Consider the following 124,570-nt stretch of genomic DNA (forward strand, 5'->3'; position numbering starts at 1 on the left):
CAATTAAACTTAGTTTTAGAGGGTTTTTTTCTGCTTCTTTCGTTTTTTGTCGGTTAACATTTAATCGATAATTGAGTACCATGCACAAACACAAACATTTGGTTTTATCAATATTTCAGATTGATGTGTAGTTTTATAGTTGTTCTTTGCTTCATTTACGTTTATACATTAAATTAGGCAAACTTGTTAGGTTTTTCTTTTTTATGTTCACTTGCTTGAAGCTTGGCAATGGTCTAAGGTATAAAAAAAATCCTAAACAAATTTTGGAGATGGGAAGTTAATGGATATGACATTTCGTTTTTTGTTTTATGATTCTTATGAATTATTAAATGTTTTAAAATATATATATTAAAACGTATTTTGCCAGTTACAATTATTGAAAAAAACTGATTTTGATATAAATAATGGCGCTGTAATGAATAACATAATTTTTGATGATAGTGCACTATGGGTCCGTTGTGTATTTTTACAGTTCTGTGCTGAAAATTTTATAATTGAGAAAAAAGGTGTTAAATCATTAACAAAACATATCAAATAGTGACAATAAAAAGGTAGAGAAATAATTTGATTGATTGTTGGTTGCTGTACGCCGCATTAGTACAAGGCTATATCGCGGCGACAAGGTAGAGAAATAAGGTAATCATTATGTAAAGTTTAATTATAACTCAACAACACAATTTCGTTTATGCAAAATATCAGTTTACTTAATTGTAAGCTTTATAAGCCATTCCAGCGGGGTAACCGTAACTATCCCAAGGATCTCCATTGCCGTAAATCCATAAACCAAACCGTACTTTCTTTTTATGTTCTATGCGATGAAGCCCTGTCGATATAGGCAGACTGAAAGTGCTAAAATTGTTCATTCCTTCAAAAATGCTAAAAACACTACTATGACCTTTTGAAGCATTTCCATCCAGGAAAAGCCCATCAGTAGCATCGTTCTGCACCGTTATGCTTATGAAGCTGTCAAACCCTGTTGGTACTACGAAGTCATATTCATAAAGGTATTGATTTACACCCGGAATCGTCATCATAAAAGGATCACCTTTGCCTTCACTTAACCCGTGTGGATATGACATGACAAGAATGTCTTCAGATGATGAAATAAAAGTGATCGTGTTGTAATAAAAATCAAAGAAATCTCTTGCGTTTAGTTTTTTTAATATTGTCTTGTTACCAGTTTCAATAGTTAGATTAGTACTATTTACCGCCTGTATGCGTACAGTGTTATTTAAACGTGTAGATATATACGGAGTTATAAACATATCATCTAGTTGATCAGTGGGTAATACTGATTCTATAAATGGATTACAGTCACCAAGATTAATATTGTCTGGTACTGCAAAATTACACTGGTTACCACTGACAACAATTACTGGTTTTGATGATGTTACCATGGTTCCTGATAAGTCAGATATAGTTGATAACTGAAATGTGTCATACTTGTTTACCATTATTCTTATCGTATCGTTGTTACTATACTGCTTGTTGTCATATGTTATAGAACCACTTTTCAAGTTCAAATATATACTGACAACTGTATTATGATAAACTGGTGTAAGTGCTAGCATATTTTTATACATATAAAATACAGGTAGAGTTGGTATAATGTATTTGGTAGAGGCAAATCTCGTAGGCATTGATGAATAACCCCCTGAGACTACGGTTCCGAGGGAAAATCCGTTAACATTTATTCCTTTATCTGAGTGAAGTTCTACTCCAGCCGCATGTATTCCATCAGACGGTAAAACACTTTTACTCAGATTATATTCTGTATTACTTTTGTCCATAGTGATAGTATGAATTTTGTTCTCGTTGAAATAACGAATTGAAAGACGTGTTGTATTTTCTGATGCTACCAACATTTTCGGCGTTGCCCGACAACAAGAAAGTCCTTCTTGAAAAATAACCATGAAACTTGTATCTTTTCCACCTGTATAAAATATATAAGTTAATACACTATGTAACAAATATTTGCAAAAAAAGCTTCCAGAGAAAACTAAGCATTTTGGTTATACATAATTCATACTCGAGTCTTAAAAGTATCTTTTGAATGTAATAATAAAATAAATCAAATATACTTCCAATAACTGGGGTTTAAAGTACATTGTCTACCATCCAACAACGAAAAGGATTTGAACAAGAACTGGTGACAATGAGTAAAACTCATATGACATTTATTGGATAATACTACATATAGGCTGTTGTCTGCTCTATGGTCGAGTTGTTGTATCCCTTTTACAGTCCTCATTTCCATTCTCAATTTGATAGCTATCACCGTGAATATTACAAAAGAACATCAGATACAAATATTATCGGAGACTGCAACCCGAACAGGCACATATAAATCGTGCCTGGATAAACATATTACCTTATTTTGATGTGTTGTTTAGTGCATGATTTTCTAAAAGGAAATTATATACAATGTAAAACTAGACACTTCATATGATTGATTGATGATTGCATATTATCTCGTGTGATTATACATTTCAATACCATTTGGGAAAGTTAAACATTGTGAAAGTGCAGACAGGACAGTTTTATATTACACGATTTGTCTTTGGCATGGGGACATTAACAGAAGTAAATTTGTAATAAATGGAAATCAAACATGTATTCTTTATTCAACGAAATTGGGGCGACACGACTTTTATAATTCATATGATTTTCATTAAACATTTGTCATTGTATAGTGATTAGAAAAAAGGAAAGGACACAAAGGGATCGATTACCCATTAGAATTAGAGAGTAGGCACAAATCCATAATATAATGAAATCATCAAAGTTTAACAATGACAGTATAAATACACTAGCTAGCAGGCAAGTGACTCTCAGCCAAAAACCATACTTTGTTTATCAAATTGACTTTGTTTTACTAACAAAATAACAAAAGCATGGTTTCAAATAGCAAATAAGTTGCGTGTATAACCAAATATCCAAAAAAAATAATAATTACCATGTATTACGTTATGTATTCTGAAATAGCTACATAGATAAGGTGACCAATGACTAGTTCGTATGAAGTATTTTATTTCTTGAATAATGAAGAATAACTCATTGCACAATTTTCTGGCGTCAAGAATTAAAGACAGCTCATTCCTACGAAATTGATGTGCTTTTTATTTTCGAGAAAACGAAAACATACAAAACATGTTCAAAAACTTTAAAGCTAGGTTCACATTGCCGATCAGACCAACTCGATCAATCTCGATCAAGACAAATTAAGCGATCGGGAGACTGGTCTGACTCAATAGACAAGAATATTCGGGGTGATCTACCTTGGTTTTCATCGATCTGACTTTCTACCCGAGAGTTTTTGACATGTCAAAAACATTCGAGTAAGGATCGAGAAGCCTGTCACTCAAGAATTTGTCGAGTAGCGGTCGATTTGATCGGGAAAGGATCGTGCAGAGATCGAGTTTGGTCGGAATACAAATAGTTTATCGATCATTACTCGATCATTTCGATCTTTAAAAGATCGCTTCATGATCACAGCGACTTCTCTTATTTTTTTCGTCCCAGACCAACTCGACCATACACAATCTATATGCGACCACATTCGACCACTTTTCAATCTCTACTCGGCCATATACGAGTATTCATGACTGCTACAGGATTCTATAAAAATGTGTGCAGCTCTAGATCTGATGAACTCTCATAACTTTGCTTCTTCAAAAATTTATTGTCACTATTTATTTTTAACTGTACTTAAACCCTTCCATGAATAGTACGTGTTGGTACTTTTGCAAGGAGGGATAAAGTTTTAAAAGAGAAACAAAAGATATAAAAAGAACAATCGAACTCAAAGGTAAAAAACAAACCGACACAGCCAAAACGAAAAACGGAGCGGACGAGAAGACAAACAGCAGTACACATAGCACAACATACAAAACGAAAAACTTAGCAACACGAAACCCAATAAAACCTGGGATGATCTCCGGTGTTTCGGAAGGAAAGTAGATCCTGCATTTTGGTCCAAAGGATTTGTCAAATAGGAAAGTAAGTAAGGATCAAAATTCATTCGAAGACAGCTGATGAATACTTTAACCTTCAGAGTTAGTTTTTAAGAACATCAATATCATCTTTTACTTGTTTAATGGGCTATTTTTGTTTGACTGTCCGTATTTTCCGCCTGTCCAGAAATTGTAGTATAAAAATAAGAAGATGTGGTATAATTGCCAATGAGACAACTCTCAACAGGACACCAAATGACATAGAAATTAACAATTATATGTCACCGTATGGTCGAATATTTAAAAACACTTTTTTTTCATACGCTTTTTGACGCAGTTTTATAAAACAAAAATGGACGAGAGACAAATGCTTTTAATTTTAATTAGTGATAGATATATGTAAACAATTTCAGAAAAGATATCCTCTAGGGGATTGAAATTTTATTTTTGGCCAAATTTCTGGGAAAATATGTGACATCTTTACCCTATTTTTGCAATAAAACGCACTTCTGACGTATTAAAATTTAAACTTGGTGCCTTTTGTTAGCTCATATTCGTGTGTTTCTTTGTCAAATATGTTCTCCTATTTATTTGTATTGTAGTCCTGTAATGTTGTGTTGTCATTTAAATGTTGTATTAACATGGACATTAAAGCGGGAGGTTTGACATGCTACAAAACCAGGTTCAACTCACCATTGTTTTCCTTTAAAAAATGTCCTGTACCACGTCAGGCATATGGCAAGTGTTACATTATAGTTCGTTTCTGTGTGTGTTACATTTTAACGTTGTGTTTACTTTGTGTCGTTTGTTTCCTCTTATATTTGAGTGTGAATTCAAATTATTATAAGACGTGTCATGGTACTTTTCTATCCCCAATTCATTATATCCAGTTTCGAAGTTATATTTGGTATTCTAATCAGATTCTGTTTAATGCTTGGTTCGTTTCTGTGTGTGTTACATTTTAATGTTGTATCGTCATTTTCCTTTTATATTTAATGCGTTTCCCTCGGTTCTGGTTTGTGACCCGGATTTCTTTGTTTCTATCGATTTTTGAGTTTTGAACATCTGTATACTACTGTTACCTTTATCTGTAAACAATTTGTGCAGAAGAAATACATGACCTTTTAAATTAAAACCAAATCTCTTGTCGTTTTGTGAACCGTCATCAAACTAATTGCATCCTAGTTCTAAACCTCAAGAGGGTATAAAAGAGGGACGAAAGATACCAGAGGGACAGTCAATCTCATAAATCAAAAATAAACTGACAACACCATGGCTAAAAATAAAAAGGACAAACAGACAAACAATAGTACACATGACACAATATAAAAAACTAAAGAATAAACAACACGAACCCATAACAACCTAAACCGTTACATTACAGAACGTCGTTTTCAATCTTCCAAAATGCTGTTGTTCATTGTTCCGATTTTTATCCTGAGATCACCCCTCATTGTTGTTGGGGTTCGTGTTGCTCAGTCTTATTCCTTCTTCGATTCTTTTTGTTTACTAATGTTTGTTTGTTTGTCTGTTTGGTTTTTTTTCTTTTGTAGCAATGGCGTTATCACTTCTTCTTTGATCTTACAGTTTGAATGTCCCTCTGGTATCTTTCATCCCTCTTTTATATAGTTTTTCTAGTTATGTTCTGTTTTTTATATATCTCTGCATAATGAATATATTATCTTTTTGGCTAATAAAGAATCACACATAAGTGTTTTAAATGTAAATAACATACTTTGAACTTACCTAAAAATCTTGAAATTCACAATAAAATTTGGGACTCCAACTTATATCCCTAAATAGTGTAGCCCTCCTTCTATATGACTGCAAATTATCTACACTTTTTGGATTTGTTTTATTTAATCTCAATGATCGAAAAATCCATTTGTAAACCTACTAATTTATATATGATAACTTCAGCCATGTTTACAACATATAAACTCCCTGGATAACCGAATTATCTATTCTACAATGTTACAACTAATGCCTTCATTATCATGTTGTATTTAAACAAACCGTTTTTAAATCTAGCAAATTAAACTCCTAACCACGGTGTATAAACGACAGTACTATACATTAAGAATAGATGTGTCAAAGCGACATATATGACCCCGTCTCAAAAAGTTGAAAAATCTGCAATTTCAATTACACATGTGGACACAAACATGAAGGTACATGTAGTCTCACATTTAAAAAAATCAGCTCAAAATCTGGAGGCGTAAAAAAAGTCCGTATAACTAAGATTTTAAACAATTTTCAAAGTTGGAAACCTTTAATATTGGTAAAAATTAGCGTAGCGGAACGAAACTTTAACTTGATCTGTAACTCATCATGGTTAGCATACATACCAAATATAAAAAAATCAACCCAATATCTGAAAGCATTTAGAAAAAAGGTTCGTATAACTGTGATTTTCAAAAAAAAAATTAAGTCCAAAGCCCTAAATTACAGCATAAATTAGCCGAACAGAGCGAAACTTAAACCTGATCTGTAACTCATTCTTGTTAACTCACATGCCAAAAATCATCACAATATCTGAAAGCATTCAAAAAAAAAGTCCGTATAACTGTGATTTTCAACATTTTATCAAAGTCTAAAACCCGTAATTTCGGCAAGAAATAGCGGAGCGGAACGAAACTTAAACTTGATCTGTAGGCGTTTAGAAAAACTCCGTATTATGGTTTGTTGTGGAATCACGGAGTGACGGAATGACAGAAAGACAGAATAACGGACAAGGACTAACAATTCAGAGAACCAAACTATTCATAAACGACATAACTCCTTACTTAACGGTAATTATTATAACACAACAATTGATACCTAAACCTGTCGAAAAGCCGCTAGTTATTTATGTAATTCTCTTAATAATTTAACAATACAATTTTAAGTCTTACAACCACGTTAAAAATGCGTATTCATAACTTGTTAAATAATAATTTTTCTTCCGACGTATTCAAACTCAAGTACTTGAAGACTTCATATGTGTTAATGTGTCCTGCGTTGAAAATAATTCTGACAACTAGAGTATATATAGATATAGGGATACAATAATCCTTTTTGTGGTCTGAACGTTCCTGATCTAGTAGAATTAGTACACAAAAAGTAAACCCAGACTTGAGCTTTGGGCCCACCGAATTAATTTTGTTTATAAATTTAATATCTTCCTGAATATTCACATTGTTTACCGAGGAATCCCTTTGTACAGACGCATATGCATTCATTATTAGTTTTTTTAGAGATTCCACCATTGTAACACGTTGTATGAGTATCTGGAATAAATTAAATCATCTTTTTTAAAGTATTGAACTAAAATGCACAAATACAAATGTGTAAATATCATGAATGTACGTGTAAATATGATATAAAGTTGATATGAACACGTATTAAAGATAAATTACTTTTCTCTAAACAAGGGGAATAAAAAACTTATTTTCATTTAGATAAATTACAAAAGAAATGGTTGGACATACTTTTGTTTTTATTGCTGATTTCTTCTCCTATTGAAGATACTTGACGTTCAGTAACTAATCAATCAATCTTTGATCATAACATGTCTTCTTCAAGTAGAACTTGTGAAGGAATGAGCCTAGTCATTTATCTTCATACACTTGTTAAACCAGTTTTCGACGTAAGGTAATACTTTATCTATTGTTTTTCAGAAATTTCATTTCCTTGTACAATAGTTATCAAAAGTACCAGAATTATAATTTTATACGCCAGACGCGCGTTTCGTCTACATAAGACTCATCAGTGACGCTCAGATCAAAATAGTTAAAAAGCCAAATAAATACAAAGTTGAAGAGCATTGAGGATCAAAAATTCCTAAAAGTTGTGCCAAATATGGCTAAGGTAATCTACTCCTGGGGTAAGAAAATCCTTAGTTTTTCGAAAAATTCAACGTTTTGTAAACAGAAAATTTATAAAAATGACCATATAATTGATATTCATGTCAACACCGAAGTGCTGACTACTAAGCTGGTGATACCCTCGGGGACGAAACGTCCACCAGCAGTGGCATCGACCCAGTGGTGTAAATAGTTATCAAAAGTACCAGAATTATAATTTTATACGCCAGACGCGCGTTTCGTCTACATAAGACTCATCAGTGACGCTCAGATCAAAATAGTTAAAAAGCCAAATAAATACAAAGTTGAAGAGCATTGAGGATCAAAAATTCCTAAAAGTTGTGCCAAATATGGCTAAGGTAATCTACTCCTGGGGTAAGAAAATCCTTAGTTTTTCGAAAAATTCAAAGTTTTGTAAACAGAAAATTTATAAAAATGACCATATAATTGATATTCATGTCAACACCGAAGTGCTGACTACTGGGCTGGTGATACCCTCTGTATTAAACAAGATACAAGACTGTATTAAAACCAGTTGGAGCATATAAACTATGAACGTATAAGACTGTCTCAAATACATGACTAAGTCATCTAACCAACAAGACATAACCGGGAAAAACACATATACATTAATTAATTATATAAATAGACCAATAAACATTCACCACCAAAGGATACCAATGAACCCTTACACTCATACAATACAATACAACACAATATGTTTTATTTCAAAAACACTCCGTCACATTGACATGTGAAACTAGAGGTTAATTACAAAATACAATCACAAACAATTAAAGAAATAAATAAAACAATGATGGGGATATTGCATATTCAGTTTGGTTTACAGCCTTGCATATATAGATTTGTAAAAGTTTTATGTTTTACGAAATTTAAATAAATCTAGAATTTCCGAATGTTCAGAGTTTGACCTCTGCGATCGTATCAGGCTGCGCTCAGCAAAGCATTTTATTTTTCTAAATTCAATCTTTTTAATTCTTTTAGATCAATTGATGAAATGACCCCCACACACATGGGAGATAAAGACAAACGCAGTGTGTATGGTGTAAATGTATTTACGGGGAAGAAAAGGACAAGATAAGTGGAGGTAAAGCAACCAACAATCAATCAATCAATAAGTGGAGGTATGTATAAAATACACTTTTACCTATTCCGACACTCAAAAACTCACAAATGAACAATCATACGTTTTAATTCTTACTTCACCTTTATGTGGGAATAGGAATAATCAATTTGAGAGGTTTGCCGATCTTTCCTCCTAAATATGAAAACAGAGTTCGATAAGATAGACGTAAGAAACAAAGACATTATATGTAATTGTTCATTGTGTTGATTCATATTTACCTAGGTTAGTACTCTCTCCGTTTTCACTCTCCCGCAGTTTCGTCCCATTTTGCTTTTCAATTGCTGTCAATCTCATATCAATATCCGCTAATTTCTGTCGTAGTGGAGCTAAATTAGAAAATAAAAACTTTAAATTTCAAGCCGCGACAACTATAACTTAGATTTTCTTTCAAAGGTAAAATTAATGGTGATACATTAAAATTAATTAAGATATCATAAAAAAAATATTGTTTCTTTCTCGATTATTTGTTATAAGATGACACACATATTTAAGTCATGTTTGAGAAGATGTTGTTTGAGTTCAGACTACAAATTTCGATTGAAATTAGCGATTCAGTGTTTAAGCTATTGTCCATGCTGCAAAATCATAGAGAAACGTGCACGAGAAACAAAATCCTATTTATGTCTGTCCTACCTATTACAATAAAATAGATAACTGTCAGTATAATTCCAGTTGTCAACATATTTATGGTTAGTGCAAGGCAATTAGTTTTTATCCATTTTTTCCACAACAGAACTACCACATGGTCATTTTTTATTGTCTTCTCCTCCATCTTCAAGTCGTCGTATCTATGGTCATCATCTTCTCTTTTGATTTCTTCGTAAACCTGCATTTGTATTTCAGCCATTTTTATTTATTTACGAATTTTATACTACACTTGACATTAAACTAGTTAATGACTTCTACTTGTGATGGTCCTATTAATTTATAATACATATAAGGAAGTATTATACGAAAGAAAATGAACACGTGACAATCATTCGTCAATTTGGATGTAAACATACTGAATTCGTTTAATTGTCATGGTTACTGTCTGTGTCAAGATTTGTCAGTTCTTCGTCTTCCAGTAAGACTTTCCTGCCACATGTTTTAGATTGCGCGCATGAAAATAATTTTAAATTTAATAACAAAAAACAAAAACTGGGTAACATTTATATACAGGTACAAATAAAAACTTGTCATTTAATTTACTGACGAAGCTGGGCCTTGAAAGATGCAGGACTTGGGGCAGATACCTTATTGTTGGGCAAGGTGATTATTCTAGGATAGGATAAAACGACTCCTTCCAAACTGCTGTCTTGCATGATGGTATTCTGAATGATTTTGCGTTGCTATTTCTTGAAGGAAGTTCATTTTGTTATCAGCTTATTTGATGTATCGAACTTAGAATAGTTTTTTAAGCTTATACATCATTAACAGTCGGCTCTGTTTTCTTTCTTACTTGTAGGGCAGTCCATTCTAGATGTTCAAACATGTTACACCACTGGGTCGATGCCACTGCTGGTGGACGTTTCGTCCCCGAGGGTATCACCAGCCCAGTAATCAACACTTCGGTATTGACATGAATATCAATAATGTGGTCATTTTTATAAATTTCCTGTATACAAAACTTACTTTTTGAAAAACTAAGGATTTTCTTATCCCAGGCATAGATTACCTTAGCCGTATTTGGCACAACTTTTTGGAATTTTGGATCCCCAATGCTCTTCATCTTTGTACTTGTTTGGGTTTATAAATATTTTTGATTTGAGCGTCACTGAGGAGTCTTATGTAGACGAAACGCGCGTCTGGCGTACTAAATTATAATCCTGGTACCTTTGATAACTATTTACTAACAGTTGAAGTGTGATATCTGTTAGTAACATACCTTGCTGCCATTCTTTGAATTATTTCCAATTATTTCCAATCTATCTATGTCATTTATTAGTACGGGTTCCATACTGCACTGACATATTTTTATGTTGATTTGACAAGGGACACCTATGATTTTTCCATTATAAACTTATTTTTATGAGAGACAAAGAGACTGATGCAAACAAAGCAAATGTTCATACGTTGTCAAAGTTTATTGATTGACATCTTTAATTATTTCAAAATATGTTCGCAATTAACAATTTATATATGTTTTGATAGAATGTAAGCTCTATGACAAGTATTTTGGTTTGCATACTGTATTCAGTACCAACGAATAATTTTGACACATCGATGCGTGACCCTTGCAAGTATCTTTTGATAAAAAAAGATCATTCTATGTTATATAGGAAGCAAGAGTTATACTCACTTATAATATTGGTACTGTTTTCAATATATTTTAAAACGTACTGTTATATTGTAATAAACACATAAATTTTCATGATGACGATGCGTAAATTAAAGAATTGTTCAAAATCATCTTTTACTAGACTGATTATAACATTTTTGCACTAATTACATTGGATGTGAACTATACTTAGTAATAAGAGTGGGATATTAGCAAATGCATTCACAGAAACTATACGTTAAATAAACAAAGTCATTCTTATTAGCAAGGTTTTTCAATATTTCAATGTTAATCTGACAGTTGCAAGGACATCGAAAACTCAAATAAACAAATAAACTTAATACTCATAACAGTATGAACAAGGTAAAATTCATAATTGTAATCACGTTTTTACAAATAACTCTCAATTAGCCTGCTTGCTTGATCAACGAACTTCACTTCTACCATGTCTACAAGCAAATATAGATCAACAGCCTGGGTTTTCGATAAACCGGATGAAGCCTTTAAATATCTGACTTGGGCCGGTTGTTTAACTTGTTATGACCTCGCTAAACACTCTCACGTGTCGTTACTTAACGCATGGTTGTTAAAATGGTGTTGTTCGACGTTAAATATTTTATCCGCTCTATAAATATTTAACTAAAGTTTAGAGGCTATCTTTGTTACCTATAATGCCTGTATTTGTTAATTTTCATTCCAACATGGCTGACATGTCTTCTACTAAAAACAAAGGGACCGAAAATCTAACTTTGCTCAACAAGAAGTGAATGTTAAACAAGACCAAGTTGAAAACGAATACAAAATCTTGAATGACAAATTTAGGGATGGAGTAACCAATTCTAGCTCTGCAGTCTGGAACAAAATTTCAATTTTGGACAGTGCTCTTGGTGTTACAAACATATCAATTAAAGACTGTAAAGACACGGAGAAGGATGCTAAAAGGGTGTTTTGCAAATTGAACAGGGAGCAGAAGGCCTCGTTGGTGGTCCACAGCCAATCAATTTAGTCTGGCCGTAGCAAGGACAATAGACCTTTGCAAAGACTCAGCTTTTTTTTCAATAGGCTTAAATGAGTTGAAAATGTTTTTGGTATGCCTTACTTACTAATTCATCCTCTATTGTGAATAGATTAAAAAAAAAATATACAAAAATAACTAAAATGCTTTTTTTATTCCCTACGATTTAATGCTGATACAAAAATTGCTTAATATTTCTACTTAATTTTTACTGACTGAGGATTGTCAGTCTTCCTACCGAAGATTGTTGATATTTCCTTTAATAAAAACACCTCAACTGCATGATGGTGCAAGTTGAGTGGTAACAGACGATGTCTGATTAGCCAACACATACTGAATACTCAAACATTTACTTGTACAGTACATTTTGCAATGCAAAACCCAGAATGTTGTACACCCTCTTCAGTGTCGATGTGGCATGCAGGACTTTAGTGAGATAGAACAGTTATCCACCAAACGCATATATGGTCATCGAAGAGACTACAACTGCAAACCTACCTCCCCATAAGTCGTATAAACCAAAACGAGGGTTGGTTAAGGGTCGACAGACTTGCTCGGGATAAAAAAAAAAGTTAAGGACAGTTTCCCCAGAAGGCATTAAAAAAAACATAATGAATCCCTTCTATCACTTGTTTCTCAGGCTTCAGTGCAGGACTCTCTCAGTTTTAAGAAATGTTTTCCTCCTCCCAAACATTAATATTGAACAATATACCAGCTTATTGATTCGTGATAATTTGTTAGATGTTAAAGATCAGTATTTTAGTTGATAAGTATCATTTGATATCTAATTGATGAAGGATATTAGTCATCCGAAATATTAAATATTTTTCATGATTTTACTTTTTCTATTTTGATGTCGGTGTACCCTTTTAGACTTGTTTATTAGATATATCTACGTATCTTAAGTATACATATAAAATTGCGTGAAAAACATCCTGCTTGAAGGAGGTATGAATAAATATTAGGAACTCATCCTCTTTGTTTCTATTCAATAGAGACGGAAAGTTATAGATTAAAAGTGGGACACACTTGACTTCAAATGATAAGGAAGATAGCTCTCAGTCCTTACGCTCAGCTGGAAACTAATTCTATTTTTATCAAGTTAACCTTAGAATAATTAAACTTGTTTTGTATTTGTTTTATTTTGAATAACGATGACTTGGTGTAATCATAAGGACATGTACATTCTGTTCTATTCGGATTTTACAGATTAATGTTGAACTGAATTGCAACAGTAGAATATGAGCAAATGTGCAGAAACTACTTACCAAAGATACCAAGACATTTTATGAGTAAAGTTTTTTTAAGTTTCAATGATACGTTGTCTGTAACGGAAGCCGATGAGGGTTATTCGAATAAAAAATGTATGTCGCAATTGACCGTTTAAGATTCTAAAGGACTATGCGTTATTTCAATTTTCGTATCCCAAAATGAAAAACGTCACGTCATTGGTTGTATTTCCATTTTATATGACATTTTTAACCCATTGCAACGTTTTGTTAGCCACTTAAATATTACCCAGAATGCATAATAATCTGAAACAGCGAATTATGACATAGTATGTCGTAATAACGATATCATTATGTCGTGAAAACAACATCCGTATGTCGTTATAACGTCATCGTTATGTCGTTATTACGACCTCGTTATGTCAAAATTACGACAATCTTAGCGTTGTTTCTTTTTGATCCGATCGGAAATTCAAAATGTTCGATATATTAGTTAAAAGATTGTATTGAAACACTATGGGAAACAATATTTGTATCTTCATTTTCCCGGGTGTCATTCGGTTTAACGAGAGAAATGCTCGTGAAAGAATATCTAACGGTGGACAAGTATTGCGAGACGATCGTGAATGCTCTGGTACCGGATCGTGAAAGACATGTAATCGAGAAGACACATGAAAGGTCAATAAATAATCTTATTTAATTAATTACACAGACAAATTTACCAAAAAAACTGTCTGTCAAAATGGTTCAACATTATGATTAGTATCTGAGAAAATCCAGTTTCAAAAGTACATAGTTTTTACAAAAGAACAAAAGGCAGATTGCTTCTCGACATTTCAATGACATAAAAAATGTCAAACAAACACAATTTTTTCACAAGTTCGAATAACATAAACTACTTTTATCCGAATGAGGGCATTCCATTTGAATGAATCAAATGGTGCTCACAGTTATTTTGTATAAACATAATCTGGAACTTGGTAAAAAAAGAAATATTTACACAAAATTGATTTTTCTGATGGTTAAAGATCACGGATCGTGAAAGATTTGATGCTACGAAGAAGTTTAAATTATTCTTTAATTATATGATAGTTAACATTTGTTATTGGTATTGACAAAAAACTATATTGGTTAAGATCCTCAATAAATTTAAGCATTTCAAAGTAATAATATTTTCAGAAAATGTAAGGAACAATTTCAAACCATGTTCAAACAGATAATGGATTAATATGATCGTATAAAAACATTTCGACGACTCAGTTCTAAGCCAACTAGAAAAGAATGAATGTATTACAAGCTTAAGAAATGTATCTTTCAATATCAGTCTTGCGATTAAAGACATGCACCATTTATTTGCAAACAAACTTACGAACTCGATAAATTTATTTTGAAAGTTCAAAAGGAAACTATCAAAAACTACTCCTGCGATATTCCCGTGCTTGCATTTCATGATTTTCCTGAAAGAGGGTTGCTGCTCACAAGGGAACTATTAAACCAAGCGGCTAAAATGGTGAAGTTAAAATCATCCCTTCGTTAATTTTACGGACGCCATCACGAGTGGATTGACCGTTATAAAATAACCGTTTCACATATGATATCGGATATGTTCCTTACGTCGTAACTACAATCATCGTCCCTTTCATGAATGTGACCTAGAGAATTATACTATTAACCAGATTTGTTATAACATAAGCAACACGACGGGTGCCACATGTGGAGCAGGATATGCTTATCCTTCCGGAGCACACGAGACTACTCCTTATTTTTGGAGGGGTTCGTGTTGGCTTATTCTTTAGTTTTCTATGTTGTGTCATGTGTTCTATTGTTTGCCTGTACGTCTTTTTCATTTCTACCCAGGCGTTGTCAGTTTATTTTCGATTAATGAGTTTGACGATCCCTCTGGTATCTATTGTTCCTCTTTTATTGATGCGATAAAAACAAATATATTAATGACAAAGGCTGTAATTGCAGATACACTTAAAGCACACAATTGTATCCTTAATTCAATTTCACAGTTTAATGAATCTAACGAATATATAATGAACATTTGCAATAAAGTTGATTTGTCTGCATCACCATTGTTTTTCGCTTTCAAAGATCACATTTTAATTGAAGACGAAGAGACCATTACACACCTTATAAAACAAAAAACAAAGAAATGGGAAGAAATCAGAGGCTCATTTAAGGTGACAGGAAGTAAACCGCACCAAGCACTTGGTCTTGATGGATTAAAAAAAAAACAATAAGGCTTTTTCAGGAGGCAATAGGTCGGGCAAAGACAACCCGAACCAAATGATATACAGAAACAAGCAATAAAACATAGAACTGAAAATGAAATAAATGAGCTAGCTACCCTTCGTTCCCAAGTTTAACCAGCATATTTTCCAAATTAAAGTTACTACGAACAAGGTATGGAAAAATGACAGTCGTGATATCATTGATGTGTCCTTCGACAGAAGTATACGAGCATCACAGAAACATTTGATAACTTCAGAAAATATCACATTTGTCCTAGAAGTTAAATGCCAGTATACTCCTGTTTACTATAAGATTCACAAAAGATATATTTGCCAAGTTATGTTGGAAATGAGAGCATTAGGTTAATTAATTGGCCAAACATAACTTTTACATTTGTCAGTATCTAAGGTACTGTAAGGATCGGAACACCTATATTTGGTGTACGGGATGTTTGTAGAGATCAGTATGGCATAGTTTATCTTACCCTGACCTCTTTTTATGAACCATTGACAATTGTAAGCGTATTTGACACTTCTAATAAAACCCTTAGTACTACAGACGTTCAACAAATATACTTAAGGAAAGCAGACGAGACATTTCAGCATTTGCGCTCTGGTATTCTTTAGTCTGAAGTTATCTCATTGGAAATCAATTCATCTGCTACGTTGGGTTTAAAGATACATAGCACTTAAGAAAGTACTGTTGCACAAAATGTTGCTTATCGTTTAATCTCAAATTGCTCATGAAAGATGCTGTTTTTGCTATAAGTTTTTGGTTAATGGTTAACATTTTAGTTTAAACGTTGTATACCCATATTATTGAGTAAATAGTGGCGGTCTGTCTAAATTGTACTCGACAGATTCTCAGCGCTGAATTTTTCAAACTGATTTAGACACGTTTTAAATTGATGTTTTTAACTTTCGAGGTAAAGTGTTGAATTAAAAAAAATTGATAGCCCAAAACATTTTCAGACTGTTGATGAACATGATCATGATGAAGCTAGACAGCAACATAAGCATGACAACATTAATTTAATTTGCATCTGTTGACAACACAGATCAGGATGACAATGTAGATCATACTGAATTAGAAGTTCCGACAATACCACCTGCTAAAAAGCAATCTGAAAAAAGAACAATAACAGCAAAGCATCTACTAGCAAGACAGAAGCACCAAAAAGAAATAAAGATGGAAATAGTGATAATGTAGACAAAGTACAAACCCCCAATAGATAGATTTGTTAGAAAACCACATAGGAGAATAGTGAATGCAAATGACAGCTCACCTCCAACACCTACTGAAGCTTTACATGACAAAACTAGTGGAAATATTGGAACTAAAAAAGGTAAAGAATAATTCAAATGTATAGAAATCACAAAACCATGACAATGATTGTACAATAGTTTTATCATACAAAGTAATAAAAAAAAAACAGGACAAATAAATTACAGCTCATTTCAAGAGTTTTCCAATCAAATAGACAAAACATAAATTGTAACTTTGCCTTATCTGTTTCAGTATTGTTTTTGTTTTGCTGAAATTTTATCTTAATTTGATATCATTTAAAAAAAAAATGTAAAAGTTTACAGCTCTTTAAAAGAGTTAAAAGTTGCTATGAAGAAGTAGTTTTTAAAAGTGAAGTTGTACTAAAATGTGAAATATGTAACGAAACTGTGAAAATGTCAAATGTGTCGATGTTGTTTACCTATCATGATACATGTAATAATACATCAGCTGTTCAATGTTTACATTATAAACATAGGAATTAGGTTTTACCTATGCTATATATTGTAACACGATTCACACTATCACACTGTGTCTAAACCACACCGGCAAAATTTGATCGGACTCGATTGTATCTAACAATATTTTCTACAACCGTTCTATATTAACGGAGAAATAAGTAAAAATGCACGCCAAAATGACGAATTGAGTGAACCTTGCCTCGAAATTGTTTAATTTCTCGTTAAATTGTTCACATTGTCTTGTTTTTTTCTATTTGTAGGTATCTAATCAGTGATGTAATGTTCAGAAAGAAAAGTTTCTTGTTCTGTTTAACGTTAACTGATACACTGTCTAAACCACACCGGCAAAATTTGTTCGGACTCGATGGTATCTAACATCCGGAACAATGACGGAACATTAATAGACAGAAGAAAGCTAGGTTTCTCCTTATTTTCTTATTTTTTTTATGATATCGAAGAATATATATACATATACAACTATTTTCTATTGTGATATGCAATATTTTCTACAACCGTTCTATATTAACGGAGAAATAGGTAAAAATGCACGCCAACATGACGAATTGAGTGAACCTTGCCTCGAAATTGTTTAATTTTTCGTTAAATTGTTCACATTGTACGGAAAGAAAGGTACGGGAAGATAGATATTGACACGGAGATTGCAAAACTAGTCATTATGAGCATCTAAGTACTTGTATTTCTGTGTATGGAACGACAGAAATGGGTCATGCCAAATTGAAATACACCGGTTTCGTCATTGTTGTTTCTACACAATCATCCGGTTTCGTCTATATATATCACCCGGTTTTTTATATTTTTTTAAAACCAACAATTTATGAAAAGCAACGTTAACACGGATCTGAACATTGTCTTTCGAAAGAATTTAAATATATATTTATTATAAAGTAAACTTGGCGTATTTACATTTATTTACATAGGTACAAATGTAATTATAGTACTATATGTACACATTTTCCTAAGGAACGGCGTATCCGTTATTTCACTGATCTTCAAACTAATTTTAAATGGAATATAAATACTCAATAGCAATATATTATTTTTTTAACATTAACATTATGATATATTTTTATATAGGTTTTGAGATGCATCGCAATATGTGACCCCCCTTTTTTTTTAACAAAAAATCCTAAATAACGCTTAATAAAAAAAAATTAAAACATCACCAAAAAGTATGCAGAAGTTTTAATATAATATTTATAGTACTAAGAAGTGTGTAAAGTTTGATGCAATAATGATAAATCGTTTTGAGATATGGCGCGACATGTTAAAAAACACACTCCTGTTTTACTTACAAAGTTCTGTAACTCAAAAGATGTAATTTGATTTTCACTAAAATGTTTACAGATCGTTTGACCATTTCAAGAAATTACTTTGTTAAGTTTCATGAAAACTAGATAAGCTGTTCTCAAGTAATAGTGCGACATGTTTACGCTGGACAGAAGGATAGACGGACGGATAGACGGACGGACAGAATGACTGATAGATGGAGGAACGGACGGATGGAAGGAAGGACAGACGGACGGACGGAAGGATGTATACAATAATACGTCCTGTCAAAATTGTGATGGGCGTGTAAAAACGCAATAAAATTGAAAAAAAAACCTCTTAATTAAAGGTCAATAAGTTTTATTAGGATATCGGCCAAGTCTATTTATTTGTATATCTTCTTGACTTCCTAAGTCATTTTTGCTATATGACTTTTATATATATGTTTGAAAATAATAGATACAAATTGATAAAAAGAACTTCAAATTCGTCATTTAAGGGCAATGCAATAACTCCTTTAAGAACTTATGTGAGAATTTTATAGTAAATGGACAAATGGTAGAGCTCAACATTTTGAAGATAATCATCTGGCCCTTTCGAATTGTCTATGTCTACGGCTGTTTTTAAATAATTGACATCATGCACTTGCATGCCCTCCTTTATTTATTTCTTAGCCATGAAGGCTATATTGGTTGACAAGCGGGGTCACAGTAAACTTTTTAAAACTATACCCTAATCATAATTAAAAAAGACATATGATTTTAAATAAGGTTTAAAGCAGCCTAGTAATTTTAGATGGGAACATTTATGTAAAAAATTGTATTGAAAGATAATGAACGACGGTCGACCGGTGCCAAGTGATGATAAAAAAACCTTTTCCTGTTGGGTCAAGTGAGCTAAAAACAATCAAGAATTCCAAACAAAATTACACCGTTCTTGAATTTAAAATAAAATGTGTAACAACTGAAAATTTCAAATTTCACGAACCGGATCGGACATAGCAAACAACTTCACTGGCGTTTTTTTTTAATAAAAAAAATAAGACATATTTTTTATATTTAAGTGTACGCACTGACATATCACAGATGCTTAAATGGTCGCAACTCAATTTATGATAAAGGTCTGTGGCCGAGAGAAAATAATATAGAAATGAGGTCAAGGGCAATGGAAATATGGCAAATAGGGGGAAAAAATCGTTAGATCTGTGTTCCATACTTGTATATGTTACAGTCAAACCTTCTAACTTTTGACATATGCAGCTTTATACAAATACTTCAAAACGCTATGAATTCGAATCACCTAGTGTCGCTTGTTTAAGAATATCAATGTAATGAGATGTTTATAATAAACATAATCAAACTCACATAATCCGATTTCGTGGTTGTCCCTGTTCTCTTATTTCTTACAATATTTTAATTCGGTATACACTTTATAAGATAAGTAGCTAATCTAGAAGACGTATAGATTGCAACACCCCCAAACCCCCACCCACCGCCCCCCACCCGACCCCACCTTTGATGCATGGTAGTTGTATCTTTTTTTCCTATAAACATTCATTTTCGATGTCGATTATGCATGCATATATACATATATACATTTGTCTTATCATCAACGTTTATCCCAAGAAGATTTATTTTTAACGATCATAGAAAAGATTACATACATAGAATGATTATATTACTTATAAAGGTGTCCATCCTATTGTACGAGAAAATCACATTGCAATTGTGTGTTTCGATTTTTTTAAGACCGTAAAGTTTAACTCTAATTTCTAGTTTTAACTAAATTTTGAATGCAAAGTAAAATTAAAATTATTTGTGTTCTATAAGAGTAGGAATTCTAGTGTTTGCTTATTATTTATTTGAATTTGAGACTAATCATATAAATAATAAGCCGTTGTCCTGTGAAAGAACTTGTTTTCCAACGACCCGGTCACAAAACCCCTTTTTAACACTGAAGTTAAGGATTATCAATTATAATGCAATGCGATTATGATTTTTTTTTTATTTGACAAAACCGGGTTATGCATTGTGAAATCTATGACCAAACCGGGTGGTAAACATTGACGAAACCGGCCAGTTCCATTTTGACATGACCCATTTCTTTCGTTCCATACGCAGAAATACAAGTATTGAGATGTTCATAAAACAAGTTTTGCAATCACCGTGTCAGTATCTATCTCCCCGTACCTTTCTTTCCGTACAATGTGAACAATTTAACGAGAAATTAAACAATTTCGAGGCAAGGTTCACTCAATTCGTCATTTTGGCGTCCATTTTTACTTATTTCTCCGTTAATATAGAACGGTTGTAGAAAATATTGCATATCACAATAGAAAATAGTTGTATATGTATATATATTCTTACATATCATAAAAAAAATAAGAAAATAAGGAGAAACCTACCTTTCTTCTGTCTATTAATGTTCCGTCATTGTTCCGGATGTTAGATACCATCGAGTCCGAACAAATATTGCCGGTGTGGTTTAGACACAGTGTATAAGTTAACGTTAAACAGAACAAGAAACTTTTCTTTCTGAACATTACATCACTGATTAGATACCTACAAATAGAAAAAAAAACAAGACAAGTAGTATGATAGAAAAAAATAAATACTTACCTGTAGAGTGCGTAAATAGTCCGGCAGTATGCACATATATTTGTCCACAACAATTTACTTTTCAAACAAAAACAAAAAATGCACAAGTATATATCAAGTACACATGTATACAATAAAGCACTGCATTATTTCCATTGTATTGAATTGAAAAACCATGCAAGTAGCGTAGATCAGAAGAAATTCTCCACGATTCAGAATATATCGAAACACATTGTTTTATGCTGTGTTTCTGGTTCTACACTTAACCGTAAAAACATGAATGGCATTAAATTATCCACCTTTTAACAGGTTGGATACAACCCACAAAATGGGGGACTGATCCCCAAATGAGTAACAACCTCTCATTTGAGTAAATCATTTCATAGTGATAAAAACAATATTTTCTAAAAATGAGTCTTTTTAGTTAAAATGGCACCAATTTATAGAAAATGGAGCAACTTCTTCCAAAGAACTATATTTTTAATATAGATTTTAAAAAAGTTAAAAGCATTGAAAATAGTCTTTTCTTAAGTTTTCATAGGATTGTATCTTTTTAATAAATCAAGATAGGGATAATCATCATGTAGAAAAAGTGCTGCATTTTTCATGAATATGTGCCATTTAACGAAAAAAGACTCAGTTTAGAAAATTTAGTTTTTTAGCACTACCAAATGATTACTCAAATGAGGGATTGTTACTCATTTGAGGAACAGTTCCCTATTTGGTGGGTTGTGCCCAACCTGTTCAATCGTGTCGAGTTCATGCTGTCAATTTAATATATATTTACATGATAGTATTTTCCTTTCAAACACGGACATATAATTCTAAATTATCAATTACCATGCGTTAATTCCTACACTTTCAAACTATCCAAATTTATTTACAATGCATTTTAAAAAAACACATTACTTTTCACGAGGTTTAATAGCGGAACAATTGGTTTAAGGTCACACCAGGTAAAAGGTAATCATTATGTAGGTTGTATAGATATGTGTAACAACTATGCATTACCTAAAATAATGAATCTGTATTTTAATTGTGTACCAATTGATGTAATTGTATTAAATAGCTCTGAGTGTTATAAAATTGTAACTTTGTATAGTGTGTTGAAACTAAAGTATAATCATAATTTATATATTATTAACTATGACATTTACAAATACAATTAATGTATGTAGTCTCAACGTAAATTCAAGAGCAGTTACCGCGCAGTTATAGAATGGGTCACCGCTCAAAAAAGTGTCATAAGTGTTTCGCAAGAAACACATTTTGATAAAATTATCGAAATGGATATAAATAGTAAAACAGAATATGCATTTTGTAGTCATGGTACTACGGCTAGAAGGGGTGTAGCTATCTTAATTAACAAATCATTAAGCTACGAACTAATTAATAAATTTATTGATAGGGACGGAAGATTAGTGCTTATCAATGTGCAGATGAATGACTCAATTTTTTACATTTATTAATGTATATTCACCTGTTACATACTGACCACCAAAGCGTATTTCTAAAAATTTAAGCCAGAAAGGGGGAATGGGTATTGGAAAATTGACAATTCAGATTTGCAAGATAAAGATTACCAAGAACTGAATAATACTTTGATAGATAAATATAATTTCGAAAAGGAAACATTAGATTGTAGATTATTATGGGATGGGTTTTAAATCGCGGTGAGGGAAGTAACCACAAATTATTGTAAAAATAAAGCAAAGTTAACCAAGGGACGGAGATATACTCTGGAAAAAAGAATTGAAAGTAAAAATAAAATTAAGAAACGAGACAAATATAGATGACGGTGAAATAGAAGAAGGAACTAATGGTATTGAAGAAGAGCTAGATAAGATATATGAAGAAAAAGCGAAAGGAGCTCAAGTGAGATCTAGAGAAAAATATGTAGAGTTTGGTGAACAAAATAATTCTTACTTCCTTGGGTAAGAAAAAAGAGACAAGTTAAAAAATCTATAAGTAAGTTAATGGGAGATAATGGGGAAATAATTTGGGATCAAGAGAAACTTTTAAACAAAATAAAAGATTATTATGAAAACTTGTATAACAAAAAAAGTTAAAACAAATATTTAACAGAGGAATATATATCAGCGATACAAAATTAGAAAATACCGTTGATGAAAATGACAAACTAATATGCAATGGGAAAATCACAGTGGAGGAACTGATGCACATATGGTATCTTTAAAATGAAATTAAATAAATCTCCAGGTCTTGATGGACTTACGGTAGAATTTTATAGATTTTTTTGGAATAAACTTAAATCACTACTGGTAAATGTCTTAAATACAGGATACGATAGAAACAGTCTTTCATATTCACAACGTACAAGTATATTAACTTTGATATTTAGAAAGGGGGATCTATTACTTTAGGAAAACTATCGTCCAATATCACTTCTTAATATAGATTTTAAAATTTCGTCATATGTTCTTGCGCAACGTTTAAAAGGGGTACTTTCAAAAATTGTAAATGAGGATCAAACCGGTTATGTTAAAAATAGATTCATTAGGTTTAATCTGAGACAAATCCAATTTGTAATAGACTACTCAGAAACATACAAAATAGAGGGAGCAATTGTTTTTCGTGGATTTGACAAAAGCATTTGATTCTTTAGAATGGTATGTTATGCTTGTATCTTTGAAACATTTTTGGTTTAATAAATCATTCATTAAGTGGGTTAAAACTATGTATACAGATGTTCAAACATGTGTGATGAACAATGGGTGGGTATCAGAAAATTTCTAAAAAATCACGGGAAATCTGGCAAGGCTGTCCTTTATCATTCTTTCTTTTGGCTGTTGAAATTATAGCTTTTAAGTTGAGGAATAGCAACGAAGTAAAAGAAATCACTATTAAGTTAGATGTGAAAAGTCACAGTAAAACAATTTCACAACTAGCAGATAACACAACAATATTTTGTAAAGATAAAAACGATGTAATATCTGCAATGAATATAATAGAAATTTTTGGCTCATTTTCAAAACTATTAGTAAATAGAAATAAAACAGAAGGATTATGGATCGGGAAATTGAAATAATGTTAAGATAAAATTGCGGGAATTAATTGGAGGGATACACCTATTTAAGCATTTTAGGTGTTTTTTTGACTTGATAAAGATGAATGCAAAAAATTAAATTGGAATTGTAAAATAGAGAAAATGATGAAATTGTTCAAGACATGGGAAAAAAGGAATTTTTCAGTTTTAGGGAAAATACTAATTATTAAATCATTAATTTTGCCGTTATTTACGTTCTTGGGAAGTGTTTGCTCAACTCCTGAAAATTATCTTAAAGAAATAGAAACAAGAAGCTTTGAATATATTTGGGATAGGAAGCCAGACAAAGTAAAAAGAAACTTAATAACACTTCCTTTTGAAAAAGGAGGCCTACAAATGGTCGATTTTAAAAGTTATTTTATATCGCTTAAAGCATATGGGTATATCGACTAGTTAATGGTAAATTTGCCAACTGGAAGCTTATACCTTTTAAATATCTAAAAGTGTCTAATAATATTTTAGTTATATTTAATATGAATTTAAATGATATAAAACATTTAGAATATTTTAAATATGTTTCAGAATTTAATAGAGAAGTAATAAAGTCCTGGATTTTGACTGGGGGTGGGCAAACAAAACAGGCAGTGACATATGGTGATATAAGAAAACAAACAATTTAGGGGAATAAATTTATTGCACTTCATAAAAAAACATTTATCTTTGAAAACTGGATTAAAAGTGATTTAATATACTTAAATGACATTCTAGATGACACTTTGTCACTATCAGAAAATTATATTTTTAACAAATTAAAGTGTAAGTAAACTGAAACAATCCTTTCCACAAAATTGGATTGACATAGTTAAACAAGAAAATTCTGTCCAAAGTAAACTAAACATCCAGAGAAATAAGATCACATGGAATGATCGTTATTTTGAGACTACATTTTTTTCAAATAAAATGTTATATGACTCTCTAGTGAAAAGTAAAAAAGAAACGTCAGTAGGGTTAAACAGGTGGCTCAAAATTCTAACATTACAAGAAGCTTGAAATATGAATTCATTATATAACTTTATTTTCAAATACTTAACTGAAAATAAATTAAGAATATACAGATGGAAAATACTACAGTTTATTGTACCAACCAAAAAGCATTTATTACAATGGGAAAAGACTAATAACGGTGTGTGTAATTTTTGTAACATAGAAGAAAACCATGCACATTATTGTTTTCAATTGCTCTTATTTAAAAAAAAAAAGTAATTTAGATTTTTCAATAAAATTACAACACATGATAGTTGGATACAAAAATACAGACAGCAAGTATTATCCAATAATTTTTTTTATTACAATTATTAGTTTTTCAATATATAAGTCGTACAATGTATCTGAGCAGAAAACAAAACATATAGACGTCTACAGAAATTTTGCAAATGAATACACCAAAACAGTAGATACCAATATTAATGGATATAAGACAATAAGTCCAATGTTACTTTCAATTTAAAGAAACATAATCCATGAATAACTGTTTATAATGTTAATATAGAGTTTTGTAAACAAAATGTATGTCAATTATTTTAATCAGCTGATTATTCCCAGGGTAGTCAGTGGACTTTGATGAGACTGTCATCAAAGTGAGAGGTTTAGCGCTATAGAACCAGGTTTAATCAACCCTTTTCTACATTTGAAAATGCCTGTACCAAGTCAGTAATATGACAATTCTTGTCCATTCGTTTTTGATGCGTTTTGTATTTTAATTTGTCCATGTTATTTTGACTTTCAGAATTGATTTTCCTCTAAGTTTAGTATTTTTGTGATTTTTGTAACAGAGTACGTCAAGAGAAGCTTGGAATCTTGATGATTTATGTAACAAGCAATATTTGATGAATAAAACTATTGTGTAGTTAAAAGAAAAAAATGATAGCTTTAATAATCATTCTTATTTAATAGTTACAGGCTTTAACCAGTAGCAGATATATCAACAGGTAAAAGAAATATTGATTTTGGATAACTAGTATAGGTACCAGTCTTGTATTACAATTCCAGTTTCTGGTGCATGTCAAAACATGGAGGGAAACAAAATAGTGCATTTGTTTCTGAATTTTTTTTCTGAACTCAATTTTTTCTGTTTGATTATAGGTTCATGCTGAATTGAAACATATATATAGACTTTATAAAAATCTTGCATCTTTTGGAGGGTATCAATCCAGGAAAGTGGAAGGATATCATGTTTACTGGAAGTGGTGCGGCATAGTAAAAACAGCAAACAGAAAGTAAAAAAAAAGGTTTTCACTTCAGTATTACGTAGCTTTTCATTCTTCGTGGCATGACCCACTTTTTTTCAATTAAATCACAATTTCACATTAGTACTTACATGATATGAACTTGAATTTTTTTTCTATGTAGCATTTTTAATTTTTTTTTATTTTCAAAGATCAGCTGTTTTGCTAGTAAGTAAGCGTATGGAGCAGTCAATTACAAGACTGCAACCTATAAAGTCTGGTCACGCATTATCTTTCACGATCAAGTTTGATGGAAATTCAACAAAATTCAAGGTTTTCACAAACAAATTACTGCTTTTAAGGGAAGAGCATACTTTTATTTTACTGTACAATCAGATACACAAAAGATTTAATTTCAAACATATCATGATATATTGAAATATGAGCATTTTAGGTACGTGCTTTGTAAAATTAATCCAATAGTCACGCCTTGTGGTTTTTTCATAGAGTATTGCATATATTCTTGTTGGCTTTAGATTAATTTGGCTATTTATTTTAGGTATTTTTGACACATAGCTCTTCAACGATTTTCGGTATTTATACATCTTTGAATTTCAAATGTTTGGCTTTGAGCGTTCCTGGTGAAGGAGAATCCAGAAAAGCGCTTAGGCCGCAAGACATTATTAAACGTGTTGTTTTCAATATTTTATCTTATGCACAGTAATGTGGAGGAAGTTAAACTATTTTGACAGACAAGTATTTTTTTTTCGGAATTGTTCCGCGTTTTGAAAATTGGGCGATTTTTTCACAGAATCTGAACTAGAATTTACATTAAATGTCTTTCACGATCCGGTACCAGAGCTTTTACTTGACCATTGTTCGATATTCTTTCACGATCAATTATCATCCGTGATTTCGAGAACTACTGGTCATAATCAAATCAAACTTGATAAAGTTCACTATAAGGTCCTAAATAAGTATTGTTACTTGGTTGCCATTTGTAAAAAACACATGACCACCAATGGACTTTGAAGACACAAGGAAGCTATTAAAATGGTGAAGTTGAAATCATCCCTTCGTAAATTTTACGGACGCCATCACGAGTTGGTTGATCTGCTTACCCTTCCGGATCACCCTAAGTTTTTGGTGAGGTTCGTGTTGTTTATTCTTTGGTTTTCTATGTTGTGTCATGTGTACTATTGTTTGTCTGCTTGTCTTTTTCATTTTTAGCCATGGCGTTGTCAGTTTGTTTTGGATTTATGAGTTTGACTGTCCCTTTGGTATCTTTCGTCCCTCTTTTAGATTTTCAAGAACCTTCTCCTCATGAAGGTATTGAGTTTAAACTTAGTATATTATGTACATATCAATGTCACTAACAAGTGTTGCTACGTATTGAGCTTATCAGAAATTCAAAATTGCCGTTTGTAAAGGCAACGTTTGTATTGCAACCCTATAGTAAACATACTCCTCTTCATTTTGAGAATGATAAAATTGTGTTAAGATGGGAAATATGTCAAAGATACAACAACCCGACCAAAGAGCAGACAATAGCTGAAGGCCACCAATGAACACTGAATTAAATCAAGCTTGATATAAAAGTTATAAACTATATCTTGCACCTAATAGAACTTTACTTTTAATCAAGTCTAATGAGACACATTTGAACTGGGATTCAGTTCTATTTGGCATGTATGTAGATCACCTCAATAAGAAGTGTATCGTACCCGAAGTGGTATGTAAATTTTTGATATCGCTCGTCGTCCGTCGTCGTCTGTCGTTAGCGTATTTTTCAAAATCTCCTCTGAAACTACTGTGCAAAATTTTATTAAAGTTAGTTTGATTTTTACTTATGTAACGAGGACAACGAAAATTCAAATGAAGTTACAAAATTAGAAAAGTTTGTTTTAAAGGATCAAATGATTCCATATTTAACTTTTTACTGATTATTTTCACACTGGTACTTTGATTAGTGTTTATTCCACTCTTTGATTATTGAACTAAGTTCTATTAGGTGATTTTGCATTCTAAAAAATTAAATGAGAAGGCATTTTACAAACGAATTAAATTATTTTCAAGAGATTATTGATCATCGTCCAAATGTCAAGGTCTTATATATGTTTTTGTATTAAAAACATTTGAATGAATTTTAAGATCGTTAGCGGCGGCCATAGTAAATTGATAACACCTATTTAAAAAATAGTGCATAATCTATGTTTTCTGTATAACCGTACCCTATTTTGAGATCTGCCTGACTATAATTTTCAATAATGAAACCAGAACCAATATGTTGCGTCTGTGTTATATAAGAAGCAACAGTCATCTCATTCAAACTGATAAATGGTGTTCCTTTGTCTAACAAGTCAAAGATAAATAAATATGTGATAATATAAGGGTATGAACACTAATTCACCTTTATCATTCTTATGTTTGAATTTTAGGATTTGGTGCAATCATGCTTCATTTAAGGTGGTTCCTAACACTACAGTGAGATAACTCTGTAAAACAAGCTAAACGTTTTAATAACGCTGTGTTGTTAAGGGAATAAGCTTCTCAATGATCAAAATCAGTGTTTGTCAAATTGTTATATAACCAGTTTAATGTTTCTGACAAAACAGATTTTTTTATATTTTTGTCAAAGGGTCAAAGTAAATACTTTGTCAAAATTTTATGAAAATTTAACGAGCCAAATTAATTTTAGTGAAAGTGTTGGTTACCACCTTAAGTGGTTTTTAATATTTACCCTTTCTACCATTGAATGAGTTCTGTTACATATCTAAGTCTAATTAAATCCGATGTATTTGTGTATTGTAGTAAGTTTTTGAAGTGTATATAAATATATATTGTATTATTCTAGATCAGTGTTTTTTGTCATTTGTCTTTTTGTAAGTTGCTCTTTGCGATAATCAAATGAGTCCTGTCTGTTTTTAAATTATTTTTTTTTATTGTTTTCTTTTTATAGATGTAAAACATCTGATACATATCATGATAATGTTATATGCTTTATAAAATGTTTGACACCACCATGTTCTCAAGTGCCTGTAATTCAGTTGTTTTCGTTGATAGCTGTATGCAGTATTCATTTTCTTTTGAATTTGTTTAAGTATAAATTAGACTACTTTATATTTTATCAATATTATTCTGTTAACTACGATAGTAGTGGATAAAGATATGTGTATCTCTAGTATAAATCAAATATTGTGAGGAAACATCCCATTTGATAGAGTATTAAAAATAGTTAAAATCTTCCCCCTTTTTTATTCAAAGAGATTGCGAATCATTCCAAATCACTTGTCCTAAGTCAACATCAATAAACGAAAGAGTTTCTTTGTTATTATGAGACTGACTTCATGCTGAAAGAAAAATAAGAAGTTAGCGATATTCTTTAACTCTACTTTCCGCTATATCGATGATGTCCTTTCACTAAATAATTCAAAATTTGGTGACTTTTGGAACGCATCTATCCAATCGAACTAGATATAAAGGATACTACAGATACAGTTAAGTCGGCCTCATATCTTGACTTACATCTAGAAATTAACAATGAGGGTCGGTTGAAACAAAACTTTACGACAAAAGAGATGATTTCAGCTTTCCAATTGTGAACTTTCCATTTCTAAGTAGCAACATTCCAGCAGCACCTGCATACGGGGTATTATGATTTTCTTGATAGAGGCTGCTCACAAGGAAGCTATTAATCCAAGATTTCCAAATGGTGAAGTTGAAATCATCCCTTCGTACATTTTACGGACGCCATCACGAGTTGGTTGACCGTTAAGGAATAACTGTTTCACAAATAATATCGGATATGTTCCTTACGTCGTTACTACAATCTCTTTCCCTTTCATGATAGTTATCAAAGGTACCAGGATTATAATTAAGTATGTCAGACCCGCGTTTCGTCTACATAAGACTCATCAGTGACGCTCATACTAAAATATTTATCAAGCCAAATGAGTACGAAGTTGAAGAGAATTGAGGATCCAAAATTCCAAAAAGTTGTATTAAATTCGGCTAAGGTAATTTATTCCTGAGATAAGAAAATCATTAGTTTTAATATTAAATTCAAAGTTTGGTCAACGGGAAATTTATAAAAAATGACCACATAATTGATATTCATGTCAACACCGAAGTGCTGACTACTGAACTGGTGATACCCTCGGGGACGAAACGTCCACCAGCAGTGGCATCGACCCAGTGATGTAAATAGTTATTAAAGGTACCAGGATTATAATTGAGTACGCGAGATGCGCATTTCGTCTACATAAGACTCATCAGTGACGCTCATATTAAAATATTTGTCAAGCCAAATGAGTACGAAGTTGAAGAGAATTGAGGATCCAAAATTCCAAAATGTTGTATCAAATACGGCTAAGGTAATCTATTCCTGGGATAAGAAAATCCTTAGTTTTAATGTTAAATTCAAAGTTTGGTAAACGGGAAATTTATAAAAAAAAGATGACCACATAATTGATATTCATGTCAAGACTGAAGTGCTGACTACTAGGCTGGTGATACCCTCGGGGACGAAACGTCCACCAGCAGTGGCATCGACCCAGTGATGTAAATAGTTATTAAAGGTACCAGGATTATAATTTAGTACGCCAGACGCGCTTTTCGTCTACATCAGACTCATCAGTAACGCTCATATCAAAATATTTATCAGGCCAAATAAGAACGAAGTTGAAGAGAATTGAGGACCCAAAATTCCAAAAAGATGTATCAAATACGGCTTAGCTAATCTATTCCTGGGATAAGAAAATCCTTAGTTTTAATGGTAAATTCAAAGTTGTTTGGTAAACGGGAAATTTATAAAAAGAAATGACCACATAATTAATATTCATGTCAACACCAAAGTGCTGACTACTGGGCTGGTGATACCCTCGGGAACGAAACGTTCACCAGCAGTGGTATCGACCCAGTGCTGTAAATAGTAATCAAAGATACCAGGATTATAATTTAGTACGCCAGACGTGCCTTTCGTCTACATTAGACTCATCAGTAACGCTCATATCAAAATATATATCAAGCCAAATAAGTACGAAGTTGAAGAGCATTGAGGATCCAAAATTCCAAAAAGTTGTATGAAATACGGCTAAGGTAATCTATTCCTGGGATAAGAAAATCCTTAGTTTTTTGTTAAATTCAAAGTTTGGTAAACGGGAAATTTATAAAAAAAAATGACCACATAATTGATATTCATGTCAACACCGAAGTGCTGACTACTGGCCTGGTGATACCCTCGGGGACGAAACGAAACGACCACCAGCAGTGGCATCGACCCAGTGATGTAAATAGTTATTAAAGGTACCAGGATTATAATTTAGTACGCCAGACGCGCATTTCGTCTACATAAGACTCATCAGTGACGCTCATATTAAAATATTTATCAGGCCAAATAAGAATGAAGTTGAAGAGAATTGAGGACCCAAAATTCCAAAAAGATGTATCAAATACGGCTTAGGTAATCTATTCCTGGGATAAGAAAATCCTTAGTTTGAATGTTAAATTCAAAGTTTGTTAAACGGGAAGTTTATAAAAAATGACCACTTAATTGATATTCATGTCAACACCGAAGTGCTGACTACTGGCCTGGTGATACCCTCGGGGACGAAACGAAACGTCCACCAGCAGTGGCATCGACCCAGTGATGTACATAGTTATTAAAGGTACCAGGATTATAATTTAGTACGCCAGACGCGCATTTCGTCTACATAAGACTCATCAGTGACGCTCATATTAAAATATTTATCAGGCCAAATAAGAATGAAGTTGAAGAGAATTGAGGACCCAAAATTCCAAAAAGATGTATCAAATACGGCTTAGGTAATCTATTCCTGGGATAAGAAAATCCTTAGTTTGAATGTTAAATTCAAAGTTTGTTAAACGGGAAGTTTATAAAAAATGACCACTTAATTGATATTCATGTAAATACCGAAGTGCTGACTACTGGGCTGGTGATACCCTCGGGACGAAACGTTCACCAGCAGTGGCATCGATCCAGTGGTGTTAATAGTTATCAAGGGTACCAGGATTATAATTTAGTACGGCAGACGCGCTTTTCGTTTACATAAGACTCATCAGTAACGCTCATATCAAAATATTTATCAGGCCAAATAAGAATGAAGTTGAAGAGAATTGAGGACCCAAAATTCCAAAAAGATGTATCAAATACGGCTTAGGTAATCTATTCCTGGGATAAGAAAATCCTTAGTTTGAATGTTAAATTCAAAGTTTGTTAAACGGGAAGTTTATAAAAAATGACCACTTAATTGATATTCATGTAAATACCGAAGTGCTGACTACTGGGCTGGTGATACCCTCGGGGCGAAACGTTCACCAGCAGTGGCATCGATCCAGTGGTGTTAATAGTTATCAAGGGTACCAGGATTATAATTTAGTACGCCAAACGCGTGTTTCGTCTACATAAGACTCATCAGTGACGCTCATATCAAAATATTTATCAAGCCATGAAGGTGACCTACCGAATTAGACTATTTACCGGATTTATTATCACATAAGCAACACGACGGGTGCCACATGTGGAGCAGGATCTGCTTACCCTTCCGGAGCACATGAGATCACCCCTAGTTTTTGGTGGGGTTCATGTTGTTTATTTTTTAGTTTTCTAAGTTGTGTCATGTGTATTGCTGTTTGTCTGTTTGTCTTTTTCATTTTAAGCCTTGACGTTGTCAGTTTTTTTTTCGATTTATGAGTTTGACTTTCCTTTTGGTATCTTTCGTCCCTGTATTCTTGGACTAACTTAAACTAGCAGATATGTGCAGATGAAAGATATGAGCTGCGATAGTAAAGTCATTTTTATAAGAAAGGATTTGTAAACGCATGGAGATAACATTTAAAGTTTCTATATTTTATATACAGGATAATGTTACAAATATAGTATAGGGTAAAACATATTTACAAACTCTTAAAACTAAAGACAAAATATTCACAAAACAGCGAATTATGGTAGATCTTAAAGAAGTATCAGCTTTCATCTGACCGAAAAAATAAGTAAAATATCAATATTGATCTCTAATAAGGCTACCGTAAGTTTTCATCTTTGGTCGTAGTGTATATTTTCAAAAAATCATAACCATTGAAAACACTCATTGCTAACAAAAAACCCGGCCACACTAGTTGAAGTTCGAGTGTTAACGTATTGTTAAAAATTATTGATGTTTAAAAATAGATTCAGATTCTATTTCTTTAAAGATATAAAGACTCCATTCACGTTATAAGTAATAAAACAACGTTATCAGAATTTTTTGTTTCTTTCGATGAATCTTAATGACATGGTAAACTTTTGCACGAAACTAAACGCTATACGACACATAAGCGTATTCTTCTTTCCCTTAACCCTTCATCATACTTCATAGAAATGTTTACCATAGACATATGTCTCTGTCTTCTCAATATCTCCAAGCACTTAATATTCCCGAACAATCTTCACCGATAGACAGGTTATATCTTTATAACATGTCGACTTACAATATTTCCAGCTCTTGATAGTCCATTTCGTCTTAAGCAAATGAAAGTCTCTTCCTGAGCAGTATTGCATGTTCTAAATCGGCACAAACAGTCTTTCAAGTGATCTACAGGTAAATTTCTGTCACTAATTTTATTAAGACCGTAGCACAAAAATATTGCTCATGGAATTTCAAATTCCATAAATATTCATCCAAGGAGCCTAAATTCCTTGATCTTCAGACGGGACTTCGACGATAAAATAAGCTTGGTTGGTTCACAAAACCAAGAACCTATGTTGTTACCAAACAAAAATACTCATGACAAGTGTTTCTTGATAGATTCAATTAAACTTAGTTTTAAAGGGTTTTTTCTTCTGCTTCTTTCGTTTTTAGTCGGTTAACATTTAATCGACCATTGAGTACTATGCACAAATAAAAACATTTGGTTTTATCATTATTTCAGATTGGTGTTTAGTTTTATAGTTGTTCTTTGCTTCATTTACGTTTATACATTAAATAAGGCAAAATTGTTAGGTTTTTCTTTTTTTTTATGTTCACTTGCTTGAAGCTTGGCAATGGTCTGAGGTATAAAAAAAAATCCTAAACAAATTTTGGAGATTTGAAGTTAATGGATATGACATTTCGTTTTTTGTTTAATGATTCTTATGAATTACTAAATGTTTTAAAATATATATATTAAAACGTATTTTGCAAGATACGATTATTGAAAAAAAATGATTTTGATATAAATAATGGCGCTGTAATGAATAACATAATTTTTGATGATAGTGCACTATGGGTCCGTTGTGTATTTTTACAGTTCTGTGCTGAAAATTTTATAATTGAGAAAAAAGGTGTTAAATCATTAACAAAACATTTCAAATAGTGACAATAAAAAGGTAGAGAAATAATTTGATTGAATGTTGGTTGCTGTACGCCGCATTAGTACAAGGCTATATCGCGGCGACAAGGTAGAGAAATAAGGTAATCATTATGTAAAGTTTAATTATAACTCAACAACACAATTTCGTTTATGCAAAATATCAGTTTACTTAATTGTAAGCTTTATAAGCCATTCCAGCGAGGTAACCGTAACCATCAAAAGGAACTCCATTGCCGTAAATCCATAAACCAAACCGTACTTTCTTTTTATGTTCTATTCGATGAAGCCCTGCCGATATAGGCAGACTGAAAGTGCTAAAATTGTTCATTCCTTCAGAAATGCTAAAAACACTACTTTGACTTCTTGAAGAATTTCCATCCAGGAAAAGCCCATCAGTAGCATCGCTCTGCACCGTTATGCTTATGAAGCTGTCAAACCCTGTTGGTACTACGAAGTCATATTCATAAAGGTATTGATTTACACCCGGAATCGTCATCATAAAAGGATCTCCTTTGAGTTCACTTAACCCGTGTGGATATGACGTGACAAGTATGTCTTCAGATGATGAAATAAAAGAGATCGTGTTGTAATAAAAATCAAAGAAATCTCTTGTGTTTAGTGTTTTTGATATTGTCTTGTTACCAGTTTTTATAGTTAGATTAGTACTGTTTACCGCCTGTATGCGTACAGTGTTATTTAAACGAGTAGATATATACGGAGTTATGAACATACTATCTAGTTGATTAGTGGGTAAAACTGATTCTATAAATGGATTACAGTCACCCGCTCGAATATTGATAGGTATTGCAGAATTACACTGATTACCGCTAACAACAATTACTGGTTTTGATGATGTTACCAATGTTCCTGATAGGTCTGATGAAGTTGATAACTGAAATGTGTCATACTTGTTTACCATTATTCTAATCGTTTCGTTGTTACTATACTGCTTGTTGTCATATGCTACAGATCCACTTTTCAATTTCAAATTTATACTGACAACTGTATTTTGATAACATGGTGTAAGTGCTATCATATTTTTATAACTATAAAATGCAGGTAGAGTTGGTATAATGTATTTGATAGAGGCAAATCTCGTAGGCATTGATGAATATCCCTCTGAAAAGTCGGTTCCGAGGGAAAATCCGTAAACATTTATTCCTTTATCTGAGTGAAGTTCTACTCCAGCCATATGTATCCCATCCGACGGTAAAACACTTTTACTCAGATTATATTCTGTATTACTTTTGTCCATAGTGATAGTCTGAATTTTGTTCTCGTTGAAATAACGAATTGAAAGACGTGTTGTATTTTCTGATGCTACCAACATTTTCGGCATTGCCGGTAAACCAGAATTTCCTTCTTGAAAAATTACCATGAAACTTGTGTCTTTTCCATCTGTATTGAATATATTAGATAATAACAAATATTTGGATGAAATGATTCAACAGAAAACAAAGAATTTTGGTAATACATAAGTCATACAAGTGTCTTAAAAGTATCTTTTGGATTTCATAATAATAAAATTCTAATATACTTCAAGTGAACTGGGGTTTTAATTGTGACAAACTCTAGATTTCAGCATTTGTTTTTTATGGTGTAACGTTTTGTTTACAAGTATCTTGACAATTAGACAATCGTCCATCAACGAAAATTATGTGAACTAAAACAGTTAACAATGAGCAAAACTCATATAATATTTTAGTCCATGAGTACCACATGTTAAACAATGTATTTGATAGTACTATCAGTGTGAATTTATTGACGTAGATACTCTTTCCGAATGGATTTAGCCTGTGTGGTCGTTGATACAAACCCAGGGTGCGTCGATCTTTGAAGACCCAAATGTTGCAAAACACTTTTTCTACCTCCATGACAAATATGTTGTTGTCCCCGCATATAAAGCCCCAAAAAAAATACATTTTTGTGTGTAAATCTCATTACATAAACTGCTTGATAGATGAATTAGGTATTGACAATTCACTTGGAAACTTAACAAATACCATCACGCACTTTAAATCCTTGATACTCATAGGTCTGTTCTATGTTCCTTTGGAATTTCAACCAAAGATGAAAAACTGGAACTCCATCACTGTATTGGATACCTAAACTACTTAAGTGTCCTTACAAACAACAGTATATTGCTGGGTCTTACAAGTGCTACACGAAACCTCTTTCTAAATTATTAATATTTATTTTATCAGCAATCAAAGCCGGGCTTCAAAGATATTGGGTAACTGTCATTTAGTTTTGCCATGTGATTAGGGACTTTCCGATTTGATTTCCCCCTGAGTTCAGTATTTTTGTGATTTTACTTTTTTCTAGAGGTTGCGTGAATCAGATGTGGATACTAAAAAATTCCAAAGATCTTTTAGAGTACATACAATCAATGACTCTTTCATCTTGCAATAGTATTAAAACATTTGACTTTTCTACATTTTACACAATTATTCCCAATTCCAAAGTAAAAAAAAAATTGAAAGAGTTGGTATTGCTTTGTTTCATAAAACAGAATGGCAAACGTAGATACAAGTATCTTGTCTTAGGAAGGGATAAATCCTACTTTGTAAAGAATCACTCTGCTTCAAACAAACAATTCTCTGAAACTGACTCTATCAAGATGCTTGATTTCTTGATTGACAACATATACGTGTTTTTGCAACAGACTGTCGGAATTTAAATGGGAACCAATAGTGCCTCTCTTCTTGCCGACATTTTTCTTTATTATTATAAGGCTGACTTCATACAGGAACTTCTTACGGAGAAAGATAAGAAGTTAGCAATATCATTTAACTTTACGTTCCGCTATATAGATGATGTTCTCTCACTAAATAATACAATCTTTGGTGACTGTGTTAATCTATACCATCGAACTAGAGATAAAGGATACTATAGATACAGTTAAAGGGAAAATTCGCAAAAAAAATAAAATTTGATATTATGTTTATCCTAAATAAATAAGCATATTCCCAAAATATTAAAGGTTTATTCGTCTAGATAAGTGAGTTATTAGATTTTTAAAATCGACTCTCAATTCTCGGGAAGACGCCATCTTGAAAACTAATGACCAAGGATATCTAATTACCACAAAGTCCTAGTATCCAGCATGACATGTCCGTAAATCAGTGTTCAAATGACTTGTCAAGCTGATGGATGTTCTACCCGACCAAGTAATGGAAGAAGTCTACATAGTTTCCAAAATCATCAAATCAAGTAATGGTTCACTAAGATTGATAAGAATATTTCAAAAAAATAATTTTAATTTTTTTAGAGGGTTAAATATTCAGCGTACAATGGTGAAGTCAGGTTGAAAAGCTGTAAATGACAAAAGATCGTACATTCCCCATTTCCATTCTTAGTTTTATTGGTTTTAGCTCGTCACTAAATTTACATTGTTGGCACCGAGATGCAGTTTCAAGTATTATATAGGATTTATGCTATAATAATGTAAAAGTAGTCACAATAAAGTGAAAAAAAAAGTCCGGAGGTACTTATTGTGGAGGAATTATAAACTGAGATTTATCTTTGTTGTAAAATTTTTTTGTAAATGCTTTTTTCTAACGTATAATTAAATTATTTTGGTTTTGATCTAACTTGACCAAGTTCAAAAACTTGTCTTCTTGTAATCAGCATGGCTTAATACCGGTTATTACCGAGGTATTGTAACAGTGACATCTGACAGGCTTGTTTAATTTAATACACAATGGACAAGGTCAATGAATCACGTGCGTGATTGCAAGTGAACCAGGTGTGCTCAGGTAAAATATACCATACCAATATAAAACTGTCCGTGATATACAGCCTTATGTACAAAATCTTACAAAATTTAATAGTGGTTATAAGAATAGGTATAGACCAAATTTCTATGTTATCTAAATTAAATTTTACTTTTATTTATATTTCAGCACCTATTCTTCCGTTTTATATATAATTGTTGGTCCCGTTATTTTTAATCAGTTCTTCCCGTTTGTACCCTCACATATGTGACTTCATTTTCACTCTAGAAAACAGTGCTATATTTCAAAATGAATGCCGTTTTTTATAATTGTTCATTCATTTTACATGTGAAACTGAGACTACTATAACACAGAGATTGGTCACTACCGATTTATCGTGTAATGTGAGTCGCCACATATTTAGTTATAGTAGTCTCAGTGTGAAAAAAGAATATCAATTAGGAAACTTCGGACTATACAAATGCAGAATATACTGTGCCGGTTTGCTTTCGTCTAACGAGATAAGAGAAATGAGAAAAAAAACTGTCGTAAAAACAAGCACGCTCAAATCAAAATAAAAAAAAATATGTGAGTAAAAATAAACTGGATCAGAAAAATTAACAATCTTTGATCTCGAGTGTATTGTTAATAAATTTATTTGTTTTTATAGTATAGCTTCTTCCATTATCCAAATGATATCAGATAATCTATAGTATTTCATAAGATTAACCCTTCCGATGTCACTAGAATATGAGACTATGTGTTATAGTGGTATCAGCTAAAATCTAATGCCAATTATAACGCTAGAAGTAAAAATTTAATACAGGTACACCTTTCATTTGGTCATGGCTGTCAAATGTCTAAATTTAAGTGTTCCCGTACATTTTTTGCCTAATTAGTACATTTAAAATGCTTGTGTAAAACTAGTTTTATTTTCCCTTTTAAAAAATATAAATAAATGATAAGAGTGTATATCATTTCATTCCGACAACTATATTTAATTTCCAGACTTTTACCGGTTCATTTCTTAGTTAAGTAACTTCTTTGAATTCAAATAAAATAATAGCACCAAATATAATTGAATAATTCCACGGCGATTCACTTGTATTTGTCAACACCTTGAAAATGTATTTTAAATTTGTGTATTAAACTTGACCTCCTGGCGTATAACCCCCTGATCCGAATAGACAGTCACACCTGGCACGGTGTGCCCTAGAGGCCAAGCTAATTACCGATCTGCAAATAACATTTCACCTTTATACAGGTCTTTCACGAGTATTGTCTGAGATTAATACACACATCGCATACATAAAGTCAGAGCGTAGATAGTAAAAGGTCAATACAGTCCGGAATGCGGTTCGATAAAATTGCTCCCCTTGTTTATTTCGCTCTCCTGTCAATTCGTGTAATTTCGCTACTTCCAAAGGTAGACGCTACAACGATGGGTGTCTTCAAGAAAGGTACAATTATAGGAATCATCTAGGAATTAGACGATCACCATTGGTATAGGTGAGTTGTTTAATAGTTGTTGCATTGGAATAAGTGCATGTTTTGGATTAATTCATAATCAGAAATAGTTGGGAAGGGGAGAAACGTGTTGCTACGGGTACCCGGAAAGGCCGGGACGAATTTCAAAAAAAAATCTAGAGACGATCGTTCTGAGTGTGCCACCTACACATTCAAACGTGTGCACAAGCACAGTATTCCCTATCTATGTAATGTGTTTTTATAATTATGTGATATAGAGCAAAAAAAGGTAGCAGTTTTTTGTGTCGTGTTGTTAAGCATTTCCAGGGGAGATAATGTTACTTTTCACGGTGTGTTTGATAGGTTTGTTACATTGTAACATCATATAATACACAATCATAAAGTGGATCAAAATAGCCTCTCACACTCTATTAACTGAATTTCAATTATTCTATTTACCGTAGTGCTATTATATAAGACTTCGGAGGTTCATATCACTAATATTCAACGTTTTTATATCGAGTTTTTTTTTACTATTGTTATTGAACGGTTCATTATAGTAAAAAAAAATCCAATAAAATCGTTGAATGTAAATGACATGAACCTCAGAAGTCTTATATACTGTCCTTTAATATATTAGACCGGAGGTTCATATCATTTACATTCAACATTTTTTATCGAATTTTTGTTTACTTTCAATAATGAACGGTTCAACGGTTCAACATTGGTAGTTAAAAAAAAAATCCGATAAAAATTAATGGTTCAACATTGATAGTAAAAAAAATCCGATAAACATGTTGAATGTAAATGATATGAAGCTCCGAAGCCTTACATTATTGTACTATCGTTTATTAGTTCTTTATCCTAACAAAATGTTTTTTTGTGGTGTATATTACAAAAAAAAAAGGGGGGGGGGTCTTTTAAAAACACCGAAATACCTACAATATCTGTTTACAGGATGAGATGGATATTTCGTATTCTAAAACTAATTTTTCTCACGTGTTTGTTGGATATATGTTGAAAATACAGACAAATGTTTAGTACGTATACCCATCCCCTCTTTTTCAATTCACTAGTTCAAGATACAGCTCTGAAGAATATGCAATAACCTAACATTGATAATTTAGCTAACAATAAATTCAGTACATTTTCTAACAAGCGAAGACCAATGAAAACATTTGATATGATGTGAAAACATGGCCAATTAAGTAAGATCTTCGTAGACATAAATGATAATTCAATATTTTCGATTCATATTCTAGTATATTTAATAACATGTTTATATTTTGTGACGTATCTGATGTATAAATCCATTGCCAGATCCGGGAAAGAGCTCTTAGTTCCGATCCGTTTGTACGGGGAACATGTGGTTGCAACCCCCTCTTTAACTGCCTGTTCGATTTTTTGTTTGCAGTGTCGAAAAGGGAGAAAGACGGCAGTTTTATCAAGAAGTTATGTGAAAGTTCTGCTATACATCTGACAGTCAGGAATTATTCTGAAGTATACACATGTCGACCAGAGGCATGGAGAGGGTACCATCACAGATGCTTATCTGAGATTTCAATTTGAACTAAAGAAAGCAATATATAAAGATATGTTGGAGAAATAATCTATATGAATAAAGTTAGGCCACAAAAAGGAACTTATTTTTTTTATATACAGAATTTGTCAAACGTATCCATAACAGAAGAGATGTGAATGCATCCTTCATAGCCTTGTAATACTGATGGTAATAATTTATATAATTTCTGAGATGATATAGCAGTGCCATTGGTTTCCCCTTTCTCCTTCTTCAAAGAACTTCGTTCTTATGTTGTACTGTTATACCACTGTCCCAGGTTAAGGGGAGGGTTGGGATCCCGCTAACATGTTTAACCCCGCCACATTATTTATGAATGTGCCTGTCCCAAGTCAGGAGCCTGTGATTCAGTGGTTGTCGTTTGTTTATGTGTTACATATTTGTTTTTCGTTCATTTTTTTACATAAATAAAGCCGTTAGTTTTCTCGTTTGAATTGTTTTACACATTGTCTTATCGGGGCCTTTTATAGCTGACTATGCGGTATGTGTTTTGCTCATTGTTGACGACCGTACGGTGACCTATAGTTGTTAATGTTTGTGTCATTTTGGTCTTTTGTAGATAGTTGTCTCATTGGCAATCATACCACATCTTCCTTTTTATATTGATCATCTGAACTCTTTTTTTTTTTAAATTGGAGCCCTGTTCAAGAAGAGTTAAAAGAGCATATGCTTAATTTTCGTTATTTTTTAGAATCATCATTTTTTTTAAATGAAACGGTCTGTATATTCTACATAAAATATGCCAGTCAACCGTAAATATTAACACCCCAAAAAGGTCTTTAGTATATTCATTTGTCAACTTACAGAATATGTCAAAGGTTTAAGCATCCCAACCATTACCAAGTGACTTGAGTTTTTGATTATCAATAACAAGCAAACTCGATATTTTCCATAACATCATAATAGTTCCGTTTAATTATTAAAAAAACAAAGGAGTAACTCTTGTACAAAACTGTAACAGATTATCAAAGACTGTCTAGTAAGTACAATTTTAACCTAAGCCCCTGCTCTTAAAGCACCGTCTTAGCAACGGCTTGGTTGATTGTAAGTGTTTGGTGCAGAGACAAAATACTTGAGACAATAGCATGAAGGTAAGTATGTATAAGAACAACGTTTTCAAGAAGATAGGCGGATTCGAGCGGGGGGGGGGGGGGATTGTTAGATTAAACATAGTGAATCACTGAAGCATATCTGGAGCGAGCTCTCCGTAGCTCCGTCAGTGCCCCCCCCCCTTTTCCCTGTAAAATTCTGGATCCGCCACTGAATATTGGTTTGAACAGTGTGATGGAAGTCTTCAAATGTATATAAAAACAAATTAATGAAAGTCTTTGTGCTGGTTATTGAAGGTAAACTATTAAGAAAAGAAAAAGATATAAATAGTAAATTCAAATCTTATGAATCGTATGAATAATATTGGCGAACAAAAAAAGTATCACATTATGTCGTCTGACGATTTTAAGATGCTATAAGATAGACTGAAAATGTATCGAAAAATATAGCACAAAAGAAATCATGAAATAACTCGGTGCAATCCCAATTTTAGATGCAAACACACGAAAAGAAAAACAAAATCACACCATATCGCTCCACATGACACAAAACAAAAACCAACTGCAATCAACAAATAAGACGCAAAGAGTCACAAGAAATGAAAAAAAATCCATTCGCGGGCAACTACCAACTTATTATATACTGTATGATCGAACACAAACATAGCCAAAATATGACACTCGAGAAATAAGACCCAAACTAAATAACAAGTAATTGCAAGATCAATAAATGATGCATAAAAAATAATTCCGAACAACAATGGGTTGCTACCCCAAAAACTAAACTTCACAATGATCAACCAATCCGGGTTACTGTATAACTAAGGTGTAACAAAATGTGTAACAAAACTTTTTTAAATATTACAGAAATTATGACTATCGGTGTAATTGTAATTGTTTAAGAAAAAACATGTCAAGCATGCAAATATTATTTAAAAGAAACTAGTTTTAATCACTTAAAAGTCATGTGATGTTACATATATAGGACGGGTGTGTTCGATGCGTAAATTAATTAACAAAACACCGTCATATAACATCCAACTTTGAAGTTGCGTCTTAATGTCAAATTTAGGTGTGCCACATTGGGAATGGTCTTAAACGATTGACAATTCATTTCTCAATTTTTGGAATTTTTCCTAGATTTTTTCTATGTCCAGCAAAAAAAAGTAGCAGTTTATAAGGAGACCCCCTAAATGACGTAACAGCTCGATTTATGGTCGTTTTAAAAACGATTGTTTGCAAGTTACATTGGGAACAAGTGTACAATATGAAAACTAATCAACGTGAATGCAAATATTTTTAATGACTTTACGGAAAGTAACTTTTGTGACATCTTGACAACTGTATACAATGTTCATTACACTTTTCTACCTTCTAAACACAAGAGGTCGAATTCTTTTGTTCTATTTAAACCGCATATCGGACTGAATAAGCGTAAACCTATATATTGTCTTAACTGTAAAAGTTATATACTTTAATTTATTCACTTTATCAGTCTCAAAAAGTATAAATTTAAGCAAAAGAAAATAATTATAATAATTTCTTGTGCTGTCTACAAAAATAAATCGAAATATATACGGTAAATATAGAATTTGTTCTAATGAATGTGTACAACTGCACGACTGTGCGTTTCATTTTCTTATTATCGGATGGTTATTAGATATAGCATTAGTCATCGGCACGCTTACGATAACGGTAAAATATGATTAAAAACCAAGACTCTTAATTATTGTATTTTAAATCCCGGCATGCAAAAACCAGGAGAAAACGTCACGACCTACAGGAAGTAGTTAATATTTTTTCATTATATTAATTATTGAATTTCTCCTTTATTACTGCACATATAGCAATAAAACTCTGAATATATATATTATGTCATAATGAACATATTTAAACCATAAGTAAAAATCGCGAATTTTCCCTTTAATAGGCCAGACGCGCGTTTCGTATACATAAGACTCATCAGTGACGCTCAGATCAAAACAGTTAAAAAGCCAAACAAACACAAAGTTGAAGAGCATTGAGGACCCAAAATTCCAAAAGTTAAGTCTGCCTCATGTATTTTGACTTAAATCTAGAAATTGACAGTGAAGGTCGATTGAAACAAAACGTTACGACAAAAGAGTTGATTTCAGCTTCCCAATTGATATTTTTTCCTTTTCTATGTTGCAACATTGCAGCAGCACCTGCATACGGAATATGTATCTTTCAATTGATACGATATTCCCGTGCTTGTAGTTCATATCATGATTTCCTTGATAGAGGGTTGCTGCTCACAAATTAAGGAAGCTAGTAAACCTAGAGTTCCAAAAGGTGAACATGAAATCATCCCTTAGACAATTTTACGGACGCCACCCCGAGTTGGTTAACCGTTATGAAATAACCGTTTCACAGATCTTGAGCAGGATCTGCATACCCTTCCGAAGCACCTGGGATAACCCCAAGTTTTTGGTGGGGTTCGTGTTGCTTAGTCTTTGGTTTTCTTTGTTGTGTCTTATGTGCTATTCTTTGTCTGTTTGTCTTTTATTTTTTAGCCATGTCGTTGTCTGTTTGTTTTCAATGTATAAGTTTGACTGTCCCTCTGGTATCTGTCGTCCCTCTTTTACAGAAGCACAAACATAATGGCATTCTGGAACTGGAACAGACACATATAGAGACAAATATAAAACCTAATCTTGAAGTGTTTTAAAATGTTTTTTGCACCACTTTTTGGAATTTTAGGTCATGAGTGCTCTTCAACTTCATGAAGACGAAACCCATGTTTGTCGTATCAAATTATAATCCTGGTACCTTTGATAACTATTAGTGCATAATTTCTACTATGAAAGTAAACACAATGAAAAACTGGACACTTCCTACGCATGAAAGGTTGAGTGGTGGTCGCATATCGTCCCGTGGACGAAAATATTTTAAATATACTACCGTAGTATATAGGGAGAATGCTCATGTCAATACCATTTGGGAGAGATAAACGTTGTGAAAGTGCAGACAAGATAGTTTCATATAACACGATTTTGTTCGGCCATTTCTAATAATTTTTGAAAATACGAAGTCTTTTACAGAGGGACATTTTTCGTAATAAACTGAAATCAAACATATATTAGTTATGCATCGAAATTGAAGCGACATGGCTTTTATAACTCATGTGATTTTTATAAAACTTTTGTCTTATCTGGAAATTAGAAAAAAGAAAAAGATACAAAGGGGTCAATTAAACAAACAAAACCATACTAATGAGATAAAGCACAAATTGAAAACCTAAAGAAACAATCTAAGTAATACAATGCGATTAATACACCAGCTAGCATGCGAGTTACCCTCAGCCAAGAACCAAAATTGTTTATCAGATTGACTGTGTTTTACTTACAGAATAACAAAATAAAATTTAGAATAGAAATGGGGAATATGTCAAAGCGACAACAATCCAACCAAAGAGTAGACAACAGCCGAAGGCCACAAATGGGTCTTCAACGCAGCCATGTTCAGTAAAAATGTATGTCACACTAAACTCCAAAACATATAAATGAACTAAAACAAGATACAAAAATACAAAACTAACAAAGGCCAGAGGCCCCTGACCTGGGACAGGCGAAAAAACGCGGCGGGGTTAAATATGTTTTGTGAGATTTTCCGTTCGGGGTTTAGTATCATACATCCTAAAATATATGAGAAGAACATAACCCGTATCATGCCAACAACTGGTTTCAGAATTAAGATTTCAGATGCAAAAACCCTGTGAGTGAATCAATAATAATGCCAAAATATGATCTCCTTAATAACTTAACTAGAGTATCGTAACTTTATCCTTTCCGAATAAGTATGTTTAAAGGTTTATGTTAGCTTTTGAGGTGAATGCCGACATGCTTGTGCTTTGTAAAGCATATTATCATAAAATATTGGATGTGAAAAACCTGAAGTATCAGATTTTTGTGTTGATTTATATTTACGAATGATGTCCTTGTAATTAAATACGTTGGTACATACACAAGCAAATCAAACAAGTTGAGATATGAAAACACCATATGATGCTGACAAAGGAATGTGACCATCAAAAATGAATAATTAATAATAGGAAATGAAAAATCATCTCTTTTATTATAAATTTTGGTATGAAGCATGGTTTTAAATAGCAACTGAACTGCAAGTATACCAAATATCAAAAAACTTTGTAATTATCATGTATTCCATTATGTATACTGAAATAGCTAAATAAAGAAGGTATGACAGCACCTCATACCACAACGACTAATTCGTATGAAGTATTTTCTTTCTTGAATAATGAAGAATAACTCATTGTACAGGTTTCTGGATACGAAAATTAAAGACAGCTATTTCCGACGGAAGCAACGACAGAATTGATGTGCTTTGTATGTTCAAGTCACAGTAATCGAAAACATACAAAACATGTAGTTCTAAAACCTTAAGATTTCAACGTATTTATATTATTTTCCATGCAATTATTAAAATTCATTTTGCTATTTCAAGAAGCAAAAACACAGTCGTTATTGAGTTGTTATTCATTTGTGTGATGTATTTGAGCTTTTGATTTTGTTATTTAAATAGGTACTTCCGTTTTCCATTTTCCGAGGAGTTCGGGTTTGGGTTTTTTTGGAGGTTTTTTTGGTTTGTTATTTTTGCTTTAAACAAAACTTATGAAACCTCTTTTTAAGTAGAATGTGTATGATGCTATCAATTTTAGAAATATTTTTTATCGAAAATTTGTACTGAACAAATCCCTGAAAATTTCATATTTAAAACTCTTGTCATTTCGTGAAAATTAATCACACTAATTACATCCAAGATTCCTAAACCCCAAGAGTATAAACCTTAACCCTACAGAACGTCAATTTCAAATTCCCAAAATTCTGTTGTTCATTGTTCCAATACTTATCCTAAGATCATCCCTAATTTTTGGTTGGGTTCGTGTTTCTTAGACTTTATTTTTCTATCTTCTTTGTGTACTATTGTTAGTCTGTTTGGTGCTTTTTGTTCTTTTGTAGCCATGGCGTCGTCATTTTTTTTTTATCTATGAGTTTGAATGAGAACACGGGTTTCGCACCTTTTCAAAAAGTTCAAGGATGTTAATTATTTACTCTCTCTGCTATAACTAAAGATCTTGGAATTCTCATCAAATTTGGGACTCCAACAAATACCCCTATATATCTTTCACCAAATATGGGCTTATAGAAAATCTCAAATCCGAGGTTCTGTCCTGCGCTATTAACATGAAATGGACGATCAAGCTCTCCCGTTTGTATATAGGTTTCCTAAACTTCACATAAATCCTTTTAAAGAACGATATATAGCCTAGATATTCGACAAAGAAGCTTTCTCGAGTCCTTATCGTCATTCCTTTCTATCCTAAAAGATAGCCGTCACAAATATTGTAATTAGATATATTCAACTAGTGGTGTTATTCGAATATGGATTTTATTACAAATATCTTCAAAACTACTCAAAAATCTTAAATAACAATCTTTACAATTGTGCTGACAAATCAAAACCTAATAATTGTTTACGCTCTGCACTACTATTCTCTAAGCTCATATGAACAATCGACTATTTATGTTCTTTAAACAGTGCTTTTGTACAGAAATTAAAAATGTAGATACAAGTTCCTTGCTTAAGTCTTTGAAAAATCTTACTTTGTGAAAAACACTGATTCCTACAAGGAATACATAGAAAATTAGGTCATCAAAATGCTGGACTTTTTTTATCGTATGCATTCTGTTGAGTTTCATCTCAACAGAAAGTTGATATAGTAATAGGTAAAAGGTATGCACTCCTATTGGATGTTTGTTTTTCATTTGAATCACTATTAATACAGAAGCTTCAAAAAGACAAAGCGAAAAAGTGTTTTTGTTTCTCTTTCAAATTAATTGATGATGGTCTGTCACTCCAGTACATATATATAATTGATTGTTTGCATCTTTTATATCCTGTATCATGCATGAACGAGAGGCAACAAACAATCAATGAGTCATACATTTCAGTGAACTTGGTTATTACAGAAACTGCAAGGTTTGCGTGATATCTTGATATTTTCCTTTATATTGACACATATATTATTTCTGTACCTTTTACTGACAACAAATTGGATGCAACTAATGATGCCCACCATAATTTTCCCTTCCTTGCCAATGTTGTCAATTAATTAATCGAACTAACTTATGTAATATCCACTAGCAGAATATTTTAAGACGACTGTAGCACTAGTTTGGGTGGGATTCTATGAAACATGTTTCAGATAGGTTTTGCAAGTTCTAACACAAAAGATATCATGAATCAGTTTATATTTCAAAGAGTTGTCAACCCCAACTGACGACAAGAGGACTTCGGCTTTCCCATGAATATTCCCTGATGAAATAGTTCTAATATAATGTGAGCAGTAAAATCTCTTATGAAAATATGTCGTTTAGACTTTTTAAATCGAGAAACATATGTAGGTGCTACTGAAATATTTCTACATGAAAATGTAGACAATCAATGTCACAAGAACTTGAACTACTTGAAACTGACAAAATAGTGTGTTCTGTAATGACATTTTGAAAGGTGATACCAATTAAATTTTCATAATTTTTATATGACTTGCATATTAGGGAAAATGTTGATATGATTTTTCGAGAGGAATTCCGGTAACTGTTGGTGACGTTAAATATTTTTTGATAGACGACGTTGACCTAACTTTTTTCGTAACTAAAGTAAAGAAGATGTTGGCGATAATAACCCAATCCTAACCATGATATATATTCAGGCGCCAGGTCTATTCAATGACACAAATATACAATTTACGTGTGATATATGTTACGATTATGGAAAATGTATTCCTTATCTCCAATTCTAAAAAAAATAACAGGACTTAACGCCTTTTTAAAGAAATTCTTTTGTGTTTAAAATGAAACAAGTCACCAACAAACATATCATAAAAGTCCTTCAGACCTTTATTTGTTTGTGAGTGAATTGTTCGAGTTTATACAACAATGAATTCCTTTAAAAAGGCGTTTAAGATGGTACTTAACATATTCACTAAAATTAATTTGGCTCGTTTAATTTTCATAAAATTTTGACAAAGAATTTTGTCAGAAAAATTACACTGGTTATATAGCAGTTTGACAAAAACTAATTTTGATCATTGAGAAGATTGTTTGTCGGTTTGTCTTTTCCATTTTTACCCATGGCGTTGTCAGTTTATTTTAGATTTATGAGTTTGACTCTCCCTCTGGTATCTTTCGTCCCTCTTTTAATATTCCCTCAACAACAAAATGTAATTAATCGTTTTGCCGAAATTACAGAGTTATCTTCCTGTAGTGTTAGGTACCACCTTAATCCTATAATAACACGTTTCAATAAACTAGTTTATGTATATCTTACCTGAATATTCACACTGTTTACCGAGGTATCCAGCGGCACAGTTACATCTGAAACTATCATTTAAAGACTGGCATGTTCCACCGTTGTAACACGGACGATTTATTACACAAACATCTGTACAAAGGTAAAACTTATTTTTATTTAAGCAAAGCTTAGATTTGATATAATTGAATAATACGAATATGTACTAATATAAACAAACAATGAACACATCCTCTCATAAAATATTTAGAGTTCTCATTTTGATAGTAGAAGGAAGTGACAAATATTCTTTCATTTAATTACCTGGTAAATTAGTCGTTGTATCTAATGTGGATAAGCCATTGGAGGTTGATAACTTGCTTAATGGAGTCGTTGTCTTTTTAAAACCAAAACCGTCATTGTTACACAAACTCTGACCGCAGCATGTCATGTGTGTAGTAGACCTCTTAAGTACAAGGTCACGTCGCCCAATTATTGGAAACGATATCAACTGAGATTCACAAATCTGTTACAATTAAAAACGAGTAATAGTATATATGAAAACATTATCCTATAAAGCAAGTATTATTTTTTTTAAATAGCGTTTAATTCTATTTCATCACACCCAGTATTTCTGTTGCATAATAGCCATTCGGGCATCTATATAAAAAAAAAGATTCTGTAGAACGTGTAAAAATTGAAAGATTAGAAATGGATTGTAAGGCAAACTTTTACAACGGTTGTAGTTCAATTTTGTTATAAGCTCATACAGTGCATGAATGTTAAAGCCGCCTAACCCTAGACATATCTTTAGAAATATATTTCTTCCGCTAAATGCTGTTTAAAAAATGCAGATTTGTTAATATGCTTTTATGTCACTCTTCATACACTAAACTGATATAGCAACCTTTAATACGCTTTGACAATGTTTTCCTCAAACTTAAAGTCAGATTGAAAGAAAAGTCTGAAATTAACTCCTAAAATAAATTACCAACATTAACATAAAATAACATAATCAAACATACAACCATCATTTATAGGAGGATGGAATAAATATACTATTTTCGCATTTTCTTGACCCTGCTATATTGTATCTATATTGATAGTGTCACTGGGCATAATATTCAATTATATACAAACATCGTTTATAATTATAGAATAACTAACTGAGGATTTCAAATAGAGAACAATATTTAACGAGTGACAGAACAACACATTAATTCAAGAATGCGCATAGCGCATGAGTATATTAGCAGTGTTGTTCGGTCATGAGTTGAAATTTTTTCGTTATTTGAATTCTTTGATTAGTTCTTTTTTTATTATTACATTGGAAAATGGCTATTTGTAATGAAATTAAATTAGAAAAATGTAACGATCTATATCTATTTCTAAGAATTCACAATTTGTTTTGATCCGACGTTATCGACGTCTTGACAACGCCTATTGATGTATGACGTTAGAGAAGTGAAATAACCACGTTTATTTCACATGTGATATCATTACTACCGATACCACACAATTATATTTTGGTTTCCTTTCATTGAAATGCACTATTGGTTTTGATCTTTGAATTGTTTAGCGAATGATGAGTTCATAGCAAGCGATGCTTACCTTGTCGACACCCCTGGTTTCAATTCAAGGTTCATCTGATTTCTACGAATTTTCCCTTGTTTTTATCTGTTTAATATCAGAACTTGAGAGAATATTCGAACTTTAATATATGGTCTAATTACTATATGCATAGTATGCAGTCAACCCTGATTTGCATAGTGACTTAAGAGCACAGGGGGTTCTTATTACAAACAGAAATATAGTTCGTTAAGATATTAGTATAACTAAACAGACATGTATAGTCTGAATGAATATATGTCGATGACTTTTATAATCATACGGCAAATTAAATGATTCTTAATAACATTAACTACAGCACTGTGTTTGGTTACCTTAAATTATTAAGTTAAAGTGTAAAGTAAAAAAACTGTGAATACGGAAAAGCTGTGGGAAATAGTACTTAAGCCAAATTGAATTGAACTTTCTTTTCATTTCATAGTTTCCCTGATTTGGGGTATTCAAGCCTAGCTTAAATATGTATACGATACTTTGAGCCTGAATCAGATTACATTGTGGAAACCAGAGTAAATCACACACACACACACATTTCAACTTTGAAAAAAACCTACAGTTGGGTTTATATCCTTCAAAAGGTTAACATGTTTTATTTGATCTTTGATTTGAGAGAGGTATTCAACTATAACTAGAAATAGAACTAAGTCTTACGTGCTTTTCCCTGCATCCACTTTGGTAGAACTTTTCACCAAAGTGTGTTTTTTCTTCAAGGTAACACAGCTGTGACAAAAAAATAAAATAGAATGATGAAAGATTAACTTGTGTTGATAAACCTGCTAGCCATTTTTACATCGGAGATTTTTATTAGAAAAAAATAATAAGAAAGCATAGCGATTCCTGACTAAATGAAATTAACAGGTTGCCAGCCTAACTTTTTTATGAATTTACATTTATTGCATCATACATCTGTTTATGTCGTGTACGTCTTCTTATATATTAGCTTATTAAATAATCCGATTAACTCCTCAACAAAACTATTCTTTAAATAATTATTAAAAGATAATGTTCAGTCCTTGGAAATAAGTCTTTCCTAAAGTTTTAAAATCAGCACATAATTTCAATAAGATACCTCGGATTCTGCACAAAAGGAAACCGACCGGCAAGCATTCGGATCAAGTAAACCAAGACAACTGTAACACACTTTGTCATTGACCATGCTTAAACCTACAACAGAAAACAGAAAACGTATACTATAACAGTGACAATCCTATATCAACATGCTCTAGGTATGACAAAATATCTCTTTAACCTACAATATGTGAACACATAATTTTATTGGATGTTGGTTTTTTTCATATTGTATCACGAAAAATGTTTGTTTTCCTCTCAATTGACAGTCGGCATTGCGATTTGAACCAACTACTTCCAAGGTCTTATTCACCTTAAATTGTTCCTATGTTCTTATGTGAAACATTTGAATTGCGCTATTTTTTTTATTTTTGAAAGCAGTTGCAATTATTCTTAATATGTACGTTACTGAATGTCATTTATCATTGTCTTGTCACAGCTATCGCCTATAGCTCACCATAGATACTGATATAAATGTATCTTTTTTTATATAAATTGTACTAATTCATTTAAATACCAGGTTCTCCACATCCATCGATATTGCATAAGTCTGTAGAGCAACAGTGAAAACATTTCTGTCTCCCATCAATTGTTGAAGGGTTGGTGTTGCAGGTCTGTTAAGAGATTGATTAAAGATGAAAAATTGAAACTGCTTATGAATCTACTTATATTATTGTTCTACAGATATAATATGTCATATAGAAATGCTTGAAGGTTTTCAAAGGAAAAGTTATCGATTGCAGATCTTGTAATTGTTTAATACTTTTGCGCATTGTTCACGATTTATTACGATTTAAAACTTGACACATTCTATGGACAGATAAGTTGAGCTTTTCATAGCGTTTATTTGTTTACTCTAAAATCTTAAAGTCATATGAAACCTCAAATTAAAAAAAATTATGCATATGTTTTTTTAGAACAAAATGGATAGTTTCCATTATTAAACTTATGTACATATACCTTTTACTGAAGAACATTCTTTACTTTTCTACATTGGTTAGAGGTATAGGGGGAGGGTTGAGATCTCACAAACATGTTTAACCCCGCCGCATTTTTGCGCCTGTCCCAAGTCAGGAGCCTCTGGCCTTTGTTAGTCTTGTATTATTTTAATTTTAGTTTCTTGTGTACAATTTGGAAATTAGTATGGCGTTCATTATCACTGGACTAGTATATATTTGTTTAGGGGCCAGCTGAAGGACGCCTCCGGGTGCGGGAATTTCTCGCTACATTGAAGACCTGTTGGTGACCCTCTGCTGTTGTTTTTTATTTGGTCGGGTTGTTGTCTCTTTGACACATTCCCCATTTCCATTCTCAATTTTATTTTAATTTGTCCACATTAAGAAGAAGTTTACATTTTTGTAATTGTTTGCTTCCAGGAAGCAATTCGCCGACATATTTTTCGAGTGCAAAATGACCTTAACGTGACCCTTCTCGTAAAAATCCAGTGAAAATGCCACTGAAATAAACTATTATCTAATTGTACATTTTAAACACGTGCTCAATATCCATGTTTTTTATTGCTTACTTTAAGGTGACAATCGGTAAACTTCAGAGTCAAAACACGGCATTTAATGAGCTGCCATATTTGTTAATTCATAACAGACAGAGAGGAAAAAAACTGACGATTATACGATATATTTGCGTAAAAAATGATAAAATCGTGCACAGAAGACTAAGTTTTCTGTTTGCAAAACGATGTATTATTCTTGATAATAATGATGTTTTTGTCCCAGGCGGATAACCCTGGCCTCACAACTTTTTGGAACTTTTGGTCCTCGGTGATCTTCAAATTTGTAGTTGCTATGGCTTTCGAACTTTTTTCATCTGAGCATAGTTTTGTGTGGACGTAGCGCCCGTCTGACGTATAAAATATTTTTTTAACTTGTTACCTTTTGACGGCTTTTATTCGTTTGTTTCTCGGTCCAATATTTTCTCCCATTTATTTATTGTAGCCCTGTCGTGTAATGTTGTCATTTTAATGTTATAAACACTGCAATTAAAGCAGGAGGTTTGACATGCCACAAAACCAGGTTCAGTCCACCATTTTTTCATAAAATGCCCTGTACCAAGTCAGGAAAATGGCCATTGTTACATTATAGTTCGTTTCTGTGTGTTTTATATTTCGGCGTTGTGTCTTTGTTGTGTCGTAGTTCTCTTATATTTGATACGTTTTCCTCAGTTTTAGTTTGTAACCCGGATTTGTTTCTTCTCTATCGATTTATGAATTTTGAACAGGGTATACTACTGTTGCCTTTACTTAAGATCTATACATGCATTGGTTCAAGTATTGGATAAACTTTTTTTTGCACCAGTCACTCGTTTCAAATGACTTTAATATGAATTTGTGTTGCATTACATACCAACAGTTTACATTTTGTTTCAATAATAAGTTATGAAATGAATAACAGGATTAAATCTATAAATGTTTGGAATGTATGTTTTTTCATCACAACATCTGATCAACTAATTTAAATAAAAGTGAAACAAAACTAAAACTAAAACTGAGATCACCCAAGTGTTGGTTAGATTTTATGGGAGTCATATTGTTCAGTCTTTAGTTTCTAATTTTGTTTTTTATTTACTGTTCTTTGTCTTTTGGTCTTTTTGTTTTTGCGAGAGCTTAATCAGTTTATTTTCGACCTATGCGTTTGAATGTCCCTTTGGTATCATGCGACTCCATACGACATTTAAAACCGATGTAAAACATTCGGAAATTAATCAAAAAATAATAAAAGGTCGTATTCACTCTTTAGAAATTCATTTCTTAAAACTTGAAATCAAAAGGAAGCACATTAGTAAAAACAAGTTAAAGGTTTGATTGCACGAAAAAAAAACCATTATAATAGTGCAATACCGGTATATTATGCATTTATCAACATCGGCTAATAGATTAATCAGCTTCCTTTATCATACATAATCTGTAAATCAAAAATATAATAAATAATTACTTTACACATACGTTTTGAGATAAACATCCAAGGCTGAAAATCACTGCTCCATTGCTTTCCACTTGACGTTCAAGTCCACAAACCTAATAAGAAATATAAAGTTGACTTTGAAAGTTATTTGACATATTCATTGTTCACAGTAAAATAATTTATGCATTCAAATAACATAAACAACTACAGTTAAAACTTTTAATTTTGATTTTTTTTTATGTTAAGTCGTCAAAATATTAGTGTCATTACTGCAGATAGATATACTACTAATTGGACTAGGCTTCGAGAGTGTGCACCATATTGGGTTCAAATATCTAGGAATGTTTAGAAAAGCATTTCGCATATCACTCTACAAGTGCGTTTGAAGAGTAACCATCTCCTGTTTTACTTGCATTACTCGTCATTTGCAACCACAATTCTATGTTGTGTCATGTGTACTATTGTTTTTCTGTTTGTCTTATTCATTTTTAGCCATGGCGTTGTCAGTTTGTTTAGATTTATGAGTTTGACTGTCCTTTTGGTATCTTTCGTCCCTCTTTTATACAGTAAAGCCAATAAATCGTGGTTAGGAATAGATGAGTACTAATGATTAGGTCATATTGATTACTTTAGCAGTCTGGCTAAGAATCATGCAAAATGATGAAATAGTGATACACACTGTATCACAGAAATCAACAATACTTTTTGTGTTGAAAGGTCTTGTAAAGTAAGAACTAAATTTGTAATATTAAACCATTAAACACAGTATATTTTTTTGGTGCTATATTGAATATTGGGAAAATATGAACTTTCCCCACTTATTCCAGTATAAGAATTTCACTATTTTCTCCTAAGACCGGATGTTTTAAGGAAAATGTTTATATGTAAACTAAAAAGAATAATTTTCTTTAAAAAATATCAAAAAATAAAATATGTAGCCTAGTACTGATTTTAAGTAAATTTGATTTCTTTTTTATTCAAAATGGTCTAAGGGAGATAACTCATTCTAAGAAACATTACTTTCTCTTACATAACAACAGTTGTTATGTGACTGAAAAACATCCAAAGTTCATATGTTAATAGAATTAAAACATTCCTGTATCATTTTCTTTCTTTTTATGAAAATACAGAGTGGTTCATATTTAATAAAAAGGAATAAATAGTATAAAGACTATATTTTCTGAATTCACCCCTGAACTGCAATGTTTACAGTTACTCATTTCCTGTTTGCAAAGATTTTGCATCTGCTGTGTTTCATTTGACATAACACAGTTTTATTCCGTTTTAACTGTAACGGGAATCCATATCTCCTTTAAGAAGATACTGTGCATGATGTGGAAATATTTTAGAACTTTTTTAGACAAAGGCGAGTCCTTTCACAACTTTTCCAGTGCCAGTGGCATGTCATGTGTCTACCATGCCACCGAGTTCGATGCCAGTGACGAAGCTCGAGAATTCCTGTTGTTGTAGTTTTCAATTTGTCAGGACTGTATCATAATCAAAGACATTCCAACGAAGACCAGCTAGTCGGACAATAAGACTGCAACTCATACATTGTATAGAAGTACCAAGATTACATAGAAAATATCATTATCAATGTCCATGACTGCATGAGCAAGCAATGAAGCATAACATAACTTGATAACCTCTAAGGACATTTTGTGTGTTTCGTTAGGCCATGTGTGGCTTTTCACTTGACTTTCTTTTGACTGTATGTCCTGTTTATCGGAATAAATCAGAGAAAACAGTGTATACACACTCTATCCACTGTGAAAAGGGAGAGCAATGAATTACCGAGAGCAATAACAGGAGTATCCAGGCATGACCAAAACAGAAAGATCCCTAGATCATGGAGTAATAATAAGTAATAGTAATACTAACTTAATTTAATTTAAAATGATATTTTAGTCCAGTAAAATATCTAATAATAATGATGTAACTTTTTTGTTACATACAGTGAACTAAAACAAATGTTTTATACATTGTAAATCATTACCTAACCCCTCCATTTTCTATGTTTCATCTCAAAACAAGTAATACATGTACCTCTTAAAACCTTGTGGGAGTTGACCATTACCATGATCACACACAAAGAAAGGGAAATTGGCAAAATGTGTCTAAAATGTACATGTACATGTATATAATTTACAATGATTTAGCCTGACTTTGTAAATGAGGTATAGCCTAATAACCTTATAATTGCCAAAACCTCACTCATCTCCAAACTATATTCCAGACCATACATGCCATCAAGGGCGTAGCTTACATAGAGGCAACCGAGGCAGTTGCCTCGGTGGAAAAGAAAAAAAAACTTTTATTATCTTATTTGTTTTAACAATTTCAACCTGAAGCAGCAGACTAGCAACTAAACGCTTATAAACCGACTTGTATAAATACTATCTGACGTTTTGGTGTCAGTATTGATTCGTAGACGGTATCCTTTGTGAATTCAAGACTTTTTGAAACATTCCCTCCCCTTATTGGAAATCCCTTTGCGGTGGTTTTCAGTAATCTAAATATATCCGAGTAAAAGAAATCGACACAATTGAAGCTAACACATTTATATTTAATCCTACTGCAAGCAAAGTCAGTAGAATAGATCATGATGAAGATCCAACTTACGAGACTCCAAGTTCTCAAATCGCATTTAGAATGGTGCCAAAATAAAGAAGGAAAATAATATATGGGCAAAAAATTATAAATGAATGTTCAAACGCTCATATAACCGGCAGTATGTGGCGAATAATGTTATATTACTTCCAAGTCATTAAACAAAAGCGTAAATTATAAGTAACAGAAAGATTACAATTTGCCTACCTGTCCATCTAAACAGTCTTTTACATATTCGCAAAACCTCGGATGTCGAATTCCTGGACAATTGAAGCAAGTTAACGCTGAAAGTAGATTAGTAGAACAATATATTTTTCATAGAAGTTCAAGCGCTTGCAGAAGTATACATTTCAGAGGATGTGGTATCATTGTCATTGAGATAAATGTCAACTAGATATTTAATGACGTAGATGATACAGCCCTCTGATGGTGTAAACTTCCAACAAAATGTGTATGGTGTAATGGTGTATGGCATATGGTGCAATGGTAGAAGGTGTATGGTGCTATGGTGTATAGTCAAATGTATGAGGAATGGTGTGATTGTGTAATGTGTAATATAAATATGGTTATCAAAAATAAAACTACGCAAAATACTGATAAGAACTGATTTTTAATCTAAACAATAATTTACAATATTGGGATCAAAATTTTTTTTTTTAAATAAATAAATAAATAATGTTGTAGTCGCACGATTTCTATGAAATTAGATAGCATTTTGGGTAATTTCGAATAGTGTACTGTAGATAGAATTGTTAGGTGTATGTTCCTAAGGTGTTCGTGTTTGGTGTATTGGCACATGGTGTATGGTGAATGGTGTTGTGGTGTATGGTGTAATGGTGTATGGTGTATGGTGCAAAGGTGTAACGTGTATGGTGTAATGGTACAAGGTGTATGGTGTAATGGTGTATGGTGTAACGGTGTATGGTGTAATGTGTAAGGTGTATGGTGCAAAGGTGTAACGTGTACGGTGTAATGGTGTATGGTGTAACGGTGTATGGTGTAATGTTGTATGGTGTAATGGTGTATGGTGAAATGGTGTATGGGGTTAGTGGAAAGTTTACTTCATCCAAGGACTGTATCAACTATGGGTCAGCAGACAGATGATAAGAACCCAATACTAAATATCAAAGCCCTTGAAATAACGATATAATTTAACAAATGAATTATCACAGGTTCTACTCATTTGAAGCAAACATTTTAAGATATTTGATGCATTCTACTATCTCGCTAGATTGTGTATGTGGATTTCAATTCAGCATTTTGATAATTAGTTCATTGTTTGTAATTTTGATGACAAGCTTTTTTGGTTTTGACGACAGGAACAGGAACTATTTAAGAGCAGAGATATGGATACGAAAAAGAGCTTTAACATGCATAATAGAAAATACAGTTTAACTCATTGCCAACTTTACCTGAAATCTCATATTCAGCACAATTACATTATGATATGAACGGAATCAGCGCTGACCTCATCATTTAAGTCATGTATATAATCCGAAACTGGCTACTAGTATTTGGCGGATGGTACAAGTGTCCTTTATTAACATAATTTACGTTCCCGGTCTATTGTTGTAAGACGGATATTCAAAGCAATGTGTTATTCGTTAAGAAACATGTAATCATTGAAGAAATATTTTTACTATACCAAGGTAAGGAAATGTTGTTTATTTGGCAATGACGAAACTTTCCGCCAGAGTAAAACAATTTGATTTAGGCATTGGTGGGTCACCAAAAAAACTTCAAACATTAGCAAAACCTATGTCATATTGTCAGACATGACAGATAGTGATACAATTCAAACGAGAAAATCAATGTCAGCCTCTGTTTAGTTGACTCCTTATTTTGGACATGCATATAAAGAATGTGATGGGTTTAGCTAATTAATGCTAACATTCATGAAACATATGACAGTGTTATAAAAGCACAAATAGAACTAAGTGAAAATCTATTGAAAATACTTGATTCATCAGATTGGCAACAAGTACAACAAAAACTAAACTTATATACAGACAAATCAATTAGTTGATATGTTCACTTACCAGAGGAATTCTTTAATAATAAGCTTCCATAAAGTAGGAATAAACCTAGACGAAATTACATAATAACGTAACGTTTAGATAAGGACTATACATAAAAATTAAGCGATAGATATCATACAAAATTGACATTAAAACTCACAATTCGAAAACATTGCGAAAATTTCATATAAAAATGATAAAAACGACTAAACGATAAACAACAGATTACAACACACAACATAGAAAACTATAAACTGAGCAACTAATACTACAGCATAAACTGGAGTTTATCTCGGGTAATCCGGGAGAGTTTAGGTGTCATACCACCAATTAAAAGTCCCTATCTGTTCAACCAAATTTTACAATTTTCACAGCTTTCTAAATATTTTACCTTAAGTTTAACTTCATAGAAACCAGGTATATCCTGAATCGTGCATGTATCAGCTTTCTACATGCCAATTTTCAACAGATGTTTAAAATCATATTAAAAAGAAAAGGTCTTCCGAATAGAGGTACCACTAAAAAAAAACTGGTTTTCTGGAAATCTTAAATTAGTATACTATGGAGTGCATTAATCATCAAATTTGAATGCAAACTCATAAACAAGTAAATTTTAGGTCAAAATGGTTCTAATATATTTCTCTTTCACCAAAAGTTTCATTTTTGCCAATTTGTTGGTTAGTTTAAGTAAACAATGACATCAAATGCGCTATTTTTTGTCCGAGTAGGCCTACTTTCACGTTCTAAATTTGAGGGAGTAATTGGTGGTATGACACCTTTATATCGGTAGATCATATTCCAGGACAAAAGGGGAAAATACTGTGGTTTTACAATTGGAGCATATCAGTCATCAGTAGTTAAATAGATATTTCAACTTAACTACTAAGTACTTTTCGATAAATAGATACATTTTTTGCATGCATTATTTTGCTTGTATAGAGTTTCGTCAACCTTAAATTATTTAGTGAGAGGACATCTTTTACATTGCCGAACGATTCTTTTTATTACTGCTAAGAAGCTGAAACTAAACGAATATGTTATCAATAAAAAAAATCAAGCATTTTAATCATGTCAGTTTAAGAGAATTAGTTTAATTCAGGGTAAATTTTACTAAGTACGATTTATTCCTCCCAAAGACAGATACATTGACCATTGGCATTGACCATTCTTTTAGTCTTCTGTCTTTTTATAGTTTGGAATATGGAATACTTGGGTAAAGGATAGAACAGTCGAATGTTTAAATTGTATTAGTATTAGTGCAAAAGATTAAGATCGTTTGTAACAATAACGTGTTTTGAAGTGTTGGAATGAAAATTTCCGTAGACAGGTAATATCCGATAAAACTTACAGCATTTTCGGACTGCCCTATTGTGTGACCCCTTAATAAAACTGAAATGTTTTAATTTAAACTAACAGGTTTTTAATTTTTATGTATTTCTCTGTTCGAATAATTTGCTGTTTACGTAAACAAAATCGTAAGAGTTAAGTATATCATGTATATATTAAAGCGAGGTATTTTGTTAATTTTACAATTTTTTATACATTTTAATATCGAAAAATATAATGTGTGTGCTGCCAGATACACACTCACTTTACAATTTGTAAAACAAATATATTGATATACCGTTTTAAAGTGATATAAAGAAAAGTTGTAAAAGGCATTTTTTCGTTAAATTGATAAAAAAAAAAAAGAGCCATATTCGTTATATATCAAAGAAACAATTTAGTGCTCAAGACATTAACTCTTACCTATTCTCGACATGTCTTACATTCAACTTACTCTTATCTATAATGCCGTTTACAGATCAACAATCTAACTACATAGAAAGTTTAAAAATGGGTCGATGCCAATTTTATTCAATTAAGGCAACTATTAGTTACAAAGTGTGCAATTGTCCTAATACGAGAATTTATCGGGTCAATAAAATTCACCATTTTTCACTGTGGTTAAGCTTCAGTTACCATGTAACTTCAAGTTCCGAATTAATCTATAGAAACACCCGCTAAGCTAAAAAAAAAAAAAAAAAAAAAAAGGATGGGAACACCCAAGATATATGTTTTTAGACGCAGATTTTTTGTTACTGCAATGAAATGTAGGATCAAGTCCCAACGACTGTTAACCTCAAATATCGACAATGCAATTCCCTATCGGAACTCTTTTTACTCATAAAACTGTACCACTTTTACTATGAAATTTTAAAAGAAATATGTCCTAGAATAGAAAGTTTATATGCACTACCATTCAATTTCACAGGTCAAAATATAGGGTTGTGCGGCACATTTTCAATGTTTATATGCCCCGAACTTCTAAGAGTTAAACTTTGCATATGTATATTTACTGGTAATATTCCCGAGGTATGTCTCTACGAAATGAAACATAGAGATCATATCTGGGAATCAGTACGTAATTAATCATCAATGAATATTACAACTCCACAAAAGAGGCGCAGTTTGTGATATAGCTACATTTATAAAGTGCAATAGTTTTGTTCGAGTCTTTTTTGTATGCAACCGGATGTGAAGTACTTTGATTTGGTTTTATTACACCTGCGAAACCTGTCAGGTAGACATGTACATCTTACAATTATTCAATAAACCATATATTATGGCGCTATTTCTTATAGTATCTAAAAAAAAATTACAAACAAGAATGCGTCCCCAGTACACGAATGCCCCACTCGCACTATCATTTTCTATGTTCATTGGACCATGAAATTGGGGTAAACCCTCTAATTTGGCATTCAAATTAAAACGATCATATCATAGGGAACATGTATACTAAGTTTGAAGTCGATTGGACTTCAACTTCATCAAAAACTACCTTGACCAAAAACTTTAACCTGAAGCGGGACAGACGGACGAACGAACGGACGAACGGACGGACGGACGGAAGAACAGACGGACGGACGGACGAACAGACGGACGGACGGACGAACGGACGCACAGACCAGAAAACATAATGCCCCCTCTACTATCGTAGGTGGGGCATAACAACAAAAACCAAACGATTTCCGATGAAAATAAAAATTAAGGTCATAGTCAGATGAAACTTTTCAATCGGTAGTTTAGTTGCGTTTTAGTCATTACAGTTGTTTTCAATAATCAATAGTTTTAGAAGAAGAGTAGAAGGGGTTAAGTTCAATACTCAAAATGCTTGTAGAAAAGAAATAATTCATTAAATCCAAAATAAAAAGATAAGTTAACCATTGTTAACTTGCCTCTTCGTTATATGCATGAGTTGTTTTCTTTTTCTTGTTCAAAAAGCAGATTGGTATGTTGGGTTGTTGGTTTGTCATTGATAGTTTTTTTTTTAATTTCATAATGATCAACTGGTTTGTTAATATAACCATTATGTAATGACGTACTTCGTTAGTGTGTACTTTTTATTTCAGGGTTCTCAGTAAGATTTAGTTAAAACTAATTTGTGTTTAAGTTCCGGACCATATCAGTATTTGAACCATACGTGTCTGGTCATGACCATATACGTAACTATACTCATATGGTCCGACCATACGCGAATGGTCCGCCCGTACGCGTCGGTTGGACCATTTGAGTATATACTCGTTTGGTTATTATCGGGCCTGACCATATCAGTATTTGGACCATATTGGTATTTTTTCAAATGTGCATTTGAACCGTTTCAATGATACAATAAACTTTATAACTCAAAGGCTACATAAGCATTAAGTATTGATGCCATAGTTTTTATCGCTTCTTGTATTCTTGTATTTATGCGTAGGGTGAAATTTATTTCCACACGGTACTAGTCGCGTACCATAACTTTTGGTATAAAATGTGTAAAATCAAATGCGTGATACTGCTTATTTTTATTTAGTTAATCCTTTTATATTCATAATATGATAAAAATGACCTTTAGTATTGTCTTTTTGATGACGGGACAACTAGAAAAGCCATGCCGTTTTATTTATTATTAACTGTAAACTTATTAATTACCCCGACCATATGAGTATATACCCATACGGTCATGACCATACGCGAATGGTCCAAATACTCATATGGTCCGGAACATTTACATAAATACTGTCTGTGTTATACGTTCTGACAATTTATTACTAAAAAAAGTTTTGGTTACCATATTTCTATATCCTAGTCAATCCCTAAGGTTAAGGTAACTGACATTTTTCTTACACTTAAGTACGTCTATATTTATTCGTGCTTTATCAACATTGACCCGAAATAAACAATTAAATACTTGAAAATAAAAGTTCACTGAGTATGGAATCGAGAGGTTTTGTTTTGATCTTGAATCCGTAAATTGTACTATCTTGTCAAGGACCTTTTGCACGTTGATAACTTCTAGGTTCAATTCAACGATTCAGAATGCTTATCTCAACTCGTGGTATTTTGTTTTTGACAATGTGATGATTCCGTTTCGGTTACGGATTAAACTAAAACTAATCAATCACGACTTAAAGTATAATGTTCAAGCATAATCGGAAAATATCTGTATTTAAGTCATAAACAGGGAAAGGCATGTGGCAAAATTTTATTCTAAATAACAGATTTTGAACTATTATATCATGTATATGCTGAAATCATGTATCGCTTAATAGGTAGCTTAATTAATAGTGGGGATAAAAATGACAACACTGAAGTGCACAAACAAAACAATTACCGAACAAAAGAAACAAAAAAAAAAACCACAGAAACACACAACAGCAAATAAAACTCATCATAGATACCAGGATTAAAATTTTATAATTACGCCAGACGCGCGTTTCGTCTCAAAAAGACTCATCAGTGACGCTCGAATCAAAAAAAATTTTAAAGGGCCAATTAAAGTACGAAGTTGGAGAGCATTGAGGACCAAAAATTCCTAAAAGCGTTGCCAAATACAGCTAAGGTAATCAAATGTAAAGGGTACGTTACTGATTCACTAATTCCATCAAATAAGTATAAATGAATTTAAGGTTTTTGTGAAAGGGATTACGTACGGATATAACGTAGAGGGTTCATTATTAACCGCACACGGGTCTTTATGTATATATTATCATGATAACAACTTTATAAAAATAAATCAGGTAAAGCACTTCTGATATAAACATTTCATTATTTATTAAGTGTTGTTTCCATTTTTTCATCTATCAAAGTGGGATTTGAAATATGTACACCTTCCCTTGTTCATGTTATTCAATTTATTATCAGGAGAAATGCCTTAAAGTCATATGAATAGTTATCAAAGGTACCAGGATTATAATTTTGTACGCCAGACGCGCTTTTTGTCTCCATAAAACTCATCAGTGACGCTCATATCAAAATATGTATAAAGCCAAACAAGTACAAAGTTGAAGAGCATTGAGGATCCAAAATTCCAAAAAGTTGTGCCAAATACATCTGGCATAAGAAAATTCTTAGTTTTTCGAAAAATTCAAAGTTTCGTAAACAGGAAATTTATAAAAATGACCACATTATTGATATTCATGTCAACACCGAAGTGTTGACTACTGGGCTGGTGATATCTGCGGCAGTAGCATCGACCCAGTGGTATAAATATATATCACCTCTCCACGCACTAACCTTGTGGTGTTGAACTTAAATAGCAATTCTAGTACTCAAGTACCCTTAACCATACAGCTTGCAATTGAATATTATTTTTTAATATATTTAATATATTGAAACATATCATATCATGAAATTTTATGGAGTACGCACGAAAAGGGCAACGTTTAAAATCCGCATAATCAATTGCATGTGAATCAAATGCAGCCATGAATAATGTTTCCAAAGGCCTAGTCAATGTCTGTGCCTTGCAAGGAACTCAATTTTTGATTAATTCCATTTTCTCAAACCAAAATGTCCATCATCTCAAGATGAACTGTAAATTTTACTTGCTGTACTGGTTGATGCAAAAGCTAAGAGACAAATTTATAAATCAACTGAATCCAGAGGTTATAAATGACGTTTTGCCGTGTTACCAAATTAGACAGTGATAAATTCTAATTCGGAGGCAACTGGCGATATAGTGGATTCATATTTAGTCATTTCTTTAGCAATAAGGATAATCTAAAGCTGTTTGAAAATTCACTTCTAGTCTTCAATAATGTTATAGGTGACTGATAAGCGTTTATAGTATAAGGTTTGCATTTCCTAACTGAAAAAAGATACAAAAGGAGTTTTGCTACTTTTGGTTTAGTACAACTGATGTTGTGTTCTTTACACCAACTGTTCGTCTTAATAATCTCTTTCTTGAAATCCCTATAACGTATTTCGCCACAAGATTAAATGTTTCTCGATTCAAGTCTAACGGAATAGTTGTACTCGATTATGAATTTGTGAAAGCCGACCTGGAAGACGGTGTATTTTTATTAGAATATCTATCAGCATAACCAATATCTGGGCATACTAATTTTGTCTTCGCGACATTGGTGCAATTATAAAAACCATTGTCTTTTCTTTTTAGGTCTTTGGTGAAGACTAAGAAGCTAACTGTTCCTAGCTTCAAAAAATTAGATTTACTATAAAACCGAAAGAACCACTGTTTTGAATATATGCTTTGGGCCAGGTGAGCTAAAAAGCATATAGCACATGTCCATATGAAACTGCTTTTAATGACGATAACGCGAAATATCATTATCCCGTTCTCTATATATAGCTATGATGAAAAGGTGAAATATCAACCTTAGATGTATTTAAGTTGCATTGATAACCAATACCCTTACCGAAAAAAAATGCCCTGCGGCAAACATTTGCCGCAAGTTTGCAGCAAACATTGCCGCAAGCTTGCAGCAAATGTTTGCTGCAAACTTGCCGCAACCATTTTACCATGCAATTGAAGTTTGCGGCAAGCTTGCTGCAAACATAATTATGCAAATTAGATTTGCCGCAAGCTTGCTGCAATTGTTTGCTGCAAGCTTGCGGCAATTGTTTGCTGCAAGCTTGCGGCAATTGTTTGTTGCAAACTTGCCGCAAACCATTTTACCATGCAAATGAAGTTTGCGGCAAGCTTGCTGCAAACATAATTATGCAAATTAGATTTGCCGCAAACTTGCTGCAATTGTTTGCTGCAAGCTTGCGGCAATTGTTTGTTGCAAACTTGCGGCAAACTTGCAGGAACTACACATAACCTAATGTCATGTGTGAAGACACATTCAATTTATCTCTTTCAAAAATTACACAGCAACATTTTTAAAAAGTCAATTCCTGTCTTTATACGAACTGTCATTGGAAGAATTCTTGCAAACTCATGAGATTTGCATACATGCATTTGAGTTTTTAAAAAGGGGCAGGAGTCATTCTCAAATGACATAATATACCTGTATTAAAAATGAACAAGGTAAAATCTCAAATGTGTATTGAGACTATAAAGCTAGGTAATAATTGCATTACAGAATTTAAATTGATCATGATGGTGCAGTAGTACATCAGTTACAAATTCAAATTTATAATGGCTTAAGTTTTTCAATAACACATACATGTATATATAGTTGCTTAATTAATTATGTATGATGATAACATTAATTATTTCATTAAAACATGAAGTTCTATGAATCATTTTTACTTACAAAATTACATACTGATTATCCCATATTATTGAACCAAAATGCCTCCTTGACCTCTTATATGTGAAATGCATTTCCAAACACAACCAACATGACCTAGCCACAATTTCAAATTGTTAGCATCCAGGAAGTGCCAACTAGGCATGCCCAGTCAATGTTGTGTAATTCCTGCAATGTTCTGGCAAACATATAGAATGGTCAAAGTTTTCTGCAATCTTGCGGCAAACATATAGAATGGTCAAAGTTTTCTGCAATCTTGCGGCAAACATATAGAATGGTCAAAGTTTTCTGCAATCTTGCGGCAAACATTCTTTATTATTTTAAACTTTCTGGCAATCTTACGGCAAACATTGATGTTTCTGCAATCTTGCCGCAAGCTTGCAGCAATTGTTTGCTGGAAGTTTGCAGCTAGCGGCAAACATCTGCAAACACTATTTTCTGTGTTTCTGCAAACTTTTTGTTTGCAGCAAGTCTGCTGCAAGTTTGCGGCAAACAATTCAGTTTCATAAGGGTAGCTCGTCCTTCCACAATATCGTCATCGAATTTAGAAAGATTACAGAGAATATCTCTTGACCATGAGAGCCTGGTCATATCTGCCAAGGACAGCCGTTTTTTAATCCCCTGCGATGGCTGTTTTTTTCCTTAGACTTTACTATGCAATTAATAGTAGCTTTCAAAGACAATTAAATTGCTGATAATCTTTATCTTGATGAAACAAATGAAGGACGATCATTGTCTTTAGCCTCTACAGTTGCAGTTTCTATATTCAAAAACTGACAATAAATGAATAAAAATCTCCACTCAACAAGATCAGTAGATCAGATGCTCCTTGTGGTACCTCAATTACATTTCAAGAAATGGCAAGCCGTGAATCTCGATCCAGGTCCAAAACAAGTATACTATTATACGTACCGCAAGATATTTCTTTTAGCAACAGTGTACCATATGAGGAAATTTAAACATATCAGTTCCGAGAGACAAGTTAGGATCAGAATCAGGAACTGAGGAACATATCTACATTCGTTTGGCATGATTGTGGTAAAACAGACGCGAGATCATCAAAATTTGAAACATGGGCATTCTATGACACATGATATCCTGCGTTTGACTCCATTGTAAGACTTAAATTTAGAGCTTTTTGTGATTGCCTTGTAACTGCCTGAACAATTTAGGAATTCAATAACTTTTACTCAAACAAATTTTCCATTGTTTTTGTACAGTTGTCGAAACATTTACAATTATGCATTCTCAGTAAATGTACCTATATAATCAGTACACTGTTGTAATCAGATCAGACCGCCGTCACATGTGTCCCAATCTGCTATTCAGTCTGACAGAATGTTGCAGTTCGCCGTTATTTAAACGTTATCTAAACAATTTTTTACCTACTCACGAAACTCATTTTGTCAAGCCTTGCAAATATTGCAAGGAAATGACTTGTTTCCATATCCTGTTTTTGTAAAACTCATCCTGTTTATCGAGTGTATTCATCATGCCATATCTTCCATAACAATAATGATAAATTCTTTATTTAAAGAGGGTAAACAGTTAGAACAATAACCCCTAAAATCAATCTCTTACCTTTTGCGGTGTTAAACCTTGTAGTATAATTGTCTACTTTCAAGTTCGTTACATTTCCATTTAAATCTTTGGTTTTCGAGAGCATCATAGTGTATTTAGGAGCATTGTATCTTCCTTCCCATGTTAAGAAGGCGTTTAAAAAAATTTGATGGTATAGATATTATGTTGATACCAAGTTCTAAATATAAAGCTTTACTGCAACATAAACTTAACATGATCCAAGAAAATGAAGTCAAGGTAAGATAATTCAAACTTGAAATACATGTACACCTTACAATCATTACATACACCAAATAATAGTTTACCTATTGATTTTAACAATGAGCAATGAACTGTAAAATTGAGGTCAAGGTCAAATAAAACATGCAAGACTGACATATTTTTATACAATATAGTTGACCTATGGCATAAAGTATTAGAAAAACAGACCCAAACACAAAAACTTAACTTTAACCACTAAACCATGAAAATGAGGTCAAGGTCATATGATGCATGCCAGTTGGACATGTACAACTTACAATCCTCCCATACACCAAATATAGTAGACCTATAGAGAAAACTGTCTGTCACTGAACCATCAAAATGAGGTCAAGGACAATAGCCATGTGACAGACTGAACTCCATAACATAAGGCATCTATATACAAAGTATGAAACATCCAGGTCTTCCATCTTCTAAAATATTCAAGAAGTTAGCTAACACCACAGCTGCCACCAGATCACTATCCCTAAATCAAGCTTTCTTCAACCATTCAAAGTTGCAGGCTTGACAAAAATGTTGTGGTTGTATAAAAATAAATGCCATACAAAGCAAAGATTTTGTCACTTTGAGATCTGTTTTATTTCTCATAAAAATAATAAACATCCAAAACATTCCAGCATTCCAAATACATAGCACCAAGCTGCCACTTAAAATTAGGACTAATATATTTACATCATCATTCATGAGTAAGTTGAGTACCAATAAAAAAATTATATTACATTTTATACAAGTTTTAATTATGCAGAATCTAGATTATGTGCTGTTACATTATAGTGATTATATTGTTTTTTAGTTTATTCATATTTTGATACTATACTAGTCAACAAAAGAAACGATACAAGACTTTTTTTCAAATTTAAGATAAAGTTTTCCGTTTATAGGACCAATATAGAAGGTAGTAATACTTAATCATTATGGAAATATAAATCCGTTTAAAAAAAATATTTTTTTGCTTTCGTGATGTTTTTTGACGATTTTTTTTGTTTTTTACAAAATTTACATAAAACGACAATCTGAAAAACAAAAGTTTCAACTAATGATGCCAACCTCTCATTTAAAGGTAAAGACAATGTTTGCCATCAATTTGTTTTTAAAAATCATGCAGTTTCCTCGTTTATTTGTTTACCAAAGTTCGGCCCCACGAGAAATCGTTAAAATGTATACATTATCCACTGATTTACCATAGACAGTATGTGTAAAGTGATATTCAAAAAGCGGTCACAATCTTAAAACTAATCCGAAATGTTTCAAATTTACTGTGTGTTGTTTTCATATCCAAAGCATTGATTTGAGACAAAAATAAAAAAAAAATTTTTTTCCATTTTTTGAGATTTCAAAAAAACACTTTTTTTCCCAAAAATTTGAAAAAACAATATTTCAACCCATTAGTTACAACATGAAACACAACTTGATTAGCATATTGAATATTTTTAAACAAAGTTGAAATTTTATTTAGTACTTAGAAAATTGCGTGTCGATTTTTTATTCAACTTTCCGCAAAACTTATTTGCACCCTATAGTCGTTTACAGGGAATTTAGATACTTTCCGACAAGTTTTGATTTTCATTATCACATGTGCATGCATTGCAAATGAAAGCTTTTTAAAATAGTGTATTTCATTTTGTTTTATATTTAATACTTTTTGATCAATTTTATTTCAAAGTCGTGTATCGTTTCTTTTGTTGACTAGTATATTTTCTTACTTGTCATATGTATAAAAAAAAAAAGACAGAAATTCATGATTTGTACAAGATTATTTATATTGTTCCATATAAAACTGATATAATATATAAACATTCTTTACAAAAAGTTCTTTAACAATAATTCTGACAATGTTCTACAAAAAAATATTCTGTTGTCTAACTGTTTATAATGAATGATTTTATAATACATCTGTACATGTAACTCCTAAGACGTTCTGAAACACAAACCTAATAATAAAAGGTTAATTATTTTATATTTATATGAGAACTGGTTTGCAAGAGCATAACTAAGCAAATTTAATTGGGATTTTTGACAAAGTTTGTCAAATAGAGTTATCTTAAACATTTAAAGCTATTCTAAAATTCATGTGACAAGATGTAGGTGAAGATCCAGGAAGAAACCCTGAAAGTTTGCTTTAGTTCGGTGTGGCAAAACACATGTTTATGGGCACAGAAGAGGAGGCGCTTAACATAAAAAAAACTTGGGTACAGTCATCCAGCTGGAGTTTTAAAATAATCCTCCTTTCAAATATTGAGTTATTAGAAAATCCCTTCACATTCAAATATGTCATGGGAAAATTACAACCAATTTATATTTCCCATGGCCAGCTATCATGACATCATTTTTAAATGTTAAAATTTCATGGGATCATTCATACTATTTGACCCTTTGAGTCAAGATTGACATATAAACTTCTATCCATTGTTAAATAAACAATATTGAACCACTTTGACATATTTGACATTCCATAAAAAGTTACCCTAACCAGCAGCTCCTTGATGTACATGTAGACCTCCACCCCTCTTTTGTGTTGATATGTTTCCTTCCAAAACTTATACGTTGTCTGGTTTGGTGTCCCCCTACCTTTGACTAAAACAAGAGTGCACACGCTGAAATGTCTCGCCTTCTATACTAATCATTGATATTATGTTGATAGTCCTAAGTATAAAGCTAAGCTTTATTACAACTGTACATGTCAATTAAACTTAACATTAACCAAGATAACTAAACAAAGACCAATGAACCTTGAAAAAGAGGTCCAGGTCAGATGAATCATGCCAGCATTGCCAGGCAGACAGGTACATCTAACAATGCTTCTATACAACATATATAGTTGACACATTACTTATAGTTTAAGAAAAATAGACCAAAACACAAAAACTTAACACTGTGCAATGAACCGTGAAAATGAGGTCACGGTTAAATAAAACCTGCTCGACTGACATAAAGATCATAAAATATTTCCATACACCAAATATAGTTGACCTATGGCATATAGCATTAAGATATAAAAAAGACCAAAACTCAAAAACTGAACTTTGACCACTGAATCATGAAAATGAGGTCAAGGTCACATGACATCTGCCTGCTAGACATGTACACTTAACAATCATTCCATACAACTATAGTAGACCTATTGCATATGGTATGAGAAAAACAGACCAAAACACAAAAATTTAACTATAACCACTGAACCATGAAAATGAGGTCAAGGTCAGATGACACCTGCCAGTTGGACATGTACACCTTACAGTCCTTCCATACACCGAATATACTAGCCCTATTGCTTATAGTATCTGAGATATGGACTTGACCACCAAAACTTAACCTTGTTCACTGATCCATGAAATGAGGTCGAGGTCAAGTGAAAACTGTCTGACAGACACGAGGACCTTGCAAGGTACGCACATATCAAATATAGTTATCCTATTACTTATAATAAGAGAGAATTCAACATTACAAAAAATTTGAACTTTTTTTTCAAGTGGTCACTGAACCATGAAAATAAGGTCAAGGACATTGGACATGTGACTGACGGAAACTTCGTAACATGAAGCATCTATATACAAAGTATGAAGCATCCAGGTCTTCCACCTTCTAAAATATAAAGCTTTTAAGAAGTGAGCTAACGCCGCCGCCATAGCTGTCGCCGCCGGATCACTATCCCTATGTCGAGCTTTCTGCAACAAAAGTTGCAGGCTCGACAAAAATTGGTTAAAACAATAGTGGTTTATTGTTTTCAACAATATAGTAAATCAAAATCTACATAAACATCAATTAAACACACTCATACTTGCATTTAATCCAAGTATAGATAAAAAAAATATATAAAAACTCAAGTCAGCATAACATTTTCTACATAAACATCAATTTAGTCCTGGTACACTTGTAGTTCAACAATGTTGAAATATAAAAAAAAAGGAATAATTATTGATCATATTTATCATTAACTTGGAATATTTTGCAGTATATGTCTACATGTAAATGGACTTTAATATGATTATGCCATGTATGCTTCATGTTGATTGAACTAAATTTCCTAAAATCAGCTAAAATCTGGCAAGTCTTTGTATACTTCATTTCTGAATCGGTTTATAAGTTCAAAATTGCATTTATAATCATTTTTCCAGTTTTATAGAATTTTAAAATGTATTAATACTATTGACTAAACATACATGTAAAGATGACTAAACATATATCGTGCATACATCATGTACATTGTATACATGTACATCATTTACATCATGCATAAAAACCTCACTCACTCATTCATTTGTCATTTAACCCTTTCCTCCGTTGAATTTTTTTTTTTGCATACTTGATTCGCATAGGATTTTTCAATAAAATCCTGAAAATATGCTTTAAAGTATTAATGCATTGCGAAAAACAAATATTTCATCAAATAAATTTAAGTCAGATATTCCTATGATATTCCTTTTCATATTGGATACACATTTTATTAAGTCTACTGCAGACACTTTGTAGTCAAAGCGTTTCAACAGAGGTACTACACAGGCGTCAAAAGCGGAATTATGGAGTAAAGGGGGTGGCGTCAAAAGGCGTCACTATGGAGGAAAGGGTTAACAAAAGACTTTCCTTTATTCATGTTATTAAAATTTGGAGGCCCCTGCCATACATGCAATTAATAAAGGGTTCCAACTAGCATGACTAGTAAAACAATAATTGAAAGTATTTTGATTCAAAAACATTATATTCATAATCTACATGTTTTTTGTGTAACACAATCATTGTGTGGCAACTTTAGAATAATAATAAAGTCCAAATGTTGTACTAGTAAACCAAGCCGTTGTCATCCACCATGTAAGAAATCCAAACAAACCACGGTACCATGTCGGTGAAAAAACCTGTCGTAAATTAGAAACTGCCCATGTGAACTGTGCTGTTGTGTCCGAGACGGCATCCCCAGTGCTTTTTCCTCGTTCTGTGAACATTGCTTGTGCACTCATACTTTTACCCTCAAAATAATTATGGGCATTTTCTCCAGCTAAATCTGACCAACTATAGTTACCTAATGTTTTCTGAAGGAATACCATGAATAGTAAAAGTAGACATGGCAAAATATACTGTATAGCTACTACACATAAATAGTAAAACACACGAGCAATCATCCTTTGAAGATCCAAATTGCTGATTCTTCCAGTTTCTTTTTTCATCCTTTGCACATGTTCGTAAGCTAAATTCAAATGTGCCTGCATGTGCGGCGGCATCAAAACAAGTCGAAGTACAAACAACAGCACAATTAAAGAAAGTCGGACAACTTCAAATGCATCCTCATGCAAAAGTTTAAAATTTACCTGCCAGTTTTTGGCACATATAATATCTCGACCTACAGGTTTTACCCATAATAAGATTATAACTAACGGCATGATAAAATTAAGGTGTAACAGTGCCTGCTTAAATGGACTTTCTTTAACATAGTTTAATGTATCTAAATGAACTTTGGCATATCTCAGTCCAGGAAATGTTAACAGGGCACCAGTAATAGAACATATGATTGCAAGAATTATTTTGAAGGTCATAAATGTGATTGGTCCTTGTGAATCAATTCCTTGCTGTTTAAGAAAAGATTCAGCGCCTTCAGAGAAATTCTGGTATCCTGGTTCAAGTCCAAATTCTAATATTTTTTCATCTATGACTAGAATTCCCATGGCTAAAACCAGGAAGAAAAATCCAAATGTTACACAAAGGATTCTCTCCCCTCCTTCTTCTGATTTGAAGTAAACTGCAGCTTGAGATATCAATATCCTGAAACAGAAAATGACAACAAGAAGACACCATAACATGCTGATGTTCAATTCATTCTTAGGCCAAAAGGCATAGTAAACTTCTGTTATTATGTATACAACTAGAGAACACAATCCAAATTCCATCAACCACTGAAAGTCTGAATAAAAATGTAACGAGACTAAATCAATTGCCTCAACCTTTGCAGTGTCAAGAAAAATATCTGTTGATCGAGGAATCGTGAAAGTATCTGACTGTGTATTGTTCTTCCCTCCTCCTTTCTTTTCATGTTTTTTATTTTTTCCTTTACCCTTCGGAACATTTGATATCCCAGCAGCTTTTTTCAGATCTTCATCTGTTGGATGCAAATATCTGACAAGTCTATTGCACAATAGCCATCGCCCAAATGAGTAATACGGACCAAGCTTCTGTAGAAAGCTGAACATGATCAGACTAAGGACTAGTTGTACTCCTAATATAGCCATGATGTCCTTCTACAAAAGAAAATTTCAAAAAATTATTAAAGAAAGGTTGTATTTACATGTAGGAACTTATATAAAAATTATGTAATTAAAGGGTTCTAAGAAACCCAGTGTCTCACGATCGCCTACTTTTGCAACAAAAATGGGGAATAAATTATTAAAAAATTTTCTCTAGATACTATCTTTTGATTGTAAGAAGCTTCTGTCCAAGTTTGGTAAAAATCCAGGACGGTTTATGAATCTAAAAAAAAATCATTTAAAACTGTAGTGCAGACTGCATGTAACATTGTAATGTTCACTGGAAGAAAAACTATGTCCAGGAATGGTCAGAATAGTATGGCGAACCAACCTAACAGTTAGCCTTAGGTGCATCCCTTAACATCTGAGGAAACTCAGCCAATTTTGTCTAGTTGGATTACAAGCGTGACTATGTCGTGACAGATTCTGATGTATCCGATTAACAATGATTAAAAACCTAACAATGTTTAGTGTTTTCTGGACAGTGTCCAGTGGAACAGGAATGATTTGGAGAAATTTTTCATTGCCGTTTTTCTGCCGATTGAGTCCAGATTGCATCCAGATCTTGTCGATTGCAAACTGTCTTTGCCAAAACAGTTCCCGAACAGTCTCGTTATTCATACGAAATTCGTCAATGATACCCATGCCAGAGTGCTGACAATTACAGAATAGAATACGTCTTAGATCCGATAAAGCTGTTTGCAATACGATAGAGCGGACCGTGATAGCATAATGTTCAGACAGTACATGATCATCCCGAGTATGCCGATAGTTTTCGAATGGATAACTTCCATCAGCGTCGGTTCACTGTCTGATCTCTGTCAGATTACATTCGGTAGAATCGGGACGCAGTTGTGACAGACTTGCTCAAATTTAACCATGCGAAAGATACAAATCGGATTAGAAGCGAATTGAGAAGGGATTATCGGGACAAATTCGCTTGGAAACGGTTGAATATCAGCGCTTACTGAACAATATCTGATTGTTGGCGTGATTAGATTTTTTTTTTGACAAATTTTAATTAAAGTTTGAATTTCCATCAACGATTCATAGGATCTTGATCAGACTTTTGACAAATTTTAATCGGGCATGGTCCTGTCAAAGACGGCAGTAAAAATCCTGAATGTGTGACCCCAGCTCAAAGAAATATACAGAAGAACAGCAAATAAATTTTTATAAAATTTATTTCAAGATACTAGCTTTAGATGATCTAAATTAGATCATAAACAAGCATCTGTTTAAGTTTGGTACAAATCCAGGATAGTTTCAGAAAGTTATTAAAACTTTAAAAACCTTAACCACAGAGTGAATTTACAATGTTATCCGGCAGAAAAATTTGTCTATTTATAAGTAAATACAGATACATGTATTGAGATAAAAATGTAAACAGGATTTTTTTTCAAATTGACTTCTTGATACTATCTTCTGATCATAAACAAGCTTCTGTTCAAGTTTGATAGAAAATCGAGATTAGTTTAAGAAAGTAATTAAAATTTCAAAAACTTTAAGCACAGAGTGAATATTTGTGGACTCAGATGATGAAGACGGAATTTAGGATCACTATAGCTCGCTTTAGCAACAAAAGTCACAGGCTGAGAAAAAAATATAAGGTTATAATTAAAAAAAACACTAAAAATAAAAGAAATGTTCAACTTCAACACATGAATGCAGCATTGCTCCTCCAGCTCAAGCTAAACTTAAAACATGTGAAAATACTTTTGGGACGGATGGAACACAACAGAAGGAAAGATGGAAAGACAAATTTACCCAATGTTTCCTGTCACTTAATCATGTTAATATTTCATTCTTTTTTAGTAGTACAATACAAAATTTACTGTACATATGATTAAAGTTATTTTATGGCTTTTAAGATGAGACTTTTTTTCATTTTATATACATGTAGTACATACATACATGTAACATATAAATCCCCCGCTACATGTTACATATGTAACATTATACATGTACTTGAAGAGTATTACTAAGTCATTTTCTTATACAATGTTTTGAGTGAAATTCAAATATACTGTAAATGGCTCTTTTGGTTTATCTATATACATATATATATGTATATATCAAAATTTCAAATAAAATACACATTCCTTTTTCTATCATTCTATGTTTAAGGTGGTACCTAACACTACAGGGAGATAACTCTGTAAAATCAGCTTAACGTTTTAATGACGTTGTGTTGTTAAGGGAATATTAAGCTTCTCACTGATCAAAATTGGTGTTTGTCAAACTGCTATATAACCAGTGTAATTTTTCTGACAAAACGGTTGGTTCAAAATTTTTGAATTTTTTATATTTTTGTTAAAGGGTCAAAGTAAATACATTGTCAAAATTTTATGAAAATTAAACGAGCCAAATTAATTTTAGTGAAAGTGTTGGGTACCACCTTAAGCATTATACATGTACATGTATAACGTGACGGTACCCAAATTGCACCTATTTTGACTGCTTTTCACCTACCTATTTTTCATGATAAAGAAAAAAATGTCCATACTGTGTTTATTTTGTAGCCCTATCCTTCTTTATTGTAAATGGTACACCAATTTAATTTTGAATCCATGTTGAGTCATAAAAAAAATGGGTTTGAATCAACCTCCAAACTATCCATGATTCTGTAATGAGGAGTACCCAAATTGCATCCATGCTCAAATTCACATCGTCAAAAGTCTAATAACCGAGCTTTTGTTTAATTTCTTCAAATATTTTGAACAATTGGATATTAGTCCATGCTTACTTTTCATATTTTACGAAACGGATACAATTATAATATATTGTATTTGCTAATTTTAAAAAGATGACGTTTTGATGACGTCGCATGGTGACGTTTTCGTACATTTTGCTTTTTTCAGTAAACAGTCCATATGTTGATAAATACTGTGAACGTTTTGTGTATATCTAAATATGTTTACCTATGTTGAAAGACGTGCATAGTATCAAATCATAAAAATACAAATTGTTTAGTCTCTAGGAAATCTTGTAAGATTTTCGTTGCTATTTTTTCTAAATAGGTGCAATTTGGGTACTCGGTGCAATTTGGGTACCCTTACGTTATATATGTTATTAATGTCTGATGCATACATGCGTTAAAACTGCAGTCAAAATTGTAAAGGTTCTAATCCAGATTTGCAATTTAAATGTTGTACGTACATAAATATTTTGTAATTGGTTGCTGCATGTAAATGTACATGTACATGGGAGAAAGTTGTGATATCCCTACACTTAATCAGTTGCAGCTTCTTTTTTCAACTCTGAACAGCATAATATCTTGAAAGATTATTAGGTACTGTTTAAACATGTTAAAGGGAAATAATTCTTACATCATGTACATATTAATTGATTGTCTTCCCCATCAAATAAACTCAATTTAATCAAATTAATTGGTTCAGTGTATGTAGACTTGTGTTTATCTGTCTAAGTTTTGATTGAGTTAAGCCATTTCAATTAATATTTTATAGTGTGTCTTTCTATGTTGTGGTGTTACACTATTGTTTCAGATAAGGTTGAAGGTTTGGTACCATTAAAACATTTAAACCTTCTGCAATTGTTTGCACCTGACTTAAGTCAGGAATCTGATGTTCAGTAGTTGTTGTTTGTTGATGTGGTTCATAACTGTTTCTCGTTTCACGTTTTTTATATCATGTACATGATGTATACATGTACAATGTAGATAAGACTTGGAATTTCTGTTTGAATGGTTTTACACTAGTAATTTTTGGGGCCCTTTATACATATTTAGCTTGTGAAAACTGTCTAATTATGAGAAAATAAAGGGTGGCAGGTAGGTGAAGCTTACATAAATGAAGAGATAAATGAAAAATGAACAAATTGATACCAGATTTATATAATTCCAAGGCCATTTGTTGGCACCAGAAGCGACGAAGCAGCGCATCTATTTTGGACGGGCTAATATTCACTTTTTCATATGGGAGAGCTCTGACGTCCAACGGCCCCAGATTGTCTGGCAAAACAACCGTTGGATGTCAGAGTAATCTTGGACTAATGTCGTGAATGTATGCTTTGTTTCTTAATATCAGTTGGTTAAAGAGTTTGTAAGAGCTCATGTTCCTTGTTATTATGTATATATGCAACCCAACTTTAAATAAAGATTACTTTACTTTACATGCTCTCTGCCTCTAGTTAGAAAAGTACATGTATACCACAGATGCAGATTTAGGGGGCATATGCACAAGATCTTGTTTCTACCCATTTTTTAATTATGGATAATCGACCTTCCCATGTATAGAAACAAGTGCCTTTGTCACAAACATATGGTTAGTCCGAAATAACTCTGACGTCGAACGAATGTTGTTCAAACTTGTCGATAACATATGATATGCTGCAAATTTCACACATTTGAGCTAAATTATCTACTGCCGTACTGCAGTGGACTGCTGGTGAACTTAGCTCCATTAAATAAAATATATACATGTGTGTTTACATTTACATTTACTTATTCAACAGATGCAATTTATAATATACCTACCCTTCTGTGATCGTTTGAATGTCACCAAAATGCTACCGGCTAAATTGTCGCTTATATCCAGGAGTTATATTTCAATGCCGCTTATATCATAGATAAATATAAAATGTGTATTACCGTCCCGAACAACAAATTTAAATCAGTTTGAGGAATTCTTATCATGTCTTAAAAATCAGTCACATTTTCTTTTTTATTTTGAAATGTTGTTGATTTAGAATTAAATCAACAAATTTGTAGATAATAATCATAATTAACATATAAAGGGATAAATAACTAGAGGCTCTAAAAGAGCCTGTGTTGCTCACCTTGATCTATGTGCAACATTGTAGACGAGAACTGAATTCCTGACGCAAATCTCTTTTGCTGACCTTGTATTGCTGATCATTTTGTCTGTTTAGTGTCTGTCTATCTTTTTTTTTGTTGTCCAAAACACAAAAGAGGGTTAAGATGGAGTGGGGAAACCATAAGGGCTGACAAAAAGACAGACATATACAGACATATGGATAGAAGAAACAAGGAGAGGCAGTCAAGGGTTACACTTGATGCTTCCATTGCCTACAGTGGGGCATACATAATATATATGTATTAATCCTTATATTCTCAAACAGAACATTTGTACTTGTTTTCATAAAAAAAAGTAAACCTCAAAACTTTATAAAAGTATGCTTTAATAACAAAACATGTTTCTATCACAATTGCACAATTTCAAATATAATGTTAGTTGTTAATAAATAATATCATGGGGAAATAATAAACATAACAATTATCATAAACAAGAATACATTTGACTTATAAAATAACATCCACTCAGAATTAGTTTGCTTATTTGAATCCCCTTGAAACCAATTTCTACCATTTCAAATAAATTTTAAAAATCTACATAAATTGTGTATCATCTAATGTTTTTATAAAGGCAGTTTTACATGACTAAGTAATTGGGCATAAACCTTTATTTACCAAGTCAGTTTTATTATCATTTTTTATTCTAGAAACAAGTGTTTTGTGCAGGTAATTTTGTACAATAAACCTATATATTTTGCAGTTTCTATGACTGCGTTGGCATAGCTACTGGTGGGTTATTTATTCCTGAGAGTATGATCAGAAGAGAAGTCAGTGGTTCTTATATGCATAATTCTAAATATACATTTTCTTCTGCTATATTAGTAATAAGGCCACTTTTTTGCCCCCACCTCTAATTATAAAAATCTGCCTAATACCATTCTAACTTGAGATAATATAACTTCAAAAAATATCTCAATGAACTTTTAATTATCAAAAATAGCTACATTTTCAGATCTTGTTTTAAAATTGAATATGAGCAAAGGCATTTACCAAACATATGGTTTGCAACAAGATGTATTTTACTAAAATGCAAAAGTGTGTAAAAATATCTTCTTGCGTAATACCATATTAGTTTGACAAAAATATATGTGTAAAATGACCATTAAAGATAAGGTGAGGTTTAAGAATTCTTGTCAGATGTTCTGACTACTTATTGTTTTTGTTTTTTCATTCAATATAGTGTATACTATTTGCCCCATAACACCCATTTTTCTTTTCATAAAAGACGTCAATAACTAATAAAAGGTCATTTACCAAAATTTAACCATATTCTAGATTTATTTCTTTCGATTTATTTGGGACCCAAATAAAGCCAATGCACATATAAAGTTATAGTCACTCATCTTTCAATATCAAAAATCTAGAAAAGGGACTCATTTACCTATCACTATTTTTTTAGCCTATTTTGTTCCTTAACTAATGCTCTTCACACTTATAGTATCAATTTAAATTCTAGATTTTTTTTAATTTCACATTTTAAAGTCATAAGAAACCTCAAATAAAAAAAATAATGCATATGTTTTTTTATGACTCAATGGATGGTTTTCATTAGAAAACTTGTGTACATATACTTTTTTCTGAAGAAAATTATTTAATTTGTTCATATTTAAAAGAAGTTTACTTTATTTTAATTGCTTCCAGGAAGGAATTCCCAGACATATTTTCCGAATGCAAAGTGACCTCAGTGTGACCCATCTCGTAAAAATCCGGTGATTGAAATACGCATGTACATGTCCTTAAAATAAATTATTATCTGATTGTACATGTTAAACACATGCTCAATATTCATGCTTTTTTGTTTATTGTTGACAAACAGGTGACAATCATTAAACTTCTGCTTTAAAACACAAACTTTAATTACCTTCCATATTTTCACAACAACACTGACCGATTGAAAAAAAAATTACTATTAATATACGAGATTTATGCGAAAAAAATGATAAAATCGTGCACAGAAGACTAAGTTAATGATGTTTGTATGTATTGGTTCAAGAATTGGAATAACATTATTTTTTACAGGTCACTCGTTTCTTATGACTTTAAATTCTATAGTTGTTTTAATTTCACATTTTAAATTCTATAGTTGTTTAAAATTTCACATTTTAAATTCTAGATTTTTTTTATAAATTCACATTTTAAAATTTAATTTTTTTTTTATTTTCACATTTTAAATTTAAGATTTTTTTTAAATTCACATTTTGAATTCTATTTTTTTTTAATTTCACCTAAGTATATTCTTAAGGTAAAATTTGTTCAATATATTTATGAAATAACCTTTCTGCATTAAATGAGTCCAGATAATACCAGCATGTTTATTTAACAATTTAAAACATTAGCATCATTTTAAAAGGCTTGAAAATTTTAATTTTACTGCAATTTCAGGTGGCTCTTATGATACCTCCTATCCCATTCATACATTATTTTATGTTCTTACTTTTTTCATTCAAAGTTGACAACTATGGTTCCTCTGTTCTTGGTTCTACAAACTTGATGAAGGTAAATCAAGGACACACTGTTGTGTACAAGAAAATGGGTTTCATAGGATTTTTTAGAGTCTGGTTGGGGTTACGTTAAGGGGTTTAATATTGTACATGTACAAAATAAAGAAGAGAAACTGCATGAAGCATATTGGTTATTTCTTAACCCTTTGACCTTGCTAGGTATATGTATATTGTTTATTGCACAACAAACATATATATGTGTACCGCACTACAGACATATATATATACCTTTCTAAACATGAAAATGAAAATCTTCCAATTAAACAAAATAATACAAAACTTTACATCTTGCATACATAACTTATTATAACATATACATTGTAATCTATTAATCTTTAAAAATTCAAACAAATAACAGTACAACATCATAATGACTGGTTTGACATAACAAAATACAATTTGACAAGGTTTTCTGAAAGTCTGAGCACAACCTTTATATGGTCATTAAAAATCAAATAAACATGATATAAATAATACATAGCTTAGAAAGTGATAGAAAAGACTGTTACCCCAGGAAAACACTGTCAACTAAGGCTAACAAAAAAATGACAGATTCCTTTTTTTTAACCTGATCTGAATAGCATCATATTTGAAGCAACTTTTTTGCCAACGAGTTCAGAGTACTTTTTAACAGCTTTAGCATCTTTAGCCTTAGGATTAAGTTGTGTATATATAGTATAGTTCATCAACTGCCTCATAAAAAGAATTGTAATCTGATCGTCTGGTACATTTAGATTTTCATCCTCTGAAAAAAAAAAGTTGAACTATTTTAGAAGTCCATAATCATTTTTAATGATATACCCTTACACTTGACTCTAAAATTTAGTTGTTGATGATTAAAAAATATAAACAAGAGGATGAATATAAACTTCAAAGAAAAATCAACAACAAAAATTTCCAAAAAAATTTCACTGCAGGAACTTCTCTGTATTTCTCAAGTTTGTCACATAAACATTTAACTGTCCCTCTGGTATCATTTGCCCCTCTTTTTTAATATGAGCTTTTTGACATGTACTTGAAGAGTTTTATTGATGTAAACATATTACAATAAAATGCTGTGCCGCCAGCCCATGATGCACCAGTTGTTTTGCGTGGGAATTTTTATGCAATAATCATAAAAATTTTCTGAGATACAGCACAACATGTGAACACCCCCCCTTTTTTTACAAAGAACTCAATTACAAATAAAATTCTGAATCATCACCAAAAAGTATACAGATCTTTATATCAATATAACTAAGAAGGGTGTAGAGTTTTAAGCAATAGTCATAAATCATTTTTGAGATATGGTGTGACATGTGAACACCCCCCCTTTTTTTACATAAACTAAATAACTCTAAAATAAAATTTTGAATCATCACCAAAAAGTATACAGATTGTTTGACCATCATAGAAAACAACTATAGTACGTTCATGAAATTTGGATAAGTTGTTCTCAAGTTACAGTGCAACATGTTTACGCCAGAACAGACAGACGCCTGACATTTGTATACCATAATACATGGCGTATAAAAACCATAAGGAGCTGCTCGGCTGAAATATAAATTTGGTTTTTAAAAAGGGGAGTCAAAACAAATGTCCTATGATAAAAGAAATAAAATTATATTTTGTTTCATATAAAACATACCAACTCCCTCTGGAGCCAATCTAGAATATCTGTTCTGGTCTAATTTTGGTCTACATTTCTCTATAGGCTGCCATGTGTAAGTCTCAGGACATAGAAGCAAGGAAGGATAATACTGACCCTGTAATATAACAGATAATTAATGATCAAAATTAATACATATATAGAATGATGGTATATTGGTTTTTAATACATGTACCAACTTTGTCAGCAAGAATATTTTGTGAGATGCTATTTCTTTTTATTGGCAATTTGTCAGTCTACTCTTATTATGTTGAAGTCAGCGACACAAGAGTATATTAAAAGATACCCATAGTTTGACTGAAATGAATACCTAAAGTGTTGACAGACCAAAGGACACAAATCTTGCTTAGATTAGTAGGGCTAAAATAAATAAAATCCATATGGGTATCATAGGTGATCCAGAGTCGGGCTGAGATCAGTGAATCTGTATGCATATGTATGGTCTTTTATTATTATGATAAATTATGATGAATTTTCTTGTTCCAAAGTATTTTCTTCTGGTTTTTAGTTAAAAAAAAAAAATTTCAATCCATCTTAGTGTGATTTTAATTTGCCATATTTGAGAAAATTGAGATTTCATTTCATTGTTTATTATTTTGTCCTCCCCCCTCCCCCCCCCCCAAAAAAAAAAATGTAAAAGATTAAAGATGCCAAGTTCATTTATGCAGGATGATTAGAGATAATTGATATAACACCTTTAATATCATTTTTCATAATCTACAACAATATAGCTATGGTAAGCAAATTTTACCTACTGTAAACACTCATGGGGAAAAGATGTCAACAATTAAAACAGTGGTCAATGACCAAAAGATTTAATTGCAGGTGTATAAATAATACTGGTAGTCAGATAAAAAGATAAAATCGTCAATCAATGTAAAACCCTAAGTTCAAGTTTTGACATACAATGTAATATGTGAACTTTATTGAGATAAAAGAAATGTAATGTAAATGCTTTTGTTTTCCTTTGGATCATAAATTTCACTTATTTGGTTCAAGTCAACAGAAATTAAGACACATCTAATATGCACTTATTAAGAGTCTAAATACATATATTTCAATATATGATCGACTTTGAGACAGGAGTTAACTGTAAATGTTATTTTGTATACAAATACGAAATTACATGAAATAGCTCTTAAACAATTTTACCCATACAAAGGGTTGAGATTGTTGTTGGGTTGTTAAAATCTAATCACCTGTATTTCATCTATAAGTTTACAAAGATTGACATAAAAATGAGATATGCTGCATAGTTATATTACAAAAATATTACAGAAGCACTCCACTGAACAAAAAACGCCTGTTTTATTTACTTTAAAATTGAGGAATTTTAAAATATATCTCCAATAAGTGGTATCTTTTTCCATTTTACTCTTGGACAAGTATAATTGTAGGAATTTTGTCTGTCAGATGCTCTCGAATTTACCCAAAATCTCATAGTTTATTACCTTGTTTACCATTTTAGGACAGGGATGGATATAATAACCCATATATAATATGTACCTTGTATACCATTTTAGGACAGGAATGTATATAATAACCTATATAATAATATGTACCTTGTATACCATTTTAGGCCAGGGATGTATATAATAACCCATATAATAATATATACCTTGTATACCATTTTAGGACAGGAATGTATATAATATCCCATATAATAATATGTACCTTGTATACCATTTTAGGACAGGAATGTATATAATATCCCATATAATAATATTTCAGTTCTTGATCCATCTTATTTAAGGATCTTGTAAATGCAATTTCCCTGAAAAATAAAATGACATCAATTAAGAAGTGAAGTACATGTACATGTATTGTTCAGCAACAACATATTTTATAAATAGCATAACCAAAAGTAAGTGTGCAATAATATACAATTATGGCCCGTTGAAGAGGTGAATATCCAAAATTGTCAACACGAGAAGGTTATTTCATTGAGGGCGCAGCCCGAAGTGAAATAACTTTTAAGGGTTGACAATTGTGGATATTCATCAATTCTAAGAGGCCACAATTGTTTTATTATACCAAACTAACAGTGGAAAGGCCTTTCGAAAACTTTCTATATTTTTTACATAACAAATTCAAAGACAAGCTGACGTTTGAAAATACATTTGTGTTCTAGAATTTCAAACAACAAAGGTAGAATCTTTTTATAAAATATTGATGGCCCTGAAAAGGACCGTTACTCTCTAAGAGCTATCATTAGCTGCTGCCACTCTATTCATGTCTAATGCCTTATTTCCTCGTCACTCTGTGAGCTTCAAGTGTAACGTGAACGCTGCCATTTTGTTTATTTACGTCTGTGACTTCATTTTCATGGGAGATAACTCAAGTACAAATAAACAAACTCAGAAGGTTATTCGCCGGTGAATAATAGGGTTATTCCCCGCTGGTGGAAAGTTTTAGGGTTATTCATCCTTCCTTGCAATTGAATGAAAAACAACTGAATTATTCCATGTCACGTGATAACGTTTCACCCAATAGAATTGTTTAAAATATATGTAAGGTATAATAATATACATTTATCTTTTTTTTAATATTAGTATTTCTGGTGTAGGTCATTCTATATAAACTGGATTTTGAATGTAACAGCATTATCACTTAACAAAAAGGTGATGTTCACCGTGCCTAATGTCACATTCTTTTAAATGTATAATTATGGTAAAATATTTTTTGTGTAAATTTTATTAAATAAATTAAATGTATTTAAATTACATTTCTCTCTGTCATGTCTGTTTGAATACAAAAATTCATCTACTATATTATCTTTCTGTAAATATATATGTTGTTGAATTGACCACACTTTTACCATAACTTTTCATGTTGTATTATCAGTCTGTCTGACCTTTTGTGTGTTTTTTACGGATGGGTGGCCGAGTAGACTGAATAATTGTATAATTGGCCAAGTAATATGTCTATTTTAGCAGCTTTTTTTAACTGTTTGGCTAACACTATTTCCACATGTCTGTTACTCAACATAAATGACTTACTGTAAGGCTGTATAAGTTCCTAGAGCTAAAAATGAATAATCAGGATGGTAGTATAAATAAACAGATGATATACAGTGGGGGAGAATGTCTACAACACCAACAGCTATAAATGACTTACTGTAAGGCTGTATAAGTTCCTAGAGCTAGAAATGAATAATCAGGATGATAGTATAAATAAACAGATGATATACAGTGAGGGAGAATGTCTACCACACCAACAGCTATAATTTTCCCATCCAGTATATAATGCTGATGAAAGGATCCATATCCCATGGACACACGACCATGTGTTTTATCATCTCCTTTCGTCTCCTGTAAGAAATAAATGGTATTTAAATACTGCTTTTTGCTGGCATTTTTTAGCCATATCTCATTTTGTCAGGGGAAAAAATGTACTGGAAAAAATCATTAAGAAAGAATCATAATGCATGAATTTAAATTGTCCACCTTATTTATTTTTCTTTGATTTTTTACTTTTACCAGTCAAAACTTTTACATTAAATTTAATAATCTTCCACAAATATGCTGCATTTCTGTTGCACAGAGGTCTTGCAAACTAATCTTCTGCTTTCATATCAAATTAAATAATTATCCATTAAAAAAGCAGCCTTACATTAAAACTTCCAAATCTTTACCTTGAGTGGAGAATCAACTAGAAAATTTTCAAACTGACTTAGATCACAGTCACTTTCATCTTCATGATGTATGGACATTTGGTATTTCTTAAAGACTAGATGTGATTCTTTAAAGCTGTTAACAAATTCTGGACGTTGCTTTGGGTTACTTCTAATCAGTTTAATCTAGAATTAGAAAGGATATAATTACCTCAAGAGGTGAATCACATAAGAATCGAGTGTACTGTGCTTCTGAAGGCTTGCTTGGAGGATCCCCGTGGATTTTCATTTGGTAGGAATGATAAACAGAATGTGACTCTTTAAAAGAGTCTTCAAATTCTTGTGATCTTGGATTAGACCTTACAAGTTTTATCTGAAATTGAAATCAAGATAATTGGTGGTTTTATCTAAAAGTTTGAACTTCATCGTCAAATAAAAACAATGAACTTGATGTTTTAGTCTATACATGTATTGAAACTGTCCAACTTCTTGAAAATTAAGCAAATATAGACCTGAAAAAAAAAATATTATTGGGTTGTTTGTTAATGTTTAACACCACTTTCAAAGACCCTGGCTTTATCGTGTTTGAAGTTTGAGGAAGCAGGGGTACCAGGAGAGAAGCTATATATATACAGCAACAAGCAATATATGAGACATTGAGATAAAAAAAATTCTATATGCAATTGATTTTAAAGTTGGTCAACTTTTGGTAAATGTCCAATGTTTTAACATTTTGCTTGTTTTTAATTTGATTGTATATTTCTCTATGGAAACTTTTTCTTTCAGAATTCAAATAATAAAAAGGTAGAATATTAGTGACTTAATAATTACTTCAGGTTTTGTCTGTTAAGGTGGTACATAACACTACAGGGAGATAACTCTGTAAAAATATACTGAACGTTTTCAATCCCAATTTAGTGTTTAGAAAACTTCTGAAAATTCCAGAAAAAATGTATGGCCTTTGGGGGAGGTGGTTGCAAGGCAGTTTTTGTCAGCACCCGCCACCCAGACAATTGTAATTGAGAATTATAATACATTATAGTGTGAAAAGTTGCTCTTATACCCATCAACCATGTATTATCAATATAATGTGCCTTCCAACCCCCCAACCCCCCATACATTTTTTTCTGGAACAGCCCTTATCTGAATATCAATGATCAAACTAAGTGTTTGTTAAATTGCTATATATCCAATGACACTTTTACAAGGAAGTGTTTGGTTCAAGTTTTTCTAATTTTTATATTTTCGTCAAAAGGACAAAGTAAATATTTTGTCAAAATTTAATGAAGATTAAACAACCTAAATTAATTTTAGTCAAGGTGTTTGGTACCACCTTAAATATAAAATTCTTCCTTAATTTTGATTTAGATAGTCATCTTCTTAATCTTAAATGTTTTTCTTCAAATCGTAAGCTTTCTTGACAAAAATACTCCATACCTTTTTTCAAAGAGTAAAATTACAAAAATACTCCAAGGAAAACTCAAATTGGAAAGTCTGTTATCCAAGGCCAAAATCAAAAGCTCAAAAACATCAACAAATGAAAACAATTGACCTGGTAATAGCTTTTCCTTATGTAGAAAATAGTAGATTAAACCTAATTTTATAGCTAGCCAACCTCTCACTTGTATGACAGTTGCAGTTTTTTCATTGTATATTCATCTTTGTTCCTTCATTATTCTTCAATCAAGTTTAATAAGAAAAAGGATTAAACGATAAAAAAAACTCTTCAACATGTTAATTAGTAGATTTTCTATCAAGCTTTCAAATTTAGGTCTGTATTTTTAATGATTTATTAAATTCATACGCTTACCTCTAATTTATGAGCACATTTTTCTGTGTTTGAAGGTTCATTTAAATAGTCCTCCAGAGTTTTAACACCATCTGTAGAATTGTTCTTCTTCTGTCAAAATAACAACAGTTCTGTTTTAAAAATCATCACAACTAAAAACTGTATACAAATATATTTGAAATGATTTTTGCTTCTAACGAAATATAAATAAATTTGGTGTATTCACTGTCTTCTGATTGGTTAAAAGTATTAGTTTTATTTTCAATGTTGTCAATTTTTTTATGGCGACACGCCCACTCTGACGTTGTGTATTCATACGCCAACAGTGTGTACGTTGTAATTGTTAACATAAATAATATAAAAAGTTCTTTGAGCCTTTTTTTTTAGCCTTCGCGGATTATTCAATGTGAAGAGTCAAAAATTAATTTTATGGTTCAATAAATTCAAAATAAGTAATAGCCATTCATTAAATAACATATAACTTTGTAAAAAGTTATCTTCTCTTAAAAAAATATGTAAAAATAAAAACGATACAAAAACAAATGTCTTTCAAAAACGTTTTGCTTCTGACTAAATATTGAACATAATATTGTTAAGCTCAATTTTTCTTAAAAAAATTCTGTTAAGATTAGCACAATCTAAATAAAAATGCCTTCAAAATATGAGTTAAAATTTTGACCTTAATCTTGGCATGTGCTACAAAATAGAAAAGAAAGGTTATAGGGTATCCATCCATGAGAAAAATCAGTATATGTTTATAAAGTTAAAAAAACAAAAATTAAGGTGCAGTACATTCATTGTTGTTCTTCATCTTCAAAGAATGTTACATTACAACCATGATGGGGCGAAATCCCAAATCATTCAGCATGACAGCTTTTATATTCATAAGTTAATTAGCTTCTTCAACATAAGTCATCCATTTTGTTTTGAATTTAATGAGTTGAACAATTTTGTAAATAAAATAACATTGTTATGCAAAATAAAAAGTTAACTTTTGGTAAAAAAATATAAACTAGTTATCATCATGTATGATTAACCCAATTCCAATCAACTTTCTTTGTACATGTGGGATAACTGATCCATGTCAAAAAATCCAATTACAATTTTGAAAACTTTTATCTAAGATTGTTTTGGATGACTGCAACATTTCAACAAATCACATCAACCATCGCAGGCTCACGGGTACAAAATTTTTATCAAAAAATTAAACATTTGTTTTTTTATTACAAATTTTATTTCTTACAATATTAGCTATTACTTTATGATATGGTACAAAAATCAAGCAATAAAATCGATTCTGTTTGCCCCAGGAGGACTTTTAAAATGTTTATACCATTGAAAAAGCTCCAAATTATCTCCCTTTGGTCCAAAAATGCCATTTTTTGGCTTTAAAATTGGAATATCTTTTTTAACACATTGGTGACCTATATTTTTTATTATTGTTTTTAAATAAGCTGTACATAAACTAAATAATTGTAAAATTTAAGCTATTTCTGTAATTAGGTTATTTTTTTATTTCGAAGTTACCTCTATTTCTCCTAATAGTTCAACAGAAAAAAGTACCTTTACAAAAATGTATGTTTCTTTCGAAAGCAGATTGTGAGCGTAAATGAACGATGACCCCCATTTTTTATTTTATTTTTATTTTAAGTATAAGATAAAGTTCATTTATAGAAAAATATAAGGAAATCCTATATTAGAAAAAAAAAATTGATTTAGACCCGTGAGCCCCTTAATATGGTGTATTACTCAAGTTATTTCACTTGACTGGGCGGAGTCTAGCCGGTTCGCTCATAATAAACCAGTCCATCTTAACATAGGTGTTTTAGGATAAACTCATCAATAAAGTGTGCAATCATTGTTTTGTAAATTCATTTGATGACACTGATAGGTGATTAGAAATCAGTAATAATTATAACCGCAATCATCCTTATCACACACATCTTCAAATAGACTGTCCTTATGCAAATTAAAACATAAACTCCGCCCGATCAGTTGAAATAACATTGGTAATACATTGTTTGAAATGTCCTAGATTATAATACGCATGAATTAATTCATTGATGATTGATCATTTGATTGGTGTTGTATGTCCCTTTCAGCATAATTGTGTTATTTCATGGCAGTCAATTTTTATTGGTCGAGGAATCTGGAGTGCCCAGATAGAACTTTGGTAGGAAAACTGATAATCGTTGTCAATTAAGATTGAAATTGAGTGCATCTGCCACATTCAAGATGCAAACTCACAACCTCAGAGTAGACAGGCTTGTGATAAAGTAGACTACTTAGAAAACTCAGCCATAGAGGGTCCCCTGAATTATAGTAACTCATTGTGTGGGTGATCATTTTTATGAATTACACGTTTAATCTAACTTCTAGTTTTTTAGATAACAGTCAAGATTGCAAAAAAAACAGTAAAAATCAACATTTCAGGTTTGAGGTGAGCAAAACAGGATAACTTACATTTGTCATGTTTGTAACTAAAAGAAATAACTTTTTTTTACCTGAAACATTTCTTCCACTTCCTGCGGATCCTTGCCTGCCGCTAGTAATTTTTTCTTCTTCAACTCCATCCTGATATCTTTAGCTTTACGACATGGTGGTTTGTTTGGATCTGCTCCTTGCCCTGAAATCAAATAAATCATGTATTGTGTATAAAAAAAATTGTTTGTGACTGGTCAAAACCTGAGGCCTGTAACCCAAATCCAGTAAAACATTCCATATTTTTAGTTTATTACATTTTACATGATGTCAAAGCAATATACTTTATAGCTAGCCACTTTTATACAGTATGGGTTTTAGTTTTCTCTTATTTCTATAACTGTTTCCAGGGGTATGTATACAATAATTGTTATGTTAATTTGAGGAGAGACATGTTTTCTAGAATTAAATAAAAGTGAGTTTCAAATCAAACAAAATTACGTTGTTTTTTTTTTATATTTTTCTAAACTGAAATTATTTTTTTAAAACAACTTTTTTTTCTAATCCACCTTGGACTTGAGTACTGTACCCATAGTCCAAACAACTTTTATACATGTATACATAAAATATTTACCCTTTCTGATTTCCTTTTTTGATTTTGAAGCTTCTTCTGATTTACTTATATCCATTGAACAATCATTCACTGTTTCTGGTTTTGGAGGTGATAAGGTTTCTGTGTTTTCTACTCCTGGAGTTGTCTTCCCTTCAACAGTTGGTGTTTCCCCTTCTGGCACATTTCCTGCTCCTGAATGAGGGGCATCTCGAGCAACATCCTGATCTTGACCTTTAATCTCTCCTGGTTTTATCCCGTGTATAAGATATTTGTTGACCTGTTTGATTATCTTCTTGTGAGATTTATTCATCCGAAAATTTAGTGCCTCCATTTTTATGGTATAATGTGGACAGCATGTTTTGTTCATTAGGGGTTTGTAACAGTACTTCCCACTTCTAAGATAAATATGAAGAAAAAATGTTATAGTAAATCCATACATTGTGCCATATGTTTTTTGTTAACTTAAATACATTATCTGATAACTAGTCTGAACCAATATTAAATTTTACAGATGGGCTTTTTAAAATAAGATGGAAAGGGGCATGGCGACAAATTATTTTCCTTAAAAGGGCATGGTGTCAAGAAAACATGACAGGGCCCAATACCACACCAAAACATCCTGCTGGAACCACTATATCATTTTAACTTTATGTATGACTTTTTTATTTTTGTTAACTTATAACTAACAGGACTTATAGTTGCAAAGTAATATAAATATAAAATTTATCCATACTGTTGACTGATCATCCAATATCAAGCCTCTGATTTTTGTAGGACTACAGTAGATTCAGTATTATTTGTATTTTATGGGTACAAATAAACCACAAATTTATTTGTTTAACGAATAACACATTTTCTATAAGGTTGTATATCACGTATTCAGACATAGGCGAAACTGCGAAATCAAATATCCACAAAATGCAAGTATTCTTAATCCACGAAAATGTGTACCAAGAAATTTATTTCTATTCCATTATATTTGGGGTTTTCCCTTATCTATTTCTATCTTTAGTAGCTGTGGTTTGTAGAACAAGTTGTAAAACAAGTTTGAAGAACTTGTTGGATAGTATCTATATATAAGTCTTTAGTGAGTACTGCAAGAGCATTTCGTAGGCGGGAATACGGGTGGGGTATATAAGTTACTGCGAGCAAACCAAACCTACATTTTGACTTGCCTCTTATTTCGCCATGTAGATAGATTAGAAATGAATAAATTCACAGTAAGTATTTTTTCACCTTACTACAATGTAGCTGGACTTACCGGTATTGATTTGATATTTGGAATATTGTTTAATGATGACAAGTGACAGATTGAGTTATGATTTTGCCTCATGTTTATAATTTTAAAGAGAAATAAAGTTAATTATAAGAATTCACATATGTTCAAGCATGAAGAAAAAAAGTGTGTAACTGATTTGCCAGACTAAAGGATGGACCATGATAGAGCGACAGACAGACTCGATGCAAACCTAAAGTAAATTCTTTGGTAGGTGACAAATTACATACTCTAAAATCATTACTATTTTTGGCTACAAAAGCCGTTCATCAGTTTCATAAACATTGAACAACATACCTTCTCCATCCTCTGTCAATTAGATCTTGATAGTTCTGTACAGTCAAGGCATGTGCCCACATTCCTTCAAATATACATTGATATATATATAACAAGTCAAAAAGGGTACAACATCACAATTAAATAACTATAAAATGAACAAATATATGATATTTCGGATAACAGATATCCTACTTTGGTAATAGCACGATGTCAAATGAATCATGTCAATATATTCAAATTGAGATGCTATCGAAATCTTGAAAGTTAATACAATTTAAGCGGACACCACAGACGCTGATACAATTTAAAAATTTCTTAACAGGGCGCAAAGATTACAAAGATATATGCCAAATAATCCATCGCCCTGTAAGATTAATCGTTGACTATTTATTCAGCCATTTTACATTGATATATATATATAAATTTATGTCTATAGATGTTTTATTTGAATATTGAAGTATTGGGTTTTTTTTAACAACCTTGACTTGCACAGTCATGATAATCCTCCTTGAACCATTTTGTGAACTATTTCATATTTTTGGAAAATTAATGACCATGATGACTGACATGACTGAAGATTATTATCTTCTTCTGGAATAAATCTCATGTTTGAAGACAAAATGATGTCATTCATAATAAAAAAAAAAGACTGCAGCAATGCAAGGGAAATTTCAAGATTTAAGTAATCCTGTGCAAAATTGAGAGGGGGAGGTGAGAAACCTAGTCCAAATAATTATGACGTCTTGAAAGGCTATTATAATTTTTTTCTTTGACGCCAAGACGTTATAATTATTTGGACTAGGAGAAAAACTAAAAGAAATGTGAAGACAGATCTACATGTATAGATCTTTATTCGTTTGCCCAAATCATACACAATTTTGAAAGTTTCTGAAGACTATTTTTGTGATTCTTTGCAGATTATCAAAATAAATATATTGAGCATGATAGACACTTTATAGGGATTTGATGCTTCATTTGTCATGGCAACATGCCAACAACTCTCATATTTGTTGTTTTCCTAACGTTGATCATGACAATTACTATCTATAATTATGGAAAATTATGCCTTAAAAATTACCATCTGAAATGTTGCCATTTGGACTTTTACAATAACCACAGCGGTGTCCGTTTCCATTTCCATACCACTCAACGATTCCGTATGAATCCTTGGACGCCATGATAAGGATATTCAGTGCAGAAAGCTACTTTCACTTTGACAAATTATTAAATGAAAATCGCAAAAAAAATATTTCATAGATTCCAAAAGAAGGTTTGACTAAATAATGAACAAAAAGTAACTTCAAAATCTAATCTTTTAGTGGGAAACCCCAGAAAGGGGAAATTTCTGAATAAATATTAGATTTATCGCCCTTAGATCAACTTCCTGTGTATTTAGATTCAGAAACAACACTATGTCCTGGAAGTTTCTGCGGTGTTTGCAGAATGCAAAGTTTTTAAAAAAGAATTTACAGACTTCTCTGTCTGTCCACAGATGTGCGTCAGTACAATATGTTCCTGACACAATCTCTGCTGCTCACGGTAACTCATTTGCTTACTCAGTAGCAATGAACTTGGAAACAGGGAAAGGGCACCTGCTAAAATATATATCCAAAATAATTATGACATCTTGAAAATATAACAATAAAAGATACCCTTTAAAGATTACTTTAAAAATACTTGATATGACTTCTGTTTATGGCACCAAGGATGATTAAAGGTTAATACCTGCATTGACAGAAAAGTGGATAAATTTGTTGTCAATACACTACATGGATTGAGAGGTTTTGATGCAAAGAAATGCTCACTATTTCACACTCCATTGTTTTACCATTGAAATTTATGGCGAAAGTGACTTGTAGACCCAAATGGTCAGGTGTTCTAATTATTGTTTTTATATCTCACTGTATCATGTGTATTATATAATATTTTGTGAAAAACACATGCCACTATAATAAATAATTTACTTACTTACTTACATGTAGACATTGCACTAGTACATATATATTCTACACTTACAGTGTTTAAATCACTTGACACTTGAAATACTAAGTATCTATTTCAGATTTAAATTTGCTAGCGTGAGAAGCTTTATGGTTTGAATTATCTCCCCTTAGCCTTCGCCACTATTATCTGGTCTACTGGTTTTTTTTTTAGGTCAACGAGAGAATATTTCTGATGTCACAATCTGGAATCCGGGTCCGTTCGCCCTGATTTCGGTTCGCCCTAGTTACTGTTCGTCCTAGTTCTGTTTCGCCCTGATACCTGTTCGCCCTGATTTTTATTTTTTTTTATAGTGTTGTGTTGTGTGTATTTAATTGAATATGTTGAAGTCAGTCTACAATTTCGCCGAATATTAATTTACGAACTATTGAGAACTAAGTTAGTATCTGTATGTAATTACGTTACTAGGAAATCACTATTACACATCCTTTTACTTTACCGTGGCATTTCCACACATGATTTGATCAATAAAAATGAAACATTAGGAGCACTAAAGTTATACATAAGAAAGTGTTCAAAGTTCAAAGTGTTAATTGATCTAAAATTCTTTACTGCAGCGGCTGAACGTTGTTTAGTGGGTTGTCGGACGGCATGTACAGTTTGGCAATAACTTTGTAAAAAAATTGTTTGAGAAAAATGTTATTTTCATTATTAATCCATCAAAGACAATTCATATAACAATCAGTGATATCAAAGATTTCAAATTATCAGCAATCAAAATTCAATCAACAGCAATTAAAAGTAGTTATAAATTAAAGTGTAACGATGCAGCCAAGAATTTTATTTCATTAATATTCTGTATTTAACTTTTAATAGATATACATAAATTTTAATATATATAAATATATATTTCTTTCATTAATGTAACGTATACATTGTACATATCATAAATGAAAATAGGGCGAACGAACCCAGGGCGAACGGATTACCAGGGCGAACAAACTCAGTGCGAACGAACCTAGGGCGAACATGTAATCAGGGCGAACGGTTCCGATACCTTGCTTACCCACAATCTGTCAGCTGTAGGACACATGCTGGAAGGATCTAAATTTGCAATTCATTTAATGTTATTGGTTACTTTTAATTATTTGTTTTGGAAACATTATGTTAATGTCTATTCATCTATTATAATGGTGTATCTTTTAATCCTTTTCCTTCTCTTTTCAGGGGAGACAACTCGTATGAATTTAGTACAAGCTGTAAATAATGCTTTAGATATTGCATTATCTACAGATCCATCAGCAGGTAAGGGAGATAACTCTTCTGTCTTTATTCTTGAATAAAACTCATCTTGATTGCTCAGATCTAAAAATTTGAAAGCAAAGAAAAGTGTAACTATACATGTACTGTATACAATATTATATAAACAAAAAGAACCTTTGGTTAAAAAAAATTAAATGTTAATGCATGTATTAAATAATGACATAAGAAGAAACATCTGCATTCACCACATCATTTATGAATCTGTTAGGAAGGAATGTCCCACTAGTTGTCTAGTAAACAAAACTTTAACATGTTTAACTTCCTGATTTAATACTGAACTAACAAAATGATATTGATATTTATAGATTCTCTTCTGTTAACAAAACAAGGGGAAATTATGCATTGTATAAATATAGATAAAATGTGTGTAATATGGTCAATGGCAATCATGCTGTATCAGCTAACCGTGATGATATTGATATCAATCCAAGTTACAAAGGCTTAATCATACCTTTAATTTTCATGATGTCATTGTTGCAAAAAGCAGAGTTCTTGGAATTATATTGGTGTCTAAGGTTGATATTCAAGAGATAACTGTATTGTTTTCTAAGCTCAGACGGCATCAATTGGGGATTTCATGGTCGCTAATAAAGTTTACTGGCAACACGTTAGCAGAGACAGTAAACAGATATTTGCGACCATCAAATCCCCAATTGATTCCGTCGGAGCTTAAAATACAATATTGTTATCTCCATTCTAATGAAACTGACAGAAAACAACGTTAAAACATGTATTTAAAATATGTCAAATGCCGTCTGCGTTTGCACATGCGTCCCATAGCATCAATTGTCAATTGATGCCATGTAAATAAGTGACGTTATCCAATCAAAATGAACATTACAAACGGTGTTGCATTAGAATTTCTATTGACACATTTTGTTGGAGAAAGATTTTATTCTTCTCAGGGTTCTCAACAAGGTGAGTAGATCATAAGTCCTGGACTCATGAAAATCTGTCCAGACTCATCATTTTAAAATAAGTGAGTCCAAAGAATGGCAAAGATGCTGCATCAATATCTCATTATTTTATATCAAGAGTTTTAAAATATTCTAAATTTTATATCATTTCCTTGCATTTTTTTTTTTTTGGTCATAGAGACTGAAGTAATAAATTATGTAGTACAGTAATAAAATTTCATTTTACTGATGAACTGGTGTTGACCAAAAATGATGAGTCCCTGGACAGATTGTACTTGCCTTCAAAAATTCTTAATGTGAACATTGCTTCTGATATTAATTTGATATTTGATTTAAATCTATTTTTTTCAGTGTTGTTTGGAGAAGATGTAGCATTCGGTGGCGTATTTAGATGTAGTGTAGAATTAAAAGATAGATATGGCAAGTTTATATTTTAGGCGAAAAAAACCATTTACTGTACAAAAATAAGATGAAATTTATTCTACAATCAAGAAATTTACCAATATATTTTTATAATAATAACTATATTAAATTCTAAAATCAATAAATCCTAATTAAAAGTGACCTCAAGAATCCAGAGCATTTTTCAGACATCAACCCAACAACACAAGTAGAAAAAAAACCTTCTAGATGTCAACTATAGTTTTCAAGAAAACAATCTATTAAATATCTAAATTAACATTACAATGCTTTATAATTGGATCATGAGCTCTCTTTTAAAGATCTGGAGCCCAAAGCATTTTTAAGGGACATCTGTCTGTCTGGTTGTCTTCACATTATTTTTACTGCATGTTTTAATAGACCAAGGGGAGATAATCAGAGTTGATTTTAGACAGAAGAGAATAATGCCATGTTTGTTTTCATTATAATTTTTTCTACAGGTCGTGATAGAGTGTTTAACACACCTTTAAGTGAACAAGGTATTGTAGCCTTTGGTATAGGAGTAGCTACAATGGGTTCTACAGCCATTGCAGAGATACAGTTTGCTGATTATATTTTCCCAGCTTTTGATCAGGTATTTAAAAGAAACTTATCTAACTGTAGTTACTGTACATTATGTCTTTTCATTGGATACCAACTTTCTGTGATTTCTTGGGAACAAGAGAACCTGATTTTTTTTTAATTTTTCTATAAGGTTGTATGCACTATGCAGACTTTGACCAAAACCAAGAATCAAAAATTAATAAAGTTTTCCTATTATGTGGCCAGCCTTTTTTATGATTAAAAGAAAACAATCAAATGAAAATATATATTTTTTCATTTTTTATATTTTACTGATAGATAGACTTAGGATAAATAATTAAGATTTTATTTAAATAAGTCCTGGATTTTTTTAACATCATAATTTTGTCAAACTTTCATGGAATGTAATGAAAATAAGGCATGCAGGATCTTCTTCAAGATCAAGAATAAGCTTATGAAGAAAATGTGGATTTTTTTTTTATTTCTTTTGATTTTATTGATAAATGGACCAGATTATTGGCAATCAACATTACAGTTACACATTAACATTGACAGCTGTAATTAAGATACAGAGTTCCACAGAATTTTTTTAATTTTTGAATTGGGTATATTACTTGTTTTATTTCACTTGACTGGGCGGAGTTTAACCGGGTCCCTCATAATAAACCAGTCCATCTATAGTTAGGTGTTTTAGAATAAACTCATCAATGAAGTGTCCAGTCATTGTTTTGTAAATTCCTTTGATGACACTGATAGGTGATTAGAAATCAGTAATAATAATAAGGCAATCATCCATATCACACACTTCTTCAAATAGACTGTCCTTATGCAAATTAAAAGTAATTTCCGCCTGATCAGTTGAAATAACACTGGTAATAACTTCTATCATGTCTATTGATATTTTCAGGAGAGTTTTTTACACAAAGTATAAAAAAAGGTAATTTCCTTTATAAAGTTTATGACAGTATATCTGACAGCTGAATATTTAGAAAGAAAAAAATGAAGTTAAAAGCAAAAAGTTCTTAAAATACTTGTTTTGTTTTATTATATTGAATTGTCTCCCTTTACTTATTTTTTTTTTCATATTATCAGATATCACTAAAGGATGTTTTCTTTTCAAAATGTTCCAAGTTATGAACTTTTTTGTAACTTCTGGCCTTTTCCCTTGATAATGAATTAAAAATTATCAGGAACCTCAGTCTACCTATGAATAGCTAGCTCTCCAGTAAAAAAAAATTGTCATTTTTTTTTTAAGGATTGTTTCTATAAAAATTGTTATGGTGTAATGGCCTGTTTTTTTGGGGGGTAAAATTATTTGTGAAGGGTGTGTTCCTGTCTTCATAAATATTTGCATATATTTTTTCAGATAACAAATGAAGCTGCAAAGTTCCGATATAGGACAGGAAATATATTTGATTGTGGAAAGCTTACGATTAGAGCCCCAACAGGAGCTGTCGGCCATGGGGCATTATATCATTCACAGAGTCCTGAAGCTTTCTTTGCTCATATACCTGGTATAAAAGTAAGTTACTCATCATAGTTATTGTGTAGAGCCCCAACAGGAGCTGTAGCTTTGTATCACTCAGAGTCCAGACGCTTTCTTATCAAATATACCTCATATAAAAGTAAGTTGCTTGTTTATGTATTAATATGTTATGTAGCTGTGAATTCTGTTATATTCTTTTTTCTCTGTAGTTGACCAATATAATTTCCATCTTTTTATGCATTACATCTAGGGGCGAAGAGTGATCAGGGTATCTGCATATATATTTTCGGCTATTTTTTTGTTACAAAATTATGGCACTTAAATCTTTTTAAAAAAAATATGTATGCTGAAAAACTGTTAGTTCTCCTCCTAAAATGTGCATTGTCTATAAGTAAAAATTACAGTCCATTGTTTTTTCTAAATGAAGATCACTAGTTTTATATGTTTAGGTTGTCATGCTACAAAAAGGAAAATAATCTTTTTAAGATATTTCAGTTTGAGTATTGACTCTCTATCAGGTAACCTTTAACCTTTTTCTGTAGGTTGTGATCCCTAGAGGACCCCACCAAGCCAAAGGTTTACTATTATCATGTATTAAAGACCAGAACCCTTGTATATTCTTTGTAACCTTTAACCTTTTTCTGTAGGTCGTGATCCCTAGAGGACCTCACCAAGCCAAAGGTTTACTATTATCATGCATTAGAGACCAGAATCCTTGTATATTCTTTGTAACCTTTAACCTTTTTCTGTAGGTCGTGATCCCTAGAGGACCTCACCAAGCCAAAGGTTTACTATTATCATGCATTAGAGACCAGAATCCTTGTATATTCTTTGAACCTAAGATATTGTACAGATCTGCCATTGAAGAGGTACCATCAGGGGATTATACAATACCTTTAGGACAAGCTGAAGTTCTTTTAGAAGGTGAGCTAATACTGTAGATTTATTTACTATTGTTGCTACCAATTTCTGTAAAATGAAGAAAATTACATTTTCCTTGATAATGTTGATACTTGATTTTTCTCTTATGCCTCAATTAAATGTTATGAAACTTTTACACAATGCTTAATACCAAAATCTCAGATCAAGTACATATTGAATTGCATCACTTTTACCATTCTACAGTTATGTCCCTTTATAACTTTATATGATATGCAGGCAAGAGCATCATCTGTCTCCCAAGGACACATTTCCCATTTATTTTATTTTGCCATATTTTATATGTGGATAGATAACCTTGGTAAAACCTTTCAGAATTTTGGGTCCTCTATATTCTTTAACTGGCCTTTTAAGTTTTTTATTTGAACCTCACTGATGGGTCATTTGTAGGCAGATCATACTTCTGGCGTACAACATTAAAGGCTTGATATCTGAATGGGTTTTTTTTACTAATAAATCGAAATTTTTTCAATTCAATTTTTAATGTCTCAGTTAAAATATCCATACAGTCTATGATGAAAGTTTTTCAGACATCAGTAATCAATAAATATAAAGAAGAAGATGTGGTACTCTGTCAAATCATATTGAAATTAAACAAAACTTGGACAGATGCTTTGTTGTGATCGAAAGACATCTAAATTTTGAAGAAGAAAAATATTTCAGTGTTATACACCCAGGGCTCTTTGACATAAAATGGTCAGTCCATCTTGTATGGCTACACTTTGTACCATAACTCATTTTGCATTTACAAGTTCTGATAAAATTTAATCACCACATTAGAATTGATGAAAGAAAGTCCCATTTCAATTTTGAAGGTTTCAATGTTTTATTCATTCCAGATTTGGGGCTTTATTGATGGAAAATTAGACATTTTCTCACAAGTTATACAATAACTCAAAGTTCCTGTGATAATTTTTTTGGGGAATATTCCCACAGAGCTAGAATAGATGGATGTAAGTTCTCTTTCAATTTTCCTGAATGTCACTTTTATAATTAAAGAGTAATGGGACTTTAATCATGATTATCGCTTTTGTTATTTCTGAATTATTGGACTTATTCATGATTGTCACTTTTGTAATTCCAGAGTTATAAGACTTTATTATTGATTGTCACTTTTGTAATTTCAGAGTTATTAGACTTTAATTATGAGTGTCACTTTTGTAATTCCTTAGTTATGGGACTTTTATTCATGGACAACTGAGAGTTTTTAGCTCACCAAGTGAGCTTTTCTCATCACTTGGCGTCCGTCGTCGTCCGTCGTCTGTCGTCAACTTTTACAAAAACCTTCTCCTCTGAAACTACTAGGCTAAATTTAACCAAAGTTGGCCACAATCATCATTGGGGTATCTAGTTTTAAAAATGTGTCCAGTGACCCATCCAACCAACCAAGATGGCCGCCATGGCTAAAAATAGAACATAGGGTAAAATGTAGATTTTGGCTTATAACTCTGAAACCAAAGCATTTAGAGCAAATCTGACAGGGGTTGAATTTTCAATCATGTTAAAATCATGATGGGTTGCTGCCCACCCAAATGGTATTTTTAAGGAAATTTTGCCGTTTTTGGTTATTATCTTGAATATACTATTATAGATAGAGATAAACTGTAAACAGCAATAATGTTCAGCAAAGTAAGATCTACAAATAAGACAACATGACCAAAATGGTCAGTTGACCCCTTAAAGAGTTATTGCCCTTTATAGACAATTTTTAACAATTTTTCATTAATTTGGTAAATTTTGTAAATTTTTACAAAATAATTTCCTCTGTTACTAATGGGCCAAGTTCATTATAGATAGAGATAATTGTAAGTAGCAAGCACATTCAGTAAAGTAAGAACTTCAAAAACATCACCATCACCAAAACACAATTTTGTCATGAATCCATCTGTGTCCTTTGTTTAATATGCACATAGACCAAGGTGAGCGACACAGGCTCTAAAGAGCCTCTGAGTGAGTAGTTTAGGTGTTGGGAACAATATTAGATTACACTTTTCTAACATGTTCATTTTACAAAATTTATCTGGGAGCTTATGCTCTGATAAATTTTTGACCAATCATTTTGGATTTTATGCAAAAAATAGGTATTTACGCAGTCTAATAGTATGTTGCTAACTTTTGATAGTAATTATTTTTATGCAGTGCAAGGTTTATTTTCTGATTTGTCAACTACAGATTTGTCTTTATCCATTTATGTGGTTAGATTATTTTCTTTTTATGGGAATAGATTAGTTTGTCATATATCATTATGCACTAGCTAAAGTACACTTCAATCAAATAACTACAATCATTACACTGAAATATCTTTTGATTTTGAAAATAAGTGTTTGCTTTTCCAGAGTTATTGGATCTTTAACTGTCTATTAAAGACTATTTTTACATATCATCATTCAGAACCTTATTAAAGTTATTGCCCTAAGGGTGACTATTTTATCTATATTTCTGCATTTCTGTCTATTATTCAAAGAGGGAAAATTATCAGCCAACTATAAGGTGGGTCTCATTGGGGTCTAAGCGTGACACGGGATTGCCGAATTTTGGTAAGCGTGGCACGGGAAAGTCAAATTATTGTGTCATGAAAACAGAAAATGAGGTCAACTATAAGAATTATAAATATGACTGAAATTGTCAGTTAGCTCTTGGTAGTTTCCACTGAATGACAGATTTTTTCTGTAATTTGCTTACAGAAACTAGTCATAATGATCTACTAGGAATTAATTTAAGATGTAAACAAGGCCAGTAAGTAAGTGTGCTAAAAAAAATTAAATTACACTTAGGAATTTTCTTGTTTTTCAATATTCATTAACTAATCTATCATTAAAACAAAGTTCAACAATTATCAGGTACCTGATTTGAATTCTTTATTTTACAAAATGTTTTACAAAATGTTTTATGAATGATTTAATTCAAGGTTTTGTCCTATAAATTATTAAAGTATATATGCTTTATCAAAATAAACAGTAAAAAATGACAGACAAGATTGAGGACACAAGATGCATGCATTTCTATATATATAGCTACAAGTAGTGTAAATCAGAAATTATTGCGTGCCTTCATTATTGCAATTTTTAAATAATTGAAAATAATGCATGATCATAAATTACTGTTATTCAAGGTTGTGATGGTTGTCTATATAAAGATTCTACCACTGCATCGAGTGTGATAAGATATTTATCCACTCCAGACATTTAAATATTTAAAATTTTACTATCAACATGATCAAGAGTTGATATATATCGTATTACACCAAATTTGGTGGTGGAATCTGTTTCTCTAATGATTTTTAAACAATATGCAGAAACATTCAATACTTCTTTTCAAATGATCTGCAAAAAGATGTGTTCTTTCTATGTGACGTCATCAGGCATGGTTGCCTTTTTTCATGCCGTCACAATAGGATATTTAGAGGAAAGCAAGAAAATTGGATGTCATAATAAATTTTGACCAATGAAGAACTGAGATCAAACAATTCACTCGTTGATGTAATATAGATTCCACAACTGCAACAAGTGTATTACGATATTTCTCAACTCGACAGTTAAATTTTAATATTTAAAGTGCGAAACTTGCAGAGCTTTTTATACGACCGCAAAAATCGGAATACTTATAGTTTTTGCACTCTAACTTTAGTAAAAGTGAATAGAAATTTTAACACAAGGTTTATGACCACAAAAGGAAGGCTGGGATTGATTTTGGGAGTTTTGGTCCCAACAGTTTAGGAATTAGTGGCCAAAAAGGGCCCAAATAAGCATTTTCTTGGTTTTCGCACTATAACTTTAGTTTAAGTAAATAGAAATCTATGAAATTTTGACACAAGGTTTATGATCTCAAAAGGAAGGTTGGGGTTGATTTTGGGAGTTTTGGTTCCTACAGTTTAGGAATTAGGGGCCCAAAAAGCATTATTCTTGGTTTTCGCACAATAACTTTAGTATAAGTAAATAGAAATCAATGAAATTTAAACACAAGGTTTATGACCACCAAAGGAAGGTTAGGATTGATTTTGGGAGTTGAGGTCCCAACAGTTAAGGAATTAGGGGCCAAAATAAGCATTATATGCTTGGTTTTCGCACCATAACTTTAGTATAAGTAAATAGAAATCTATGAAATTTAAACACAAGGTTTATGGCCATAAAAGGAAGGTTGGGTTTGATTTTGGGAGTTTTTAGGAATAAGGGGCACAAAGGGTCCAAAATGGAACTTTGTTTGATTTCATCAAAAATTGAATAATTGGGGTTCTTTGATATGCCGAATCTAATTGTGTATGTAGATTCTTAATTTTTGGTCCCGTTTTCAAATTGGTCTACATTAAGGCAAAGGGTCCAAAATTAAACTTAGTTTAATTTTAACAAAAATTGTATCCTTGGGGTTCTTTGATATGGACCATAATTTGGTATTTGGCCTTTGGTTTCTTTTTGTATCCTTTTTTATAAGTTCTAAAACTTTAACTTTTATTCTGTGGGTTGTGTTGGTGTTAGAATAGTATTAATGGAACAATTGAGTTTTTCAAGAAAAAATTAATACATTTTGATTCATCGTTTACGTGACAGGAAACCAATCTTTATTTTCTCTTTTTTGCACAATATATTTCAAAAGACATAAATGAACACCATTACTAGTGTTACTTGCTTCATGTTAATATTTAAAATCTATTTTCAATGTTAAATTAAAGGTTTTTTTAAACGCGACAGGAAACCATAAGAAACGGAAAGCATTTTTTTAGTTTTATTTTATTGCAAAATCTGCTTAAATTAATCTGAACAGTATACTTTTTCTTAAAATCCATCTTAAATGTAACAGTATTATAAAACTCCTAAATATGTGCTTGTTTTGAAAACAATTAGTACAATTTATTCAGAAATTTCCATATTTTCTTCATTGATAAAGGATACCATAATCGTTGTATCTTGATGTTTTAGCCAAAAAAATGTATTTATATTTGGTTTTGAAATTCCAGTTATATACAATTTATTCCAAATCATTGGCAATGTAAAATTCTTTAAATCCAGTAAAGAAAAAAACTTTTAACTTGGAACTAAAATCTTTAAAATAGGCACCATGTGATATTTGTGACCTGTACACCATCTACATGGTTTCCACATTTTAACCTACTTTAGTGGGCTAAAATCAATAAAGTACTTCCTTTCAAGTCATGCATGGTAAAAGTTTACTTCTCCTTTGACAAGTTTATTGCGTTTCTGAAAAGTATTTGCAGAATATGATTAGAACTTAACGACAAAAACAATTTTAATAAAAAAAAGGAAATAACTGGACTTCTGTTTCGTGTGAAATGTAACGCATAACGATAACGTCATTTTCTAACTTAATTATTACGAAGAACAAAACTAGAATGTAAATCATCTCTGATTTACCTGTTTAAACATCTCGCGAGAGTTCATATTTGCATATTGTTATAAAGAATTCTATTACAACAAAGCAGATTACATCATCTAAAATTTGCATTACGAAATCGGAAACCAAAGTAACGCTAGTGTTCTTACACCTGCTAAAGAAATACTTATAGTTCTCGGCATTTTCTTCTGACTATTCATATTGGTCGATGTTCTTTATTATTTGAAAGCAAAAGTTACGAATTTGCCAGTGACGATTATCTATAAACCAGTCAGCGTTATGCACTTTGGAAGCGAAAAGTAACAAAAATACGGTCGTATAATCTTTGAAATTTGTTAATTTCAATTTTTTTTCTAGGGAAGAGTAGCATACACTTGTATATTGATAAAAATAAAGGCATCTTTAGATGTAGTTACAACTTTTCTTACAGTAATACACATTTTTATCACTTTTCTATCGTTATAGGAAACAAGCCCAATAGCAAATTATGGTCCATATGCTAAATCTAAAAATGTACTTAGATTTTTTATTATTGGCCCAGTTTTCAAGTTGGTCCAAATCGGGGTCCAAAATTATCAAAAATTGAATAATTGGGGTTCTTTGATATGCCAAATCTAACTGTGTATGAAGATTCTTAATTTTTGGTTCCGTTTTCAAATTGGTCTACATAATTAAGGTCCAAAGGGTCAAAAATTAAACTAGGTTTGATTTTAACAAAAATTGAATTCTTGGGCTTCTTTGATATGCTGAATCTAAACATATACTTAGATTTTTGATTATAGGCCCAGTTTTCAAGTTGTTTAAATCAGGATCCAAAATTATTATATTAAGTATTGTGCAATAGCAAGAAATTTTCAATTGCACAGTATTCAGCAATAGCAAGAAATCTTCAATTGCACAGTATTGTGCAATAGCAAATATTTTCAATTGCACAGTATTGGGCAATAGCAAGAAATTATATTGGAGTTATCTTTCTTTGTTCAGAATAGTAGTTGAATCAACTTAAATCATTGTTTTATACAATATACAATGTATATTCACTTTTACTACAACTGATAAATTAAAACAATCTTTACCATTCAGTGATAACAAGCACTTTATTTTACATTTTAATATTTTATGATGTATTTAAATGAGTAGTTATTGTTGCAAACTCCATTGGAAATTTGGTAGAATCTTAATTTTTGGTCCCGTTTTCAAATTGGTCTTCATTAAGGTCCATGCAAAGGGTCCAAAATTAAACTTAGTTTGATTTTAACAAAAATTGAATCCTTGGGGTTCTTTGATATGCTGAATTTAAAAATGTACTTAGATTTTTGATTATTGGCCCAGTTTTCAAGTTGGTCCAAATCGGGGTCCAAATTTAACTTTGTTTGATTTCATCAAAAATTGAATAATTGGGGTTCTTTGATATGCAAAATCTAAATGTGTATGTAGATTCTTAATTTTTGGTCCCGTTTTCAAATTGGTCTACATTAAAGTCCAAAGGGTCCAAAATTAAACTAAGTTTGATTTTAACAAAAATTGAATTCTTGGGCTTCTTTGATATGCTGAATCTAAACATATACTTAGATTTTTGATTATGAGCCCAGTTTTCAAGTTGGTTCAAATCAGGATCCAAAATTATTATATTAAGTATTGTGCAATAGCAAGACATTTTCAATTGCACAGTATTCAGCAATAGCAAGAAATCTTCAATTGCACAGTATTGTGCAATAGCAAATATTTTCAATTGCACAGTATTGGGCAATAGCAAGAAATTTCTAATTGCACAATATTGTGCAATAGCAAGAAATTTTCAATTGGAGTTATCTTTCTTTGTCCAGAATAGTAGTTGAATTAACTTAAATCATTGTTTTATACAATATACAATGTATATTCACTTTTACTACAACTGATAAATTAAAACAATCTTTACCATTCAGTGATAACAAGCACTTTATTTTACATTTTAATATTTTATGATGTATTTAAATGAGTAGTTATTGTTGCAAACTCCATTGGAAATTTGGTAGAATCTTAATTTTTGGTCCCGTTTTCAAATTGGTCTTCATTAAGGTCCATGCAAAGGGTCCAAAATTAAACTTAGTTTGATTTTAACAAAAATTGAATCCTTGGGGTTCTTTGATATGCTGAATTTAAAAATGTACTTAGATTTTTGATTATTGGCCCAGTTTTCAAGTTGGTCCAAATCGGGGTCCAAATTTAACTTTGTTTGATTTCATCAAAAATTGAATAATTGGGGTTCTTTGATATGCAAAATCTAAATGTGTATGTAGATTCTTAATTTTTGGTCCCGTTTTCAAATTGGTCTACATTAAAGTCCAAAGGGTCCAAAATTAAACTAAGTTTGATTTTAACAAAAATTGAATTCTTGGGCTTCTTTGATATGCTGAATCTAAACATATACTTAGATTTTTGATTATGAGCCCAGTTTTCAAGTTGGTTCAAATCAGGATCCAAAATTATTATATTAAGTATTGTGCAATAGCAAGACATTTTCAATTGCACAGTATTCAGCAATAGCAAGAAATCTTCAATTGCACAGTATTGTGCAATAGCAAATATTTTCAATTGCACAGTATTGGGCAATAGCAAGAAATTTCTAATTGCACAATATTGTGCAATAGCAAGAAATTTTCAATTGGAGTTATCTTTCTTTGTCCAGAATAGTAGTTGAATTAACTTAAATCATTGTTTTATACAATATACAATGTATATTCACTTTTACTACAACTGATAAATTAAAACAATCTTTACCATTCAGTGATAACAAGCACTTTATTTTACATTTTAATATTTTATGATGTATTTAAATGAGTAGTTATTGTTGCAAACTCCATTGGAAATTTGGTAGAATCTTAATTTTTGGTCCCGTTTTCAAATTGGTCTACATTAAGGTCCATGCAAAGGGTCCAAAATTAAACTTAGTTTGATTTTAACAAAAATTGAATAATTGGGGTTCTTTGATATGCCAAATCTAACTGTATGTTGATTCTTAATTTTTGGTCCTGTTTTCAAATTGGTCTACATTAAAGTCCAAAGGGTCCAAAATTAAACTAAGTTTGATTTTAACAAAAATTGAATTCTTGGGCTTCTTTGATATGCTGAATTTAAACATATACTTGGATTTTTGATTATGGGCCCAGTTTTCAAGTTGGTTCAAATCAGGATCCAAAATTATTATATTAAGTATTGAGTTTTCAAGTTGGTTCAAATCAGGATCCAAAATTATTATATTAAGTATTGTGCAATAGCAAGAAATTTTCAATTGCACAGTATTCAGCAATAGCAAGAAATCTTCAATTGCACAGTATTGTGCAATAGCAAGAAATTTTCAATTGCACAGTATTGTGCAATAGCAAGAAATCTTCAATTGCACAGTATTGTGCAATAGCAAATATTTTCAATTGCACAATATTGCACAATAGCAAGAAATATCTAATTGCACAATATTGTGCAATAGCAAGAAATTTTCAATTGGAGTTATCTTTCTTTGTCCAGAATAGTAGTTGAATCAATTTAAATCATTGTTTTATACAATATACAATGTATATTCACTTTTACTACCAACTGATAAATTAAAACAATCTTTACCATTCAGTGATAAGTGATAACAAGCACTTTATTTTACATTTTAATATTTTATGATGTATTTAAATGAGTTGCAAACTCCATTAGAAATTTGAATTGAGATCAGTTTTGGGAAAAGGGAAAGGGGGAAGTGAAATAAAAATGGGGGGGGGGGGTTAAATTTTCTCATTTCAGATTTCATAAATAAAAAGAAAATTTCTTCAAACATTTTTTTGAGAGGATGAGAGGATTAATATTCAACAGCATAGTGAATTGCTCAAAGGCAAAAAAAATATTTTAAGTTCATTAGACCACATTCATTCTGTGTCAGAAACATATGCAGTTTCAACTATTTAATCACAATCCAAATTTAGAGCTGAATCCAGCTTGAATGTTGTGTCCATACTTGCCCCAACCATTCAGGGTTCAACCTCTGTGGTTGTATAAAGCTGTGCCCTGTGGAGCATCTGGTTAAATAATTAAAATTTAACTGTTGAGAGTAGAGAAATATCGTAATACACAAGTTACAGTGGTGCAATCTGTTTCTCTAATGATTTTTATCCTTCCTTTTCATAGATTTGAGGAAAGTTTTGTAATATTGATGTGAAGTCATCAGGCATGGTCGCCTTTTTTCATGACGTCACAATAAGAAAATTCAGAAGAAAACAAGAAAATTTAACGTCACAATTAAATTTCAACCAATCATTTGCAGAGAACAGATTTTTCACTAGTGAGGAGAAATATTTTTCTCACACCAGTCAGGAAATGTGAAAATACTACAAAAATTAGAGAAATGAAATTAATCAACATGTCAGGAAAGGGATAAATCGTGTAAGAATTAGAGAAATAGATATATATACACATTGAAAAAAGTATTGCAACACCAAATTGAAATTCAAATTAAAAAAACACTCTTTATTTTTTTGTAATATAATTTGTTGAAATAGAACTAGTTAAACATTATTTAAATATCTCCTGAGTTTAATCAATAAATATTGACTCGATAAGTTCTTATCTGCACATGCAGCTACTGTACTCGTAAACAAGAAAACAGATGTTTTTATCCTCATTGTTTTCAACACTTTAAATAACCAAGTTTATAAAGTTATGTGATTGAACTCATAACTGCAGCAAGATGGCAGATAATCAGCATGAGATAAACAGGTATGTCGCTGTGACAATTGCATGTACAGTTGGTCATCACCATTCCACTATAAGTTGTTTTGAGAATAAAAATCAGGCAACAAAAGATGTTAAAGACCTTTCGAGATCAAGAAGACCCCCTATAACATCTGCTAGGGAATATCAAGCATAATAAAGGTTGGTCAGAAGGAAACACATTGCAAACAATACAATCCTAAAAAGAGAGTGATGACCATATAGGAGCCTTTAAACGATTGGCGCATCACTACTGGTTATTCTGTGATAAAACTATTTCGGGGACCTTTGCTTACGAACAGACACACAGTTGCCCATATCCAATATAGTGCAGAGCTGGCCAAAGCTAGAAATTAGCATCGTGGAGGAAGATCCATTGTTCCAATGGAATTCAGTTTATCTTCCTTGGCCCGATTGTAGCCCGACTTTGAACCATATCGAGCATATATGGGACACTATTGGGCGTATAGTGCACGAAAACACACCCCAGTTCAAACACATCATGAAATAAACAATACCCTTCGTCAAGAATGGTTGCTGCTACCTTAGCAACAAATTAGTCAACTTATGGCAGGAATCAGAAAACATTAAGATGGGGTTATTCGTTTGAATGGGGGCTGTGCACAAAGTACTAATTCTTTGGGGTAGAATGATCAACCATGATGTGAACAATCATCTTAAGATTAATTTTGAAAAGGCTGACATTGTAAAGTTCGACTACAGTTAAAGTTGTAAAATGCGTTTTTTGTACAAAAAAACACTTCATTTTGATATAAAAATTTTGGTTAGATAAAACATTTTTTTTTCATACATTTTTTGTTCGTTTTAATGTCAATGTTATCATTAACTACGTTTCAATATTATTTTACAAATATTTTATCATATTCCATATAAAATAAGAGGCTGATTTTTCAAGTTTTAAAAAATTAAGGTGTTGCAATACTTTTTTCCATGTGTATATATATGTATGGCTTGCTAAAGCTTAATAAAGAAAAAAATATTGAAAATGAGATATAAAAAAATGTCCAACTATAAACTGTATCTAATAAATGATTGAATCACAGCAGTAGCAATGCTTGATTGATTCATTTTCCCCCTCTATTTGTACTATTGAGTGATTTGTAGCTCTTGTAGGTCAAAACAAAAAAAATACAATTAAAAGAAATGCCAAGCACTTTTGTTAAGTGAATTTGTCAAAATCATTGCATCAATTATTCATCGAATAGTCTGTTATGATAACATACATATTAAATGAATGATCATTGCTAATTTCATTTTCCTTTTAGGTTAGATAATTTGCATAAACGATTAACTTTTTTTGTACAGAAAGTTCAAGCTAGAAATGTAGGACAAAGTTCTGTCAGTGTAAAAATGAATGATCTTTGGTATTTTATTTACGTTCTTTTTATGGACAATAATTTTCATACAAGGTCAAGGATTTATATAATCTAGTAAATAAAGTAAAATACATCGTAATTTTTTTTAACTTCCATTGGTTAATGTCTTTTTAGAAATTAATGATCTTTTTCTTCTTTCTATTTTAAGAAAATATTTGTTGCCACGTAGTACGATACTTAATTGCAGGACTTTACATACATTAATGATCTTTGTTTTTTAATGTTTTTTTTTTAATTTTGGAAAATTATTTTGCATATGATAGGTCAAGGAATACTCTAGTTCTTTGAAGTTCTTGAATCTTTGATCAATGTCAATGTCATTGTACTTTACTGGTGACTCATTATTTTTAGTCATATGAAGGTCAGGATGTGGTTTACAGAATAGAGAATAATGTGCAAAAAGTGCTGAAAAAAAGTATCCAAAAATAAAGTAGTTCAAAATACAGTATTTAGAATGATGGATAGAACTTTATTTAAAATTACAAATATAGAAGTAAAGTAAAAATAAAACGATATTAATATGTACAATTAAGAAGTTTTTTTTGTTTTTAAATTAAAAAATCAAAAACCGTCTATAGGTGTGTTAAATATGTACCCCCTCTACCAACTACTTTAAGGGGGACCCACTCCCATTTCAGATAATAATGTTATTTCTTTAGGGTTCTACTTATGAAATGTAAAGGAAACATTGTTGAGATAAAAAAAAAATTGGCTGGAATAATGAATTTTTAGGGTAAAGTGATTACATGTATCTGACTTTTTGGTTTTGAAAATATAAAATTAATTATTTTATTGGGTAACTGTTGGGAAAAAAAGGATAAATGGTGAAAAATTTATGAAAAAAATAGGAAGACTTAAACTAAACAGTTTTATATTATCTTGAAGGCAAAGGTGTTAATATTGTTTTTCATCATACATTTATTTTAACAGTTGCCAGAATGTCCTTGACCTCATAATTTAAGATTTTGAACATTTAACCAAATTTTGTGGCAATTGACAACAATATATTTTACACTGCGACACCAGAAGTTTATTGAAGCCTCTTTGATGTTTAATTCAGTTTTTTACAATCTCATATGATGTTCTTCAAACACCCATGGTAAGTTATGAATATAATGATGTGAAAAAACATCATGATTTGTTTGGGTTGTTCCAATCTTACTCCTAAGTGGTATGCTTTTCAAAAATAAGTTGCCATAGGTCAGACTATGTAAATGAAGTCATTGATTCATTACGTAAGAATAGAACGTTCTATTGGAAAATGCAAAAATTTGAAACTGAAAATCGTCAAAACATAAAAACTAACTAGGAACAAACAAAAACTGAAACTGAAAGGCGCCGAAACATGATTTTCTTCAATAAAAGTAAGATAATCATGCAACTTCATCCAAACCGTCATATTCTTTGTTAATGTTAATAATTGAAGCATGTTTTCTTTTTCTTTAACGTCAAGTTTGTGAACAGCAAATATTTCCTTCATCTAGAGCTCTAATCCAAAAGAATAGCTGTCCTTGTCCTATTAGAAAAAAAAATGATTAACTGGGGTTGAATTTGTATTGATTTTACCACAAGTTTGGCCTATTATGCTGATATTAGGCTCAAGGTAATAAATATTTGCATAAAGGGCCAAACTGTGGTAAAAAAGATATAATTTCAAGCCCCCATGAATTATTTGTTAAATATAATCTGTTACAGATGCTACATGTATCATGAGAAGCTGACCATGCATGACATCACAGACATAATAACAATATTTATTTTCAAGTAAAGATTTTTTTCCATCATCTTTCGTTATTGGTTTCTCATTTCTATTTATAGGCGATGATGTGACATTAATTGGTTATGGAACTCAGGTACATGTATTACGAGAGGTAGCTAATATGGCGGAGGAAAAATTTAATGTCTCATGTGAAGTGATAGATTTGAGGACAATATTACCTTGGGATGAAGAAACTGTGATAAATGTAAGTAGATTTGAGGACAATATTACCGTGGGATGAGGACACTGTGATAAATGTAAGTAGATTTGAGGACAATATTACCGTGGGATGAGGACACTGTGATAAATGTAAGTAGATTTGAGGACAATATTACCGTGGGATGAGGACACTGTGATAAATGTAAGTAGATTTGAGGACAATATTACCGTGGGATGAGGACACTGTGATAAATGTAAGATTATTATGCTCTAGGTTTCCAATTTAGCCAATCCAGAGCAGTTCCACTTCACTTTCTTTACTTTTTTAGTTTACTGTAAATTAAGAAATTATTGCATGCATTTATAAGTGCAATTTTTTTTTAAATTTACAAAAAACATGTTTGATTTTTTAGCTCACCTGGCCCGAAGGGCCAAGTGAGCTTTTCCCATTACTTTCTTAAACTATCCTGGATTTCTACCAAACTTGGACAGAAGCTTGTTTATGATCATAAGTTTGGTAGAAATCCAGGATAGTTTTAGAAAGTTATTAAAATTTCAAAAATCTTAACCACAGAGTGAATATTTGTGGACGCTGCAGATGACGACGGAATATAGGATCGCTATGTCTTGCTTTTTCAAATAAAGTCGAAGGCTCGACAAAAATGATGATAAAACAATGTCATTGTATATATAATTGAATACTGGTAAAACTTTCTATGACCTTTGATCTCATGCTCTTCTGTTATTGCTAATTTTCAAAATCATGAGAAACCATACATTTGTCAAAATGATGAATATTTGTTAAAATTTTGTACCTGTTTATACATGTTATATGTATTTTACTTACAAATATTGACTTAGTTTTTCTTCCAGCTAGCATTAGTTAAAGTTTTTATGCCCCACCTACGATAGTAGAGGGACATTATGTTTTCTGGTCTGTGCGTTCGTCCGTCCGTCTGTTCGTTCGTTCGTCCGTCTGTCCCGCTTCAGGTTAAAGTTTTTGGTCAAGGTAGTTTTTGATGAAGTTGAAGTCCAATCGACTTCAAACTTAGTATACATGTTCCCTATGATATGATCTTTTTAATTTTAATGCCAAATTAGAGGGTTTACCCCAATTTCACGGTCCACTGAACATAGAAAATGAAAGTGCGAGTGGGGCATTTGTGTACTGGGGACACATTCTTGTTAAATCATTTATTAGATTCATAAACTATCCTGGATATTTACCAAACTTGGATAGAAGCTTCTTACAATCAAAAGAGAGGAATAATTTTATTAATTTTTTTCTTCATTTTTGTTGCGATTAACAGCAAGTAGGCGAGACCCTGGGTTCCGCAGAACCCTTACAAATTTTAGGTGGTACAAATCAACATAAAGTGCACTCTACTAAAAAATCAAGGTCTAGAGTTCTGTTTTTAATTAAGAAACTGTCAAATATCATTTTAAAATTTTAAAAATGAAATAATTATGGCATAGCAATACAGACTAGTCTTAACTTCTATGTATGCATTATAAAAGGAAAATGACACTATTTGATTTGGTTGATCAGAAGTCAAAACCGTCACTGCTGATAAAACATGAAAAATGTGTGTTTCTTTTTTATTTTACCTGTATGCTCGTGGAGTGGAAAGTCCTCCAATTAGAACTCTATGACATATTCTTTGAAACATTTGTGTTAATTTTTTTTTCAGTCTGTAAAGAAAACGGGTAGATGTATAATTTCCCATGAGGCACCAATCACTATGGGAGTGGCAGCAGAAATAGCAGCAACAATACAGGTATGCTTTACCATATCTTTGTTTTTCTGTAAAGGGAAACACATCAGACCTTCATTGTCATTTTTTAACAGCCTTTTGGGCAATCAGCAATAAAATCGACTTATGTCAGACTTCTTAATTCACTTGCCCTTATCCCTTGTGCAAAATCTGAAATAGTTAATGCAATCTTTATCTATTAACACAACCCTTAGTTAGATATATCGGAAGATGTGGTATGAGTGCCAATAAGACAACTCTCAATCCAAGTCGCAATTTGTAAAAGTTAAACAATATAGGTCAAAGTACAGTCTTCAACACACAACACATGTGTTAAAGGAATTCTTATAATTTCAAACCAACCATTGTACAGTGTAACCTGTGTTATCCAACACACTTGGGATCCCGAAAAAATGTCAGATTAAGCAGGGTGTCGGAATACTCAGGTTTTTTCTGAAAGGATAGGCCTGTTTTGGGACAATAAAAATGTATCTGTTAAAGCAGAATGTTGGAATATGCAGGTGTCGGATTAGGCAGGTTACACTGTACTTATATTGATCAATAATTACATTATGGTAAACCCTTTAAATAGCAAAAACAATTACAAATGTAGGTTAATACGGAGATTAAAAAATAATTATGATATTTTTTCTTGTCTGACTTCCTCTTTCACTTGGACAATCATACAAACAGTAATGTTGAGCTCTGCAAATCAAGGGAGACAATGATCATCTTTACCCAAAGTGCTACTAAGCGCTTTGATTTTATTTTTTTTAATAGTTAAGGGAGCTACCATTTGATTTTTATGGGGGGGCTAGGATGAAAAATTTTGTCCAGCTTTTTTTTTTAGTTGTAATCTCTGTCCTGCCTTTTTATTTTTTACTCTATTCGGTCCTGCCTTTTTTTTTTACTAGTTTATCCTGACTTTTTTTACACAAATTGTCATCCTGCCTTTTTTTTTTACCAAGTTGCTCATCCTGCCTTTTTTTTTACTAAAAACTCCTGTCCTGCCTATTTTTTTCAAATTTCATCCTAGCCCCCTCATAAAAATCAAATGGTAGCTCCCTAAGGAATTTTTACCATATAAATGTATTAAAGTCATTTAATCATGTTAATCATGATATTAGAATTATAGAAAATAAGGATGTTTTAAAATATTTATTTTTTATTTTTCAGGATGAATGTTTTTTGAATTTAGAAGCACCTGTAATGAGAATATGTGGTTATGACACTCCGTTCCCTCATGCATTTGAAGCTTTTTATTTACCTGACAAATGGCGGTGTTTAGAGGCAGTTAAAAAAATTGTTAATTATGGATAATGTAACTTATAGATGCTGTGATACTGAATCTCAAAATAGATATTTGTTTCTCTTGTGTACTGTGGATTCATTATTTTTCGTGGAATTCCAATTCCAGTGGATTTCGTCGGTAAATGTGAATCATGGATTTCAATGGTGAACAAAATACATTTTTTTGAAGGCTTACATGGAAGGTTACAAAATACCGTTTTCCTCAATTCACAAAAATTGGTTACCACAAAAATAAATAGAACCCCAGTATAAGAAAGTTGTGTATGCATGGTTCCAACATGGGAGACTGATCTACATTTGCTATAGACTTGAACGAAGGAATCTTTGATGTGCCATTTATGGATGAAATTTTATCAATGTCACTAGAACTTTGACAGAGTCGTTTAATTAAGTGCAAGATTGGCATGTTTCAATGCCACATGGAAGTGAACTTTAAAGTCTTTTATGTTGATGAAGAAAATTATTTCCTTTAATTAAATACCCTTCAGTTAACTTAATGCACCTTCATAATTATGATAATTGTGTTCACTTATTATGAATTTAACTGGCAAAAGTTTAAGATGTTTGTTACTATATATCAGATATCAGGAATCCTCTGGTTTTATCCACATTGTGCCAATAAAGTTTGTACCTCTTGTATGATGCTTTAATGAAAGTTAATTGCCAATCTGCATAAGAATCAGATAGTAGTCAAAACATGACAAAAACCTGCTCAGATCAAATTGTAAAATGGTGTATGACTATATAACATTTGTTTTCCTTTTCTCTATTAGGGAGCTACCATTTGATTTTTATGGGGGGCTAGGATGAAATTTGAAAAAAATAGGCAGGACAGGAGTTTTGAGTAAAAAAAAGGCAGGATGAGACACTTGCAAAAAAAAAAGTCAGGACGACAATTTATATAAAAAAAAAGTCAGGATAAACTAAAAAAAAAAAAAGGCAGGACCGAACAGAGTGAAAAATGAAAAGGCAGGACAGAGATTACAGCAACAAAAAAAATGCAGGACAAAATTTTTCATCCTAGCCCCCCCATAAAAATCAAATGGTAGCTTCCTTGGGTATTTCAAGACACAATTTGTTGAAATGCACTAGACATTAACAATTAAGAAATTAACGATGATGGGTAACTTATTTTGAAATTCTTCTTAAATGCTTGATTCCTACAGAGACTGGCACTGTATAAGAATTCTTTTTTTTTTATCAAATTTATACATTTTATATTGATTAAGAATTTGTGCAAGGGCATTACATTAAAGCATTATTATTTCATTTTACTACTAGATCTTTTTAAAATACTCATATATTTTCAATTAAATTTAGATTAATCCCTTTAATTTGATTTTTTTATCACACCAGGGCCTGAGGCAATTCCATCTTTTTATGGAGCTTGATTTGGTGTTAATCCAGCCTTTTTCCTGCTTCCAATAAAAAAGGAAGTGGGGTGTACACCCACTATGCTCCCTGGATCTGCCACTGGTCCAAAATGATCCACAAGTTCAAATGTTCAACAATTTGCAAATTTTAAAAAAGGATTGAATGCTGAATTTTTTGTCAAACTACTAATTTTTCTGACAAAACTGTTGGTTCAAAATTTTTGAAATTTTTATATTTCTGTTAAGGTGGTACCTAACACTACAGGGAGATAACTCTGTAAAGTCAGCTAAACGTTTTAATTACGTTGTGTTGTAAAAGGATTATTAAGCTTCTCAATGATCAAAATTGGTGTTTGTCAATTTGCTATATAACCAGTGTAATTTTTCTGACAAAACTGTTGGTTCAAAATTTTTAAAATTTTTATATTTCTGTTAATGGTTCAAAGTAAATACTTCATCAAAATTTTATGAAAATTAAACAAGCCAAATTTATTTTAGTGAAAGCGTTGGGTACCACCTTAATCGTTAATCTCCAAAATAAAATTCCCAGTAATTAAAGAATCTGATAAATATTAATATTTATCTTACTAGCTTGAGATGGCCATACATTTAAATTCCATAGACTGTCAAAGGTCTTTGATATATATATAATGTTGTTTTATATGCATTTAAGACCATGACGGTTTTTTTAGTTATTTAGTTAAAAAATATTGCTTATTTATGAATAGGGTGATTTTTAAGCTGATTGATGAATGTTCCATAAGTGAATGAAGTTGAAAATGTCAAGATATGAAAAAAATATAATTGTGTGTATTTTTAATAAACCAATAAACAAGAAAAAAGTGTGTATTATTTTTGTGTTGTACATTGAAGTAGTTCACAACCACATTTACATTTGTAATATTAATTTCTCTCTTATTATGTGTAATAGGATAACTATATTTGATATGTGCGTACCTTGCAAGGTCCTCATGGCCGTCAGGCAGTTTTCACTTGACCTCGACCTCATTTCATGGATCAGTGATCAAGGTTAAGTTTTGGTGGTCAAATCCATACCTTGGATACTATAAGCAATAGGTCTACAAGGTGTACATATCCAACTGGCAGGTGTCATCTGCCTCATTTTCAGTGGTGAAAGTTTTTGAGTTTTGGTCTTTTTTTCTTATACTATATGCAATACATGTAAGTCAACCATATTTGGTGTATGAAAATATTTAATGATGTACATGTCAGTCTAACAGATTTTATTTGACCTCAACCCCATTTTCTTGGTTCATTGATAAGTGTTAAGTTTATGTGTTTTGGTTGTGTTTTTCTTAAACTTTAAGCAATAGGTCAACTATATTTGTCGTATATAAAAGGATTGTAAGCTGTACATGTCTGCTTGGCATGGTTCATCTGACCTTAACCTCATGTTTAGTTTTCTTGGTGAAGTCTGTTTTTTAGAAATTATAAGCCATTGGTCAACTATATTTAGCGTATTGAATGATTGTAAGGTGTGCATGTATTTCTCGTTTGGTTTATATGACCTTGACCTCATTTTCTTGGATCATGTTTAGTTTATGTGATAGTTGTAGTAAAAGCTTTTTAATAAGAACTATCAACATAATATCAATGGTATGTAAAGAAGGCGAGACATTTCAGTGTGCACTCTTGTTTTATTTAAAAGAAAACCACAGTAAAAAAATGAAAATAGAAGAGACTATTATTGCAAAATGGGCAGTTTTAATACGACCGCAAAAATTGAAAAAATTTTGGTCGTATATTGGTATCACGTCCGTGTCGTCATCGTCCGAATACTTTTGGTTTTCACACTATAACTTTAGTTTAAGTAAATAGAAATCTATGAAATTTTGACACAAGGTTTATGACCACAAAAGAAAGGTTGGGATTGATTTTGGGAGTTTTGGTTCCAACTGTTTAGCAATTAGGAGCCAAAAAGGGTCCAAATAAGCATTATTCTTGGTTTTCGCACATTAACTTTAGTATAAGTAAATAGAAATCAATGAAATTTTGACACAAGGTTTATGACCATAAAAGGAAGGTTTGGATTGATTTTGGGACTTTTGGTCCCACCAATTTAGGAATAAGGTGCCCAAAGGGTCCGAAATTAAACTTTGTTTGATTTCATCAAAAATTGAATAATCAGGGTTCTTTGAAATGCCGAATCTAACTGTGTATTTAGATTCTTAATTTTTGGTCCCGTTTTCAAATTGGTCTATATTAAGGTCCAAAGGGTCTAAAATTAAACTTAGTTTGATTTTAACAAAATTGAATCCTTGGGTTTCTTTGATATGCTGAATCTAAAAATGTATTCAGATTTTTTATTTTTGACCTAGTTTTCAAGTTGGTCCAAATCGGGGTCCAAAATTAAACTTTGTTTGATTTCATCAAAAATTGAATGCCAAATGTAACTGTGTATGTAGATTCCTAATTTTTGGTCCCGTTTTCAAATTGGTCTACATTAAAGTCCAAAGGATCAAAATTAAACTAAGTTTAATTTTAACAAAAATTGAATTCTTAGGCGTTTTTTGATATGCTGAATCTAAACATGAACTTAAGATTTTTGATTACGGGCCCAGTTTTCAAGTTGGTCCAAATCGGGATCCAAAATTATTATATTTAGTATTGTGCAAAAGCAAGAAATTTTCAGTTGCACAGTATTCAGCAATAGCAAGAAATCATAAAATTTTCAATTACACAGTATTGCGCAATAGCAAGAAATCTTCAATTGCACAGTATTGTGCAATAGCAAGTATTTCAATTGCACAGTATTGTACAATAGCAAGAAATATCTCATTGCACAATATTGCGCATTAGCAAGAGATTTTCAATTGGAGTTATCTTTCTTTGTTCAGAAACTTAAATCATTGTTTTACACAATAATTACAATGTATATTCACTTTTACTATCAACTGATAAATTAAAACAATCTTTACCATTCAGTGATAACAAGCACTTTATTTTACATTTTAATATTTTATGATGTATTTAAATGAGTAGTTATTGTTGCAAACTCCATTAGTAATTTGATATTCAACTGCATAGTGAATTGCTCAAAGGCAAAAAACAAATTTTAAGTTTATTAGACCACATTCATTCTGTGTAGAAACCTATGCTGTGTCAACTATTTAATCACAATCCAAATTGAGAGCTGAATCCAGCTTGAATGTTGTGTCCATACTTGCCCCAACCGTTCAGGGTTCAACCTCTGTGGTCGTATAAAGCTGCGACCTGCGGAGCATCTGGTTTTCAGTGGAGATTTGAGTGAGAAAAAAAATTCACATTGTTTTTATATTGCGGTCATATATTGGTATGACGTTGGCGTCGTCGTCGTAGTCCTCATTGTTGTGACGTTCTAAGACGCATTGGTTTTCGCACTATAACTTTCGTTTAAGTAAATCATGTAAATAGAAATCTATGAAATTTAAACACAAGGTTAATGACCACGAAAGGAAGGTTGGGATTGATTTTGGGAGTTTTGGTCCCAACAGTTTAAGAAAAAGGGGCCAAAAAGGGCCCAAATAATGAATGTTGTGTCCATACTTTCCCCAACCGTTCAGGGTTCAACCTCTGTGGTCGTATAAAGTTAGTTTATGTGACCACATTCATTCTGCCAAAAAGGGCCCAAATAAGCATTTTAATACGACCGCAAAAATTGAAATTTTTTTGGTCGTATATTGGTATGATGTTGGCGTCGTCGTCTGCGTCTTCGTCGTCGTTGTCCGAATACTTTTAGTTTTCGCACTCTAACTTTAGTAAAAGTGAATAGAAATCTATGAAATTTTAACACAAGGTTGATGACCACAAAAGGAAGGTTGGGATTGATTTCGGGAGTTTTGGTCTCAACATTTTAGGAATAAGGGGCCAAAAAGGGCCCAAATAAGCATTTTCTTGGTTTTCGCACTATAACTTAAGTTTAAGAAAATAGAAATCTATGAAATTTTGACACAAGGTTTATGACCACAAAAGGAAGGTTGGGATTGATTTTGGGAGTTTTAGTTCAAACAGTTTAGGAATTAGGGGCCAAAAAAGGTCCCAAATAAGCATTATTCTTGGTTTTTGCACAATAACTTTAGTATAAATAAAAAGAAATCAATGAAATTTAAACACAAGGTTTATGACCACAAAAGGAAGGTTGGGATTGATTTTGGGATTTGAGGTCCCAACAGTTTAGGAATTAGGGGCCAAAAAGGGGCCCAAATAAGCATTATTCTTGGTTTTCGCACCGTAACTTTAGTATAAGTAAATAGAAATCTATGAAATTTAAACACATGGTTTATGACCATAAAAAGAAGGTTGGGTTTGATTTTGGGAGTTAAGGT

At 31.9% G+C, this 124,570-nt stretch overlaps 4 protein-coding genes and 1 long non-coding RNA gene across 7 annotated transcripts; 1 reads left to right on the plus strand and 4 right to left on the minus strand.

Annotated features, from left to right (window-relative positions):
• Positions 1 to 7,116: 7,116 nt before the first annotated feature.
• On the minus strand, positions 7,117 to 9,837 carry LOC143048965 (uncharacterized). The gene is made up of 3 exons (XR_012969965.1): positions 9,579 to 9,837; positions 9,164 to 9,271; positions 7,117 to 7,222 (listed from the first exon to the last, which is right to left on the minus strand). It is a non-coding gene; the product is annotated as an uncharacterized LOC143048965 (long non-coding RNA).
• A 25,164-nt stretch (positions 9,838 to 35,001) lies between these two features.
• LOC143049832 (uncharacterized) lies at positions 35,002 to 62,130 on the minus strand. The gene is made up of 10 exons (XM_076223575.1): positions 62,030 to 62,130; positions 60,302 to 60,346; positions 58,470 to 58,546; positions 55,694 to 55,765; positions 53,252 to 53,348; positions 52,736 to 52,830; positions 52,318 to 52,386; positions 50,365 to 50,566; positions 50,080 to 50,193; positions 35,002 to 36,295 (listed from the first exon to the last, which is right to left on the minus strand). The coding sequence occupies exons 1-10, from the start codon at positions 62,040 to 62,042 to the stop codon at positions 35,067 to 35,069; spliced, it is 2,013 nt and encodes a 670-aa protein (XP_076079690.1). The 5' UTR covers positions 62,043 to 62,130; the 3' UTR covers positions 35,002 to 35,066.
• Positions 62,131 to 70,197: 8,067 nt separating this feature from the next.
• On the minus strand, positions 70,198 to 80,458 carry LOC143049834 (transmembrane protein 161B-like). Of its 2 annotated transcripts, none has more exons than XM_076223578.1 (2): positions 80,368 to 80,458; positions 70,198 to 75,866 (listed from the first exon to the last, which is right to left on the minus strand). In XM_076223578.1, exon 2 carries the CDS (start codon positions 75,855 to 75,857, stop codon positions 74,373 to 74,375), a length of 1,485 nt encoding a protein of 494 aa, XP_076079693.1. In that variant the 5' UTR covers positions 75,858 to 75,866; positions 80,368 to 80,458; the 3' UTR covers positions 70,198 to 74,372. The 2 variants fall into 2 exon arrangements, with proteins under 2 accessions (XP_076079693.1, XP_076079694.1); XM_076223579.1 differs by having other exon boundaries at positions 80,364 to 80,383.
• A 556-nt stretch (positions 80,459 to 81,014) lies between these two features.
• LOC143049833 (arginyl-tRNA--protein transferase 1-like) lies at positions 81,015 to 96,173 on the minus strand. Of its 2 annotated transcripts, none has more exons than XM_076223576.1 (10): positions 95,925 to 96,173; positions 94,865 to 94,928; positions 93,313 to 93,686; positions 92,762 to 92,883; positions 90,279 to 90,368; positions 88,490 to 88,654; positions 87,973 to 88,166; positions 86,530 to 86,629; positions 84,835 to 84,952; positions 81,015 to 83,952 (listed from the first exon to the last, which is right to left on the minus strand). In XM_076223576.1, the coding sequence occupies exons 1-10, from the start codon at positions 96,022 to 96,024 to the stop codon at positions 83,771 to 83,773; spliced, it is 1,509 nt and encodes a 502-aa protein (XP_076079691.1). In that variant the 5' UTR covers positions 96,025 to 96,173; the 3' UTR covers positions 81,015 to 83,770. The 2 variants fall into 2 exon arrangements, with proteins under 2 accessions (XP_076079691.1, XP_076079692.1); XM_076223577.1 differs by lacking the exon at positions 88,490 to 88,654 and adding an exon at positions 88,680 to 88,841 and having other exon boundaries at positions 95,925 to 96,172.
• A 40-nt stretch (positions 96,174 to 96,213) lies between these two features.
• LOC143049835 (2-oxoisovalerate dehydrogenase subunit beta, mitochondrial-like) lies at positions 96,214 to 121,086 on the plus strand. The gene is made up of 9 exons (XM_076223580.1): positions 96,214 to 96,385; positions 98,015 to 98,092; positions 99,379 to 99,447; positions 99,909 to 100,042; positions 101,357 to 101,512; positions 102,229 to 102,400; positions 115,708 to 115,853; positions 117,499 to 117,585; positions 118,738 to 121,086. The coding sequence occupies exons 1-9, from the start codon at positions 96,259 to 96,261 to the stop codon at positions 118,879 to 118,881; spliced, it is 1,113 nt and encodes a 370-aa protein (XP_076079695.1). The 5' UTR covers positions 96,214 to 96,258; the 3' UTR covers positions 118,882 to 121,086.
• The last annotated feature ends 3,484 nt before the right edge of the window (positions 121,087 to 124,570 follow it).

This window comes from Mytilus galloprovincialis, chromosome 10, assembly GCF_965363235.1.
Source record: "Mytilus galloprovincialis chromosome 10, xbMytGall1.hap1.1, whole genome shotgun sequence".
NCBI classification, from domain to species: Eukaryota; Metazoa; Mollusca; class Bivalvia; order Mytilida; family Mytilidae; genus Mytilus; species Mytilus galloprovincialis.

Excerpts from the sequence above, each read along its gene's own strand:
- LOC143049832 (XM_076223575.1), bottom strand. Across the intron at positions 53,349-55,693 it reads TTGGATGTTTATCTCAAAAC|ACCTGCAACACCAACCCTTC; the intron begins GTATGTGTAAAG and ends ATCTCTTAACAG. Across the intron at positions 52,387-52,735 it reads CCTTTTGTGCAGAATCCGAG|CTGTGTTACCTTGAAGAAAA; the intron begins GTATCTTATTGA and ends TTTTTGTCACAG.
- LOC143049834 (XM_076223578.1), bottom strand. The coding sequence starts at position 75,857 with ATGGCTATATTAGGAGTACAACTAGTCCTTAGTCTGATCATGTTCAGC.
- LOC143049833 (XM_076223576.1), bottom strand. The coding sequence starts at position 96,024 with ATGGCGTCCAAGGATTCATACGGAATCGTTGAGTGGTATGGAAATGGA. Across the intron at positions 94,929-95,924 it reads AAATGGCAACATTTCAGATG|GAATGTGGGCACATGCCTTG; the intron begins GTAATTTTTAAG and ends GTATATTTGAAG. Across the intron at positions 84,953-86,529 it reads GTCCTAAAATGGTATACAAG|GGTCAGTATTATCCTTCCTT; the intron begins GTACATATTATT and ends GTTATATTACAG.
- LOC143049835 (XM_076223580.1), top strand. The coding sequence starts at position 96,259 with ATGTCCTGGAAGTTTCTGCGGTGTTTGCAGAATGCAAAGTTTTTAAAA. Across the intron at positions 98,093-99,378 it reads ATCTACAGATCCATCAGCAG|TGTTGTTTGGAGAAGATGTA; the intron begins GTAAGGGAGATA and ends TATTTTTTTCAG. Across the intron at positions 115,854-117,498 it reads ATGAAGAAACTGTGATAAAT|TCTGTAAAGAAAACGGGTAG; the intron begins GTAAGTAGATTT and ends TTTTTTTTTCAG.